Below are 110,278 nucleotides of genomic sequence, written 5' to 3' on the forward strand. Positions count from 1 at the left end.
CATCCCACTTCAGCAATGGTCATCAGATTTGGGTTGCTAGAAAGAAGTGCTTTGCAGGGCTGATAAGTTAAACAAACACACTTTGGTAGCCATGGTTAAATAATCTCACATCCAAAGCAACCAGTATATGAGTCAAGTAGGAAGTTTCAGCTAGTCGATCGTAACAAAAACAGTGATGCTCACATGGTATCCTACACCCTGCTACCAAAATTATTCACAATCTAACAACACAAAAGAAGTGATACTGAAGCGCACATAATGTGTAAATTATTTTGAATGAGTAGTCGTTCCTAATTAAGACCATAAATCCAAGCGTTTATTTGGTGAGTTATTTCAACTTTGGACCCCAATCAGCACCCACTGTGACTATCTTAGGATAGTTCTGTATGTACTGGTCCCCTTTCTCTTAAGCGTGCGCTGAACGAGTGCCTTTTAATATGCACCTCAGAAGTACCCGATGTGTTCTCTATACGTATCTTTATTCTTATCTCTATTTTTACATTACTCGCTCTGACACCAACTCCCTCGATAACGTATGGGATTTCTGAGCGAGTGCGCATATGTCCTCAAACCCTTGTGCCCCCTTTTTTTGCGTAAAACATAACCCGCAACCCAGCCTTTCAATACAGTTAAACTTAAATATCTATAGGAACTCTAAGCACTGAATAGCTTGTTCTATACATATTTCTTGGTGCTCTATTCATTATTTACTTACTCAAAATGACCGCTCGTGTTAAAGGGTTAGCAGTCTAGTGTTTTCACAATTTTGAGCAATTGAACGCCAATACGTCAGCGCGCTTCGCGCGCCGCCCTCCGTCTCCAAGCAGGACACTCCCTATATTACCCTCGCGGAGTGGGGATGCGTTAACATCCGAGTCCTCAGGAGGGAACAAGCAGGTGTCCCGCGGGCGGCAGGCTTTGATGTAGTAAGTAGGTGGAGAAGCTCAGTGCTACAATACAAGCTGAGCATGAAAGTCTTCATTTTTGAAACCTTCTCTAAACCTCCTCGCTTTCTTTCACTTAGAGTGTGACTACAAGTCCCGCCCCCCACCAGGACTCATGTCGTGATGTGCAATTCCACTCCACGTAAGCGTTAATAAAATCTCAGTTTTTTTCCCTTTTCTGCCATCACGATCGGATCTAGTATGATAAGCCCTACGTTTTTCCCTAGACTTTGTCTGCCATTTCGCCTCCTTTTTCTCAGTAAATTCAATTTACTCTGAGTGTTGTTGACGGCGTTCTTTTCTATTACAAAACAAAATCTCTTGTAAATAGATCTATTGACCTGAAAATTTCAAGTCCGGTTGCCTCTTAAGGTGTAAGAGTGTTTTGATTGAAAAAAAGCTGTTACCAAGTAGTGATACAGCTATTTACTGTTTTTCTACTAGCAAAGCACACTATTATCGACTGAGAACAGAGTACCTGCATGTTTGCATGTGATCCTATACACAATATCAATGGAGATCAATGTCGAGTACCTACAGGCATTTTTATCCTGCACACATTGTCTGTTTGTTGATATTTATGTTGTGAATTACTGTTTGTTTGTCCTTTTTATTATTATTTTTGTTCCTACAGAGATCAAAAGCTTTCAGAAATCCTGAAGGCCACATTTAAAACCGTAAGTTTAAGCGGTTCTAGACACCACAGGTTAGGGTGCGCCTTAGCGAGCGCATACCGCCGTGGTAGTCCACTAAGGTCTTGACGAATGCTTCGCTTAATGCCTCTAGAAGCAGAAACATGTTGACCACCTTTCACATATATTAGGATGTAGCTGGTCTAATAATCACCAGAGTTTATACGTCCAACTCACCCCTTTTAACTGTGTCCAGTTTTCCACCATTAAAACAATTTTTGGATAAAATTGCGACACCATTTTAAAATTACACTTTCCACTACTCACAATTTGCACTGATTTCACCAAATCCAGCTCCGCTGTAATCCAGGCGTCGCAGCACACCGGAGAGGCACTCGGCCTCTCTGGTGGGAACCCAATGATGAAGCATGTCACCAACCAGGTTGGTGAGTGAGGGTTCTTTTAAAACACAGTGACTCACTTTTTTGCTAGTTCTCAGTCATATTTGTAATTTACATTCGGAATTTACTTTAGGATACACTCTTTTGTTGAATTATTGTTTCAAACAAGGGCACGAATCTGGACTGTGAATTTGTGACACAAATTCACAATCAAGATCCATTTTTATTGTTTGGAACAACTCACCAAATAAACTCTTGTATTTATGGACCTAATATGGAACGACTGCTTATGTAAATTTATTGATTACACATCATGTGTGCTTTGGTATCACTTGTTCGTGCTGATAAGAAGTTAACAACTTTCATATACTGTAGTGAGTGTCTAGCCACGCGTTGGCTTTACAGACCACAGTCTTTTCACGTCTGCTTTCTAGGATTCCGCAAATGTGTAGAGCTGTTCAGTGTTCATGATGAAGAAGACCTGAAGTTGGAGAACTTATATTTGACTCTGCTCTTCACCTGGAGACGGCCTGAACATTTCACAAGCCAATAGGTACAGGCACAAGTGGAGTGCTACAGACCACCGTGTAGCATTATTTTACTTATCTTGTCACTTCCATGACAGTCTAACGTTTGCCACCAGCCTACAATCTAATTTAAAAACCACAATGGTACTAGCACTAATGGAGCAATGCTCTTCCTTGAGTAAAGGGATTGCACAGTGCAATTGTTTCAGATGGAAACAGATAGGTGAAACTAAGAATGCATCGCTAGGCCCCTGTTAGAATTCAGATTGGACAGAAACTAACATTAACTATTAAGATTACTTGAATTCTCGTACAACATAGTAACGCCTACATCCAAATCGTGGCTCCATGATCATTGCAACCCTCATGAAAAGCATTGCGTTCTTCAGTTATAGATGAAGCATATACATGCCAATGATACAACAGTTTTTATGTTCATTGAAAAACCACTGTTGTTGTCTCTCCAGGGTCTATTGTGGATGATCGTGGTCCCATGTTCCCTCTTAAGCATCAATTTCCTGCTCCTTCCACTGGTTAGCTGCTGTTCTCCCACCTGGCATTCAAACCTTCAGAAAGAATCTGTACTTCAGGTTAGCAGCCTGCAGCTAGGACTGCGAGTTATCAACTCATTGGTTTCATGGTAAATCCAAGGGCGGATTATCCCAAGAAGCACATTTATTAGTTTTTCAGACGTTTCTTTTCTATAACATCAGAATGCAGACTAGTTCAGAAATAGACCTTGAATGTTAGAGCAGTAGCTAGCATATAATGGGGGGGGGAGGGAGTTGTGAATAACCATGTCTGATATTCAATACAAACCATAAAGAAAGTCTGAAGCATTCAGGTTTCAGAAGTTTCCTGAATCCATGGGGTGACTAATAAAGCACTATGATAGTCTAAGAGTCAGCAAGGACGGGCAGTGTTTTTGCAATGGCCTTAAAATTGGTGATCATTCTGTTCCTAAGTGCTTCTCTTTTCGTTTTTACAAATAATGTAGGCAAGTGAGATCAATTTATTAGTCAACCATTTTTAATTGCAGCTGTCCCTTTCTCCCGCAATCTTTAAGAGAAATAGTACCAATTTTTAGACCCACAACTCATAACAAACATTCAAATTTGTAGCTCAAGAATACACTCTCAGCACAACATTTTACCGCAGGGAAAGACCCCGTCCTTTGTCCCAATCCACAATAGTCTTCTTTAGTACTTTTAAAAAGTTGGTAGGAATCTGGCAGAGGTGGTTAAACAGCCTGTTTATTAAGCAATATTAAATTATAATAGATGTAACATTCAGGAATAACACGCTTTTAATGATGCTAACAAGTCGGTCTCTGATTCAAACAATGGACAATCAGCATACACCCTGCTTAAATATCCATTTGTATACACGTCTTGTGCCCCAAGCTCGAGTAAACAAGCATGTAACCAAATCTTCAATACCGTCGCAAAAATATCTGTGCATCAAGGTTTAAATATTTTGTTTAAGTACAATTGTTTTTAAACCTAGAGCCTGATTTAGAGCTTGGCGGATGGAATAAAGGCAGACAGGACACAGAGACCATTACATATGCGACACGGCCTTTACTCCACCGAACACGTTTAGAGATGCCGCAGGCCACGGGGACCTCTCTATACCATGGCAGAAACAGCATGACGGCGGTTCCTCTCAAGAAGCAAAAGTATGACGGACAGCTCTATCAAACATGACGGCCTACCCTCAAACATTTCCATAGTTTTTATTTTTTTCAAAAGCAGACTACCAGGGTAAGAGTTTGTTTTTGAAAAATAAAAAGCTAAGCAATCCACACCATGAGAGTTTTCCCCCATTCTTTTTTAAGATATACCTGGTGGTGACGAACAGCAAAAAATAAAAAGCCTTGTAACTACCCACTTACGGTTTTTGCCAACGAAGTAAGTTTCACTCCATTAGAATTAATCTGGCGGTTCGCCCACGTTTACAGCGGACGGGATGACCAGAGTTTGGTAGAGAGGGTACTCTTTCACCACTGCGACCGAGTAACCTCTCTGTCCAACACTAAATCTGCTCTTAAGTTTAAACAAATTTCATTAGAAATACTCAAACCTGGTGAAAACTACACAGGGAATCCCAATAAATACACGGGGTGGTCTAGGTGTGTCAAGATCTCACAAACCATGAAAGATTTTTTTGTTTGTTGCTTTGCGTAGTTCTGAAGGTCCAACTGAATAGGCAACTCTAGATGTTCAGTGTCATGAGTGAGCAACTGATTCAGTCTTCTTCTTAACTTTAAGCTACGGTATTTAAAGTCCTGAACTCACTCCAAGTCCAGACTGCTATTCCCACCTGACATGGACTACTTGAAATATATGACTATATGGGCACTCTCAGATTGACAGATCGTGCCTGGGCATTTACCGCTGTGAGTTTACACCCGACACGGACTTCTTGAAATCTATCACAATATGCCGCTCTCAGATTCCTGTTCACACCTGGGCATTTATCTCCGTCTGTTTTTAGTATATTACATGATTTTGTTTTTTACTTTTCTTTTCACTAAAATGTTTTTGCCTCTCTTAAACTTGAAAGAGTTTCTGGATAGGGAATGAATGCACTGCAGAAAAGTCAGAACAGATTCCATTAGACTGGTTCCTCTGGCAGGATAACAGGGCTGGACAGCATTTCTTCCTTAAGACTCTGTGCCACAGTCCTACTTTAAAGAGGCAAGTGCAATTTCCCAACCAACTTGAAGGCCAGCGTTTCATTTTTTTATGGACATCACTGTGTCAGACTGCCCTTCTGCCCTGTCCAGAGCTCGCGCAGCTCCACGGTGCAGCCGAGGTCCCGCAACGCTGCTTTGGCCACATCACCGCAGTCTGTGTGTGTGGATTGAGCGTGAATAATCAGTGACTCAGCTCCCATCTCAAGAATTGGCTGTGCATAGTCCTGGTTACGGGACACCAGATTACGTATCAGCATGCATGCTTGCTTCTGTTGAAGAAAAGAAAAAAAACAAAAAAAGGAACACTGTCAGCACCAAATGGGCTGTGGACAAATCTCAAAAAGCCAATTAAAGAGCTGACACAAAAACATATCCCCACCAAACAAGGACATGCGTATGTAGAATGGTGGAAGCTTGGAAGGGATGCAGAGAAAGGGACATGATGGTTTCTAGGCTCTCGTGGGCTGGGGAGAGCACTTTTGCTTTGACTCTTTATAGTACGGAGTTACCCTTCAGAGCAGGTTTTAGGCAAATTCATATTCTGTTTGTTTGCCCAGTTTTAGTTGAGTTTTTTACAGATGGCTTCGACCAATGTTTTTGCAAAATAGCATAAAGAATGCATCTTCAGCTCATGAATTCCTTCTTTTTCCGAAAAATGAAATAGTATGTATAAAATTATTTTCTTTTTTAAGGGAGTTTATGGATATATATTTTAACCTTCATTACCCTTATTTTATGCTGGTCCCTATTTTAAATTGTTGTTTTAATTGCTGTTGCTAAGGGATTGTGAAACCTTAATGTTAAATTTGCCAATTTGCTCTTTGGAGCTATGTCGCTATACAACGCACCTTATCTAAAAACTGGTCCTATTGTAAAGCTGATACTGTATATCATCCTAAATGTTTACACACATTTCTGCTGCTATTTAAATGCACATTACATAAAATGGGATCATATCTTGCTGCTATTCGTCATTTCTAGGTAAAAACAGTTGTTAATCACAAATGTTACAGCTATCTATTTAGAATCTGTCGTGTTTATAATTTTCTGCTACTGCACGTTGCACTTTACTTAACTTAGATTTATTATGAAGTCGTTATTGTATTGTACCCTATTATCTACAAAACTGCATATGTAATTAAAGTTTTTTGCCAATTAATGAGTACCTTTGTTTCTTTTTGTATATCTGGGTCTACTAAAGGTTTTAATGTTTTCGTAGACCTTTTATATCTCAGTGATATGGAAAATTGAAAATTGGTTTTGAAGGGCAACGTTTTTTTGATGATGGGCTTTTTTTAATGTAATACTGCTGTTGCTACATAGTTATACATTCTGTGTTTCAGTGAACTTTAATGTAATTACGCTGGAATTTAATTTGTTTAGTATTTTATTCCATTTACGATGGCAATGAATTGAGTTTGTATTTTAATGAGTATCTATACAATAATTGTGTGCATTTTAAGTGGATCTCATTAGAGATCCAAATTCTTAATAAAATCGATTTAAATTGACAAATGGATGTATTTTGAGGAGGTTCAGTCAAAAAGAGACACTGCGATGAGTTTGTGGCACAAAGAGCATGTAACAATAATGGGCATATGGACACAGCAGTGACAGGAAAAGGCTGCCTGCATAATATGGGACATGGAGACAGGAAATCTAGACCTCAGGACAGCCAGTGAGGAGCTTTGGGCTCCTGGACAGATAGCAAGAGACACTTGAGAGTACACGCATAGACATGTTGAAGATCTTGGGTCATATGGATAAACAGCGAGGAGCATGACACATCTACAGGAGGCGCAAGAGTTGCGAAGCACGCAATTGCTGTGTGGGGAGCTTGGTGCATATGGTCAGCACACAATCAATATAGGGAATATGAACAAACATTGTACGTGTCTCAGTCTCTCCCTAACAGCAATGAGCATTAAACACACGAAGAAGCAATGCAAGGAGATGGGAGCACATGAACAGAGCATGGAAGGATCAGCGCATGTGGACATACGACATGTAGATGGTCAGACACATGGACTGACAGTACAAAGAGTTTAGGACTAATGGACATGAAATAAATCAGTTTGCAACTTGCACCACACACCACACTTCAAATTGACATGGCCCGGGTCCCTTAAGGAAATTTGCCTCGGTGTGAACTTTAGTGTACTTTATTACTTGCTGCAGCTGTACAGGGTGGTGACACTACAAAATAAATCAATGGAATCCCCATTAGCGGGATGCTTGCGTGAGCACATCATTTGAATGTAGAACTGTAAGAAGCAGGATTTAAATGGCAGGCAACCCTAAAACGTCCCGACACAGAGACCCACCTCAAACTGCTGCCCAGGACGACTCCAATCAGTTCTGGAAGTTGGAGATGATCCGCTAGATCCATCATGTCCAGAATGGAGACCAGTGGCAACTGGGTTCCGGTTACAGACACTTGACCATTAAGTGTGGTTCTAGTACAACAGGTCCGTCACTGCACCTCTGGATCAATGTGTGCGGTACTAGTGGTGTTTGAGGTACCCAAGTCCCGGGCACATATTCCTGTTTTGGATTAGCACAGCAAACTATCGTACAGGCAAGGTCAGTAATGGACCCCTTACACAAACTTGGTCTTGGGGCTAGTCATCTCTTGCACAGTGACATCATGGTAACTCTTAGTGCCAGGATACCCGTTGGGTGACAGTGCGCTATATAAATCCAGCTTACATTACATTACATTTACATTACAAACTAAAACCTAGGGTCTCACTGTGTCTGCCCAACCTATTCAGGTGACTGTGATACCTGAAATAGGCATACACCAAGGTCTACTGTCCAAGGCGTCAGAACGAAGCAAAGGAAGGCTGTGCCAATAGTCATTACGATTCTCCAATAATTATTTTGTTGTGCAGGAACAACAAATAGTTTAGAAGTTAGTATTTTAAACATGTGTTAGTGTCAGCAAAGACCTGGGGTAGGTGATGATACCGTTTAATGCCAACTGTCAGGGCATCACAGTGCATAAAGTCAAGCTCTGCATGAGCACACTATTAACTGATAGAGGATAATTAATGTATGCACCAATCATACCCCCCCCCCCCCACTAATCACATCCTATGAGAGGTTCTTGCCAAGAGCAGCAGAAGCAGGACAGGCTGCTGTCCAACACCCCCACCTGCCCAAGGAAATATTTTATGTTCTTTACATGAAAAAGCTTTTTCGCAAATAAATAAAAACAAAGAAATATGAATTAAAAAAGACTGGGTGAAAAAAAGGTAAAGAGGACCTTAAGAAGCGAGTGACAGTGAGAAGATAGGGTGATGCCAAATCATTTATATGGGATCAAAGAGTAGATATGAGTAAGGCGGCTTAGGGAGAATTAAGAGGCTCACAGCGTTGTCCAATACAACATCAGTGGTCCTTTGTCTCATGCAGTCTTGCACATAGTATAATCGGCAAGAGCCCTGGGGCACAGACCACAGCATGCCTGGCTGAATCGTGCCTCCATTTTAACACATAAGATGGCTGCGAGGTTCGCAGATCAGCCCAAAAAAACCTCTCCCTGAGAGCGAGGCTCACGGCTCAGCCTCGAATGACCTGTCCCTGAGAGCAAGGCTACCAGCTCGGCCCCAAATGACCTCTCCCTGAAAGTGAGGCTAACAGCTCAGCCCAGAATGACCTCTCCCTGAAAGTGAGGCTAATAGCTCAGCCCAGAATGACCTCTCCCTGAAAGGGAGGCTCACAGCTCGGCCCGAATGACCTCTCCCTGAAAGTGAGGCTCACAGCTCAGCCCAGAATGACCTCTCCTTGGAAGTGAGGCACACAGCTCGGCCCGAATGACCTCTCCCTGAAAGTGAGGCTCACAGCTCAGCCCAGAATGACCTCTCCTTGGAAGTGAGGCTCACAGCTCAGCTCTGAATGACCTCTCCTTGAAAGTGAAGGCTCACAGCTCAGCCCCGAATGACCTCTCCCTGAAAGTGAGGCTAATAGCTCAGCCCAGAATGACCTCTCCCTGAAAGGGAGGCTCACAGCTCGGCCCGAATGACCTCTCCCTGAAAGTGAGGCTCACAGCTCAGCCCAGAATGACCTCTCCTTGGAAGTGAGGCTCACAGCTCGGCCCGAATGACCTCTCCCTGAAAGTGAGGCTCACAGCTCATCCCCAAATGACCTCTCCCTGAAAGTGAGGCTAACAGCTCAGCCCAGAATGACCTCTCCCTGAAAGTAAAGCGAACAGCTCTGCCATGAATAACCTCTCCCTGAAAATGAAGGCTCACAGCTCAGCCTGAATGATCTCTCCCCGAAAGTGAGGCTCACATCTAGCCACGAATGACCTCCCCTTGAGAGCGAGGCTCACAGCTCAGCCCGAAAAATTAGAACTGTCCAGAAGGTGTGCCCATCTCTGCCAACTCTACCCCTCAGGTGGGGGAGGCGAGGTGAAGCCCACTTGAGTGCCCGCCATCTTGAAGATGGCAGGCATTCCCCAATCAGGATGGGGTGAGCACACCAAAAGTGTAGTCACCCTAAGGTCAGTAGCCCATTGGCTACTGACCTCGAGACCCCTAACAAAAAAACCTAAATACAGAATTTAGGGGACAGCCCTGAACCCAGGGAACAGATTCCCGCAACCTACGAAGAAGAAGGACAAAAGAAGCTGCCCAGCAGAGGAGACTACAGAGAAGAACTGACTTGGCCCCAGCCCTACCGGCCTCTCTGCAGTATCCAGAGATCGTGTGCCAAAAATCACCTTGTCCTGCAGCCAGCGACCTCCAGAAACCCAGAGAGGACCAACTGCCTTCAACAAAGACGGGATTTCCTGTGAACAGCAGCTCAGTTCCAAAGAATCACCAAAGAAAGACTACAAGCCTGCTGAGGACAAAGAAACCAGAAGCCTGGAACCACCACTGCACCCGTCGCCTACCTCCTGAGTCCAAGTGGCCCACTGAACTCCCTGATGTCACCTGCAGCCTCTGCACCGAGATGCCCCCCCCCCAACCGGGAGTGACCCGGTAAGGTGAAATCCGACCTCAAAAGCACCCCTGCATCTGGCCGCACTGTACCCTGGAGAATAGGACCTGAGGTGTACCTATGTCCCAAGCTCTCCAACTTATCCGCCCAGCTGTTGGGTCATCCCGGAAGATTTCCTGGACCAAGCCTGCAGCCAAAATCCAAAACAAGCAACTCTCATTGAAAACAACAGGGCACCCAACACCGAAACAGCAGCCTGCACACGGACGCCGCTGTGGGTGCACCTTGGATCCCCTTTTCCTGAGCTAAACCCTAGGACCTTTGCTCCCACATCCAAGTGGCTTGCACGTGAGCAGCCACCACACGGAGGCCCTTCACATTGAATAACACTGGGCCTCAGCACTCTGCACCCGGTCGCCCTAGTACCGCTGAGGGTGTTCTGAGAGTGCAACCTTGACCCTGGGGAACCCTTGTTCTAACGCCAGAAACTCACCCCTCAAGACAGGTTACTTACCTGCAAAACGATAACTCAATTTTTCTCCAAGATTTCATTGACTGTTTTCCTCTGAAAACTTCAGTGTTGAGGGTGTTTTGTATAGAAACCTAAGAAAATGTGTTTTGATAAAAACTGTTTTACTGACCTTTTATCCAGGAAATGTCCCAGTGTGATATCTAGGCATATCACACTTAGTAGAGAAAGTAATCTGAAAAGTAACTTAAAAATTATTCATAAAGTAATTACAAAGCAACTAAAAAGTCATTTAAACTGTTTCTGAAATTTTGATCTACCTGTGTCTACATTCAACTGCATTCAAATGTATTACCAGAAAAGTATGATTTTTACTTACCTGCACCAAGACTGGCTTGGTTCTAAAAATAAAATACAACAAAGAAATATTTTTATACAAAACAATTGGTCAGAGTTCAGTTTGAGTGTGTGAAATCATTTCTTGACTGAGTGTGTACAAAAAATGCTTAACACTACCCTCTGATAAAGCCTTACTGCTCGCCCACAGTACCACAAATAAAGAGTAAGGTATGATCTACTTTTACCTATGTAAGCCTTTGGGGATCCACTGGACTCTGTGCACACTATACCTTACTTTGGTACAGTATATACAGGGCCAGCTTCCTACCGGATGCACACAAAAGATATGCGGCAGTGGTATTATTAAGAGGTCTCCATGAGCCCTTTACTTACGAATGATGATCTGATCAGTTACTGATGATATATGCTGATTATCTGACATGTTTAAGCTAGGGATCTACAACGTTCCAAGTGCAATGAAGTAGAATGCTCCACTTCTTTTACGATATGCATGTCCCTTGACATCTGCGTACAGGACCTGCTGTTCGATCTATTTTCAACCAAGCTGCTTCAACTGTTAGATACGGCTTGATAAACTTGACAACTAAAATTATTAAAACGCCTTTAAAAAAAAGAACCCTGTTTCTGCTTTCCTAATCACCAACTGCAAACTCAACTCCCTTATATTTCATTGAGAGATTGTTGTTTGAGACCACTGCACTGCTCCCACACAAACACCCAAACTATTCTATAATGCAGCTCTCCATGGTCTATAACCCTTCAATTATTTTTTTCAGCTACAAAAGCAGGCAAGTAAAAGTCTGACCAGACAAAGCAACCTAGTGCATTGTCTGTCCCAAAAGAAAATGAAAAATGCTACGAAGCACGCAAGGCCTAATCTTCACTCTGCCAGGGATTGTCTAATCCTCTTAACTGAGCACCGAGTTATCAAGGCAGCTTCAGGCCTACTCATTATTGGATAAGGCAACAAGGCAGGCATGCACGCATGAACACAAGGGGATCCATACACGTCAAGCGCTGGCTTTCAGCACATTGTACAAGGTAACCAGACTTGCAAGCTCTACCTATCATCTGGTCAGACAAGGCCAATGTAATGCCACACCATACCTAAGAAATTACTCCAATAGGAATGAATATGCATTCTCTGATAAGAGCAATATTCACTCTAGTGACTCACCGTAGGACACACATTTGCATATGCACAGCATCATGCTGCACCAATAGGTGTGGAGCATATTTCAGTTCTTCAAATAAATTCAAACACAAAGGCCTCCCATGTACTCCAGCCACATCACCCCCACAACAATCATGCATGTAAGCTCCAGCTTGCAACAAAGGAGCCAATCAGGCTTTGCATAAAAGCAAACGTTTGCCCCAAATCAGACTTTCCAACCAGTCATCATGATCAGACAGGCACCTACACTATTAAAGTAATCACTCCTCCCAGGTCCAGCCAATCAATCAATCAATCAGGGGGCTTGTATAGCGCGCTACTCACCCGTGTGGGTCTCAGGGCGCTGAGGGGTGGGGGCGGCTCCGGAATCAGTTGAAGAGCCAGGTCTTGAGGTATTTCCTGAACGTGTGCAGGGTCGGGGAGCGTCTGATGTTCACAGGGAGCTTGTTCCACGTCTTTGCTGCGATGTAGGCGAAAGCTCTCCCGCCGGTTCTGTGTCTGCGGATGCGTGGGGCCTCTGCCATAGAGAGGTCGGCGGAGCCTGGGTACGTGGAAGGATAGTCTCTCATTGAGGTATTTGGGTCCGATGTTGTGTAGGGATTTGTAGGCGTGGGTGAGGAGTTTGAAGGTGACCCTCTTCTCGACAGGGAGCCAGTGGAGGCCTCGTAGGTGTTGGGTCATGTGCTCATGGCGCGGTGTCCCGAGGACGAGTCTGGCTGAGGCGTTCTGGATGGTCTGGAGTCTACGCAGGAGGGTTTTGTTGATTCCAGCATAGAGGGCATTGCCGTAGTCTAGTCTGCTGGTGATGAGTGCATGGGTGACGGTCCTTCTGCAGTCTGGGGGGGATCCACTTGAAAGTCTGACGCAGGATGCGAAGGCAGTTGAAGCTGGTGGAGGCGACAGCTTTGATCTGGCGCTTCATGGAGAGGAAGGAGTTGAGGATGAGGCCGGGGTTCCTGGCGTGGTCTGTAGGGGTGGGTGGGCTTCCGAGGGCAGAGGGTCACCAGGTGCTGTCCCAGGCGGAGGTGCAGAGACAGAGGATGAGGACCTTGGTCTTCTCTGAGTTTAGCTTCAGGCAGCGGTCCTTTATCCAGGCTGCCACGTTCTTCATTCCTTCCTGGAAACAGAGTCTGGTGTCTTTGGGATTCTTCGTGAGCAAGAGAACGAGCTGGGTGTCGTAGGCATAGGAAACGATGCTGAGCCCATGCTGTCTGGCGATGGCAGCGAGGGGGGCCATGTAGATGTTGAAGAGCGTGGGGTACTCCGTAGTTGATTTCTGTTGGTTCGGAGAGGAAGGTGGGGAGTCGGATTCTCTGGTTTCTGCCGGAGAGGAACGATTGGATCCAGCCGAGTGCGGTTCCTTGAATTCCTGCGTCAGGTAGTCTGGATGCTGGAGTGAGATGTGAAACGGTGTTGAAGGCTGCAGAGAGGTCTAGAAGGATGAGGGCTGCAATGTGCCCCTGGTCGAGTAGCATGTAGATATCATCTGAGGCGGCGAGGAGAGCTGTCTCGGTGCTGTGGTTGCTGCGGAATCCCGACTGGGAGGCGTCCAGGATGGAGTTCTCTTCTATGAAGGCAGTCAGCTGGGTGTTTACGAGTCTCTCTGTGACTTTGGCCACAAAGGGGAGGAGAGAGATGGGCCGGTAGTTCTTCATGTCTGTAGGTTCCGCTGATCATGCAAGGCCAAGTAAGGGTTATAGATCCACACCAGTGCAGCAACATGCAACACCAGAACAGTTCAATACAATATAACGTACATTATGGCAAACAACCATGTTTTAAAATGTAAACTTCATTGTCTACGTCTTAAAAACACAGGGGGTACAACACTGCTGCTTCAAAACTTTCTCCAAGGTTCCATCTCATTTGCTGAAGAAGGGCATGTGAAAAAGAGCCCAAAAATACCTGCACAGCCAACTCCCTTGGATGAGTCTTCATCGCCTGCAGGGCTGCTAAGGCACCGCCCCCCTCCATGATCACTCGACAGTTCTCCGGCTTGCGCAAAGCCAGCATGCATAGGGCTGCACAGCCCTGTTCACAAATCTGAAAACGAAACAGTGCCAAAGTTATTTACCATCAGAGGTAGGAGAACGAATGTCTTCGGTAGAGGGAACATCACAGGTATCAAACTGAAATGTTTGTTGCTCTGGTTCTCTGAGCATAATCAAATCTTCTTCAGAAGTGAAAGGTTATATACAATATGCATGCAGCTTGCTTTTGTTAAAGCTTTTAATAATTCTTTAAGGAAAACATATCGTACAACTTGACAATTAGTATATTCCAGCTTCACCAGATTCAATTTGTATATTTAATTGTACATTTTAAAAACTAATTAAGCCAACTGGTCTTTCGTTTGACAATTTTAAAATGTTTTCCAATACATAGAATTAAAATTTCCCTTAATCCATATGTTCATTAGTGAAAATAGAAGATATTGTCTCAATGACAGCCTTAAAAGTAAAAGAATACTGCTGGAGAGTGTTGCAACAGTACCTCTTAATGTCCTTACTCAGTCCACAACAAAACAAGGCAAGAGTCAGTTGCCATTTAGGATGACAATATTTAGAGCACGGTGTCAAACACTTTCTTGGAAGAGACAACCAGAACTGCTCTTAAGCTTCCTGCTAGTCTGAGCCAGCAGCTTCTGCTGGGAAGATGCTAAGCCTTCTTCCACAACAGAGCAACTATCGTTACAGCTGCAACTAAGATCCGTGTTCTAAGCCGCCTCCTAGGATTCGACGCAGCATCGACAGGCGGAGTGAAGGGTTCCAACAGTACTCACCTTCTGTTTGCAGACAAAGTGCACCATGTGATCAGGGTTTTATTGTGTTCAGCAAGAGCCTATAAAATAGTCACAGATAACATCCGAGGCCATCTCCCCCACACCCTAGATGCGACCCCTTTTTACAGATGCCACTGCATCTCATTGCGTGAGGCTACTCACATTCGCGGATGGGTTCAGATCAGGGTATACTATTGTAACAATCAGTTGCCTGGCCAAAGACTTTACCATGTTCCACTTGCTAGGTCTGCTCGTGGGATGCGAAGCACAAACAATAAGACTAGGGAATGGCCTGATAAACTTTCAGATGTGGACTTCCTTCCAAGGAAATCATTTCACAGAAGGACAAGGACTCAAAGTCTGGTAGAGATGACAAGGGGCCTCTTCAACTGTAGTGAATGCCAGAGAGCTGCCTCTTCCAGACATGCGACAGACTCCGTCACAGCACCTGCTTACATTCGTGGGGGCGGCACTGCTCATTTTCAAAGAGTCATCAGCACTGCACAAGCCCCTAGGCCTGGCAAAACAAACTGCATATATACCAACTACCAAAATACTGTAAGGGTAAAGCATACATAGGAATGTGCGGATTTATTATTCTTAACATCAAATCTACCTACCATCACGATTCATTGTCGATGCTGTCGAGTCAATACAAGTGCAGGTCGATATTGAAAACTTGATATTTAGACAGTACACGTCTACGAGTGTAAAATGGCAAATTGAAGACAGACAAACCTGTGGGTTGGAGAGGTGGCGGTTCATAGCCAGAATGACCAAATCTGTGCCTCCTGTGTTGACAATCGCATCTTTCACATCGTCGTTCCCAGCAACAGCTTTAATTCCGCTCAGCACCTGCTTTACCAAATCCTGTTCCCAACATAAAACAATTCAAGTTGCTTATTAGAGATTTACAAAATAGTTACAGTACAGATTTCTGGTGCTTTTAGGTAACCTAAACCTCAGCCACCACCACCCCCGCTGCACAACCCGTAACCTCCACCTTTCAGGCTCATGCAGTAAGTCTCCACTTGCCATTAACACTAAATTGAGTTCATCTGCCGCACTTTTTATAGGCTGCACAGGTTGGTGTAGCTTCCACTAAACTAGAAAGACCCAGAAGCTCTATTTCTTACCAGCTACAAGAACATGAAAGCTCACATGGCAGGTAAGGCATACAACTTCCTTCCATGTATAGCCTGTCTGGCTAGGTTCACCATACCCAGAACAACTGGCACTAGAGTGGGTAAGATTCCTAGAATGCCTCCAAGGTTGGTTTCTTTCGGCCTAAATGTGTAGAACTGGCACCAGTAGCCATTTAACCTCCAAGGAATGCCCTGGCACAGGCAACACCCTCCTTTAGCTCGCCTGCTACAATGACCAGACATTCCCATCGCAGAGGTACAAATACCTCTCCCAAAAATGTCTCTGGTGGTGTTTTTTCCAGACAGTTCAGATGTTCAATCAAAAAGAGGTCCCCTCTTGTGCTCTTAGTTGGGAATTCTTTTGCAATTAAATTCCACGCAGTCTAAGGCCATGCTATCATGATTTAATGCAATTTCCCCCTGAAGCAGTCAGTAGCTTCCTGTGTCCCCACCCACGCGCCAGTTCACCCAGCGGGCAGCATTCTCCTACAATGGGCCAGTCTTAACAAAATACAGTGTAAGAACAAAGCAACCAATTAAAAACACTCATCAGTGACTACCCATTCTCCCTTCCCGGCAGGCATCCCATACACCCATGAGGGTGTGGTCATTTTTACAGCTCATAAACATCATCTTTTTTTATAACTTTTCTGCATAAATCATGATTAGCCTCAGGGCTGGGCACAACCAACTACAAAGCAGTAAACTCCATCTCGATTTGCAGAATAATTAATAGACAGGCAACTCTCCTCAAACTCAACATGTGCCATTTTCTCTTGAAACACACGTATCATGGAAAGATCTTGAAATGTAAACTGCATGTCACTTAAAGGCAGATCAACCGGTCCAGCTCCAAAATGATTGACACAATCTTGACATCACCACTTTTCACCATGGTACTGCAGGCCAATGTGAAAAGGGGGCACTCCTAGACTGTGTCAGATGCTGGCACTGAAAGCATTGTGGGCAGTGTAAGAAAGTGGCACTAAGTGATAGGGGGAGAAGCTGGTACTGTGAGCAGTGCGGCACCAGTTGGCAATTTGAGATTCTGCCATTGGTAGACAGGATGCAATATTTGTGGGTGCATACGAACAAGTTACTTACCTTCGGTAACGCTTTTTCTGGTGGATACAGTATCTGCCTGTGGATTCCTCACCTTGTGAATATCCCCTGCGCCAGCATTCCACGGAACTTTTCTTCCCCAGCATTCCACGTCGACGTGGACAACGTCATAATACACCGGCTCCGCTCGCGACTCCGATCGACGTCACCGGAGCCATAAGAAGTCCACGTCGGCGTGATGACGTCAGTTCCACCCATTTTTTCCCCGTGCCTTCGAGGCGAACAGGTGGACTAACGACAGACTCAAAGTATACACAGTATACAATACACCAACACATATGCATAGCATACAAAGGAAAAGAATGCTAAATAAACAAGCATTTCCTACAATTGCACAACAAAGCATAAAAGCATATCAACAAGACCTATTTCATGGTATACAAAGGTGGACAACGGGGAGGCGGGTGGGTCAGTGAGGAATCCACAGGCAGATACTGTATCCACCAGAAAAAGCGTTACCGAAGGTAAGTAACTTGTTCTTCTGATGGATACATCTGCCAGTGGATTCCTCACCTTGTGAATAGATTCCCACAGCAGTCCCCACTCCCGGAGGAGGGTGTCCACCTTCCTATACCAGAAAGTCCTGTAATACAGAGCGCGCGAAGTGGCCCTCCCTCCTCATCTCAGAGTCCAAGCAATAATGCTTTGCGAAAGTATGGAGGGAGGCCCAAGTCACGGCTTTACAAATATCTGCCACAGGAACACCCCGGGCCAAAGCAGATGTAGAGGCTTTAGCTCTAGTTGAATGCGCTCTAATACCATCAGGAGGAGTCTTACCAGCCAGGGCGTAGCAGATCTTGATGGTCAGAATTATCCATCTTGACAGCGTGCGCTTGTGCACCGCCTTCCCCTTAGAACGACCAATGTAGCCAATAAAGAGCTGGTCATCAAGGCGAAAGTCCTTGGTTCTATCCAGATAAAAACTAACAGCCCTCTTCGGGTCCAAACGATGGAGTCTTTACTCCTCTTTGGAAGGGTGAGGAGGAGGGTAGAAAACAGGGAGAGTAATGGACTGCCCCAAATGAAACGGAGTGACTACCTTTGGCAGGAAAGCAGCCCTGGTCCTGAGAACCATCCTTACAGCATGCAAGGTAAGGAAAGGAGGATTGGAACTAAGAGCCTGAAGCTCACTCACCCTCCTTGCCGAGGTTATGGCCACAAGAAAAACCACCTTAAATGATAACAGCCTCAAAGGACAAGTATGAAGAGGCTCAAAAGGGGACCCCATTAGAAAGGTTAAAACAAGATTAAGGTCCCACTGAGGCATTACAAATGGAGAGGGAGGAAACATGTTTGTAAGGCCCTTGATGAACCTCAGAACAACCGGGGACTTGAAAAGTGATGGTTGATCCGGAAGGCACAGAAAAGCCGATAAGGCCGAAAGATAGCCCTTAACCGTAGCCACAGCACAGCCCTGCTGAGCCAAGGAAAGAGCAAACTGGAGAACATCAGAAAGATGGGCTTTTAAAGGGTCAACGGACCTCTCTCCACACCATTTTACAAATTTAGACCACCTGTAGGAGTAAACGGACTTGGTGGAGTGTCGCCTGGCCGATAAAATAACATCCACCACATCAGGTGGGAGAGAGAAGGAACTCAGGTTGCCCCGTTCAATCTCCAGGCATGAAGGTGTAAGCTCTGGAGGTGGGGGTGTAGAACCTGCCCCTCCGACTGCGAGAGGAGGTCTGCCCTCAGAGGGAGACGGAGCGGAGGGCACGAGGAGAGGTGGAGAAGATCCGTATACCACACCCTTCTTGGCCAATCCGGGGCGACCAATATGACTTGGGCCCGGTCTTGGCGAATCTTCCTCAGAACACGAGGAATCAAGGGTATGGGAGGAAACGCGTAAAGGAGTCGTGAGCCCCAACTCAACTGAAACGCGTCCCCCAACGCCCCCTGCATCGGATACTGGAGACTGCAGATTGACGGGCAGTGCGTGTTCTCGAAAGTGGCAAACAGATCCACCCGAGGAGATCCCCACGTCCGAAAGACGTGACGAACTACCTCCGGATGGAGCCTCCACTCGTGGTCGGCGGAGAACTGCCGACTGAGACTGTCCGCACGCACGTTCAGCACCCCGGCCAGATGATTTGCCATCAGACAAATCTGATGGTCCTGAGCCCAGGACCATAGACGTAAGGCCTCTCTGCATAGACAAAGAGACCCCACACCTCCCTGCTTGTTGACATACCACATCGCGGTCGTGTTGTCTGTCAGGACTTGAATCGACTGACCGCGAAGGGAAGGGAGGAAGGCCTTGAGCGCCAAACGAATCGCCCGCAATTCAAGAAGGTTGATGTGAAGCAACCTTTCCTCCGGAGACCACACACCCTTGATCTCCAGGTCCCCCAGATGCGCACCCCACCCTAAGGTGGATGCATCCGTTATCACTGTGGCCACCGATGGAGATAGATGGAAGGGCTTTCCCTGCGACAGATTGCCCTCTACACTCCACCAAGACAGATCCGCTGCAGCTTCTCTGGAGATCTTGACTGACTCCCTGAGATCCCCGTTGTGCTGACACCACTGCTTGCGGAGGCACCACTGGAGCGCCCTCATGTGCCAGCGTGCATGGTTGACCAACAGAATGCAGGAAGCGAACAGACCGAGCAGACGAAGGACCTTCAGAACTGGAACAACCGCTCCACTGTGGAATAAAGGGACCATCTCCTGAATGTCGAGAATCCTTTGAGGAGGAGGGAATGCTCGACACACAGTAGTGTCCAGTACTGCCCCTATAAACAGGTTGCGTTGAGAGGGCACCAGGTGAGATTTGGGCACATTGATTGAAAAACCCAAGTCGAACAACAGCTGAGTTGTCACCTGCAGATGACGCCGCACCATCTCTGGGGACTCTGCCTTCAGAAGCCAGTCGTCCAGGTAGGGAAAAACCGGAATCCCCGACCTCCTGAGATGAGCAGCCACCCCTGCCATCACCTATGTGAAGACTCGAGGTGCGGTAGTAAGACCAAACGGGAGGACCGCAAACTGGTAATGTTGCGACCCAACCGTAAAACGGAGATACTTCCTGTGCGACTTCAGGATTGGGACATGGAAGTACGCGTCCTGCAAGTCGAGCGACACCATCCAGTCTCCTTGCTGCAACGCTTGAAGAACCTGCGCAAGGGTCAGCATCTTGAATTTCTCCTGTCTCAGGTAAAAGTTCAAGATTCTGAGGTCCAGTATAGGACGCAATCTGCCGTCCTTTTTGGGAATCAGGAAATAACGGGAGTAGCATCCCTGACCCCTTTCCTGCTCTGGAACCACCTCTATCGCACCCTTTTGAAGCAAGGCTAGAACTTCTTTCTGCAGGAGAAGCAGATGGTCTTCCGAGCAATAACCTTGGCAAGGAGGGTAAGGGGGAGGAAACTCCCGAAAGGGAAGGGCGTACCCAGTCTCCACGAGGTTCAAAACCCAAAGGTCTGTTGTAACCGATTTCCAACCCCGCAGAAAGTAGGACACCCGACCCCCCACAGGTCTTACATGATCCGGGATGGGGGATCTAGGGCTGCTTCCCTGAGGCCTCATTGGGAGCAGAGGAGGAGGAAGAAGAGGGGTTGCGTCCAGAACCTCTCCGACCCCTTTGCCTCCCTCTATAGGACCTATAGAGGGGATTCTGCTGCTGCTGCTGCTGCTGCTGGGGCTGCCGGTAAGAGCGAAAAGACGATCGCCCAAAGCCCCTAAATTTTCGAAAGGTCGAACCCTTTGCCGGTACTTGCAGGCCCAAGGATTTTGCAGTCAACCGGCTGTCCTTAAAACGCTGAAGGGCAGAGTCCGCTTTCTCCCCAAACAGCTTCTGACCATCAAATGGAAGATCGACCAGCGTAGCTTGAACATCCGCTGAGAAACCAGAGTTACGGAGCCAAGCCTGCCTTCTTACAGCAACAGAAGACCCCATGATCCTTGCCACGGAGTCCGCAGTATCCAACCCTGACTGGATAACTTGCCTGGCAGCCGCCTGAGTGTCCGCTACAACCTCCATGAAGGATGACTTATCCCCTTCAGGCAACTTAGGAGCCAAGGACTTAATGGAATCCATTAGAGCGTGCACGTAACGTCCCAGCAGGCATGTAGCATTAGTCGACTTTAACGCCATGCTTCCTGTCGAAAAGGTCTTCTTGGCTGCCTGATCAGCCTTTTTAGACTCCCTGTCAGCTGGAGACTGAGGAAAGGCACTGGAAGCATGCTTGGAGCATGAAGCCTGCACAACCAAACTGTCCGGGGACGGATGAGCGGATAAAAAGTCAGGATCCCCTGGTGCAACCTTGTACCTTCTTGCCACCTGTCTACACACTGCAGGAGAAGAAAGAGGCTTCTTCCATACCTCTAATACCGGCTCCAATATGGCCTCATTGAAAGGCAACAAGGGCTCCGATGTCGAAGACGGAGAATGTAACACCTCTGTGAGCAGATTGGATTTGTACTCTACAGAAGGCAGCTGTAAATCCAGAAGCTCCGCTGCTTTCTTAATCACTACGTGATAGGGAGCCAACTCATGAGGTGGAGAAGACGTGGCAGATGTATGTTCCCACTCTGGGGTCGTATCCAGCCCACTGGCTTCCTCAATGCCCTCGAATTCGTCCGAAGAAGAATCAACCTCACCTTTTTCCACCTCTCGAAATCTTCTTTCCTCCAACACCCTCTGGGCTTCCCTCCTCGACCGGATTCGAGGTACCGACGTCGGCGACGTCGTACGCGGCGTCGGAGGAACCAGAGGAACCGGCGTCGACGGCGCCAGACACGGCGCAGATGGAGTCAGCCTCGACGTCGATGGAGTCGGCTTCGGCGTCGATGGAGCCAGTCTCGGCGTCGAAGGAGGCTCCGAAGCCTGCCGAACCTTCCGAGGTCGAATCGGATCCCCAGACGGCGCCGGAAACTGCCAAGAAGGCGCCATCGGCATAAAGGGCATAAAGGGGGCCTGAGCATACTGCTGAGGCACCCCCATCGTAAAGGCCATCGGACCCACGGGACCAGCTGGTGCTCCGGATGGGTAGGCCGCCCTATTAAAAATGCCATACATAGCATTCAAGAAATTTGCCGAATCCGTACCTGGGGCCGGGAACTGAGGCAAAGGAACCTCTTGTGGGGCCTCCGGCACCGGCTCCGCAATATCCTCCACTGGAGCCTCAGAATCTTCAGGTACTGAAACCGACTCTTCCTGCTCCTCATGCATAGAAGCATCCGACTCCACACGAACCGGAGTCGACGTCTTAGACGGAGCCGAAGACCTCGTCGGAGACTGATTCGAAGTCTGCTTCCTCGAAGGAGAACCCTCCGGAGACCTTGAAGGTGAAGGAGACAAACCTTTACTCCGACGTCGATGAGACGAAGCCGACCTCGACCTCGACTTCGACTTCTTGGACTTCGAGGATCGACGTCTAGAATGTTTACTCTTTTTATGGTGTTTCTTCGACCTCGACGACCTCGAAGTCGATGACTCTCTCTTCGATCTCTCCTTCTTCCTCCCTCTTTTTTCCTCACCAATCTTCTTCATGAAGAGCTTGGTCTTCCTTTCCTTGAGTGCCTTCGGGTTCATGCTCCTACAGCATCCGCACTCCTCCATATCATGTTCCGAGGAGAGGCACCATAAACAATTCTGTTGAGGATCCGTTATCGACATCAAGCCTCCACACTCCCTACAGGGCTTAAAGCCCGACTTCCTAGTCGAAGACATAGTCGAATAAACAGAGGTACACGACCAAACTACAAAGTAGCACTGGAGAAAAAACCGTTGCGCGTCGAAGGCGCGGAAAAAAGGGAACTGACGTCATCACGCCGACGTGGGCTTCTTATGGCTCCGGTGACGTCGATCGGAGTCGCGAGCGGAGCCGGTGTATTATGACATCGTCCACGTCAACGTGGAATGCTGGGGAAGAAAAGTTCCGTGGAATGCTGGCGCAGGGGATATTCACAAGGTGAGGAATCCACTGGCAGATGTATCCATCAGAAGTAGCTAGCACAGGTGGGCCCTTGGTTAGGCATGAAGTTTGAGGAGTAGACAGTGTGACCAACTTGAAAATCTGGCACTGGGAGGCAGACTTGGGAGCTACCAAGGGCGGCCTAATGAGAAATGACAATGCTGGGCGGTGTAAAGTGAGGAGCTGTGGCGGGGGGTGACGAGTGATGTCAGTGATGATTACCAATGGACAGCAGAGAAACTGACACTGGTAGACATTAAAAGGATCCGGCACTGTTGGGCAATATGAAGGCGGTGCTTAGCGTTGGATGCGGACACAAGGGTTTAATGAGAAGCTTTTGCCTACAGGCAGTCCCAGCTGCTGGTGAGCAGTGCAAAATATCTGGTGGCAGATCGTGCAAAGTATGAGGAGCTTTCCTTCCTGTGAAGAACAGCCTCTATCCAGAACATTTCTCAGCACAAAATCAACATCTATGGTCAACCTGGAAAAGGAATCATGTCACAGTGTCCACAAAATTTAAACTAGGTCACCCCAATCCATGTGCCTTTTAAACAGCGGATTCAGGCTAAGTTTTTTATGGGTTGAAATAAGACAATATGATAACTCTGGGGCAGGAGATAAATGCTCCCATCTCATAAGTACACTGCAGCGGGCTGTCTTGGAAACAATGACTTGTGGTGCTTCTCATGTGGGGTAGATCTGGGGACCTCTTATGTGCAGCAACTAGGTAGAAGGGCAAACGGTAAACTGAATACTTGACCCAAGGAGCATAGCATTCTAGCTTACAGATGGCTAGCGCTCACAGATGACATCTGGCTAGAAACAGAAAAGGCTGCAAGGGCCACGATGCTGGGAGCAGGACAAAGGCCCGCATCAAGGACCACAAGCTGGTGGTGGGAATGGAAAGGAGCACTTCTCTTTTGGGGTGTCCTTAGTGTATCTACGTGTTCCCTTGTTAATCATACTCACTGCATTCTAGATCCCTGAAACATGTCATTCCATACCTTGTGATCTATGCAGTCTGCCAGTAAGGCCACCATGAAATTTAGGCCTCCAAGGTCAACCACTTCCTGGCAAAATTCATTGCGCACCACGAGGCGGGCCAATGTGGCACACAGCTCGCTCAGTACGCTGGGGTTGTCCATAAACGCTGAGAACAAGTAGAAGGAAGGAGAAAAAATAAAGAACATTACCAAACAAAAATATCGAAAGACACAGGGTACTATGCACTAATCTTACCATGTAAGAGAAGTCCTGTCTAATATTTTCCAAGATATTTCCATCTACAATAATGTGGTAATTAACATTAATTTCACTCATTTAATCTGAATTTCTGTGCTGGTGTCTTTCAGTCTCTGGTATTTGTCTTTAGGTGTGGCTTTTTGCAATACATATGCTATGTTTTCCCTCCCCATTATCCGCCCACATAACCATGGCGATGAGACGTACAATGCTGTAAGAGTTCATAATACCTTTTGCAGCATCAATGATGACCTTTAACCCATTATTCTCTGTTACGATCATCTTGGCATGGTCATGGGCATTGCCAAAGGGAACCCTTATGTCATCATCGAAAGTCAAGATCCTCAGCGCTGATGCAGCCTCCCGAACCACATCCGCCTCTGTGATGTGCTGCACCAGTGCCCCAGTCAATAGTGGGAGGATGCCAGCCTTCACTAGGCTCTGGCGATTGTTCTCGTGCTTAAGGGACACATGGCGAACCAATCGAATCCCCACTAATGTCAGCTCTGCATCATGAGTATTTTCACTCAGTGTTGAAAGCAGCAGTTTCTGCCCTACCGGCTCTAGCAGGTCAGGCTGCCCATCCGTCAGGGAGGAGAGTGCGCACAGGGCTTTCAGTGAAAAGTCCCGATCCACTGGAGACAACTTCCAGGCTGCCAGCACTACAGGGTATGCGTTCTTGTCGGCAACCAGACAACGGTGGGCCAACCCCTGCCGGCACTCGTCACTGAAGTTAATAAGATTTTCTCCAATCTCAATGAGATCTTCGGAATCTACAGACTTCTTCAGGGCCTCCAAAGTCTAAAAAAGGAGAAAAACAAATTAGCTACAAACGGTGTATTCAATAACTGCCATACAGACTCTCCAGTAACCACCGGTATCCACCTGACACATTTCATAGTCCAATGACAGCTTTGGAATGTTATCAATTTCACTAAAAAAGTTCTCGTAGAAGCACTAGGTGGTAGCTTGAATGGGTGTCTCAGCAGGTTGACAAACTATCAAACACCCACTGAGTCAGTCATTCACTCTCACCAGAGCTCAGAACAAGCCTGATACACAGTAGGGGACAGTGGGAAAAGCATGCTGCACACCGAAGGGCTTTTGTTCAGTGTGCTTTTAATGCAGCTTCTTCTGCAAGCAGTCGAGAGACATTTACTCGGCAGCAGCATGCGCACTACAAAAGTTCACATGGATAATTTATAATCAAACCTCATCCCAATACACATCAGAAGTAGCACTATAAATCTATTCTAATAAACACCTACATAGTTCTCACTCACGTTAGAAAATTCAACCTAACCCATACTGATTTTTAGGTCTGGCTGCACACAACTTTAGCCAGTTTGCAAGTGAACAACCTAAATCAACATACACAGGAGGTGCTCTGGGTGAGTCTCATGGAGTATTTGATTTATTTGGGTAAGCCCTCTTATTCTATTGTCTCAGTGGAATGTCAATCAAATCTTGGCTCAATCCAGGGAAGCAGGTCTCCTTCACCGGCACACTGCGGTTCGAGTGGCAATGGGCTGTGTCATCTGGCAGGAGGCAAAGGGGTCTATTTTTAGGTCTCGCCTGGCTATCGCGTAAGCGATCGCACAGCGAGACTTATGTAGGGGCTTCAGGAAATGCTCCCAAAGGCTTCCCAGGCGGATCGGGTGGCAGTTACGCACACAACCACGCGCATTCCATTTGCCACCAGCTACTTCCTGTGTGTGCGCCGCCTCACGCATTCAGAGAGATTTAGTAAGGGGCACAAAACCTTAGGAATGCAGTTTATGGCCAGTGCGGTTTATGGCCAGTGCATGTGAGGCATTCAAGCGCGAAGCTGGCATCGGACTTGAAAGCAGCAGACTGCTTTCGCCAGCGCGCGCTCAGCCTCACTTCCTGCATCCCCTCTTACAACAATTAACTTTCGTTATAACTCACACCCCATATGCTCGTTCCCTCCCACCCTTCCTTTGATGTCTGCTTTTCTTGTTGTTTACAAACCACGCCACACACTGCTGCACGCCACACACTGCTGCACGCCGCACACTGCTGCATGCCGCACACTACCGCACGCCACACACTGCTGCGCACACTGCTGCATTACACACTGCTGCACGCCGCACACTGCTACACGAAGACACTGCTGCACGCCTCACACTGCTGCACGCCTCACACTGCTGCACGCCGCACACTGCTGCACGCCGCACACTGCTGCACGCCGCACACTGCTGCACGCTGCTGCATTACTCACTGCTGCATGCTGCACACTGCTGCATGCCGCACACTGCTGCACGCCGCACACTGCTGCACGCCTCACACTGCTGCATGCCCTCACACTGCTGCACGCCTCACACTGCTGCACGCCACACACTGCTGCACGCCGCACACTGCTGCACGCCGCACACTGCTACACGAAACACTGCTGCACGCCACACACTGCTGCACGCCACACACTGCTGCACGCCACACACTGCTGCACGCCGCACAATGCTACACGAAACACTGCTGCACGCCACACACTGCTGCACGCCACACACTGCTGCACGCCACACACTGCTGCACGCCACACACTGATGCACACTGCTGCATTACTGCATTACTAGTGGAGAAGTGTGGCTCAATGGTTAGAGCGGCAGACCCAGATGCAGAGGTCTGGCCCGGACCACGGTTCAATTCCCGCCTTGGCGGGTCTTGGGCTCAATTTCCCGGGACCCAATAATTCTCGCCCGGTGCCTATTCTAATCATGGGTACCACTCTGCAACTCTGGGCAATAGCTTGCTTAATCTCCACAACGGCCCCAAAAGCACTAGGATGCCTGGCTTCACCTTGGGGGTGCCCAGGAGTGGGCACTTCACAGGGAAAGGTCAGGAAGGGTTCCACAGCGGTATGTGCAGAGCGCCTGAGAGACCCTTTCGGGGTGGTGCGGAGCGCTATATAAATGCACTACATTTACATTACTCACTGCTGCATGCTGCACGACACTGCAGCACACTGCTGCACGCCACCCACTACTGCACGCCGCACACTGCTGCACGCCGCACACTGCTGCACGCCGCACACTGGTACACGTAACGCTGCACGCCACACACTGCTGCACGCCACACACTGCTGCACGGCACACTGCTGCATGCCACACACTGCTGCATGCCACACACTGCTGCATTACTCACTGCTGCATGACACTGCTGCACGCCGCTGCATGCCACAAAGTGCTGCATGCCTCACACTGCTACACGAAACACTGCTGCACGCCACACACTGCTGCACGCCACACACTGCTGCACGCCACACAATGCTACACGAAACACTGCTGCACGGCACACACTGCTGCACGCCGCACACTGCTGCACGCCGCACACTGCTGCACGCCGCACACTGCTGCATTACTCACTGCTGCATGCTGCACGACACTGCTGCACGCAGCACAATGCTGCACGCAGCACACTTCTGCACGCCTCACACTGCTGCACGCCTCACACTGCTGCACGCCTCACACTGCTGCACGCCTCACACTGCTGTACGCCTCACACTGCTGCACGCCTCACACTGCTGCACGCCGCACACTGTTGCACGCCACACATTGCTGCATGCCACACACTGCTGCATGCCCCTGCACGCCACACACTGCTGCACGCCGCACACTGCTGCACACCGTACACTGCTGCACACCGCACACTGCTGCACGCCGCACACTGCTACACGAAACACTGCTGCACGCCACACACTGCTGCACGCCACACACTGCACTGCTGCACGCCACACACTGTTGCACGCCACACACTGCTGCACGCCGCACAATGCTACACGAAACACTGCTGCACGCCACACACTGCGGCACGCCACACACTGCTGCACGCCACACACTGCTGCACGCCACACACTGCTGCACGAAATACTGCTGCACGCCACACACTGCTGCACGCCACACACTGCTGCACGCCACACACTGCTGCATTACTCACTGCTGCATGCTGCACGACACTGCTGCACGCTGCACGCCGCACACGGCTGCACGCCACACAGTGCTGCACGCCACACAGTGCTGCATGCCCCACACTGCTACACGCAACACTGCTGCACGCCTCAAACTGCTGCATGCCACACACTGCTGCACGCCACACACTGCTGCACGCCACACACTGCTGCACGCCGCACACTGTTGCACGCCACACACTGCTGCATGCCGCTGCACGCCACACACTGCTGCATGCCACACACTGCTGCTCGCCACACACTGCTGCACGCCGCACACTGCTGCACGCCGCACACTGCTGCACACTGCAGCACGAAACACTGCTGCACTCCACACACTACTGCACTCCACACACTGCTGCACGGCACACACTGCTGCACGCCGCACACTGCTGCACACTGCTGCATTACTCACTAGTGCATGCTGCACGACACTGCTGCACGCAGCACACTGCTGCACGCCGCACACTGCTGCACGCCACACACTGCTGCACGCCACACACTGCTGCATTACTCACTGCTGCATGCTGCACACTGCTGCACGCCACACACTGCTGCACGCCACACACTGCTGCACGCCACACACTGCTACACGAAACACTGCTGCACTCCACACACTACTGCACTCCACACACTGCTGCACGGCACACACTGCTGCACGCCGCACACTGCTGCACACTGCTGCATTACTCACTAGTGCATGCTGCACGACACTGCTGCACGCAGCACACTGCTGCACGCCGCACACTGCTGCACGCCACACACTGCTGCACGCCACACACTGCTGCATTACTCACTGCTGCATGCTGCACACTGCTGCACGCCACACACTGCTGCACGCCACACACTGCTGCACGCCACACACTGCTACACGAAACACTGCTGCACTCCACACACTGCTGCACGGCACACACTGCTGCATGCTGCACGCCACACACTGCTGCACACTGCTGCATTACTCACTGCTGCATGCTGCACTACACTGCTGCACGCAGCACACTGCTGCACGCCGCACACTGCTGCACGCAGCACACTGCTGCACGCAGCACACTGCTGCACGCCACACAGTGCTGCATGCCTACCACTGCTACACGAAACACTGCTGCACGCCACACACTGCTACACGCCGCACACTGCTGCACGCCACACACTGCTGCACGCCGCACACTGCTGCACGTCTCACTCTGCTGCACGCCGCACACTGCTGCATGCCGCACACTGCTGCACGCCACACACTGCTGCACGCCGCACAATGCTGCACTCCACACACTGCTTTTATGCGAGTTTGTGCTACTGACATTGTAAATGACAATGCCTTTCATTTGTTTTAAAACCAAAACATAAATGAAAGGCATTGTAATTTTACAATGCCAATAGCTCAAACTCTTATAAATGCGAGACCTATTGCATTGCAAATGCTTGTTTGTCTTGTGTGCGTCTGTAGAAGTTAAAGACAAGTCACTTCGTCGCCTGCTGTTTGTGGAAGTAGTTAATGCCACAGTGAGGTGCTTCTCTATTCCTCAAGAAAAGAATACAGAGGTGTCCGTGAATACAAGGTAATTGGAAATTTCTCATGTGCCGGACAGTCTATCATTGCTCAGCTGGTCCCAGCAGTTGTGAGTGTCGGTAGAAGCAGACTGTCAGGATAAGTGCTCAAAGGTGGAGAGGCTCACCAACATATACTCAAAGTGGAGGCAGACTGGGCAGTGCAGGCCTCCTCTGCAAACAACAACAGCTTTGTGAAATCTGGCTGTGCTCCCCCTCAGTTTCTCTAGGACTAGATACATTGGGAGTCTGGAACACAATGTCGTTATTGCTCATTTTAGTTGCTGAATCATTTACGAGTATTACAATTATGACATCCGTCCACTTGGTAGCAACCTTTGAATTTCATAGTGAAATGGGGGCACTTTAATATAGAAACCGCTCCTATACCAGAGTGTTCCTGATCTTTGTATTAGGTGTATGACCTTGTGGTTCTAGAAAGCAGGCTCGCTGAGGCTGACACGTGGATTTTTCATCTTGTACAAAGAGCACTCTTACAGGGAAAGCGCTATTTTGGCAGATGTGCTTTACAGGGTGCCAACTCTTCCTATAAGGTGCTTGGCCACCTTACTCCAAAAAGGAAGGACAGGTGGGTCACAACCCAAAACTTAATTTTCAATAGGTTTTGTGGGAAAAAACTAATAGGGAACAGCTATTTTGCTAGGAGCTCTTAAAGGGATATCTGATGTTCATAAATAGCGCAAGGCCTCCACCCTTACATGGAAAGAAGTTCACAAAGGCTGAAGCAATAGCCAAAACATTGACTTAGTTGTTTATCAGGGGCGTAACACAGGCCCCTGCAGACCCCGAGGTGCGGGGGCCCCCATGCTCCAGGGGCCCCCTGCAGCACAGCACTCTGGCCAGAAAGCTCCTGATTGAGCCCGGAGAAAGCTCTGTTAGAGATCACTGTTTATCCTAGTATTCTGATCATTTGCAGTACTGTATTTCGAACAATCTTTTTTTTTTATGGACTCTACCTGAAGAATGGGATGGGTTGGGCCGCCTTCATTCTCGCCTGTGGACGTCCGTACAGCCTTGACAATATTACTCAAATCCACTCCTGGAACAAAACAGGGAAAAGGTACCAGGCTAGGAGTTAAAACATGGAGATTTAATTACATATTAATCAAAAGACAAGGAAATACAGGTATCAGAATAGCCGGTGCAGTTAAATTCCAAAAGGTATTTATGTGGTTCTTACATCTAACATATTATTCAGAGCGCTCCGAAGTGGCCGGAGTGCAGTAAGAAACACTGTGGAAAAAACAAATGTACAGTGTGGCGTCCACTTACACAATTCTGCGCAAAACAATTATTCATTTTATCAATTCAGAAACACCACTTAAGAGTAAGTGCTTCCCTCAGAAAGAACAGGATCTGCTTGGAACATCATGAAAAGATATTGGCAAAGCAACACACCCAAGGCATCGGGCTTAATGAGATCACAAACTAATACATACGTCACACGATATATGACAAGAGGTACATTTAGGATCCTGCTCTCTGGCAATGTTATACAGCCTGGTGGAAATAATCAGATTCCTTCCAGGCTGGTTTGTGTTTGCAGATCTCCCTGTCAGCTGTCATTTTGCAAACCTTCATAAATAAAACAGCATGAACCATTCTAGTTACAGCCATCACAGGAGCAAAAGTGATGTATGACAATATCTTATACCAGGGACTACTTTCAGAGGCTCTGGCATGTCAGGAAATCTCCAAATAGGCCCCAATGGTTTATTTTGCATTTTGATTTAAATTACTGTACTATTTCGATGACAAGTAGGATGGTCAGTATGAAAATCTGGTAGCCTTATTGACTGTCTTGTGTATTTCAATAATGTTTAATACAGATTCACTGTAGAACACAAGCTACAATCAGACTTATTGCCGGCCCTTAATCAGTTTGTCAGCCAACTCAATAGCAGACACCATTGGAAAACTCAATGAGAGTGTAGTAAGGACTCCCTTAATACGTATATGCATTGTTAAGTTAGCATAACCACGTTAGATGTTAGAAAGCCATCGTGCTGCTTTTGCACACGACACTGCGTCTACATGTTATTGTTTAAACAAACTGCTGACTCGCGCTTTGCCTCACACGGAAGCAATCTGTTGTTACCATCCCGAGCTCTGCGCAGCGACCTTGGTCTGTACAGGGTGTAACAAACAGTCTGGGTTGTTAGACAATGCATGTTTTCACTCTAGGTTGATCGACCCACTATTTAGCCATAACACACGGGCAGCTGCGAATACCTGAAAGTTGGTGCTTTTAATATTGCAGACATCATGTTTAATATTCAGACCGAAGACGAGCCTTCCTGCGAGAAGACTCCTGATGCTCCTGTGATGTGATTTCACTAAGCTGATCTTTGAGGTATGGGGTCCCCCCTTCAAGCCTAAGAGACCTTTTATTAGCATAATAATAATATTAGCTTCTTAGTAAAGGGAAGGTGGTAGCATCCACTGTCATTTATAACATGATCACTCCTTTTATATTCTATGGTATTGTAACGATGCTGATGGTTTTGATTATAATAATTTGTCTGCTTGTATTAGCCAAAGTACTGCATATTAGGACACGTGGTCTATAAAAATAAATTCTTTTTATTTTCACCGTGTCTCATTTGATTCTTGTTGTGGACTGATGTGAGAATAATATACGAACAGGTATTTCCGATTCCCACCATTCCTGAGAGTACACTGAGTCGCTTGTTCTGGGTTGTCTTTTCATTGGGACCGCCGAGCCAAATCTCGGATAACGAATGGGACACTTATGCTAGCCGGATACTGGGTTCTGGGGTGAGTTTCTGGTACACCACAATTCACTGAGGTCCTGGGGTTCTACGCATAGTTCTGTGTATAAGCAGAATCCCTGCAACATGGCGCACCTAACGTTTGGTCTATGAGTTGAAACGCCTTAGTAGTGCTTATATTAGTCCACAGCGCCCTCATTCTTGTTTCCGGATAACAAGTCTGACGGATTTAAACCTACCTATTTCTGTTGATATAGGTTTCTTCAAGCTTGATCATTAAAAAGGTTATTGAACCCTTGTGCTACTGATTGCTTCGAGTGTAGCTTGTCCTTATGGCGGTAGATATAGCGGCGCATAGCCGTGCAGCTCTGAAACGTCATTTGACGCAGTATGGGGTGCCGGACACTGGTATGAACGTCATCTTTGTGGTAGGAGCCGATGCGGCTCATCCCTATGAGTTGTTCTACTCTTGGGTGACGCTTCCGGCAGTGAGTGAGGACGATAACTCCTTTCATTATTACACTGCCACTGCCGTGCCAGCGAACTATATACCGTATAGGACACAGGAAATACCAATATCTGCTTGGCAGCATCTTATTTGGTTTAATGGCGCCCTTCCCCATGCGGTTATACCGCCGAGAATGGGCCCCTAATCAATTGCAGGGGCCACTTGGCCGATACTAGCCGGATTTACGCCTCATCCCCGTTACCTGACGGTGACGGTGGCTGAATTGCGTGTACTACACACTGCCCTTATTACAGTATATAGGGCTTTAGTGCAGTACGTGTCTCGCAATGTGCAGGCGGGGGCACCTGCTGTTGCGGGACAACCTACTGACCACCACGCGGTGGTCATTAGTCCTGTTATGGTTAATTCTGTTATGGGCAAGCGCCCCCAAACTAGGGATGTTTTCCCTTTTTGGCTTGCTGAAAAATTTGACCAAATAGAAGCGGTATACCCGAATACATCTCCTGTGGAGAAACACAGGATCCTTACCATTAGTTTGCCTAAAGACTTGGTCCCCGACATTGATGATTGTGTAAACTGGGGCAAGGTCTTTGCAGCGACGTACTCGCAGTGCTTTGGCACTCCGTCTATGTCGGTACTGCCCTCCGTTATTAAGCGTGTTCAAGATAATCACGGTGCGGAATCTGCGATAGAATTAGGAATGCGACTCCTCGGACAGTTTGACCTGGTGGCTACCATGATAATGTGTAACCTTAAGGGTGATGCTATGCAGTTCCAAGTTCGTAATGAACTGAAGAAAGTTGCTGATGAGGATAAGCCGCGGGAATTTGCGAAAATAATCTCGTCAGCGTACAGAGATTTGGGTCGTAGCTCTTTAGGAGTTAAACCTGTGATCAAAACTCCCGAAATTAAGCAGCAGGGTAAGGCAGAAGCCTCTGGTAAGGATGACCGTCCAAACTTTCCGAAACAGAATTGGCGGTCAAAACAACAGGGAAAGCAGCAGCAGAAACAGGGCTCTCGGCCTGCCTCTCCCGTTCAGTCAGGTAGTGAACGCACTTATGATCTACGTGATCGTGCTACTATTAAGTCTCCTGATAGATTTCAGGTTTCTGAACAACGTTCTCCTCGTTCTTCACAGGAAACATCGGCTTCACAGTCCGGTGGCGGAGGCGGTGGCAAAGGTCGGGGTGCTCCACAAACACGTGACCAGCCCCGACAGACTGAGGGTAAAGGCAAGCAGGACGAATTTGCACGACAAAGACCCCCGTTTCAGAAGAAGAAAGTGGCTGCTCTGACGGCAAGGTATGCCTCAGATAGTGCGGACACAGCTTCGGAACCGGACATGGGCGCTGACGCTACTGGACAGCGCAGCGGAAATTACCATAGTCCGTCAAGCTCTGCGTCCATTTCTGGCGGCGACAGCAACTGATATATTGGTTACTGTTGAAACAGCTGACACCAGAGTGGCTCCCCCTGATAGACTTTATGAAATAGTCTTACTAATAGAGGGTGACATACAACGTACAATTAAGGGGATTTTTTGGGATAATCTGACTACCACCTAGGATATCCTCCTAGCGGAGGCAGATTGGCCCCCAGCTTTCATTTTAGAAGCTCCTAGAGGGGAGGAGGTAATCCTCCCGTCCTTTGCGCACACAGTGCCTAAGGACCAGGCTGAAGTGTACGCTGAGGAGTGGGCGCTGGCGCTTGCGCCGGCGGTGTATCGTACTCAGGTGGGATGGGACCGGTTGTCCCCCTGCCATGAGATTCCATTGCGGTCTATGCCCCAGCCTCAACCCCAATATCCCATGCGTCGTGAAGCTAGACCGCACATCGCGGCAATCCTTGAACAATTGGAATATCAGGGTGTTATTGAAACTTGTGTGTCCCCTATGAATAACCCTTTATTCACTGTGACGAAGCCCGACGGGTCGTACCGTTTAGTTTTGGATTACCGGCACTTAAACTCACATTGCCGGACCTGCGCGGTACAGAATACTCACAGCTCGGCTCTAGTCGACAGTCTCGTGCGTAAGAGATTTAAAACGACACTTGACATCTCCAATGGCTTTTTTAGCCATAACCTGTCCACGCTGAGAAGCCAGTGGACGGCGTTTACTTCGGGCGGCAAACAAAAACAGTTCACAAGATTAGCCATGGGCTATAAAAACAGCCCTGGCGTCTTTTCCGCTCGCGTGGTCTCTCTCTTAGAGAGAATAGACCCCGACGCATACTCCTATGTTGACGATATCTACCTCACGGATGATGAGCTGATGCCACATCTGTCTCGAGTCGACAATATTATTGTGAGTTTTGCAGACTATGGCTACAAATTTAATTTTGCGAAGTCTCACATCGCGGAATACACAGTGTTATTTTTGGGCTACGAGCTCAACAATGAAGGTAAGGGTTTGGCTCCCCACTTTCTGGAGAAGTGCGCATGCTTGCGTGCTCCTACAACGCTGAAAAAATTACAATCTCTGCTGGGCTTTCTGAATTTCGGACGTACGTATATTCCTGATTATGCCCAGCGTATCAAGCCGCTTTACGCCTTGGTACAACCTTCTTTTGCGAAGTCTAGCTGGCAGCTAGAACATTCTGCTATTTTACAGTCTTTACAGGCTGATCTTCTTGCTTCACAATACTTGCTGACGCGTGATAACCGCACTAACCTGGTAATAAGAATAGTACCAGGCGCCGTGGGTTTCACGTATTTGACGTTCAATGAGGGCGATACCGTCCCCATTGCGTATAAATCCCACTTGTACACCTCTGCTGAATTACGTTTTTCCACGGTCGAGAAAGTTCTGACAGCAGTACAGATGGCGATCCTTAAGGAACGCGCACTGTCGCATGGAAAACAGATTCTGGTTGTAACACCGTATCCTGCCCTAGAGGCAGTGACTAAAGCAAGTGTACCAAATTCTAAAGCTTTGCATCCACGGTGGATACAATGGGCCACAACTCTGACATCACCAGATGTCACTTATATCTTTGACGCCTCTTTACAGACTCAGGAGTACTTGCAGTACGAATTCGTTCATCCGGCTCCTCTGTCTTTGCGCCCGCTCGAAGAATACCATTGTGTCATCTACACTGACGGCTCGGCGCAGCCGGCGATTGGATCGAAGCATGCCTATTCTGCGGCTTGCGCAATTGTCGTGGGTACATTCGTAAATGGTGAATTCCAATCTGATGCCGTGCATACGCAGTCATTGGGTGATTGTACCGCGCAATTGGCGGAGCTCCGGGCTCTGGTGCTTACACTGGAGTTTGCTGATCCCCGAGTCACGACTCTTATAGTAAGTGACTCCTTTTACTGTGTCCAGTCCTACAATGACAACTTACACTTTTGGTCTCAAAACGATTATCGAGATACCAAAGGTAGCACAATTAAGCATAAACTGCTTTGGGTTCGAGTGGCAGACTTTAAAGACCGTCTCCCTCTCGTGAATGTTATTCACACTCTTGGTCACCAACGACTTGGTGTCCATGCTGTCGGTAACACCTTGGCTGACGAGGCAGCAAAAACCGCAGTGGCTACATACTTAGTGGCAGCAGTTACAAGATCCAAAAGTAAGATTGATGATGACATCTTGGCAGCTATTGCTGCTACAGAGAAGGGAAGTGATTACCCGAAGGGTTTTCCTTCTCGTTATATTTATCACTTAAGTCCTGATAACGTACCGTTAGTGAGGATTAACGACGTTGGTGACAGAATTATTCCCAACGCGGACTGCAGACCAGCTTTGATACTAGCAGCGCACGAGGGGTTGGCGTCAGCCCACGCCGGCGTGTCCGCTACTATATCTCTGTTACAACAACGTTACTGGTGGTTTGGTTTATATAAACAAGCGCGCGTTTATGTTCTTGATTGTGACATTTGCCAACAGATTAAACCTTCCACTGTTGCGCGCCCACCACAAACACAGTTGTACATCTCTAATAAACCATTTGGTTGTGTTTATCTAGATCACTGCGGTCCTTTTTCTTCTGATACTGCGTACAAGTATATCTTGGTTGCAGTGGATTCGTGCACACGTTTTCTCTGGGTATGGCCACAAAGGAGTGCTGACTCGCGGACTGTCATCAGGGATTGCCTGTCTTTGTGGGAACCTTTGCGTGTGGTACCTTCCATTCTGATCAGGGCCCTGCGTTCGCCTCTAAGGCTTACAAGGAGGCTATGAGAAATTTGGGGGTCCAAGTCAAATTTTCGTCCCCCTACCGACCTGAGGGTAATAGTGTGGTGGAGCGAATGAACCGTGACTTAAAGCAATCTTTGACAGCACGTGTTTTAGGAACAGGCCGGAACTGGCTAGCCCATTTGTATAACGTCCAACGTGCACTTAATAATCTCCCTAGAAGGTCTCTGGGTGGGCGGACCCCGTACATGATGCTCTTCGGAATCAGAATGTTTGTCCCAGACCTTGATGGTCTAGACACGGCGGCGTCGACCGCACCCTTTGACGTAGATGATCACTGTGCTGTTTTGCAGACCCTACAAGAAGCCAGAGACACTCTTTCGAAGGAACACTTGCCCTCCACATCTGAAGCTGAGGTTCAGATTCCAGTAGTCGGCTGGCTACCCCGAGTTGGAGACCTGGTCCGTGAGAAGGTGGAGAACAAGAAGGAGTTCGGTCCCTCTTATCGTGCACCAGTTCCAGTGCTTGGAGTGCAGGGTACAAGAACAGTCATTTTACCTCCACTTCCTGGTCGCAAAGAAAACAGGTACATCTCTATTGACAATGTCAAACTTTAGCGAGTGGCCGATACTTCTTAGTCTTACTCCAGCAGTTTCCTGCCAGACAATGCAAAGAAATTCAGTGTTGGTTCCTGCTTCTACCACCTTGTCTGATGTTGCCATCGAGATGCAGTCAGTTACTGATCCCTTGTTAATACCGCCGGCTGGTGGTCTGCCCGAAGAGACTGAGTATGCTTATCCTACAAATGGTCACTCGCCTGTTTTACAATCTACGGCGGTTGACCAGTCACGTTTCTCCTTTGACACTAACTCATTGCCTCATACTTCCCCTTCAAACATTGCTATTTTTGCTAGCTGGTTCAAAAGACATTTTTTGATTCCCCCTTGGACATATATCTGGCTGGTGCTTATAAGTATTTTTTTGTTTATGTCCATTGGATTTGTAATAGTGTTTTTCCGTCTGGTGAATGGACACTATCTTAAAGAAAGATCTACAATTTGACTTATCAATGGAACTTTGGCCCCCCACTCATCGTCCCACATCATGAAAAGGGACCAGACTTTTGTGAATATTACTGCCTGGCCCGTTTTGGATGGAATTGCGTGGGATGCTGTTAAATTCCAAATTCATGGTCCTACAGAGGTCATCAATGTACCTAATGTATTTCGTGATTCTATGGGTGATGTGGTTAAGCAGAACATTCGTTCTGATGATTGGGATGTTCATGCCATTGAAGCACTGTTTTCTGATTTGAAATATTATGCCGCTTTTGATGCAGAAGATTTGTATGAGAATGCGGCTAACTATGCGGAACAGTATTGTTTTCAGCATTATGGCAATCAATTCCAGCATAAAGCAAACACTTTTCGTAATTTTGTAAATTTTACCCAATGGGAACACTGTCCCACCCCCTCTTTCGGCAGCTCCCCTACATTAGTTGATAAGTATACTTATTTTACTGATTTCAGTGTTTCCGACCCGGCATCCTTTTATTTTAAAGTTATGCCTGAGTCTGCCTCGAAGGTTAGATTGACACACACCAAATTACTCTATTCTTAGTCCTTTATGGATGAGTTGTCAATCAAAGGTTATGATCTGTGGAAGGCTACTATTGATCTAAAATCGGTTTGGGGTTCCAAACCGTGGCAGGTTCAGGGAACTGAAGCTTTACATCGTGCCTGTCTTGTACCAAATCATATGTTGTTTTTAAATTCAACCATTTTCCAGACCACCTGTTTCGGATTGGCCACTTCTAAAAAACTAAATTTCCCTTCTGTTCCAGATCTGGGCGCTTACCCAAATTGGGATAACCACACAGATCTGTCCCTTCCTGCTTTGCAGTCATTGGTTTCTAATACATCTTTCAATATTTCGAAATTTAGTAGTGAAGGATGGTTAATTTGGCAAAGCAGTTCAGATACCTGTCAACGTCGTTTTCTAGGTCTGAAGCCGGGGTATACGCAGCAACGCGTAGACCCTCGGTTTGAGTCATCTCATACAGTAACTACCTACTCTGTAGGGAAATTATGTCAGTCCTGGCTGCGACATTCCACCTTGGCATCTGTCAAAGTTCATTTATCAAGATTACATGACAAAATAGATTTGAATGATTTTGTTAAAGGTCCTGTGGGTGGCAGATCCAAAAGGTAGGCGTATGCTATTTACAACGAAGTATGGAAATTGTCGCAAATTGAGGCGGCTTCTAGATTGAGAGCTATTGATCAAGCGAATATGGAAAAGGTATTGGCAGTTATTGATAACAGCATTAACACTCTTTCTTCCAGAATTTATACATTAGATAATATTGTTTCTTCAATTGTTGATATTGTACATGATGATATGTCTGTATTGTACCATGGTCAAAACCAGTTACGTTCTGTTATGCAGTTTGCATGGACTTTACAAACGTTAAAGGCAGGAAAGGTCCCCTGGGACTATCTGAATACGACATCATTATTCCTTCCCTTTAACCTTAGTGTAAAGCAACAGTTCATGTCCATGAAGGATGCTACGTATTCATTGTTACACATTGAAAAATTGGAGCCGTTACCTTTCTCTGTGGCGGAATTAAATTCGGCCGTGTGGTTAGTACATGGGTTGATCACGCTACCTTTCGCGCTTTTTAAGTTTACGTCCTGTATGAAACACTATGCTCTGGGTAGATATGAATAGCTGGGTACCGCTTTCATACATGAGGTTTGGTCCCTCCCTTTTACGTATAGATGTACAAGAGACGGTACTGAGGTTTATCTGAAAGGTGAGGAATGTACCACGACACCTGATCATTCTGTCGTATGTAGGCACATTCAGTTGCACGGTGCTTGCAATGTACACGCCCCGAATTTGGCCTGCGTCCTCAAAGGTATCCCAGTGCCAGTGATTACACCATCTTTCACGCTGCTTGCAAACGGTAGTTATTTGATTTTGAATAATGAAGCTTGCTGCGGGATGTTAGTGGGAATCCCATATATAGTAACTGTATCGCAGAGAGTAGTCTGCTGCAATAATGTTCTATTTCCTCCCCCGCATGGGCGGCTGGATGTTTCCATCTGGCCTTCGATTCCGACCTTGAAAACAGAGTTCAACAAGATGAGCAGAATAAGAGCTCTATTGTCCCAAAAGGAGGTGCCATTGACTTCCTCCCGAGAAACATTTGTCCTTCACGTAGCAAATACGCGCACGGAGGTACAGGCGCTTTTGAATACTTACCTCCCCCTGCATTTTGGAGCTTTGATCCAAACAATTTTCAATGCCTCGTCCACAACGGGCCTGGCTCATTTTTTTTAACTTGTGGGCTCAGGCCTCGTGACCTCCTTCCAAACTATTTTTGGTGTGATTCCGGCATTTTTACATTCTATTTTCTCGAGCGTCTTTGGTGGTGTTCCGCTGATTCTGGCGCTGGTGGCAGGTGTGCTGTTTTTACTTTTCGTACTAAGAAATGGCTGCTCTTTCTGTGCCACACGACAACATGTCCCGTCTGCATCTTCTTCGTGACAGGATGCTTGAATATTATGGTACGCTGCCGTTGGCGACTTTGAGCCTGGCGTATGGATTATCCTTCCGGTATTCCTACTTCACCTGCGTGCAACCTGTTTTTCACTGCCTAGATTGTCCCTTTGAATGGCCTCTGGATTTGTGCTTAACAAACACGGTGTCTCCGGTGCCGGATTATGATCGACTGATGAGGCCCTTAGTGTCGAACGAGTTTGCCTGTTCTGGTGTTCGGATTATGGCCTGTGGTGCGGCGCATGGTATCCTGGGTAATTGGGACATCGCAAGGGCTGCCTATGACTTCTTGGATATGAGCTATCTGGAGGAACACGTCGGTTGCCCTCTGATCGTGCTAGAGGCTCCGCTTCTGGAAGAACATGTATGTTCCTTTTCTTTGCTAAACTGGATGGCTGAAACTTTTAGTGGCTCTGCAAACGATTTTCTGTTGGAAGCAGTTGCCACGTATGCTGCATACACGTTCATGGATTGAGTGAACTGTTGTTCGCTGTTTTTTTTTTTTGTTGTTGTGTGCTCCCTGTGCCTTTGGATTGCTGGCCAGCGCAGCATTTTTTAATTTTTTTTTCTCCCTTCTACTTTTGTACTTTTTCGAACTTTAACTAAACCGATAATTGGTTTCACATTGAATACGCCTTGTTCTGCTCTGTCGATACTGAACTCTGCGTTCTCTCATTTCTTCCCTACTGGTTAGTGCTTCGATCAAGGGGGCATGTAGTAAGGACTCCCTTAATACGTATATGCATTGTTAAGTTAGCATAACCACGTTAGATGTTAGAAAGCCATCTTGCTGCTTTTGCACACGACACTGCGTCTACTTGTTATTGTTTAAACAAACTGCTGACTCGCGCTTTGCCTCACACGGAAGCAATCTGTTGTTACCATCCCGAGCTCTGCGCAGCGACCTTGGTCTGTACAGGGTGTAACAAACAGTCTGGGTTGTTAGACAATCCATGTTTTCACTCTAGGTTGATCGACCCACTATTTAGCCATAACACACGGGCAGCTGCGAATACCTGAAAGTTGGTGCTTTTAATATTGCAGACATCATGTTTAATATTCAGACCGAAGACGAGCCTTCCTGCGAGAAGACTCCTGATGCTCCTGTGATGTGATTTCACTAAGCTGATCTTTGAGGTATGGGGTCCCCCCTTCAAGCCTAAGAGACCTTTTATTAGCATAATAATAATATTAGCTTCTTAGTAAAGGGAAGGTGGTAGCATCCACTGTCATTTATAACATGATCACTCCTTTTATATTCTATGGTATTGTAACGATGCTGATGGTTTTGATTATAATCATTTGTCTGCTTGTATTAGCCAAAGTACTGCATATTAGGACACATGGTCTATAAAAATAAATTCTTTTTATTTTCACCGTGTCTCATTTGATTCTTGTTGTGGACTGATGTGAGAATAATATACGAACAGGTATTTCCGATTCCCACCATTCCTGAGAGTACACTGAGTCGCTTGTTCTGGGTTGTCTTTTCATTGGGACCGCCGAGCCAAATCTCGGATAACGAATGGGACACTTATGCTAGCCGGATACTGGGTTCTGGGTTCTGAGGTGAGTTTCTGGTACACCACAATTCACTGAGGTCCTGGGGTTCTACGCATAGTTCTGTGTATAAGCAGAATCCCTGCAACAAGAGACTTCCTTTTTACTTTGCAATTTCCATTCCTCCTTAAGATTTCTTGTTCCAATGTTATTAATGAGTCCAAAAGCAACAATGGGTAGCCATGAACCAGCCTGAACACTAATTGAAGCCTAGAAAACACATACTAAAATAATGCAGAGTCCACTTTAGTCTGTATAGTTCTCCTAAGTAGCATAACTCTTCAAAATGCATTTCTGTACGTCAACATTAACTTACAAATAATTTTCAGAGTGTATTTATTTAAATTTAGAAGGATTTCCAGCTCATACTGAAAGATAAGTCGATGCTTAGAAGCAAAATAACATGCTAGGTATTAAACAGTTTAAAAAGAATGGTGTAGGTTCAGATACTTTTAATCAGTTTTATAGCAAGACATTCTAAACGCAGCAAAACCATTTTCAAGAATATTTATTACGCAATAGAAATGTATCACTAAACAGGTTCATTAACTTTAAAGCCTGAATTTAAAAGCAGGAGAAAAAAGTAACGTATTTCTTTTAAAGCTCCTGCTTGAAAATAAATCTGCATGCCTCGTGTTTTATGAAGTGACTGCCCTCTACTTAAAACAACTTTCCAAAAGGCATTGGATTTATTTTGCATGCTTTTACAATTATAAAGTTCGAGTTTAAAAGCCAGAAAACATGGTGGATTATACAGTGTAAAGTGTACTGGATTTAAATTTTTACATGTATAAAAAAGAAAATAAGCAAGAAACTTTTACCACCCATTCCAAAGATCGACCACCAACCTGCCCAAAATCAGTTCTAGAGCAACTTTCTATAGATTTTGAATGCCTCTTTTCACAGGCATTCGCTTTATCAACCCTGGAAACATCAATTACATCCTGTCCCATCAATAGGGTTGTGGAGAGCCAAACCTATAACAACCTAGAAACCTATAACAAAACCCGAACCAGGGCTGCATCTGTCAAACACACCCCCTTTCAAAATGGCCGCAAGATTCATGATGGTTGTATTACCTTGAGATTCGAACTGCTGTATAGTATCTGTCACAGCCTCTTCCGGGTCCATCTCAAATTCGGCCATGTTTTCTTCCACCACAGCATCAAAGGTCTCCTGTGTTATTCGAGTGGAAGCCATTTTGGATGTATATGAATAAACTGGGATGACTATCCTGCAATTGGGGGAACTGGGATTACACAAAGTTCCAGAAACATACACAAATCAACAATCACTTGTGCTCGCTGTGGGAAGCTGGTAGCCTCACTAATAAGGCTATTATCCTATACATCTACAATATGATACCCGTGTTATCCTGATCTGTGCCATTCTGCTGGTCTGAGCTCTGTAACACACAGGCACCCTTGATAAAACTGGCCCACAACCAATGATGTTAGCAATATGGATGTTGACACCCCGAGCCTGACTCAAGAAATTAGATATAATTGGTAGTTTTTGTAGCAGTGCTTGTCCTTAGTTGTTGATATGCTTCAATTATAGTCATCCGGGTGTAGGCTTGAAAATCCCTGTAGAAAAGAGCCCCTTTTTGACATGGTCACTCCACTTTTTGCCTGGTATTTGATGTGATTTCAACTGGAACTGCACTGGGTTCCTGCTAATCAGGTCACAGTGCCAGTTCTTTTTTCCAAAACTGTACAAATGTTACCCCAATTGGCAATACCTTTAGCACTCTCTGTAAGACCCTAGTAAATAGTACCCCCTGGTACCTAGGGCATGAGGTACTAAAGAAGAGTCTCTAAGGGCTGCAGCTCAAATGTTGCCACCCTAAGAGACCACTCACCAGACTTATCCAAGACTGCCATTGCAGGCTGCGTGTTTAGGTGCAGACCAAAGTGAAACCACGACATGACACACATCCCTGTGTGCCATGTCCCCTAACACTGCATGTAGTATTTGTAAGTCACCCATACAGCGCTAAGGCCGGTTGCTTAAATTACATGTGAGGGCATACCTGCATGAGCAGATATGCCCCTGTGCTGCTCAGTTCCATTAATATTACTGCCCATGCAAGTGAACTGGGAAACAATTTTAAAACACGTGCTGGACACTCGTAAAAACGAGTTCCCCTGCTTTCATGATGGCTTCACTGAAAATAGAGATTATCCAAATGGGAATTGGCCCGTCGCACTCCTTGGTAAAAGTTTGAACTATGTAGTAAAACGATAGATGGGTTCATCAATTTCGTTGGTGCCAATGGGTAAATCATCCTGAGTATGAGGATGAAATAACTGTAGGAACAAGCGCTATCCCCAGTTGGGGAAGTGTCTCCCAATTGCACACAGATGCAAGATGTTCAATAAATTCATACGAACTGTTTGCGAGACATTTTCTGAATTAGTTATTTATTTATATATTCTTTTTCATTATTCTATTCTTTGATTCATTGGATTTTACTTTCCTCAGTAACATCCGTTCAATACATCAATTTGCGACCAAAGCATTGCGGGCATTACCCTTCGTCAGGGACTTATTGAGGTCTTCAATAATTTCAATATTCCGGTCCGGTGGGACAGTTCAGAATAAATTAAGACCTTGACAGAGGACTATCCACGCAGGACGAAATCACGGGAAATTCGATTACTTCGTTTTCGATAGTCAAGGTCTTAATTTATTGTGAACTGTCCCACGGGACCGGAATATTTAAATTATTGAAGTGTCTGTCAGGCCGACCTTTCCGCAGCCTGACAGACACTGTTCTTGAGGGACAAAAAGTGAGGGGCATGGCCCCTCAGCCCCAATGGACCAGCCGTGGCTGCTGAGGGGACTTCAAGACTGCGAAAACCCGACACCTTAGGACACTACTGCACCCGCTGCTCATAGCCAGAGCTGATGTGGGCGAATGGTGTCAGCGTGGTCCCTCAGCCATCCAGAGACCGAGTACACTGTGGTTTCGCCTCTCGTGGACTCCCCGACGTCAGCTGCAGCCTCTGCACACAGGCCCCCTCTACAGTGACTGCTCCTGATAAGGTAAACCCAATGCCTAAAGACACCTCTGCACCAGTCCCCCCTGGGCCATGGAGAAGAGGATCAAAGGTGTCCCTACGTCCCCAAGCATCGTGAAGTCTGAGCGACCCTCTTGGGTAAACCCAACTGGCCTCCCCATCAAGACATGCAGGCAATTTATGCCAAGACCAATCCCTATAGCGTAACATTGGGCACCCAACGTTGTTTGCACCCATATATACCCGGCCGCTCTAGAGCCGCTGGTGGTGTTCTGCTGGCGCGGCCTTGGACCTTGTCCACCACTCACCTTAACTCCTGGAGATTGTCCCATGAGTCACTGTACTCTACCTAAATGCTGTACTTGTTCTTACTCCCATAGGATAACATTGCAGCTTCTAAAAATTGCACTGAGTCTACTTTTAAAATACAAAAGTATTTCTATTGGAAAACCTACTTACCTGATCAAATTGGTTCAGGTGCGTACATATATATAAAGATAACTGTTATTTTATAAGCTGGTGTTGATCTCATTTTTGAGTTGTGTGCATCATTTATTGACCCTTGTTTGTATTTTCAGATGTCTTGCACTCCTCTGTGCTAAGACTAAGACTGCTCGGTCACACTAAACCCTAGGGTTCCTTGGGATTGCCAGAGCAAGCCCTCTGTCCACTCATATGGGAACCCCCAGACTCTTTGCAAGATTTGTCTCATTTTGAAATATCATATAAAGAGACAGCTTCCTACAATTCCTGATTGCAAAGCACCATGTGGTGAAAAATTAGGACTAGCAAAAGTGTCAGGCCTCATATGAGGACTTTTGGCATCCAGGTAGGAGGATCAGCATCACTGTTTGTGCTTGCATCTCAGCAGGCTATGTGTAACGGGCCATCTGTGAAAGCTTCAATCAGATAAGTCTAATGCTCGTCGATCAACCTGGACTGCATCCTACCTAGTAGCTCCTTTGGCGTTCCAAAGTTATACTAAAAGGTGCAAGCATGCTGTATAAATGGCTCACAGGTGATATAAACCTCTAATCTACTCTACATAACCCTACTGTAACTCAACTCTGCCCTTTTCTACTGAAGGGCTTAGTAACACACTGTCAGATGCATGGATATTCGTTCACCTCTGTAACTTGGCAGTCCCCATGCACTACAAATTGAGGCAGGGATCCATCTTACGAAAAAGTAGAATTTTAGCCGCCCCCTCTCAGAACTGCATGTCAACCAGGATGATGTTTCTCCTAACCTTCGTCTAAGCTGTTCCCAAATATTGGCATGTAGGTGTCTCATAGCAAACAACAAAACACATAAACGAAAACAAATGCCTTGGCGGGTCACACTTAAAGTAGTCATTCATTCATTCACTGAAGGCGCACATGAACAATAAGGTGAGGTTACAGCGCTTGGCGGCCACCCCGTGGCAGTAATGCGCTATGTAAATAGAAAAAATACATGCCAGCTGCACCAATGACGCCGAAAACGTTTACAAAGACCGTATCCAGTGACAACGCCTACCTATAACCGCCGGCTTCCCGGAAGTAGTGTCCGAGACGAATCATAGAAGTAGAAGAAGGACCAACAAGGCAACGGCTAGAGCGTTCCGCAGACAGAGCTGTCGGCCACGTTAAAAAAGTGTTTCTGCAATGCTGTTTATATGGAACACGACTTCTGACGCCCGTTTCAAGATGGCTGCCGCGCATGAGCCTGCTTTGGAGGCTATGCTCTGGTACAAAAATAAACAAGCACTTGCAATGCAATAGGTTTGGCTTTCACGCGAGTTTGAGCTATTGATATTGCAAATAATGCCTTTTATTTTTGTTCTGGTTTTAAAAACATAAATAAAAGGCATTGTCATTTACAATGCCAATAGCTTAAACTCGCATAAATGCGAGACCTATTGCATTGCAAATGCTTGTTATTGAGAGCCATGTGGGAGCACAGAATAGTCGAACATTTATCATCAATTCAATTTCTTAGAAGGTCAGCCTTATGAATGTAAGTTAGTGTGTAAGAAAGAAGACATTTTGCAAAGTGCCCCCTGAATCACATGCTTGTGTCCCATGGGTACCCACAAATAATTCAGAGGTGTACAAATTACTGCAGCTTCTAAATTCAGTATCTGGTGTGCATTTTACAAATACAGAGGTTTCTGTAATACCCACACTCTTTTTCATACCTATTTTCCCCTCTTTACATTTTACCATGAATTGCTCTATATTCTGTACACAATAAAAAAGGTAAGGTGCAACTCAGTTGTTGGCTCTGGGTACCTCAGGCTCTTGAAGAACCTATAAACCCTCTATATTCCCACCATCAGCAGTGTCTAGCAGGTGTACCGGTGCATTGCTTTTGTAAATCAGCCACCATTTACCTTATTTCTAACCCATCCTGTGCGTGAGGGCCCAAGCTATGTGCACCCCATATTCCTTGAGGGCAACATACCCACCCTGTTTAATCCACACTCAGTGCTTTGAGATACCCTAGATGTAGACCACCCACCCACCCTTAGCAAACCCACTCATAATCCGTGTAACCCATCCACTCTGTGTGTGAGCCATTCCCCTCTGTTTAAGCTTTCCACCGAGTGAACCACCCCACCCCGTGTGCACCTCAAATACAATGTATGTAACTAATTTGCTCACCGTGTGTGTAACATGTTCATACAGTGTGTAAACAACCCACCCTGTGTGTGTCCTGCTCCCCCTCTGCCATGTTCCCAACCCTTCCTTTATCTGCCACGCCCACCCTCGGTGTTGCCAAAGCTCTCTGTGTGCCACTTCGCCTCTATACCCCTCCCTCTCCCCCGCCACTACTTTCCTGAAGAAAGTGTATAACAATGTAGATTTTCCTAATAAGTTATGACGGAAAGTCTTAATTTTATTAAAGACACGGAGGCGAGTATTATGCTTTCTTTTCTTGCATTTATTCCAATAGCAGCAAGATAAGTAGAAAAACTACACTCCCCAGAAGGCTGTAGGAGAAAACTACTGGCCAATAGGGAGAATGATAACACAAAATAAACCAATCAGGTCAGGCCAACCATATAAGGACCTATCTGACCGCAAGCAGTCCTCTTTTCTTGTGCGAGTTAGGAAGAAGGCGAAAATAAAGGAACCAAAAATAACAGTAGTTAAACAGTCAAAATCCAGGTAAACAGTTCTTGAATCAGGAACACTATGGACGAAACATCCTGAGGAAACCACGTTGGCAGACAGATGGACATCGACGCCAAGAACTCCGGTGAGGTAGGACCATTCTTACTAGGAAGGCGGTGGTAGTGCTGGAGTACCTAAAAAGGGGGGGAAAAAACAGAACAAATAAGAGCTGTAGTGGAGGGATAATACTCGCCTCCGTGTCTTTAATAAAATTAAGACTTTCCATCATAACTTATTAGGAAAATCTACATTTTATGGCAAGACCGGAGGCTCCTATTATGCTAGTTCAAAGCATATCAACAACCAGAGAAGAAGCAGTAATCACAGGTTTACAATAGAAGGTCTTAAAAACATTATCATTAGACCAATCTGCTGACTTAAGGATATCCTCTAGGCGCGAGCGGTAGAATGAGCACCAAACACAGAAGCATCAATGCCCGCAAGAGACATGATCCAACGGACCCAACGGGCCAGGGTAGCAGAAGAAACGGGGAGATGAGGTTTGCGGAAAGAAATGAGCAATTGCGTATGGGAAGAAGTCCTAAAGTCAGCAGATTTATGTTCATAGGCTTTTAAACAACAACCTACACATAATTTCGGTTGAGCTGGAAAGTAAGGATAAAACACTGACTGTAAATTTGTTTTTGTGCGTCTCCGCACTTGAAACAGCACTCCAGTAGGAGAAAACTGCCTTGAAGAAAGGTATAAAGCCCTAACATCAGAAACACGTTTAATGGAGACTAAACACAACAACATAGTGAGCTTTGCAGACAACATTTTCAGGGAGAGAGCAGCATTATCAGGCCAATCCATAAACAATTTAAAAACCAAATTAACGTCCCATAAAGAAGAATACTTAGCCAACGGAGATTTGGAAAAGCGAACTCCTCTTAACAAACGGCAAACCAGCGGATGAGATCCGACCGGTTTATTGTCGATGGGATGATAATTAAGTGAAATAGCTGATCCATACAGGTTCACTGTGCGATAAGACTTGCCAGCGCTGGCCTCCGAGGCCAGAAAATTAACCACAAAAGTCACAGAGGCTGAAAAGGGATCGATAGACCGCTCCACACACCAGCTTGACCAAAGAGACCAAGCGGATTTGTATGCTCTGGAAGTTCCGGGAGCCCAGGCCCGGCTGATAAAGATTGAAGCTTCTTGAGAAAGGAGTTGGTCAGAAGAGAGAGGCCGGACAGCTTCCAGGCCGATAGAGTCAGGGACCGATCCAGAATGAGGTTGTGAGGGGAACCTCGAGGGTCCAGGAGAAGGTCCGTGGAATGAGGGAGAAGGACCGGAAAGTCCATTGCCAGTTCCAAAAGAGAGGGAAACCATATCCGAGATAGCCAAAAGTGCACCACCATGACCAGAGACGTCTGTTGGCGTCGAATCTGGGAAAGGACCCTGTTGATCATAAGAAAGGGAGGAAAAGCGTAATTGAGGTGAAGTGACCAATCTTGAAGGAACGCATCGGTCACTAGTGCTAGCAGATCCGGGCGCCAACTGTAGAAACGAGGTAACTGGGAATTGAGGCAAGACGCAAATAGGTCGATGAAGAAAGGGCCCCACTTGAGAGAGAAAGAATGAAACACGGAGGGAAGTAATCTCCAGTAGCTGGAATCCCGTAGATACCGAGAGTGCCAATCCGCGATGGAATTGAGTTCGCCTGGGAGATATTCGGCTTGGAGAGAGAGATTGTGAAGGAGACAGTAATGCCACAGACTCTTGGCGAGTTCCGCAAGGGGTTTGGATCTTGTGCCACCGAGACGGTTGATATAACGGACCGCAGAAACATTGTCCATCCTGAGAAGAATGGAACAACTTACCTTGTTCTTTGCGAGACTGCGGATTGCAAAGGAGCCTGCAAGCATCTCTAAACAGTTGATGTGCAATGACGACTCCTCTAGAGACCATGTACCTCCAGTCGAGATTGGTCCACAACAGGCGCCCCAACCCGCCATACTGGCATCTGATTCTAATACAAGATCTGGGGCCGTGGCGAAGATAGTCCTTCCGTTCCACGCATCTAAATGGTCTATCCACCATTGCAGTTCGGAACGCGAGTCTCGGTCTAGAAGGATAAGATCTGAATAAGCCAGCCCCTGACGTAGATGTCTCATCTTTAAGCGCTGAAGGGCTCGATAATGTAGAGGGCCTGGAAAGATGGCTTGAATGGAGGCGGAGAGAAGCCCCACAATCCTTGCGAGGGAACGAAGGGAAATTTGGGATAGGGAAAGAACTTGAGAAATTTCTGAACGAATAGCTGCGATCTTTTCGGTAGGAAGGAAGAGAGACGCGGAGGGAGAATCCACGAGGCCTCCACCTTGGGGGTGCCCAGGAGTGGACGCCTCACAGGATAAGCCAGGATGGGTTCCACAGCGGTATTCATACAAGCGCCTTGAGACCCTTGCGGGTGAGTAGTGCGCTATACAAGTATCAATTTACATTTACGCGAAACCCCAGAAACTCTACACTTTGAGAGGGAATCAACATGGACTTCTCCGGATTGATGAGAAAACCGAGATCGAGAAGAAGGGATTGGGTCACCTGAAGATCCTGCAAAAGACCTGATTTGCTTGCATTCATAAGAAGAATATCGTCCAGATAGATGATCAGACGAATTCCCAAGGCTCGAAGATAAGCCACCACAGGCTTCATGATTTTGGTGAAACAAAGTTTTTCTGACTGACTGACTGACTGAAACACCAAGGAGCCGAAGAAAGCCCGAAGGGGAGCGAACAAAACCGATAAGTGACGTCCAGCCATTGAAACTGGAGGAACTTGGAATGCGAGGGGTGGATAGGAACTGTTAGATACGCATCTTGAAGATCCAAGCGGACCATCCAGTCGCTGGCTCGCAGAGTGTCTCTTAAATGGATAATGGTCTCCATTTTGAAATGCCTGTAAACAACAAACTGATTGAAAACTTTCAGGTTGATAACAGGTCGCATCTTTTTGTTCTTTTTGCGAACCAGAAACAACGTGCTCAGAAAGCCCGAGGGATCGAATGGGAGCCTTTGGATAGTTTTCTTTGCCAACAGGGAAAGAATTTCCTGAGAGATCAAGAGCGAAACGTCGGCGGAAAAAACCAGAGGAGGAGGCAAAGTATCCTGGAAAGGAGGAGCGTAAACCTCTATGAGAAAGCCTTGGACAGAACTGAGAACCCAAGGGTCTGAGGTTAAAGTTTGCCATTTGCTTAGAAAGAGAGCTAAACGCCCTCCTACGGGAGGGCCAGAAGACAGGCTTACCTTGTTGGGGGTAGCTGGAGTTGTTGTTGTTGCCTCTGTGGCCCGTCTGTCCACGACCCCGGAAGCCACGGCCACGTTGGGGGTAAAACTGAGGCTTGTACTCTTGATAGCCGGTGTTGGAGGCGCCTCTGGAACCTTGTTAGGAGGAAAAACGGCCGGAAGAGCGGCTCCTGCCTCTGCCGGCCCTGCCAGAAACCAGAGGGGCAAAAACGTTTTTGATGGAAAGTTGTGCCTTGTCCAGAGAGGCGAAAGTTGTAACAAATTTAGACAGGTCTTTGACTAAAGAGTCACCAAAGAGTAGACCGTCCGCCTTTACTCCAGGATCCTGGGATGCCAAATTGGCTAACTTAGGGTCTAGCTTGATTAGGAAGCCTTTGCGCCTCTGATGAGTAATGGCTGCATTGGCGTTGCCCAATAAACAAAAAGTACGTTGGGCCCAAAGTGAAACATCTTCAGCATTTAAAACTAACTCCTCTGAACGCGCCGTCTCTGCCAGATCCAGAATGCGTGCAAGAGGGCCCACCATATCCAAGAGTTTGTCCTCACAAGAGGACCATGCTCTGTCCACCCCCTTACGAGGGTCCTTTCCAAACTTAGAGAAAAAGGTGAGGAGCGGTTGGTCAATAGCGGGAGTGACCGTAATGTTAGAGGCCAAAGAAGGTTTGGGGCATTCAGATTTCAATGTAGCTCTAACCGATTTATCCAGAGGTTGTCGCAGTTTGGAAGAGATATACTCTCCCACATGGGGAATGGGAAACCATTCCGTAGAATTCGGATGTCTAATTAATGCAGGATCAAACATAGGCATGCCCTTCGAGTCCAGGATAGGTTCGGACTCAAAAGGTGATAATTTCTGCTTTTTGGGCGAAGAATCGCCAACTCCAAAAAGATCAAAAAGACTGTCTTCGTCCGTGTCACACAAATCATCATCCGTATCATGGATAGCATTAATGACCTGCTTCTTAGGAACCTCCACATTTTTTAGCTTGGCTTTACTTTTGCCAAATGTCAAAGTAGACCCCTCCTTTGACTGAGGCCTGGGAGGAATAGCATCCTCAGTCTTGCGCGAGGAAACCTCGCTAACCACATGTGACACTTTTTTAGATAAAAGAGTGGTAGGAACCAGTTTTCGTTTTCTGCTTTCCCCCGCAGACTGGGCCAAAGCTTTGGTCATTAAACTGATTAAGGAATTTTCCATAGTTTTTGAAACTCTCTGCATGGAGTGTTCTACTGCAGCCTCCACAGAGGAATTAATAAAGTGGCTCAAATCCGATTTAAAATTAGTACTTTCCTCATTGTCAAGCTCAGGAGAGCTGGGAATCTCCATTGTTACAAACTGGGAAACAAGGGGTTAACCCAGACAGAAGAACCCAAGGGGGCATGTACAAACGAGCTTGTCGGTGAAGAAAGAGCTTGAGAGGAGGTGTGTCAAAGAAGCAGGCAGACGAGCGCTGAGCAGACCGTGTGGGCGAAGCTACGATGCAGAGGCAGGCAGCGCTGACAACGGCAGAAAAGCGAGGCGTCAGCTGAGGCAGCGAGCGTGAGGGGAAAACCGGTAAAAGTAAACAAAGCGCGCGCGCAAGCAGACGCGCTGAACTTGAAGCCGAGGGGAAATTAAATACGAAGTCGACAGCGAAGCCGTAATCACAGCGACCTAGCGTGTGAAACGCGTGTGAGACAATGCTTAACCAAAGCGACAGTCATACATTTAATTTGCCCAAAACAATTGGAAACGCAGAATTTTAAACAGGAGAATAAAATAATCGACTTATCTGACTGCGAGCAGCAAGAAAAGAGGACTGCTTGCGGTCAGATAGGTCCTTATATGGTTGGCCTGACCTGATTGGTTTATTTTGTGTTATCATTCTCCCCATTGGCCAGTAGTTTTCTCCTACAGCCTTCTGGGGAGTGTAGTTTTTCTACTTATTTTGCTGCTATTGGAATAAATGCAAGAAAAGAAAGCATAATAGGAGCCTCCGGTCTTGCCATAAAATTACACGGCACAAAAGAAGGCCGGAGGATAAGTGAAAGAGTCAAAAGACAAACCAGAACATAATCTGTTTTCCAATCAGTTAAGCCCTCTCGAATGTGTAACATAACCATGCAGCCCCCCTGTGCCACGTCATTAGTTATCTCTCTGCATCACTTCGAGGCGAGCTGTATGTACCTTTCGTCTGTTGTCAGCACTGCACACCTCAACACTGCTGCACCCCGATAAAAACGTGTGGTGTCTGGAGGGGGTAAACACTGCTCACATATACAATGTCACGTTTGAAAGAACAAACTCTGGGGATGAGCACCGAAATGCCTGGAGGTGTACACCGTTGTGTGTAGGGGGTTGGAGGGACAGGAAGGCTGCGCAGGAAGTTGGCTGAAGAACCCCAGGCTGCATTACTCTGCATTATTCCCGCCTTCCCGTGTGTTTCGTACGCGGACAGACTGCATGATATCGTGCGTGTATCTACCCGTGGTATTTTCGGCATACAAGTCGACCTGTCTCCTTAATTCGAGCCTGGCGTTGATTTGTGGGGGTGCGAATGTGCCTGGCTTAGCTGTCGACACAATTTTACACCTGCCTTCGGTGGCGGAATTCAAATGTGTTTCCACTGAGCATCCAAATCGTTTCCGCAAACAGAGGAGCGTTTGCAGCTGAGTCAATGCACATGTATTCTGAGATGACTGTAAATTAAAAGATGACATTGTGGTCATATTTTAATATATGTATTTATGTTTATAGATTTTAAAAGAACGGGAGTAACAATACCACTGTCTTGAAAAAGAAGGTGTTATGCGACCATACGTTCGAAACGCGTCGACGCTCTAATTGTAGCCACACATCCATTTTTCTGAACATTACCTTAGATGTATATGATGTGTAATGCAACAAGGTGTTTGTGGTAAAATTCTGATTTTTGATTGTGTCAATCAATGACAAAGGTTATTGTCTGTTTTTAAACTCTCGTGCAATAGATTTTTCTGTATCTTTTGTATTTTTAATTAGGATCAATCAGCTTTTATATTGAATGTATTGTAATTGTCTTATTGTGATATTTTTGACAAAATTGTTTTTATTGTGTAATGTTTTGAAAAACATTCTTTTTTAATACATTTCAACCATTACTTTACTAACTACAGGTTTTTTGTGCCAATAGTTAGCAGACTCAAGGTTTGGATGGGGTCGGTATGATTGAATATAAATATATGTGATTTGGATCAGAAGTGCAAATTAAAGTTTTGATCTAATAAATTTCTCGCAGAGGACGTCTTTGTTAAAGAGTTCCTGTTCCCATCAGGCACAGGGTCAGACTGATTTGCATATGGCCATGTCTGAACTGGGGTGGCAGAGTGAGCTAAAGAATGATGATGGATTAAAGTCAGATCAGTTGACTGGGGGTGAGTGCTTGCAATGTTCAAAACTCCGTCCATCATTCCCTTTTGTTCTGGAATGTCTGGGGAAGGGCAGCGAAAACGCCCCAGTCTATTAAGGAGCCGTTAATTCTGAGCGCGTTCATTAAGCGGCAGCCTCTGAAGTAGAAAGAAGCAAGCGTGGTCCCGAAAGCAAAAGAGGACCGCGCTGCAGCTGGAGCATGGGGATTTCTTGTCTTTATGGGGCCATGTGTTTCAAACACATGGCCCCATAAAGATAAGAAAGTGCTTCACGACAGCCGTGACGCTGGCAACCCAGTCCGGATCGCAGGCCAAAGGGCGGCAACCAAAAACCCTCATTTCCAATGGCAGGCCACCGTTTAGCATAAACAGTGATGCTGGCCAATGGAAATGAGGGGCGGGGCTTAAAGCCCTTTTCGAAAAGTACTCATTAGCAATAAATCTCGCCGAGCGAGCTGGGCATGTGCGAGGCAACACTAGGCGAGACCTAAAAACTGTGTTTATTTAATAAACTAGATACATATTATAAGTAGGAATATTGATTGATAAGTAGAAAGTGTACACAGCACAACTACGAGGATTTTCAAACTGCAATTTGTTATGTATAATTCTGTACATTTAAATATTGAAGTAACACTTTAACTAAACTTTCGAATATAATTAGTGGGTGGCTTTTAATAGAAGTAATTCAAGTTGGTTAAAAAAAAACCTCCAGAAAAGAATACAGTAAAAAACACAACATTAAAAATGTTAAACAGTAAAATCAGTATGCTAAAATAAGCTCTACTGAATCCCATTACTATTAGACTGAAACATCAGTATGAAGCTTAGTTCACAAATCGAAATTTAAATAAATCTTTTATGGAATTCCAAGTCTGGAGAATACTTAGTTCATAAGGAAGTGCAAGCCAATATTGCATTGTAATGGTAGTCATACAAGATGTCCATTTCCCAAGTATGCCTAAAGAGCTTTCTTGATTATCAAGTGCATACCATACATGATGACAACATGTTGAAACTAGAAATAGGAAGATTTTGAAAGAAAAAATTGTGGTACTTAATTATCATTAAAAACTGCACGGGCTAAAGTTTTAGCTTGTTGTCCACGATAATAACTCTGATCACCAAAAATATTATTATTTCCTTTAATAATGTTGGCAGATGTAAAAAATGGTCCAAACTTATGGGAATGAGCATCCGTAAAGATTTAAGATACCATCATACACAACGATGGGCAGCAAGCTTACCGAAACCTAACAAAGATGAATATGAACATTCTTAAGTTTGTGCTAAAAATGAGCTTTAAATGAATAGCATCAAATTGCTTGTTTTAATTTAGATTTACATTCTTTGGATGTAATACAAGCTCTCAGATATTCCCATGGTGAGTACATTTTTGTAATTGGTTAAAATCCCGAGCCAACAATATGAGTTTATTGTCATAAGAGGAGTGTTTAAAGAGTACAGTCCCCACCACAAATTGAGATTTGCCAAATTAAAAAATCTAAATTTTATCCAGATTTATTTTTAATTTCTTTAGATTCTTGTACGGTGCACGTTTGGTCATGGCACGCTGTAAATCAAAAGAAGCCTGTAGAGCATCAGTAAATCCCCTGCATAATAGATAGCAATAACATGCTTCCCACCCAACATCTGTGGATTTATGTTCGCATGAGTAAAAAATGAAATCGAAATCCCTAAGAATATTAAATAAATACGGGGCAAGAATGCAGGTCTAATGAACAGCAGTGTAACCAAAGGAGCTCCCCAGTCCATTTTCTGTTTTCTGGACCAACAATTTAGATCAATGGTCTTGGAATATTTATTATTTTGAATAAATCCCGAAATAATTTTAGCTGAGGGATCAACAGTACTATTACACACACAAATCGCAGCTCTGCTCGAGCACAACAATCTTGAAGTTTAATAAGGGCTAATACGTGATCTGGCCTAGTGCTTCCATCCGCCAGGATTTTTCCAGCAGTGCTAGTATTTTTTTGTAAATACCAGTAATAAAAAGTATGAAAAGTCAGTAAAATCCTGGATTTTTTTTTTTACATTTGATATAAAAAGTAAAACAATTATTACAAACAGAGCAGCAATCACTTCAAAGCAGGTTATAACTGTCAATACAATCCATAAAGGAGGTGTCTAATATATATTGGTTGCAACTCACAGCTTTTGGATGGACCTTATGCACCATTTATTGAGGTGTAAGAGACTTTGTGTGGGTGGAAACATTAGCTACTCTGGGTTGACCCCATATATCTTCACTGAATTGAACTGCGCGTTAAAAGCTTGTGGGTGCAATCCATACTTGGGTTTTCTTTTCAGCGGTGCCTTCAGATCTCCTGGAGGAGAAACCTTACTTAGGTGTCTTGGGTTTCCTCTGTGTTGCACCTTCAGCTTTCTGGTAGGATTTAATACACCATTTACTGAGGTTCTGTAGTCTCCTCCTGTTACGAGAACCGCATAGCACAACAAACATGCAAATACACTGCAATCAAAGTATGTAGAAAATTTGTAGCATAAAGGTTCAATTTCTCTCCCATACCTGTATTGCACATTGCCTGACCATCAGCAGCGACAAGTTCACTGCAAAATGACCAGACCATGTTTATCCTCCTGTATCTCAATTAACTCTTTCCACTCACGCCATATTACAACCTGTGCCTCTTCCACCAAACATTTGGGTGTGCATGAAATTGCTTCGCAAAGTTAAGTGCCAAGATTGTACACTAGTGACAGTTGTGCACTATACCAGTGCCATATAACACAACACCATTATAGCAACCAGAGATGGAACTGCCATGTAAAAATTTGCACAGCATGTTAATCAAGGACCATCTCATGGCACCTCCAGAATATCAAAATGTATATCAACGGCCAGTGTTTTTTCCAGAGAAAAGTGCATTTGTTGATTAATATTACTCTACAACAGTCAACTGATATTGTTCTTGGCTTGTAGTTCATGCATACTCTCTGCACACAAACTGTGCATCATTGTTTGATCTGTTAATATCTACCACCCCTCACTATTAACTGAATTTTACATTCTATGTCAGGACTGGAGGCGAGGATTAGGCATCATATTTCTTCTTCATTGGCTCAGCAGACGACACAATGTTAAACAGTAACAAACATTTGAAACTATATTTCCAAATGACCCTAGGGAAAATGTAACAGCTGGTCTCAGTAACTACCCACCACAGTCCACAAACTCCTAAGGAGATCTAGCTCATTCCAATTTCTTCGCTGCTCAGTAGCCGTTATAAGTGGCTTCTTTTCTGGGTTTGTTCATAACTTTCATGGTAAGAATGGATACCAAACATAAAGTTAGTGCTGTTTCTTTCTGATAGGAGCACTTTCTGTTTGGGGTACTTGCTCCATTCACGGAGACAGCTGCGGGGTACCCCCAGCCTTCAAGAGTGGGCCACTGGAGTGAGTTATTGCACACACGAGGCTCTGCAAGGCCATGACTTCTGGTCAGGTGCCTGGGTGGAGCTGCAGCACAACCAATGTGTGTGAGCGATTCCCTCTTTTATCTCCGCAATGCTTGACGTCAGTGCACTAAGTTTGCCCACTATTAGAGAACTGACAAAAAGCTGCTGTGGTAATTCTTTCAAGGCTTCTGTATTAGGCCGACCACAGGTTCTACTCTGCCCAAACTCCTGCTTGTCACCGCAAGGCTATTACAGATAGAAGTACAAGAATAAAGTGAGACACACAATGGGTGTTTGAATAATTTCCCTTGGGAACAGTTTCTGTGGATGTTTTGTGCCGTCCCTTCCTGCTATAAGGCAGAGTATGGCCTCCATGGTAAACCACCAGAATTCCCAATGTGGACAGGTGGAAGATGGAGAGTTTGTTCCGAAGGAATATCTCTTCCTGGGGGTAGACTTGTTGGTGTCAAGGGCTGTGAGTGAGACCTTGAATCACTTGAACAGGCAAATCCTGACTGTCAGTGGTTTTCTAAACCCCTTCTTGCAGGGGAAGAAGAATATACGAACCAAGAAGCTCCAGCCATGAGGGTGAAGGCAGTAGCAATCCTTTCGATCTAACATGGCACCCGGAAAGTGTGACGCGCCTTCATCATAAGTAAGTAAAAGTGTCTGCATGTTAAGATCTGTATCTGCCAACCAGGAGGCTGCCAACCCCTGTGCTGATAACAAATTGGTTTTCTTTAATCTATCTCCCTTTGAGTGCAATCCCTTTGGAGGGAAGGGAGGAACAGAAGATGGGGAAATGTCAGAGGATGATGTGGATGGGAACAACAGCAGTTTAAGAAACTAGGGTATTATTTGGGGAATAATGAAATTACCTTGTCAGGGTGAACCCCAAAGTCAGTAAATTAACTTGAGCTAAACCCCCTGGTTGCTATAGTACAGGTTTGACAGCAGATTTTTAGGCTACTGCAGTCAGGCCTGAAGCCATGTTTTACAGGCTCCCTGTGTGGATGGTACAATAGGTGCTGCAGGCCATAGGTGGCGCTTAACGTTTGAGCATTCAGTGTATATACTAGGGCCTTACAGTCTAGTTAAATATGTCAGTTACGGGAAAGGCAAATTAACCATGCTTAAAGGGGAGAGCAGGCACTTTACTCCTGTTTAGGAGAGGTAAAGAGCAAAAAGTTCAAAAACTAGCCAAAATAGGGTCTAGAAAAATTTGGAATATCTGGTGTGACCATGCAAAATAGATGGATTTGCCTCGGGCAGTAAAGCCCTTCAAGCAGAACCTGTCTGCGGCCTGGTAGTATGCCTGCCACTATTTGCAATAATAACCATAGTTGTAGCTGAAGCGACATATCAGTTCACCAACCTGGTCTTGGTGACTCAGATTTTGAGGTAGCATGTGTGGTTTCCAGCACTTCTGGAGGTATCACAGGACTGACCGGTTCCCTTCCCCTGCTTTTACTCTATCCTGAAGGATTGTCAGGAATTATCTTACTTTTGGTGCTTGAACGCCCTTTGGGCCACATGTATCAAAATTGGAATTTGAGATTACCTATTTGCGATTTCCTGAGAATCGCAATTATGTAATCCCAATGTCCAATGTATGAAACTCCATGAGTTTCATATACCGATTCATAGTGGGTTGCAAACCAACCTACCTCGTTAATATTATTGAGGTAGATCGCAATTTGCAACCCCCTTCGAATCGCAAAAATCACAGGGATGGTGGCCTGACGAGGTCAGCAGACCACCATGTCTGTGATTGCTTTTTAATAAATAAACCTTTGTTTTTGTAAAGCAGCCCGTGTTCCTTAAAGGAAAACGTGTTGCGTTTTGAAAAAAAAAGAAAAGTTTTCCATTCATTTTTTAAGAGCAGGCAGTGGTCTGTGAGACCACTGCCTGCTCTTAAAAAATGCTTTAAAAACATTCACAAAGGGGAAGGGGTCCCTTGGGGACCCCTTCCCATTTACACATGGGTTACCACCTACTTGACGTAGGTGCAAACTTTTGCAACCGCATTTCGGTCGCAAAACATTCATACATACCGATGCAATTCGGTATTAAGAAGGGACGCCCTAAACACGCCCCTTCCTAATACTGAATCGCAAAACCCAATTTGCAATTCGGTAACAGGTTACTGAATCGCAATTTGGGTTTGATACATGTGCAATCCCTTTTTTGGGTTCACGAACGGGCCGATTCTGCCCATTGGCCCATTTGCGAACTCAAAAAGGCTTCATACATGTGGCCCTTTGAATCCGAGGGCATGGTGGATCTCTGGTGACGGTGGACAGTCTTAGGAAGTTCAGGAGTTGCTTCATCCCTTATACACCGAGCAAAGGCAGAGGGTACTGTCAAAAGATAGCATCCTCCATGAGGAAGTCAAGTTGGAGTGTTACAGGGAAACCTGGATCATGGAAACTGTATTTTTTGTCTGAACTGCTGGAAGCAGGCTTAGCATTCAGGACTGGCAATACTTTTCAGCTCTGCTATTTAGGTGGGCGAGTTTAGTGTAAATGAGGTCCAAGTAGGGATCACCCTTGGGTGTGTCAACTCATCAGAGGGGCTGAATTATCCAGTTCTCTGGAAACTCCCTATTCCTGCGTCTGGGGTGCAATTTAGCCTTCAAGCCCTTCCTGGTTTGACAAGACAATGGATTTGTGTCTACACAGGAACTCTCTGCAAAGCTGGCCCCCACTCCTCTGTTTAATTTCATGGAGATGGGTATCGGGTATGAAGATGTTGGTTGTTTCTTGCAGGATGCAATAGTGTTAGCAGTCTCTTCTTCTCCCCATGGTATACTACTGCAAAAGGGGTAGGTGAGAGTGCAGGACATTGTGGCAAGTGGTATTGTGGATGAGATCTGGCACCACTGACAGAAATGTCGATTCAAGCACATAATTAGGCGGAGCCAAAAACAGAATGCTGCTCGCACCCTGCCATTGCGACGCTAGTGCTGTTCAGCCAACTGGTTGACCCAGCGACAGCGGCGTCAAGATGGAGAAAGTGGATTAGGCGGTTCCAACACTATTTTTGTGAAACGGATGTTGCACGTGGGAGGGGAGGAACTCTATGAACTATTTTAGGACTTACTGGGGCTGATGGTGACTTTGAAGCAGCAGTGAGGATGCCGAATAAACATTTCGACCCTCAATTAAATCCGGATTACGAACATTTCAAATTGCGACAGGCACACGAACAGGAAGGCGAATCCATTGACATGTTTTTCGTGTGACTGTGCAAGTTGGTCAGCACATGCACTGGCGCGCCAAAGGCAAGCCCGTCTGTGCCTGTCCGTGCCCGGAACGCGTCCAGCACCAGAAATGCTGGCCATTTTTGACCAGGTAACTATATCACAAGAGACTCTCTTCTGGCCCTTAATAACAACCCTCAAAACTGTAACAACTCTCTTGATGCTGCAAACTGGAAGCGTCCAATCTGCTGTATGCACTGCAAAACAATCCTTAAGACCACACAGGACACATTGATCAGCAACTGTCCTAACCTGACCCACCTGCAAGGTGGTCTTATTAATGCTTGATCATTATGCAAACATGCCCGAAACATCTATGACCTAATCCTAAACGACAACCTAGATTGCCTCTTCCTAACAGAAACCTGGCTCAAAGCCTGGTGCAATCCAGAGATCATCCGTGCCCTCCCTCCTGGCTAACATATTTATAGACTAGATAGACCAGTGCAACGAGGAGGGGGCCTAGCGATTATCTATCACAGCTCACTGAAATGCTCAGTATTTGAAATATCGGACCTCAGAGGTGCAGAAAGTATCGGTTTCTGTTTCTGCATAGAGGACTCCTTAGCCTTTGCAGGAGCCCTACTCTACTGCCCACCAGGCCCCTATAAAACTTTTCCGGATAGTATTGGAGATATTAAGATCTCATGGACTCTCAGATTCTCTAATTTCACCCTGCTAGGAGATATTAACATCCACCTAGACATACTAAACGACCCGGTGCAATACATTTCAGGGAAATTATGGATACACTCGGCCAGGAACAACAGATACTCCCCCCCACCCATAACGCAGGCACACACTGGATGGTATCTGCTCCAATCTCACGTCCCTTACAGTCAAGGCGCCAGTTAGCCTAATCTGGTCTGATCACAAGCTGATACACTTAGAAAATCAGATACCAGCGCATGAAAATCTGCAAGGGACGCACCCTCACCACTCATAACACCAAGCCCAGGTGGAAGGATATGGCAGGCTTGCCCGATCTTATTTGAGAAGCATTAGTTTGAGGACCTAAGTTGTCAGGGGATCCTGTAGTAGACAATCAACACTTTACGCAAAGGATGTCCATCGTGAGGGACCGCTTTGCGTCCTCTGGCTCACAAAACAACCGACCGCTCAAGAAACCCCCCGCCCCATGGTACACCCAAAACTTGAAAGAAATACATAGCCACTGCAGGATCCTGGAAAGTAGATGGCGACAAAATTTTGAACAGGCTGAATTAACCAAGTTCAAAACAGCTCTTAAAAACTACCACCAACAAATTAAAGCAGCCTAAAAATATTACTTTACCAAAATGCTCAAGTTGGCACACTCAAATCAAAAAACTATCTTGAAGATAGTCAACTCCTTCAATAATCCCATATTCCTAAAACAAGAGATCCCCCCATCACAGTCTCTCTGCTACCATATAGCTGATTATTTTGAACAGAAGGTCCAGTCACTACAACAAGATAGCCCAGCACCCCCTGTCTTCTCCATTAACAATAATGTTGTTTTAGATTAAAACAGACCGGCCCTCAAAAGTTTGGGTCTTTTAGCATTGATCAAACTCGCCAGGCGACTCTTGCTGTCAAATCAGGGTCACCTTTCGACCCTTGTCCCTCCCTCATTTCTACATGTAATGATAGACACTGTCAATCCAGTCATAAATAAGATAATAAATGCTTCCCTGTCACTTGCCAAAGTTCCTAATGATTGGAAGCTGGCAGCGGTTGAAACCGCTCCAAAAAAAACAACTCACCGATCCCACCACCCTTACCAACCTCGACCCATCTCCCTACTCCCATGTCTAAGCAAAATCACTGAAAAGCAAGTTAATTCCCAACTTATGACTTACCTGGAAGGAGCCAATATCTTACACCCTAACCAATCAGGTTTTAGGCCTCAGCACTCTACGGAATCAGCCCTCTGGTACGCTGCTGAATCCCTTAAAGCCGCCCTTGATCAAGGAAAGAATGCTGATTTGGTCTTATTAGACCTATCGGCCGTATTCGACTCAGCCTCACATGCCATCCTCTTGGAGCGTCTTGAATCCTACGGCAGCTCTCATCTTGCCCTGGCCTGGCTCAAATTGTTTCTACAAAACCGCAGACAAGTCATCACCCTTGGGCAATATCAATCAGCAGAAAACCCCTGCTCTCTGGGGTTCCACATGGGTCCATCCTCAGCCCATTGCTCTTTAATGCCTATACGGCCCCATTGATTAGTCTGATATCGTCCTTTAACATCGAGACCATCTCATATGCAGACGACACACAGCTCGTCTTGGTTCTAAAAAAAACACCACACTGGCGGAAGAAAACCTCTGTCAATGTCATGCAGCGGTTTATCACTGGATGAAAGCCAACCACCTAAAATGCAATTCAGAAAAGACAGAAATCATGCCTGTGGGGAAAGGGAACACCTTCTCCACCAGTTTATGGTGGCCATTTGACATCCCCCCTCCGCCTAATACAGTAAAGGTAGCCAGAAATTTGGGAGTCAAATTTGATGCAACACTATCTTTCCACCAGCAATGATTAGCAGTAGCTGGGACCTGCTTTCACATGATGAAATCACTTAAAAAGTTATTTGACTTACTACCGACCAGGGCAAGACAGGCAGTCCCAGTGACCCTAATTACATCTAGATTGGACTACTGCAACAGCCTCCATGCGGGCGCCAAAATGTTGGTCCTACACAAACTCCAGATGGTACAACACACAGCTACCTGCCTAGTACTAAAATGGCCTAAGAGATTATCAGCATTGGCTGCTTTGGAAGCATTACACTGGCTATCAATTCACACAAGAATCCTGTTCAAGATCATTATAATCGCCTTCAGAATCTTCCATTCCTCGGGTCCTCTCTACCTCCGGCCCAGGTTTGCGCGCTAGGTACCTCACCATATTCTTAGATCATCTAACGCCAATCTGCTAAAACCCCCAATGTTTAGATGTGTCTCAAAAGGGGGTAAATCTCTTGCAGTAATCAGCTCCAAAGCCTGGAACCAACTCCCCTACTACCTTCGTTTTATCCAATCAGAAACTCTTTTAAGAAATGCCCTGAAAACCTGTATTTTCACAGCCCCTGATGCACCATGCAATGCACTCATCTAAATCACTTCTCCACCTTGTTTACCCTGTCTATCTAGTGAGTCACTTAGCGCCATGATGCTCCTCAGAGTGATAGCTGCGCTTTACAAATGCCTGTTCACATAACATAACATAACAACATAACAAATAGAGATCAAAGCACAACTCATACATGGATGCCGCTCTGCCAACCTCAGAAAGTTGATTCTAAAGAAACCTATAATTTCGCTGGATGACATACTTATCCTAGGATGACCTCATGAGTTGGCTAACACCAGGGCTGGTGAATAGGAGTCAGTTGGCTAATGCCAGGGTTGACGAAATGGAGTCCGCACTAGCCTGGGACACTGCGGTCCTGTCTACGTCAGGTCACGTGAAAGTCAAGGTGGAACGCATGGATGCTATAAGAAAGTGGCCAGGGAGAGGGCAAGGGGGAGACAGTGCCCAACAAGGAGAGAAGATGTGTGGAAACTGTGGGCTCACCAGTCATCTGCCGAAAGGGTTCCCAGCAAGAAAGAACCCCTGACTGAGGTGTGGACAGCCAAACCACTTTGCAAAAGTGTGCTAGAGTGCAAGTCGACCGCTGGGTGAAGGCTCAAAAAGCAAGAAACATGGCATGGTAAAGCACCTATCGGATGATGAGGAGTAAATTGACCCGACACAGGTGGTGCGACAGCAGATGAAGATGGTAGAAGAATCCTGTTGATATATAACAACTTTTTCGACACATGTGAGTCTGCAACGGTTTAAGAAACTCAGGTTTGGGATTTCCTTGGCAGCTGAGGTATTCCAGAACACCTTACGGGAAGTCCTCTCCGGACTAATTGGAGTCATAAATGTCAGTGATGACATGTTGATTTTCTCGCACACACTGGAAGAGCATCATCTATGTTTGAGAGCAACCATGCAGCGCTTGGTGGAGCAAGGACTGACACTGCACAAAAACAGATGCTCTTTTTATGCCAATTAAGTGGTATTCTTTGGATACCGGTTCTCCAAGGATGGACTACAGGTAGATCCACTGAAGGTTGAGGCCATCAGAGCTGCTGCCATCGCACAGAATCAGACGGAAGTCTGCAGCTTTCTGGGGATGGCCAACTATTGTGGTAGGTTAATTCCCCAGCTAGCGACCATTTCAGAACCGGTGAGAGCATTGACCAAGGAGGACACTCCCAGGGAGTGGTCCTCCGTGGCACCGCGAGCATTCAATGAAGTCAAGAAGGAATAGTTACAAGGGGCCACAATGGCCAATTTTAGCCCAAGAAGCAAAACAGAGCTCATCGTGGACACCAGTCTGGTGGGGCTTAGGGCAGTCCTACTACAACTGAATGCATAAGGAGAGTGGGTACCTATTGCATATAAATGCAAAAACTAGGAGTCATTGTTCCTAACTAGGAAAGGAGAAGAGGAGCTCTATCAAAACTGGACAGATCGAGAGAAACAGTCAACAAGGGATGTCATGCTTCATCATAAGGTGGTTGCTCCTCATCAGGCCGGCGCTGCAATGCCCTATGCGAAGGGCCACTTTAGCAGAGATCTTTTGTTTTTTTGCTGTTTGATGAGTGTAAGTAATATCTAAGTGGGGTGGTGTTGGGTGTGCTATGATGTGAATTAAAACTGATTGGGGACATCACCAAAACATTTAATACCTTGACACCCCGGTCAGATAAAAAAACCTCATAGGTTAGTGCTACTAATGGAGTAATGATGTACTCTAGTAGTGTGACGTTTGCACCCATGCCAGGGTCAAACTCCGGTCAACATGTTTTGCGCCCCTAGTGGTCAAAAAGGATGCATGACGCTTCTTCAGGCATAAAATAATGGGTGAATTTTCCTACCCCCCAATTGTTTCGATACAAGTACCCTATGAGTGGTACCACTTGTCTTGGTGTTGGCTGGCCAACCTATTTGGAAAGAAGGAAATAATGCATAAATAAATAACAACAAAGTCATCATGTTTCTTGCATAAGACCATCCTATTAACCAGAATGTCCCTTATCATGGACCAGAATGTGTGTCTGGAGCTGAAGTGGCCACCAGACACATGCAGACAAACAGAATACAAATACAACTTACAAGGAGGTAAAGCAAATGACATTGTGTGACATGTATAAAGGTACAACTCATATTATCATGTTGTCTCTTCCAATAAGGTGTTATATTCCATATAGGTACTATAATATAGGCCTCAGTAAACTCGTTAACCTTCACCTTTATTCTCTCCCTACATTACACTTGTCACGGTTTACAGGGACTGAGCTTTTACCTAGATATTACACTGCATTCAGAACATGGGTTTTCCCTAGTTTGAAATCTCGAAAGGGTTCTTGGAAGCACAGCAGGACTACCATCTCCTGTATAAAATCTACGTACAAAGTTCTGGCCCGACATCATCCTTAGGCCGACACAGTAACACAGCAAGGTAGGACCCCTGGGGAGACCTATGGGTATATCTACATCACATCTTGCTAAGATAGCTAGAGGAGATCGAGACTTCCCGGCCGACACACTGACCAGAGACGCTGAGGTTCCTGTATGCAAACACTCCAGCTCGCAGTGGTCTAACATCCCTCGTGGGGTGTCCAGCTCGATACCAGGACGGGGTCCCACACTCTTACTTAAGGTAATGAGGTTGACTAAATTCCAGAGGGATTCTTTGCTTAACACCTACACCCATGCTAGGTACATTTAGGTACATCATGGTTCCGGTGGGGTCCCTGCCCCCGATTGTCTGCTGTGTGTGTGTGCTCCTTCAACCATGCGGAAATGAGTATTCCTCAATTCCGATATACATGCGGTTAGCGGTCCAGTTCTCCGCTACCGGAAACCATCGCTACTTCATTCAGCGCTTCCGGGGGGGAACCGCATAACCGCAGAGGTTCCCGCCGGCTCAGCGCTTCGGATTAACGCCTTTGCCCTCTTCGGGTGCCCGAATCTGCGTCGGACGCCGCTTTTAGGTATCCCGAGGCCGCGCTGGAGCACTGCCTCGTTTCCCTTTCGACATTGCTACTGTTTCCCTGCTAGCGCACACTACTTTGCCAAAGCCTTGGTTTTCCATCCATTGCTGGCGCGCAGGGCTGTGAATTTGACAGTGTTCTTGACCCTGGATTGTTCACACGTTCTTTTGGGATTAGGTTATTTGGTATAGAAATGCTCAGGAGCGCCTGGTCTGTTTCCTGCTGCACCGCGCAGGAGCGCTTGTTATTTTGTATGTACCGCGCTGGAACGCTTTTGTCTGTATCCCTTTGCACCGCACAGGAGCGCTTATTATGTTGCACTGCACCGTGGTGGAGCGCTTTAGTCTTGTTGGTCTGTAAATGCGCAGGAGCGCTTGTTACTTTGTACTGTACCACGCTGGAGCGCTTTATTTTCGTTTAGGCTTGACCGCGCAAGAGCGCTATTTCATGCTCTGTTTATGCAGATGACCTCTATATATGGTGTTTCTAATTGCAAGGTAATTACTGTTTCCGCATGTGTGTAAGGAATGAACAAGAGGAGGGTTTGTCTGTGCCCGTTGTAACAAGGTCTCCCCTTATCTTCCCTACCAGCCGGATTCACTGTCACTCCCCGAATAGAGAGAGGTCCTCTTCTGGTCTTCTGGACACCATTCCCATCATCTCTAGCTTCCTTCCCCTAGCCCATCTCCATCCTGGTTTGTGTACACGTCTCAGCTGGGGTAAGGTGGGTACGGGGACGATAGCTCATGTCGTCTCTGCGAGATTACTTCGCAAGCAGCAGGTAAGACTTGTGGGGTACACGACAATAGGGAGGCATCGTAGGAGTACGCATCTTTTATCATGTGTTTTATAACTTGAATGTATTCATGATTTTAGTAAGATGGTAGAACTATACCATCCTTTCACTTTCATAGTACTGTTAATCATTTATATCTTATACTGTCTAACGGTTGTTGCAGTACATCTAGTCTACACCAGAATGAAAACTGTTCAATAAATGATTATTGAAAACGCCCAGCTTCTTCTATTCAGTCTATCTCTCTGAGAGAAACTAGGTAAGCACTTGTGACTGGGCGAAAGGTAGTACATTGTTTCCATTGTCCTGAGGGATCTGTGTTGTCATGTTCTGAGGTTGCCAGAATCTATTCTTTCCTTAGTAAGAGGAGATTATATAAGGCACTGTGAGCTAGCTGATACAGACAGGCTAACATAACCGGTGGGGGTGCACGGAATCAGTCTGCCACCAGTCCCACAGTTTATGTTATCCAAACGTGCAGATCCTGCATAGGTCATATAGGAACTACACAACATGGCGCCGCCAATGTTGGTTGGGTACATATTTAACAGTAGAATCAGAGAAGTTCAGTCGTGCTATTCTCAGAAATCCCTATTTACAAAATACCAGACGTCTGGAGTGGGTACGCTAAATTCCGCCACTTGTGAGTAGGCAAACATCCTATTTATTGGCTGTTGGTTAATCAAGCTTAAAGGACACAAAGTTCCTAAAATTGTGCAAACACCTTATCTTGAACTTCCTGGAATAGTTATTCGCCTCTAAAACAATGACTGAGGACACGGATAATGACCTCTGTTACAGCATGTCTTGCCTGTCGGGATCGGGGATGTTACATGCTGTAACAGAGGTTGTTCACAGATTGGCCTCGACCACATTCCTTGTCAATAGAGACCGCGGACGTGGCCCACAGGTTACTAGCTTGCCGTCCCTGATCTACAGCAGCTCACTGCAATAGGCCACTCTGATTTCGAGACCGCTCCACGGCACAAACATTTCAATCGCCTCCTTGAAGAGGTTACATCCTTTAGTAGGTCGACTCTGACCCAACATCCAACTGTACAGACCTCGGCCGCGACTGTCTGCACCCTTTACTCTCCTTGTACTTGGGCTGGACTTCTACTCGATCTTCGCCTGAAACAAACCTCCTCCAAGTCACTCTGACCTGGATCTAGGCAAAATGTATACAGGCATACCATTGTTAATGTCCTGATGATGATCCTATATCCTTTGTTAGGATCAAAACGCCATCGACTTGTTGTACGCCATGTACACTTCTTTATTTAATACTTATTATGTGTAATGGTGTCTCCACTATAATTTGTTTGTCCTACCAAAATGTGTCTCATACAAACAATTTACTCTGCCTTAGCCTTATTTTTTCATGTTGTGCGTCCTTCCCACCAAGTTGGATACAGGCTTGTGTCCCACTTTATTTGTTTCTTGCTGAATTTTGTGTATATTTTAGCAACTATATATTAAAAACACCTGTCCGACTGGACAGCTGTAAAATATAGTACTGATTGGGTCTATATTTATTGTTTGCTCTCATTAATCCTTGTCTAGGGACCACTGTCTTTAGAAATAGATGCTAGACAGTGCGGCAGAAGTAACAATAGCTCGCCAGAATCTGATGGAATTTCTTGTGACAGCGGACTTGAATGATTATATCACGGTGGAAACACCTGATACTAGGGTGAGTGTCCCACATAAATTGTATGAAAAACACTCCAGATGGAGGGGGACAAATGTACTACAGTTAGAGGTCTATTTTGGGAGAACCTGACGTTTGGCTATGATATTTTGTTAGCTGAACAAGTTTGGCCGCCAGCATTTGTCATGGATTGCCCATGGGGAGAAACAGTAATCTTACTAGCATTTTCTGACCACGTTCAAAAACACTTAAAATATACATATGCGCTGGAGTGGGCGGTAGCCCAGGCTCCAGCGTTATACAAAAACCATGTTGGATGAGATGAGGATTCAACCCACCACAATATTACACTAAAAACCCTCCAACTGCACAAAGGCAGTATCCTATAAAGCAAGAAGCAAAAAAACAGGTCAGGGAGATCTTAGATCAACTTGAATATCAGAGGGGGGATTGAAATATGCACCTCTCAAATTAATAACCCATTGTTTTCAGTATCAAAACCAGACAATTCATATCTTCTAGTTTTAGATTACAGACATTTAAACACTTGCACTAAGACATTTGCAGTTCAATATGCACACTGTGCCGCATTCATGAATAACATAGTGTGGAAAAAATACAAAACAACAATAGATATCTCAAATGGATTATTTTGCCAAAATATAGTGCCTGAGAGCAGATATTGACAGCATTCTCAGCGCTAGGGTCACAGCGGCAATTTTATTGAATCCCCCAGGGGTACAAGAACAGCCCGGGGTTGTTTTTAGCCAGATTTCATTACAAGACAATTATGCTTACACTTTTAATTGCGTCACCAAGCAGCCGCATACGTCACAAAGGAAGTATTCCAAATAGAACATTAACAACAATAAAAGGCATGAGCCCACAGTATTCTGCCTCTTTTAAATGCGGCTCCAGGCAGATAAGTTATCCTTTACATTCCTTCTCTTACTACATTTTAACTGTATTTTACTGATATTTTACTGATATTGTATTGATATTTTATACCTATTTGTTCTTGTTCTATGTATCTGATCTTTTACATAGCCTGTTGTATTACGACTCTTTTACATAGCTTATCCTAACATATTTCTCATATTATTACTGAGATTGTACTGGTTTTATTCACCATTTTAGCACGCACTGCGGACGTTCTCCTTTTACATAAACTCAGTTTTTTGGGACTTACCCCCATTTCCCTTCCCTTCGTTTCGGTCTCCCTTCCTCCAATTTATGGAGGTGGGATGATGATCACGCGACCTTCCGATCGTTCCCTACCCGATTTGGTTTAGTTAAATTTCGACACAACCTAAGTGCGTTTTTTAACTCACTTTGCCGATCGTACCGTCGCATTGAAATCTAAGGAATGAACCTTGGCAACGCGACGCTAGCGTCGTCGCGTTGCCAGGGAACATTCCTCAAATCCTCCGGCTGTCCCTGCTTCAGCCTCCTACGCGTCTAAGCTCCATGGCAACCAACAAGGAAATAACCTTCGGTGATCGCGCTCGAGCGCATTTCAATCACCGGAGGAGGACGGTTGACCACTGGCACAGTTTCTTTATGTTTTCTTGCCTGCCTCTAGCAGAAAGGCAGTTATAAGCATAGGAATAATTATTCCTCATTTACCAAATTATTATTTCAACTTTATACCTTTACTTTATAGCTTTATCCTAATATATAAAAAAAAAAGGAGAGAGTGAAATTAGATTTATTTATTAACCTATATATAAAAAAAAAAAAAAGGTGAATAATAATTTACTTTTACCATGTCTGACTTTGACTCAGACAAAGCTGAGGCTAGCGCTCCTACCCCCAATTTTAATAATGAGACTTTTAAAGACATCATCCATGAGGAGATGAGATCCTGTATGTTGGAAACCTTGTCCAAAGTTATCACTGCTAAAAGATCTTTCCTATCCGATGAGGACAATACTACAGACCAACATACTAACGAAGATCTCACTAATATAAAGGGAAAAAGAGCAAATAAATGTAATAACATAGAGTTTTTCCCGAAGAGAACTGGAGGTCCTAGTACCTCTACTTTTACAAGAGGCCACCATACCTCTTTTTCCATGGGTGTCCCGAGCGGCACAACATATAAAGGTGTCCCCAGCGGCACAACGCATAAAGGTGTCCCAAGCGGCACACAATATCAAGGTGTCCACCGCGGCACAAAATATCTAAGTGCTCAAAATGACTTCTCTGATACCAATAATGATGATGATGATCTTTACTTTGATGATGCCTCTAATTCACCTGACGAATATGTCCTAGACTTAGACCATGATGATTTAGAGTTTAGTTCTCTTGACGACGACCTCACTCTCTCTTCCAAAGATGCCATCCTTGACCCTCTAGGGCAAGAGATGTTCTCTCCTCTTAACATCAAACATCCGAGGAGCTCAGAATGGATCCCTCACGACCATGTGAGTAAATTCATCATTAAATGGCTTAGAAACCCGCTTGACAGGAACGCTAGAAACCTGCTAAGAGCGGAATGTTGCCGACCCAACATCGGAGATAAAGCTTCTCAAACCCCAAATCTCGACCCAGAACTTATAAAGTACCTTTTCAAGCTCGGAAGAGACCCTAGGACGGGTATGGAGAGATCTCTAAAAGGCTGCCAAGATAGGGTCCTGGACATCCTGGGCCCCCTGGCAAGAATCATTGATATTTCGGAAGAAAGCCATATTAATGGCACTCCCCTCGACCAGGGGCGGCTGGTGACATTTTAAAGTGGTGGGGCGTAATCTGATTGGTATACTTCACCGTTGCGAGCGAGCGTAGCTTGCGAGCCCGAACCCCTATAAGGAGGGTTCGGGGGGGTTCTCCCCCCGAGAAAATTCTGAAAAAAGAGAAGAGAAATGGTGCATTTTCAAGCAAATTTGAGAAAGCAGGAAGGTTAATAAAGCAATTGTGAAAGTGCAGTTATAACATTAATAAAGAGATGTCATATAACATAGGTAGCTGCTTATTCAGTGTATAACCACAGAGCTTCATAACAGACTTCGAGATACAATGCATTTCTGAGTACCTCACTCACAGATGTTTTTTATTTAACAAACTAAACTGGTTGCAAAGTAGCAGCATTCAACATTGTTTACTTTTTGTAAATGAAATCAGCACGTCTCTCTCTAAGAGCAGCAAACTTTTCAATAACTTTAGTGTTAAAGTCCGGGATTTTGTGAACTAGCTTGCTCTCTACAGAGAGCATTGCCAAAGCATTGAGTCTTTCCTCAAGCATGGTGTTTCTCAGGAATGTCTTAATCCTCTTTAAGGCTGAAAAACATCGTTCTGCCTCGACTGTTGTCATAGGAGTGGTTATGACAATTTTAAGTCAAGCCACTGTCTCTCCAAGTGACTTTTCCATATTAAGTTTATGGATTAAAGCCAGCAAAGACAAGGCACTTGTGGCCTTCTGGTACACAGGCATTCCGTACAGTACAGTCAACTCAGTTCTCAGCTCTTCTTTATTGAGCATAGGATAAGCTCCCACAGCCTCATTCAGAGCACGCTCCGGGAAGGATTCATCATATTTGGCAAACTGTTGACTTTGCAATAATGTGGCACTCACCAAATGTTTAGTGAAAGAAAAACGCTCTCGTGCCTGCACAATTACAATGTCACAGATCTCCTTTGCAATTCGGACCATAGTGGTGATGTTTTTCCTGCGGTTTGTGAAAAAAGATTTCTCTGGCAGTTTGCTGTCTAAATTGTCAACCCCATCTCTCACTTTGCTTATGCTTTGTACAAACATAGTAGTATATACTTGCACTTTGACAGTATCTATCTCTCGTGCTTGTAACTGATTGTATAACAGGTCGACAGCTACCATTATATCATGAAATAAATACAGTAAGAACTGAAACTCTCTGTCTTGTAGTGTTCTACCAAAGCCATGGGCTTCAATCTGACTTTTGTAATCAAACTCATCATTGGCTTCTATGGCTTCAAAACATTTCAGAAGGTCCTCTCTATGTTCATAGATTAGGTTGACTGTACGGATGTTAAAGTTCCAACGAGTTGAGGATCCCCTTGGAACGCTTTTGTCTACAATGTCATGAAGTGCTTCTGTTCTTTTGGGGGAACGCGAGAAGAATGCTGCCATGCCTCCTATATCCTGAAAGAAAATTCGTGTCTCGGTGATCTTTGATACTGCCTGTTGCATAATAAGATTAAGTTGGTGAGCGTAACAGTGCACATAATGAGCATTAGGGTACACATCTCGAATTCTCTTCTGAACTCCACTAAGGCTTCCACTCATTACGGACGCACCATCATAGCTTTGCGCAATAAGTTTTTTTTTTTGAGGCAGCTCTGGAAAAATTAAGCTCAGTTGACGCAGTATAGCTGCAGTAATGGTTTCTGCACTAGAGTCTCTTAAATGTGTGAAACCATAGAACCTCTCCACAACTTGTCTGTCATTGTCAATGTATCGAAACACTAATACGGACTGTGTTTTAGTGGCCACATCAGTGGTGTCATCAGCCTGAATAGCCACAAAGTCTGTGTTTTGCAATTCTTGCACAATATGGCTTCTCATAATTTCGAGCATACACTCAAGAAGTTCATTTTGTATTGTTTTAGAGGTGCCCTTAAAGACTGTAGCACGTGCTAAATGTGCTTCCATATCCTTGTCTATGCTTGCTATTAAATCCACAAGGCCTTTGAATATTCCAGGATTTGGGGAACCTTCCGATTCATCATGACCTCGTAATGCCAGTTCAAAAGCACCACAGAAACGAATGCAATCAATTATTTTGGATAGAATCTGTCTGTTCCTATCAACTGCTTCATTGTGTTTCTGTATTGCTTTGCGGTATGCATCACTTATCTGCTGCTCAATCGGAGCATCTTCCCCCAACATCCCCAGTCTAGTCAGGTTTTCCATATGCTTTCTTGTGCGTGAATGCTTCTTTATTTTTTCAGACAAATGCTTCAAGTCTGTTACTCCTTGATTTGTCCAAGTAAACTCACCACCAAACAGCAAGCAGGGGAAGCAGAACAGAGAATTTCTTAATGGGCACCCTGTAAGCCAATCAGCTTTTGTGTACCAGGCGTTTGAGAATGTACGTGTGGACATTTTTCCTCTGTCCTGGGAAGTTTGCTGTAGTTTTAGGTCAGGCCGATGAGGTCCCAATTGCTTTAAATCTATTTTCTCTTGAAGTGGCCGTGCCTGGAATGACCTTGTAATCAGCTCTTGTACTGTATTCATGATGACGATGCTGGCCTTACCAATATATATTAAAGAAACCTGCCAATAATCAAAGTACAACATATAAGGTGCGGTGCAATAATATAAAATTGCAGTATAAATACATATATCTTGTGCAGTATCGCAATAAATCTCCAACAGCTCCCCTTTGCACAACATGACTGCTAAAAATACAGCCTTACTGTCTGCTGCCTCTGTGTGCCATAGTGGTTGCTGAAGGCACTGAAACAGACACTGCTTGAGGGCTTTGAACAAGGCAAGGGATAGATAGTGCTGTTAACAACCGTTATTGCCCAAATCACAGGGCTAAGGGTGTTAGTAAATTCCATCCACTGAGGGTACAATGTTCAGAATGTGTGCCTACCCCAACCACCATGTACAGTGACCACACACATACCTCTAACTCCACTCTAAAAAAAAAATAGCTTCAGTTTCCTTACCTTTAACTCTGGTGTTTGCTGGGTCGTAGCCGGGGTGAAAGAGCAGCAAAGGAGGTCTTGTTCTTCGCCGGAAATATGACCAAAAATTTGGTAAGGGTTGTCAAGCTTTGGAAGGTGCTGAAAATAAAAATAACGTGCTGTAACTAGACAAGCATTGCTTTTCAAATACAAGTAATCCCAATGAATTTTACCAGCGTCAGTTCTTCAAGTTAACATAAAATAACTACAGTGTTCTTAAAATATTTATTTTGTTTGATGTTCGGGGAAACCAGACTTTTTTTAGTCTGCTACGTTAAAATTATCCATTGGAATCTGCTTACATTTAAATGTAATAATGATATGATTTTTAGCTTTCAGTATCTTTATGGAATATAATAGATCACAATTTTAAATTCAAATTATCCTTTAATCAATACATTAAGAAGTGCAGCAGAGAACCATAACTAGTGAAATAGTGTAAATATGTGCAAGAACCTATTCAGTCTCCGCTCCAGCAGTGTAGGCGGATCTACAGAACCCAGGCAGCGAGTGTATTGTGTAAGTGTGTTTGCGTCAGTAAATTCCTCTGTGCCTGAAACAAATAGAACACCGGGCTTAACTAATTGAGGCTAGTAGTCTGATTGCCGACTTTGGGGCTGGAAACCAGGGTTCGAGCCTCGGGTTCGCGTCCACATCCTGTGATTCTGGGCAAATCACTTAACCTCCCCGTGCCTGAATGTGTCCTTGTGTAATGTAACCGGTGCGTATGTACAGCGCCCCAATACCTTCGGGTCGAGTTCACGCTATATAAATCTGCATAAAAACAAAAGTGTGCAGTACCATGGGTTTATTTTTCCACAGAAAGCTTGGTCACTGACAGATAACACAAAACAGAGCCTTGAACCCACCCAAGAAACTGCACCTTGACGCAGCCTTACAGAAAAATGTAAGCTAAAGAATCTGAACAGTAGGAAAATCGGCGTGCTAATTTTGGTATCAAAGCTGAAGCGGAGCATAATTTACGTGCACAGTTGCCACCTTCTTAACCCCCCCCCCCCCATATACTGTGTCCATCTCATGCAGGCTACAGTTAAGAATACAAAGTATGAGCGAGCAATGAGAAAGGTTTTCACACGTGATACTAGACAACTTGCTAGCACTGTGTTTTAGTGCCCAGGTAGAGAAGCCCAAGGGAACTGCCTCACAGCCAGCTGTACCCCATTTCCTCAGACCCAGAGCAATAACTCGTACCGGCCAGCAAAGCTCTCTCCGAACCGAACGTCATATTCATAAAGAGCACGGCCCGGGCTGCAAATTCAGCATCTCACTTTTGAAAGCCGCAGGGATCCGTGCAGCGACAACAACGCCATTCCGTGCCACTGCCAACCCTAAAATGGCGGACGCCTCTGCGCACCGCCACTGCGTGAAGAGTGTCACCCGTGCAGTCAGTGAAAAGTGTCACCCGTGCAGTCAGTGAAGTGTCAAGCGTGCAGGTAGTAAACAGAGTCAGTTGCAGACAGTGAAGAGTGACACGCGTGCAGACAGTGAACGCATGCAGGCAGTGAAGAGTGACACGCGTGTAGTCATTGAAGAGTGTCACCGTGCAGGCAGTGAAGAGCGACGAGCGTGCAGACAGTGAAGGGTGTCACCCCTGCAGTCAGTGAAGAGTGTCAAGCGTGCAGTCAGTAAACAGTGTTACCCGTGCAGGCAGTGGTCGGAGTGTCACGCGTGCAGGCAGTGAACAGTGTCACGCGTGCAGTGACCACGAGACCAGGATGTCGCCAGTTCTCTGAATTTGCATTTCAAGGACAGAAGAAGTATTTTGTGTGAAAGGTGATGAGGGGCACGCGTGACGTTATATCTCATTATAAACAAGCCAGCCTGGAAACTGGCCTGTTAGCACATGCTGGGACTCGGAGGTTGGCCTAAGCAGTCAGTGAACCCCTATTAATTATCTGAACGCCACAACACCCCCTCCCCCCCCACACACACACACGCACTTCTCTTGTACTGGTGACAGTGTGCACGGAGATGTCACACCACCTCAGTTTGCCTTCTTTGAGGAGTGCGCAGTCACCACATAAGCTTCTGGAAAAGCCTCCCATTCATGGTTTTTTTTGGGGGGGGGGAAATGATACACGGCGCATAAACCTGGGTGAAACAGTCTTCGCCGGTGCACTCAGTGCTGTGCAGCCGTGCACGCCTCGCCTCGGTTGGGAAATGCACGGCACATCCCTTGATTAAAATAAAGTGACGTATGGATTTTCACAGACACGGGACAGGAAGGCAAGAGTGCAGCGGGCATTATGCAGATCCGAGAGTATTGCAGACCCGGGGCATCACTGCACTAGTACTCACCACCAATGGACAAGTCCGGAACAGTAGAGTACGCAAGGTGACAAGAGTTAATTGTCAGTCACCACACCACGACAGTGACGAGTCCGACACACGAGGCACTCAGTCACACGACGGATCCTGACTCCTGTACGCACCGCCGCCACGAGGTTATGCAGACACAGACAGTGTGGCACCACCGCGTGCGTGATGACGCGACCGACTGCTGGAGTGCGCACCTCATGGCCAATCACTGTCACTGTGTTCAGACATAAGCCACAGTGATTGGCCATAGTTGCGCGGCACCCAATTAGCGGTTACTCGTAGGCTGCCATAAGGGGTTGTTTGGACTGATACAAGGTGCCCACTAGAACTAGTGGACAGCATATATCAGGCCAACTTCTCACATTGGTGTGCAGCGTGTGGGATTCCAGCTTGCTATTGTTTTACCATAGAATCTCAATTTGAATTGATCAACTGAAAACCACTAAAGGTACCTTAGGTACATATAATATCAAGTTTAGTATTCAATAAGTTCTACTGAACTTAGAGTTGTTTGTTAAGGGATAGCACACCCTTTCTACAACTCAAGAGAGTTTAGTAGGCCACACTAGTGTAGGTAGTACAATACACCACACCACATTAGTAATGTCTAGTCAGCCAGGAACCAGAGAGTCCCTGCCGGAAGCCAGTGGGCTTCTCCCCTATAAATATGTTAGGTTATGTTATGTTAAAAAGTACTTATACAGCGCACGTTCACCAGACGGTTTCTTGGCGCTAAGTGGAGTCAGACAATTGCATAACACAGAAAGAGAAAAGGAAAAGTTCAGTTGTGAGCTTGGATGAACAGCCAGGTCTTAAGGGAGGACCTAAACTGGGCGTAAGAAGAGGATAGTCGTAGATCAGGAGGAAAAGAATTCCAAAGCTGAGGAGCCAAAAATGAAAAGCAAAGACCCCCGTGTTTTTTACGCTTAAACGGGCGAGGGGTTAATAGATTCATGTTTGAAGAGCGCAACACTCGAGAAGGAATATAGCGTAACAATCTAGACATAATGAAAGCCGGGCCGTGGTCCGAGAGGGCTTTAAAGACGGTGCAGCCTAATTTAAAGTGGCTGCATTGAAATACGGGGGAGCCAATGAAGATTTTTTAGTAGGGGTTTCACATGATGAGATTTAGGTTGACCATAAACAAGCCAAGCGGTTTGATTCTGTACCAGTTGGAGTCGATGTAATTGGTAGACCGAGATACCGGCGTACAGAGAGTTAGCGTAATCAATACGCGACATCACCAGTGCAAGAACAGCTTGAATCCGAGCCTCAAAGGTCAAGTATCTGCTTATTTTACGAATTCTTCGAAGGTGAAAAAAACAAGCAGAGACCACAGAATTAATCTGCCGTTTCATCGTAAGATCGTTACTGATTACAATTCCCAGACTTTTAACCGACTTTGCAGGGGATGGAGGGCGTCCCAGAGAATGGGGCCAGAAGTTGGAATTCCAGGGATTCCCTAAGCCACCCGTAAGGATCAGCTCGGTTTTGTCTGGGTTTAACTTGAGATGGTTGGCACTCATCCAGTTGCTGATAAATAACATTGTTGACTGAAAGCTTTCAGTAGAAGAGAGAGAGGAGTCGATGTGGAAAACTAATTGAAGATCATCGGCATAATTAAATATAACCACATCTCTCTTTTGAAGGGCCGAAATTAAAGGAAGAATGTATAAATTAAAAAGAAGAGGAGAGAGTGCAGAACCCTGAGGGACCCCACACATCAGTCTCTTTTTCTGAGCCAGAAAACTGGCGAGACGGACTGCTTGAAAGCGGTCACAGAGAAATGAGGAGATCCAGTCCAGCGGAGGGCCCCGAATCCCGGCGCTCTCGACCCGGTCAACCAAAAGATCATGGTCAACCGTGTCGAAAGCGGCCGAGAGGTCTAGAAGTACCAGGGCTTGCGTGGAACTCAAATCAGCCCCTCTGCGCAATTCATCAAGGACTGCCAAAGTGACAGACTCCGTGGAGTGTTTGGGTCTAAACCCCGCTTGATGAGGGTCTAAGTAGAGTGACTGCTCAACAAAGGTGCTGAGACAGTCAGCCACATGGGTTTCCAAAATATTATCCAGAAAAGGCAGCAGTGAAATGGGGCGACAATTGCTGAGAGTGAAAGGGTCAGAGCCTGGTTTTTTAGGTCTCGCTGGCGTTGCAGCGCTTCGCGCTGCCGCCAACGAGTACTATTGTTGCCGTGTTTCCTCCCAAGGGAGACAGACCTGGGCACGAGCAGATTCTGCTCCGGGCACGAGCTGATTCTGCTCTGTGAACGCGCTTCACAGTGGAACAGCTTGTGCGCGTTAATTGACAGGCGCGCCCTCCAATCGGCTTCCCAAACGATGGTGATTGACTAGCGCAGCTGCCACAGACTCGTGACGCTATTACACTGCGTGCGCTGTGTTGGGGGGTGACGCACTTGTATCCCTCGATTTCCGCCACTGGCTTTATGTATCTGGTTGCGCTGTTCAGCTTCGCGATTGTGCTAGAAATATCAGGCGGCAGCTCCAGTCCAGTTTTTCAAGTTGCGTATGTCCATGCATCTGTCTCGCAGCAGCTGTCTGACTCACCCTTACTCGAGTGTCCCACACAGCCGTGACATCTGTGGGACCCAGGTAAGTTGAAAGGGACGTTACATAATTGTAATACAATTGTAGTAAGAAAACACCTTTGGTGTTTTGAACAAACAGCGCTTTGAAGGCCCGAGACAGCGCTGCGAGCGACACTATACACACCCGATGGATGACGTCACCTTGGTGCTGCTAATTGACCCTGGCCCTCATAGACTTTCTCAGATTCCGTGCCAGGTTAACATAAAAAAGCAGCAGTAAAGTCAAGGGCCTTTTGCTGGGGCCACCATGAACACTTCTTATTTGTTTTCATTGGATCTGGCGCTCGTAAGTGTTTTTAAGTACTTATATTAGGTCACTTGATGTTCGCTGTTGTTTTTGTTATCCGAAAAAGAATGCTGGTGAACCTCTGGGGTTCAAGGTCGAGGGGGGCAGGTGGTGGGAGCACAGAGCCGTTTCCCAAGTTTAGATACAAATACTCTGAACTGGCGCGGCCTCATAGAAAACATCTCAGGGAAGACATTGCTTTTAAAAATTCCCGAGCGCAAACTGTATTTTGAGCAACAAGCGAAAACAGGCATAGAAGGTATGACGATGCGAACATCTCAAATCAAAAAAGTTAGCCACAGTCACAAACAGCATAAAAACACCCATAGAGCATCAGAAAAAAAATGGTAGGTGGAACCAAACGTATTTTTATTGTAGTTTTATATCGCAAACATGGCCGAAGGGCATTAAACACTTTAAATTTTACAAACATTTTACATGAGAACTAAACGTTGCACTGAGGTGAAGTTATTTGCCCAGAGTGACCAGAAACAGACATTAGGCAATACGTTTCTGCCCTGATCCATCAGTATATCTGGATCTAAACACTAACAAGCATTTGCAATGCAATAGGTCTCGCATTTGCGAGAGTTTAAGCTATTAGCATTGTAAATGACAGTGCCTTTTATTTATGTTTTTAAAAAACCAAACTTAAATAAAAAGCATTGTCATTTACAATGCCAATAGCTCAAACTCGTATAAATGCGAGACCTATTGCATTGCAAATGCTTGTTTAGAATAGGGACCACTTCAGCAGACTTGAAAAGATTGGGAACAATGCCCAAAGAGAGGGAATTATTAAGGAGAGTCATAGGGGGCACAGGGCAGGAGAGAAAGACTTCCCGAAGGATGGAAGGAGGGCAACTATCGGAGGGAGAACCTGACTTAACCCTATTGAGTAATGAGAAGAAGGCTTCTTGCGTGATAAGAGGAAAACAGTCCAAGCAATGAGGATTGAGGTTAGGGCCACAAAAAACCTCAGAAGCAGTAGGCGGACTAATGCTTAGTTCAATGTTGACAATTTTCTCAATGAAATAGTTATTGAGTGAGTCACATAGAGATTGAGAGGGAGTGGGTTTGACGGCAATACGATCAGGTTTGACGAGTTCATCCACTATTGAGAAAATGTCTTTGGCCCAGTTAGTGGATGCCAAGATTTTAGAAGAGAAGTATTCGGATTTAGTTTTGATAATAGCATTTTTGTAGTCTTTAAGTGCGGCAGTAAATGTGAGCTGCTTGTGGGGACAGTAATCCTGTCTCCACTTCCGCTCAGTTTGACGTAGAGCCAGTTTCATGGCCTTCAAATTATCCGAAAACCAGCGCTGCGCTCCATGGGATCTTTTATTTTTAATTGTCCGTAACGGGGCAATACTATCTCTGGCAGATTCTAACCAGATATTGATATTTTCTGCCTGGGAGTGAAGGGAGGCCACTGTGCTAGGAGGTTGGGATGCTGTTAAAATAGTACTGTATTCTTTAGTGTTGGCCCGACTCCAAATATGAGGATCTCTCCTTTGCACAGCTTAGGGCCTTATGTTCCATTGGGAAGCTGAAGACAGGCAAAAGCCCATCCACCCAGCATCTCATAAAGATACTTAAGCTGGATGATAACTCAGGGCCTAGTGGGTCTGATGGGGTAGGCAGTGTGGGTGAGGGTGGGCCTGGGGGTAGCAATTCCCCTGACCCTACCTCTAATGCTGACCAGACTGATGACAATGATCAGGATCTGGTGGACCCAACTTCCCTGGATGAGGATGAGGAGGATGACAACAATGCTCCCTCCTTTATTCCTCCAGGAAGAGTTGAACATAGGGCAAGAAGGGATAGATCTCACTCAGGGGGATCTATCCAGTCTACCTCATCTGTAGGGACCTCTGTTTCTTCTCATAGAGGGAGGGAAACCTCCGAGGAGAGGAGAAAGAGACTGCTGAAGTATGAGCAAGTCAAGTTCAAACTCAGAAAGCAGCAGAGGGCCTTAGATAGGGAAGCCCTAGAGCTCTACAGAGCTAGTAAAAAGGAGGGGCTAGAGTCCCTTGGTGACAGCAATTTCCCTAGAGACAGGGAGAGGTCTTATGACCATAGAAACCTAAGTAAGATTGTCCCTCCCTACCAGAGTGGGGATGACATCCACAAATGGATAACTGCCTTGGAGAGGGCCTGTAAAGTACAGAAGGTCCCTCAAGGTCAGTGGGCAGCAATCTTATGCCTCTCCGTTGCAGACAAAGGTAGAGATAAGCTCCTCACTGTACGAGAAGAGGATGCTGATGATTACCAGGTCTTGAAAAGTGCACTATTAGATGGGTTTGGCCTAACCACTGAACAATACAGGTTAAGGTTCAGAGACACCCAAAAAGCACAAAATCAGGACTGGGTTGACTTTGTAGACTGTGCTGCTAAGGCTCTGGAAGGTTGGTTACTGGGCAGTAAAGTGTGTGACTTCAAAGGATTGCGCAATCTGATAATAAGGGAGCAGACCCTTAATAAGTGTCAAAATCAGCTGTTGCACCAGTACCTGGTAGACTCTGATCTGACCTAAAGAAGCAGGATTCTAAGAACTCTGACAAGGGTGGGGACAAGGGTAAATACCAGAAGTCTTCTCAAGGGCCCCAACATCTTCTTCTAATGGGGAGTCACAGTCAAGTAAGGGTAAAGGCCAAAAGAAACCTTGGTGCGAAATCAGTAAACAGAAAACTCACTGGACCAGTGAATGCACCAAGTCCAAAGAATCTACTCCAGCCACCATTGCCCCTAAGGCAACTGTTTCCCCTAGTACAGCTACAATAGGTGGTGGCAATGTTCAGAATAAGGGTGTAGTAGGGTTGATCCTGGGTTCTGAGATGGACTCTGGCCTAGTCAGAGTTGCAACTCAGGCTGTGCTTGTCTGTGATGGGGGCCTGGATATGTCCCCCTTTGTGAGTCCCAGTAACCTGGACAAATACAGACAACAGCCGTTGATAAATGGAGTAGAGGCTTGGGCATTCAGGGTGTAGGAGAGTAGGATCTGAACTTATGTTGCCCCCACTTTTTTTCTGATGTTAACACTGGTTTCTGGCTATAGTCTGGCTGGGTCCCTGCTAATCAGGGCCCCAGTCTCTCTGTTCTCTCTAAACAACTTGGAGTGCATATTTGATGCACTAGTGATTGGATACTGTGGTACCTTATGAGCCCCTAGTATATGGTACCCTTTGTCGGGATCCCACTGGTTCCGCTCCTCAGGATGACGCTGAAGCTTAAAGGGGTCCACCTCTCATCTGCCCCTAGTCCGGCGGATGTGTAATACACTCGGACGAAAGGGGTAGGTGAGCGAGGGAAGGACGGAAAGGGACGGCTGGGCGCGAAACCTGTGAATAGACAAACACACAATGAGTGATGGCTCCCTTCACCCGGCCCCCAGGCTCCCCCTTGGTGTTACTCTCTTACCGGTCGTCTCTTTCCGGGGGAGGAACGAGAGGGGTGTCTTCTCCTCTTTTCTGAGCGCACGAAGTTCTCCAGCACCGTTACGTCACGGAACTGTAAAGAACCTAGCAGTGGCGATCAGAGTCGCGGAGATGAGTTGTGTCAAGAGTCTGCGCTGCTACTCTAGGCTCAGCAAGGTCTCGAGCCGAGGAGCGCGATTCTGTGGGAATGCTGGGGCCCGGAAATCCGTGGGCACTGCCTGCGGCGTTTTGCTGCGACTCTATGCTCCAGGAGGAGCCGGGAGCAGAGGAGCGAAACCCCCAGGTGGAGATGCCCGGAAATCCTTGGGCGTTGCCTGTGGCGTTGCGCTGCTACTCAATGCTCCAGGAGGAGCCGGGAGCAGAGGAGCGAAACCCCCAGGTGGAGATGCCCGGAAATCCGTGGGCGTTGTCTGCCTCAATACTCACAAGCTGTCGAGCGAGGAACAAGGAGGCGTCGAGGCGTAGTCGGCGTCTCTCGTGGTCTGGAGGTCAAGTCGCTGAGGAGGACCTTCCGCTCTGGTCTGGCGTTACCGAAGGCTTCTGAGAATCATCGGCACTGCTTCTCCGGGATTGGCTGCTTTTCAACGTTTCCGGCAGCGTGAACTGTCACGTGGGACGTGAACTACCGGGAGCTCTGGGGGATGTAGTTCTTGCGGTCGCCGAGTTGCTCGGTCGTAGTCCAGGGGTCGAGGAGATGCGTCACTCAGCGCCACCCGAGCGCGGATCGTGACAGCACATCCCTCCTCACCCGTCACGGGGCGCTGAGGACAGGACCCGGCTTGCCAGGACACCGGCGATGGAAAGCCGCCACCAGGCGAGCAGCATGGATGGAGGAAGCGGGCTCCCAGGAGTTCTCCTCCGGGCCATACCCCTTCCAAGCCAGAAGGTACCAAAGCCTACCCCGAACAGTCTTGGAGTCCAGCACGCGTTGCACCACGTACTCGCGTTCGTGGTGAACCCATACGGGAGCGGGTAGCTTACGCACCGGACTGAACGAGGGCTTAAGCAAGGAGACATGGAAGACTGGGTGAATGCGTAGCTGGTTCGGGAGCTTCAGTTGCACCGATACCGGGTTGATGTGCTTCACCACGGGATAAGGACCTATGAACTTCGGATTAAAGACGCTGGGACGTTTGAAGTGGATGTTTTTTGTGGATAGCCATACCCTATCCCCTTTATGGTACACAGGATCGGGTCTGCGACGTTTGTCTGCCTGAAGTTTGTATCGGGCCTTGGCCAGTCGCAGGTACGGGCCTTGGTGAAGGTTAGGCGAATCGCCGAAAGCCTTTCCTGTACCTCAGGAACGCTGAGATTCGTGTGAGGGAGTTTAAATGGGGAGAATCGAGGATGGTACCCTGAGGAAAGAAAGAAAGGTGTGTGTCGCGTGGATGTATGGACGGAGTCGTTGTAGGCGATCTCGGCAACCCATAACCAGTCCACCCAGGCATTCGACGCCTTGTCCACATAACACCGGAGAAATTGTTTCAGGGTTTGGTTAAGTCTCTCGGTCTGCCCGTCGGTCTGGGGATGGAAACTGGTGGACAAGGATGACTGAATGCCCAGTTCGGCACACCAGACCTTCCAAAACCGCGCCGTAAACTGGGACCCTCTGTCTGAAACAATGCTGCTAGGGAGGCCATGGAGTCGCACCACATTCACCAACAGGAGTTTTGCCAATGCCCCTGCCGTGGGTACCTGCTTACACGGTAGAAAGTGTCCCATTTTGGTAAGGTAGTCGATCACCACCACGATAGCGGTACAGTTCTGGTCTTTGGGCAACCCAACGATGAAGTCCACCGAGATTCTTTCCCATGGTGTCTGGGGTGTAGGAAGGGGTCGTAGGAGGCCTTGTGGTTTACGATGGTCTGATTTCATTTGGGAACAGACGTCACAGCGTTTTACCCATAGTAACACATCTGGTCTTACTGATGGCCACCAGAACTGCCTCAATACCTTCTCCAGGGTTTTCGTTCCTCCCGTATGCCCTGCACAGGGTAGTTCGTGGCACCAATGGAAAACGAGCTTCCGCAGAGGAAGCGTGGGGATTAGCATTCTGGGGCCACACATGGGGACGCCTTGTCGGAGGCTCCATTCTTTGTGTCCTTTTAACCAAGATCTCCAAGCGAATGTGGCGAGTCCGCGCTTCACAGCTTTCAGAAAGGTGTCTGTTGTCACCCCTCCTACCACTTGACTTGGGGACAGGATAGCCCGTTGTGGTTCCGTTGTCGGCATGTTGGTCGTACCTTGCCGGGAAAGGGCATCGGCTTTTTGGTTTTGTGAGCCAGGCTGGTAGGTGACTATAAAGTGGTATTCTGCGAAGAACAACATCCATCTACGTTGCCGGGGAGAGAGATGTCGAGCAGATCGCAGGAACTGGAGGTTTCTGTGGTCCGTGAAAACCGTGACTTGGTGCTGAGCTCCCATGAGCCAGTGTCGCCATTCCACAAACGCCTCCCGGATCGCAAGTAGTTCTTTTTCGGACACAGAGTAGTTGTGTTCAGCAGGGTTCAATTTCCGGGACATGTAGGCCACTGGGTGTAGGTGGCCGGTATCTGGATGGCGTTGGGATAGGACCGCTCCCACGGCGACGTCGGACGCATCTGCCTCCACTATGAAGGGGAGCTCGGGCCGGGCGTGTCTCAGGATGGGTGCGGATGTAAAGGCCGTTTTGAGCTGGTCGAACGAGTGTTGGGCCTCGGGAGACCAGTGGAACGACACGTTCTTTCGTGTTAGTCTGGTGAGAGGTGATACCAGGTGAGAAAAGTGGTGAATGAACCGGCGGTAAAAATTTGCAAAGCCAAGGAAGCTTTGGACTTCCTTGACTGACTGGGGCTGGGGCCATTGTTCCACCGCCTGCACCTTTCGGACGGACATGACCTGTCCTGTAGGGGTTAGGTGAACTCCAAGAAACTCCACTGTTGTAACATGGAACTCGCATTTGGTGAGTTTACAAAAGAGGCGGTTGGTTTTCAATGCTTGTAGCACGAGCCTGACATGAACGATGTGCTCCTCCGGGGTGGTGGAAAATATCAGGATGTCGTCGATGTACACCACGACGAACCTATCCAGGAATTCACGTAGTACCTCGTTGAGGAAAAACTGGAAGGCCGCCGGGGCGTTACATAGTCCAAACGGCATCACTAAGTACTCGAAGAGTCCGAACCGTGTTTTGAAGGCGGTTTTCCACTCATCGCCCTCTCTCATTCTCACCAGATGATACGCCCCTCGGAGGTCCAGCTTGGTGTAGATGTGCGCTTCGCGGACTTGTTCCAGGAGAACCGGAATCAGTGGCAAGGGGTATCTGTTCTTAATCGTCAGCGCGTTGAGGGCGCGGTAGTCGATGCAACATCTCAGCTCACCACTGGTCTTCGGGATGAAGAAGAGCGGGGACGCTGCGGGAGACCGGGAGGGACGGATGAACCCTAACCGGAGGTAGGTGTCTAGATACTCCTTCAAATGGAGAGTTTCTGGCCCGGTGAGGGCGTATATCCTACCACACGGAACAACCGCGCCTGGCACCAGATCAATGCGGCAGTCATACTCTCGGTGCGGGGGTAGCTCTTCCGCCATCTGCACGTTGAACACCTCTTTATAGGGTAGATACCAAGTAGGGAGCACCACGTCCTTTTCCGCGGCAGTTGCCACATGTTGGGCAGAGGTTCGTGTTTTCGTAACCACGGCAAGCCTAGGATCAGATTGCATCGGGGAGCTTGTATGATGTTCAACTGCAGCCACTCGCCATGGTCCCCTCCTATGGTTATCCAGAGAAACGGGGTGACGAATCGGATGGGTCCCGACTCCAGTTCCTTCCCGTCGACCGCAAAAACGAGTTCGGGCTGTTCTTTGGGCGTTAGTTGAATCCCCAGCCTTTCAGCTTCCTGTTGGTCCAGGAAACATCCGGTAGCCCCGGAGTCTATCATGGCTCTTATGGTTTGTGGTTGCTGGTTGATCACTGCTTCCAGGGAGATGAAGAAGTGATCGGGTTCTCGAGAGGTGTCGGATTCCATGGAAGGGATGGAGTGGTGGCTTGGAGGCTTCCCTTCCGGTACCTTCAAGCTCTGGAGTTTCCCGCGATGCCTTCTTCTGCGGCCATAGCTGACTGTCCGGGGCGTGTTCTGCTCGTCTTGGGCCTTACCGGACATTCTCGAAGGAAGTGCCCCTTCTTCCCACAGTACAAACACAGGCCTTGTTTACGGCGGTGATCACGTTCGCTCAGGGTTAACGCGGCTCTCACCGTTCCGATTTCCATGGCCTCGGACTTGGAGGCCGTCTGTTCCGAAGCTCGAGCATGGTCATAGGGGAACGGAGTTTTATCTTTCCGCCTCTGGTCCCCTTTTCGTTCTCCGAGCCGATGCTCCAAACGGGCGGCCAATTCCACCATCGCCGAACAGGTCTGGGGTTGGGGATCGATTTGGGCGATGACGTCCTTGAGTTCGTTCGTTAACCCTCCGTAGAAGATGGCAGACTGTTTAGTTTCTGGCCAGTCGGTTTCTGCCACCAACCGACGAAAGTTGTTGAGGTAGCCTAGAAAGTCATTGGGGTGTTGCCGTAGTTTCAGCAGGTCTCGGTCCGCCGAGAAGGTATCAGCTCTGCGGTCAAAGGTTCTTTCAAAGGCGGTGCGGAAGGCATCCCAATCGTATAACAGGGCTTCGTCGCGACGGACTATGGGAACCGCCCATTGAGCCGCATCCCCTGCCAAGTAGGAAATGAGAAAGGCTACCCGGGCTTGGTTGGTATGGAAGAGTTTTGGCTTACAATGGAAATGCAACAGGACTTGGGTCATGAAGACTTGTACCTTCTGTATGTCCCCATGAAAGCGTTCAGGAGGGGCCAACGGGACGTGTGTGGGCATTTCTACCACTACTGGTTGGGTCGCAGACGGGAACGGGGTCCCTGCATCGAAGGGGTTCCTTTGGAGCCGATCTATCCGTGTATGTAGAGCGGCTGTGTCTGAACGGGAAGCAGCTAATTCTGCTTGCACTAGGGCAAGAGCGGCTACCACGTCCTCTAAGGTAGTCATGGTCTACGACAGCGTGATCGGGAGGAGATAATTCGTGGGCCGATGATTCTGTCGGGATCCCACTGGTTCCGCTCCTCAGGATGACGCTGAAGCTTAAAGGGGTCCACCTCTCATCTGCCCCTAGTCCGGCGGATGTGTAATACACTCGGACGAAAGGGGTAGGTGAGCGAGGGAAGGACGGAAAGGGACGGCTGGGCGCGAAACCTGTGAATAGACAAACACACAATGAGTGATGGCTCCCTTCACCCGGCCCCCAGGCTCCCCCTTGGTGTTACTCTCTTACCGGTCGTCTCTTTCCGGGGGAGGAACGAGAGGGGTGTCTTCTCCTCTTTTCTGAGCGCACGAAGTTCTCCAGCACCGTTACGTCACGGAACTGTAAAGAACCTAGCAGTGGCGATCAGAGTCGCGGAGATGAGTTGTGTCAAGAGTCTGCGCTGCTACTCTAGGCTCAGCAAGGTCTCGAGCCGAGGAGCGCGATTCTGTGGGAATGCTGGGGCCCGGAAATCCGTGGGCACTGCCTGCGGCGTTTCGCTGCGACTCTATGCTCCAGGAGGAGCCGGGAGCAGAGGAGCGAAACCCCCAGGTGGAGATGCCCGGAAATCCTTGGGCGTTGCCTGTGGCGTTGCGCTGCTACTCAATGCTCCAGGAGGAGCCGTGAGCAGAGGAGCGAAACCCCCAGGTGGAGATGCCCGGAAATCCGTGGGCGTTGTCTGCCTCAATACTCACAAGCTGTCGAGCGAGGAACAAGGAGGCGTCGAGGCGTAGTCGGCGTCTCTCGTGGTCTGGAGGTCAAGTCGCTGAGGAGGACCTTCCGCTCTGGTCTGGCGTTACCGAAGGCTTCTGAGAATCATCGGCACTGCTTCTCCGGGATTGGCTGCTTTTCAACGTTTCCGGCAGCGTGAACTGTCACGTGGGACGTGAACTACCGGGAGCTCTGGGGGATGTAGTTCTTGCGGTCGCCGAGTTGCTCGGTCGTAGTCCAGGGGTCGAGGAGATGCGTCACTCAGCGCCACCCGAGCGCGGATCGTGACACCCTTGGTACCAAGGGCATAGGTACTTCACAGGCCTACCAGGGGCTGAAGCATGTATTATGCCACCCCTTGGAAGCAGACTAAATCTGACACCACAGGCCTGCTAGTGCAGCCTGGGTGAGGTAGTGTTAGCACTCCTCACTGAGGTATAGGTTCCTATATCTCACCATACACAAACATATAAACCTATCAGTCACCCCTAAGGCAGGCCCTATCAATCCTGAGGGCAGGGTGCTTGGTTTACAATGTGAGGGGGTGCCTCTGCATGAGCAGGACCCCTCTGCAGCTGGCAGAGTCTATTCTCTGTGGCTGTTTGTGGATGAGGTTAAACCATATACTCTTAAGTGCATTATAACCTACCGGTAAATGCTAACTTTGGAATGACTGCATCAAAACATGTCGTGTTTGGTGTCAAACAACTTGGAATCAAACCCCCACACCAGTAACTGGTGTGGGAGTATGATCCCACCCTTCTAGAGGGGACGACATGTACCTACTTTGGTAACACGGTAGAAATCTGAAAGAGCCCCGGCATAACAAAATGGATGCCACCAGCACAGACACTGGGCTGCCCTCCTGCTGCTGACTGAAACTCGCAGTGGAGGAGGCCCAACAATAGGCATCCTGTCACAGGGAGGTGTCACCACCTTCCAGACAGGATTTAGAGTATTGGGGCTGGGTGGGTGCACTCCAAGAGTGCTTTGAAGTCCCGCACTGGGGGAGCAGTAGGCTCCTCTGTGCATATGCCAGCTCAAACCGGTTCAGGGGATACCTGTCCCTGCTCTGGCACCAAACTGGACAAAGGGAAGTGGGTGTAACCACCCCTTACCCTGACCCTCCCAGAGGAGTGGTCATAAAGCTAGTCCCTCCCTTTCTTTTAGTATAAGATAGGGAACCCTTGCCATTACAAACTAGATATCCCTGGCTGACGCTTTACAAGAAGAATCCTGGTCCTTCGACGTTCCACTAGCTTTGGAAGACGGAAGAATCTCCCTTGGAGTCAAGGAGTGACTCCCCTGCTTGGCAGGTACCAAAAACTCTAATCAACGGTCGCAAACTTTCCCGCTCCCGCTGGAGTCCGAAGTCCCTGCAGCCCCGGATGTGGATTTCCTGACTTCTCGACGGCCATTGTGGGTCCCCAGCAGAGGTGAGGCGAGTGGACCCCACGAGTGACGAGGAACAGCAATACCCGGGTACTGTGCACTATATTCAAGTGCAACCCCTTCATGACGTTCTACGAACTTGTGCATTGAATCATTTATGGCCCAAGCCTCCTGCAGGTTGTGCACCGAAAATCAGAGGTCTAGCCCATCCCGAGTGACCGTGGGCTTCTGTAAAGCATTTCCTCATGAGGCGTCTTCGTGATCCCTTGCCCGTTGGCTTGTGGGTCCCCTGAAGACTTCCTGATCAAAGAAAAGGGCTCCTCTGGTTGCTCCAGGCCTGCCCTCACTCACCCTTGCTGGGTGAGTCCCTCAGACCTTGCTGGTCTGCACCATTGACTTTATTCACTTTCCACAAGACTTGCAGTTGCCAAGGCTTGTTGGCTCCAATCTGGTTGCCGACAACTCATTAAGCTGCAGACGTTGTGGGACACTCCAAGTCCAGCTGCTGGTCATCGTCAATGCCTCCTGGTCCTCGTGAGCAAAGAGTCAAAACACCCTTGATCACCTGAAATCACCCGACTTCCGTGGGTATCCATCTACCTGGCCCCGGGTCACTGGTAAGTGACTGTGAATAATGTCCCTTCTGCTTTCAGGTCATCTTCATCCTGAATCCAGCCTTGGATTCCACCGGACGCTTCTCCAGTCTTCGCAAGCAGCAAATCTTCTTTGGCTTCCATAGAAAACAGCGACGCGACCCGACACCAAAAGACACCTATGCACCCGGCTTTCCTGGGTGAGGTAACTCGTGCACTCCGGTGCCCTAGTGTGTGTTGGCCCTCGAATTACTTACCTTGTAAGTGGCTTGCTTGTAGACTTCCTCGAAGTACCTTAAAACTTTAAAAATCCAACCGCGACTTGCTCCATTGAAATCAATAGGGAACCCGCGGCTGTGTTCTCACACTGCACGCGTCTCCCGTGGGTCTTTTACTTACCTGCCTTGGGTGGATTAGTGAAGCCCCAGCGATTCTACAGGCCCTAGGCCTTGTCCCCTTGCAAGTCGACTTTCCTAAACCTATTTTTTAGACTATGGTCTGGTACGCCCCTAGGGCCCCTGCCATATTTGTGCTTAACTTATTATGAAACGTTGATATTTGAATGTGTTCCTGACTTCTAATCTCATAAAGAGATTAGTACAGTGTGTCTAGTAATAAATACATATGTATTTGATATGTATACGGGGGCGTGGCTTCGGCAGCCACGATGGCGGACATGACTCTCTGAGGCTCCTGTCTCGGGCGCCTATGTCGTGGTCCTGAGAGCGGCGCCGGGACTGCTAACCGGTCATGGATCCGGTGGAACCCATGCAGCTGGGGGTGCGGCGCCAGCGGAGACCCGCAAACGCCGGAGAGACTTCTTCGGTACGGAGCCGCGGCGCGGGGAGCCTCCTGCGCCGCGACATCTAAGATGGCGCCGGTGGCACAGTTAGCGATCTGCCAACGACACGGGAGCACAACGGCGGGAGTTTGAGAGCCGCGCCTGCCCGCAACGGAGCCCGGACCCCTCGGACCTTGAAACACCCGGCGGAGGTGCAGGGGTGTGCCGGCCCCCTCACGCAAGTGGTCATTGCGCGGGGACTGGGAGCGGACCTGGCCGTCTCCCCTCCCCCACCTCCTCTTCTCCCCCGCTGGCCGGCCCCAGGAGCCTTCTGTAACTACGACCACAGTGGAGTGGTGGCACGGCACATCGGTGAGGGCCCCGGACTTCCCCGGATGGGGGCGAGAGGCGCTGCCTGACCTTCCTATGGCCGCCTGAGCGACTCGTCGACCCGCGGTGAGAGCTCCTGCATTGTGGGGCGCTGCGGTGAGGAGGCCCCCCCCCCTCCAGCGGAAGACGCAGCGGGAGGCCCCCAAGACGCTACTGGTCCGCAGAGCATAAGGTGCGTGGTGTGGGGGCAACGGAGACCGGGGCCGGGGCTGGAGTCCCTGGGACCCCAAACTACATTGCCGATCGGGCGCACCCCCTCTCTAACCTGGGTGGGGCCGCCTGTGCTGGCGTGACATTGCTGTGTTCCCCCCACGGGCCCCCACGAGGACGACAGCTACAAGAGGTATCCGTGACGTAACACACACTGACCCGGCTGTATAGCTGGCACGGAGACGCCATAGCGGAGGGGTGATTCGTCGACCAAAACGCTCCTGTGAGGACTCTTTCCCCCCCCCCCCCCTCCGCCTGACTCCGCGGACACTGCCTCGCGCCTGGACCACTAGGCGTACAAGAATCCAGCTCCTATCTGAGACCTTTCCCCCCTCCTCCTGCTGGGGGACCATCCCCGTCTTCTACACCCGATCAGGCACCGAGGCCAGCCGGGCCCACGGGTCCCGCCCCTGGGGGGCCCGCCTCCCCAGTACCACCCAGCCATGGGGAAACCAAGGTCCACACAACAGTGTGCGGTGCCGGAGACCGCGCCGGAAAAGATGCCAAAAACTTCTACTTGGTCCCCTAACACCGGGCCCTCGTCGGACCTCTCCATCTCGGACAAACTAGACAAAGTCCTCGCAGCTATCGAACTCTCCCGGATCTCGATGGAGGAACGGCTCGGCACGTTGACGACGGAAGTTAATCTGCTCCGGGATGACCATCGCAAGCTGGCGGATCGGGTACGGGCGGAGGAACGGACAATAGAGGAAATGCAGCCCGCACTGAAAGAACAACAGTTGACAATCCAGGGCGTCCTCACCCGCTTGACAGCAGTGGAGGAAAAGACTCAGGACTTGGAAGGCCGCTCGAGACGCTGCAATATTCGGGTGGTGGGGCTCCCGGAGGGGATCGAAGGAGCAGACCCCATAGACTATCTGGACACTTGGATCAAATCCTTTACCCCGGCGGCGGACCGCACCGCGTTTTTCTCGATCGAACGAGCCCACAGGGTGCCGGCCCGGAGGCCCATTCCCGGAGCGCCCCCTCGACCACTGCTCGCTAAGTTCCTGCACTTTCGAGATCGAGACGTGGTGCTCCGAGCGGCACGGCAGGCGGCGCCTCTCCGAATTGAGGACAAACAGGTGATGATTTTCCCAGACTATGCTCGAGCGGTGCAGCAGCAACGATCCACTTTTCTGGCCGTCAAGCGGAAATTGCGGGACAACAACATGCAGTATGCGTTACTCTATCCAGCTCGCCTCAAGGTCCTCTACAAGGGCGCTTCAGTCTTTTTCACAACCGCCGAGGCGGCGCACGAATGGGCGGAACAACACTGCACACGGACGCCCGATACCCGCCCCAGAACCGGCTCACCCTACAACACCTTCCGAGCAACGAAAAAGCGCCCCACGAAGCCTCGCCACACAGAAATGAAAGCAACCCCTGGCACCCATGACTCGCCGGATCTGGAGCAGATCATGAAGGAGAGACGGGAAGCATTACAGGCGGTCATAGACCTCAGATCCACCCAGCGGACCGACTCCATTGATCGTCCTCCGCACATCTTCTCCTCCGAGGGTGAAAATGGCAGTGACGACACCGCATCCGGGGTGGGCTCCGTGGTGCCCTCTGGGATCACCCCTCAAACGGCAGAGGGACTGTTGGATGGGCAGGTGTCCCCCTCTTCACCATGATGCTCTTAAGAACAATGGACTGCCTACTTTGTATCCTTACAAGTTATAGCCAATATGCACCCACCATTGCAGAGGCCGAGCTTGGCACATCCCTAGCGCCGCGCAATGATCCTCTTGCATGCCTGCTAGACACATAAGCGCTCAGCTTCAGGTCGCTACCCCCCAACATATAGAACAGGTTCACTCCCCCGGCGTTACAGGGAGAAGTTTGGACACATCGTCCCTCGGATGTTGAGTCCTTTGCATTGGGACTGTTTCCCGTACCCCAGCATACCGTTTGTTTCCCAGTTCTTCCACACCCCACACGTCATGGCACCATACATCCGCCCGACCAAATGCCCCAGAGGCCGGGATCACTGGTTCATATACAGGCAGCGGCGCAGGGAACCCCCTAGGTCCCCATACACGACATACCACCCATGGCACAGAGGACGGGAGTAACGGACGTTAACATACTCACGCTAAATGCGCGCGGCCTTCACACCCCCCGCAAGCGCTATGCGATCTACGCCTATGCGAAGCGCCAAGCAGCATCCATACTCCTATTGCAAGAAACCCATTTTTGTGCAGCGGAGGTAAGCAGGGTGCAGGCAAAATGGCGGGGCCTTGTTTGCGCTACAACCTACTCATCATTTGCCCGCGGCGCGCTGATCTGGGTTAGACCGGGTACCCCGTTCCGGGAACTCCAGCGGGTGGTAGACAGGGAGAGTAGGTTTGTCTTGTTGGAGGGACTACTTGACGGACAGGCCGTCCTATTGGGAAGTATATACACTCCGAATGTGGACCAGGATACATTTTGGGACAGACTTACGAAAACCCTGGCCCAATTTACACATGTGCCCTGGATTCTCGGGGGAGACTACAATTGTATCCTGGATCCCGACTTAGATCGCTCCGACCTCCCACTGCCACGCTCCCCTGCGTACAGACAAATCGATAGATTTAAGGCATGGGTGGCACACTGGTCACTTACGGACGCGTGGCGCTTACATTACCCTCATACACGCATGTACTCCTTCTACTCTGCCCCTCACAATCTCCGGGTCCGGCTGGACCGGTTCTTATGCACGGCAGCAGTGCTCCCTCAGATCCGTCACACGGATTACCTGGGTAGAGTTATATCCGACCATGATGCACATGTACTCGGTCTTCAATGGAGACCCCCACACCCACCCGTCCCCACATGGCGCCTCCCGCGCGATTGTCTGGCGGATCCGGTCTTCACCCACGAACAGGAGTGTAGTATCCGAGAATACTTCGCCCGAAACGCGGGGTCGGCATCCTCCACCCTGAACGAGTGGGACAGCTTTAAGGTGGTGGCCAGGGGAGACTGCATCCGACAGCGAGCCGGGGTGAAACGTACCCTGGAACAGGCCCTCGAGAAAGCTGAGATACGGCTTGCTAACGCTACAAAACTCACCGACCAATCGGTGGCAACGGTAACACAATTGGCCCATGCTAAATTGGAATATCAGGGAGCGTGTACGGATATGCGGCGATACAACTTTCGGACGTATGCGACTCGGATGCACAAAGACCGCGACAAGACGGGCTCGCTGCTAGCGTGGCTAGCAAAACAAGACACGGAGGTTCGACCCATCACGTCCATACGCACGCAACACGGCGTCTTGGTACACTCCCAGGACGAGATTCTGCAAGAATTTCGTCAATATTACTCGGAGGTCTATGACCGCCCCAGAGCATGGAATCAGGGGGCGATCGATCGCTTCCTCGACCCTCTCCCTCTCCCGCAGATCTCCGCTGCGGAGAAAACGGACCTAGACACAGCCATCCATACCTCAGAGATCACACACGCCATACGTACATTGGCCCGAAACAAAGCCCCGGGCTTGGACGGGTTCCCGCTAGAATACTATGTCACCTTCGCTCCCCTACTGACCCCCCGTCTATCGACGGTACTGGACACGGCACTACGTGCAGGCGAATTACCCAGATCCATGAGAGAATCGGTAATTGTCACCTTCCCGAAGCCCAACCGCGACCCACAGCTGTTAGCTTCTTACCGACCTATAACGCTCCTTACGGCCGACTGCAAAATTCTAGGGAAAATACTGGCAGAAAGATACTCCCGGGTGGTGTGTGCCCTAGTACACGCTGACCAATGCGGATTCGTACCGGGCAGGAATACCTCCCAGAACATACGACGTCTGTTCCATATCCAGGACCAGATTGGCGACCGATTCCCCAGAGCGGCGTGCCTGATCTTGGACCTCGAGAAGGCCTTCGACACACTGACGTGGCAGTACCTGTTCTCGGTTCTCCGACGTGCGGGACTCGGCCCCAAGCTGGTAGCCTACACCCGCCTTCTATACACTAAACTCACCTCCCGAATCCGCATTGGGCGTTGTATCTCTTCGGCATTCGCGATACACAGGGGTACCAGACAGGGCTGCCCCCTCTCACCCCTGTTATTTGCGCTGGCTGTGGAGCCCCTGGCTATCCGTCTCCGGAGAGAGGGACAGGACTGGGGCATACCGCTCGCGGACACCACGCACTGTGTCTCGTTATATGCGGACGATCTCCTCCTGTATATACGGGACGTCACTACGGACCTAACCTCCCTCGGGCTCACCTTGACCGAGTTCGCAGAAGCTTCCGGCTTGAAGGTGAACTGGGAGAAATCTGTGGTATATCCCCTGCACCCCGACTCTGCCCCTCAAGAGGTGTGGATCGGGGATCAGAGACTAAACTGGACGGCGGAGGCTCCCCGTTATCTAGGGATTCGCCTATATCACTCACCCTCTGACCTTTTCGAGGGTAACCATCGTAGGGCCCTCGCCTCTATACGTTCCACCATCGGGTTTTGGCGGCAACTCCCGCTAGCCCCGATTGGCCGCGTGGCCCTAGCGAAAATGGTTCTGGTCCCACGTCTACTCTATTATTTTACTAATCTTCCTGTGATACCACCTCGCTCCTTCTTTAGAGATTTGGATACCCTACTAGGATCCTTAATATGGGGCAAGGGACGACATAGAATCGCACTGGCGAAACTGAAATTGCCCACGACACAAGGCGATCTTGGAGCCCCCTCGTTCGAAGCCTATTTCCTAGCGGCGCAGCTCCAATGGCTCTCCTATTGGACAGCCGGCAGGCACACGTCCGAAACATACACGGCCACGGGTCGGATAACGACACCGGAACTATGTCGTATGCTTGTGCCGGGATCCCGCCCGGCGGGGACTTACCCACTCCAAGTGGAGGTGGCCCGGGGATGCATCCGGCGCATACACCGGCTTGCACCTGACAGGCCCTCGTATTCACCGTTGCTTCCGCTGGTGGGCTGGCCCAAAGATACCCAGTTCTTCACCCCTGCCATGCTTCGAGAGTGGACATCTAGGGAGGTCACCGAGGCAGAAATGCTTTTCGCGGAGGGACACCTCCGACCATTTCAGCAACTCATTGATGAACATGATCTCCCCCCGGGACAATTCCTGCGGCACCGCCAGCTCCTCAGCCATTTTCGACCACACTATGATCTCACGCTAGGGGAGCCTCCCACGCATCCGGTCCTTCACATGATACTGCGAATGGGATGGGGTCGCCACCTCACAACCTGGTTGTACAAGTCCATCCGGGAGTTGATACCCTCATCATTGACGCCCCTAAGGACCATTTGGGAGGAGGAGGTGGGGCGGGCGTTTCACGACAATGAGTGGGACAGAGCACTCGAATTCCCCAAAAAAGTGTCTCGAAATGCTCGTTTCAAAAACATACAATATCACATTCTTCACAGGGCCTATTTGACCCCAGCGCGCCTCCAGCGTTTTTACCCCGACACACTCTTCCTTTGCCCCCGCTGCCAGGCGCAAGACGCAGATTTCCTCCATATGTTTTGGTCGTGCCCGGGGATCCGGGCCTACTGGTCGACTATCCACGAGACCCTCCGGGATCTTACGGGGTTGTCCCATCTAGATACCTGGGAGTACTGCGCACTAGGAATAATGGGCCGGAAGAAGCGGCATAAAGTGCCCATACGATTTGTCTCCTTAGCACACCTCCTGGCTAAACGATGCATAGCTATGCATTGGCGTTCCCCCACGGGTCCCCCGCTGGCGGCATGGAGGGGGGCGGTACTCAAATGGTCTGCGGCTGAGGAGGATACCCTGCGGGAAGAGGAGGCGAAGGGCACACGTAAAACCCCGATTTCCCTGGAATGGGCGCTGTTGATGCATCAGTTTAAACAAGTCCCGCCCCTAACTGATCGGAACGCAACTGTGACCACCCCTACTGCCACGCGGCAGAGCGCAACGCCCACCCACCCGGAGGACACTCCCCCCTAATACTGTACACCCACCCTGGAGTGATTAGGTTCCTATCCCCGCTGCCCCGAGGTCTGCGCCTTTGCTGTATGTCCGCCTGCTTCGTCGTACTGCGGCCAGGGGTTCCCAATGCGCAGCTCCACCGGTCACCTTACGGATCACCGGTGATATAGTCTAGCTGACCCTTCTCTAATAGTCCATGACTGCTCCTAGTTTTCTCCCCCTCTCCCTGGTTTGATCTTTTATTCGGCAAACACCTGTTACCTTACACACAACTGCAGTAAAGATAATTATAAATGTCAAGATTGATTCTACCTGACTGAAAACATGTGCTTAATGATATTGTGATCCAATACTGATATGTAACGAAAGAACAAACAAATGCCAATAAAAATAAGTTTCAAAAAAAATATTTGATATGTATACCTGTGTGGTGTCCTTTCATTTGGTAATTCAAGAGATTATAAGGTAAAACAAACTGCTTTACATTTCTCAGAGACTTAGCCTGAAGGCTGCTCTCCACAGCTACCACTAGGATAGCTTTCTTTAAAGGGTTGTCTTAAACCAATCTACCATAAGAATCGAATTGGACTGGTGCATGGTGGCCACTATAACTAGTGACCAGCATATGCCAGGCCAACTTCTCTCTCACACAGGGACACAGGAACAAGTGTCACAATGGTGACAAAAGATCTTGTGGATCCTGGGTAGATTATACTTGGTGAAATGTACCAAGTGACCAATGCTAGCAATGTCAGAACAGACCATTCTCTGGCAGTTGTTAACTTCTCCTGGGGAGGGGTAACTGGCCTTAAGAAGGTTGTGGTAAGTGCAGACCTACCAGTGCAGTGCTTGCTTGGCAATGATCTAGAGACTTCAGATTGGGCTGAAGTGGAGCTCAGGACACATGTAGAAATGTTAGGGATCCCTGCTCATGCCTTTGCTGTGACTAGGTCACAGGCCAAAATGTCTAAAGCTGAACAGGCCCTAGATTCCGGAAAAATGGACCAGGTGCCTCACAAGAGGAGGAGCAGTAGGGTTAAGGCAGAGCCTGCCCCTCTCTCGAACCCCTCAGACAGCAAGCTGCTGATGAGGCTGCTGGGAATGCTAGTGGCACCCATAAAGTTTATTGGGATGATGGACTCCTTTACTCAGAGAGTAGAGACCCCAAGCCTGGTGCATCCAGGAGGTTGGTTATACCTCTGAAGTTTAGGGGTTTCCTATTGACACTAGCCCATGATATTCCCCTAGCAGGACACCTGGGCCAGAACAAGACTTGGGACAGAATTGTCCCTCACTTTCACTGGCCCCACATGTCTGAAGACACCAAGGAGTTGTGTCGCTCCGGTGTAACCTGCCAAGCCAGTGGCAAAGCAGGTGGCACTACAAAGGCCCCCCTGATACCACTACCTGTGGTGGGGTGCCCTTTGAAAGGGTGGGGATTGACATTGTTGGTCCCATGGATCCCCAAACAGCATCTGGGCACAGATTTATACTGGTGGTAGTGGATCACGCCACCAGGTACCCAGAGGCAATTCCCCTAAGGACCACTACAGCACCTGTAGTGGCAAGAGCTCTCTTGACCGGGCAGACATGGGCTTGCTCATGGCTACTGATGAAGGACAGGAGGAAGAGAGTGACCCACTCCCTGACCTGCTTTCTCAGAACCCTGATGATGGGTCAGTTGATGGTGTAGCCTTGGCAGGCAGCCTCACTGCCCAGCAGCAAACTGACTGCAGAAACCTTCTCAGCCAGTTCAGACATATGTTTTCTCTGATTCCAAGTCAGACCACCTGGTGCACTCATGAAGTGGACACTGGGGACAGTCTACCTGTGAGGAATAAGATCTACAGGCAACTTGACCATGTCAGGGACTGTATAAGGACAGAAGTCCAAAAGATGTTGGATTTGGGTGTGATTGAACCCTGTCGTGATCTGTTAGTAGCACAAGATAAGAAGATGCCACTAACCTTGAGGATCAGCCAGCGGGGACGATGACCGATGAGGAGCCCCCCACTTCCCCTGAGCGCAATCTCCCACAGAGTACCAGAAACACTCCTGCGCAAGGGAGCACCCTGGGGAAAAGGGAAGTGGAGAAAATAAGAAATACTGTCGCTCTGATTGTTCCTCGTCACCCTATGCCTGTTCTAGGGTTTTGGAAGTCTTCAATACTCTACCCATTGGGATACTGTACAAAAGAGAAAAGAGAGGGATTAGGGCAGGGACTACATGGATTAGATTCACATAACAGACCCCCAGGTCTAATACATACTCACAATAATATCAGCAGCAAGGGTAATGAATGATGGCAGAGTTCACTTATTCCCAAATGGAATGAATGTTCAAGTCAGATAGAAAAAGTGCTCCTCCATACCATGGCTTCGGAAATAAACAGGTCAGATAAGGACCTAGATAACCTAGAATGCAGGCAAAAAAATGTATCTTGCACCAAACAATAATTCCAGGAGGGTAACGAACAGCCAGTAACTTGAGGTGTATCCCCAAACACTGTTTTTTGTCACAGCGGGAAAGGACGCAAGTTGTTCGCTGCAGCCCACACAAAGTATGTACTCTAAGTCTCACTGTTTCCTTCACAGCGAGTTTGGAACTATTCCAGAAAGGAACCGGGAGATCTCAGCACGTGAAACGGAAACAACAAACGAAAGTCTTGAAATGAGGGAGACGCGGTTCCGGCGTCTCTCTCCTTGTCTCTCTGGTCGGGGCCTAAATACCTGTTAATCCAGCCCTGGGGCTCAATGGAATGCGGACGAAAATGCGGCTGCAATGACGAGCGCCGTTCCGCAACTTCATCTTGCTGCAGCGCGTCAGCGTTTAAGTATCAGCTCAGACAATGTCGAAAAACAGCATACAAGGAAAACAGATCCAGCGGGGAATACCATCTGCCCTCAACCTAAATCCGAACGGACGAGATTGTCAAGCAACTCCTCTTCCGGGAGGAGGTGCTTTATAGGATCAAAGGACAGACATGTGCCAGTTCTTTAACCGGCGACCCAGGGGATTCTGGGAAACGTAGTTTTCTGTGCGCCGATCACCTCTTGTGAGAAAGTGCCATCTTTCTTGCATGGTATGCCCCCACTTTTAGCTGAATTGCTGAATGTACTTTGACTGAGTGTGCCCTGGACTCCTGCCAATCAGGTGCCCAGGGCCTATGTTCCTTCCCTAAAAACCTCAAACCTAAATTGGCAAACCCTGGCCACATGTCAGCCCCTGGTAAATGGTACCCTAGGTACCCAGGGCCTTGTGACCAGGGAAGGCCTCTAAGGGCTGCAGCACTCATTGTGCCACCCTTAGAGGCCCTGTACCCTAACACACACACACTGCCCTTGCAGGCTGAGTGTCTGGGTACAAGACAAAACAAAGAGTCGACATGGCACACATCCCTGTGCGCCATGCCTACCACCTACACTGCCCTGGCATACATCAGCCACCCCTCTAGCTGGGTGCCCTATGCCAGTGGTGTGGGCACAGGAGCATGAGCCCTGTGCCCCTACTGTACCCAGGTCCATTCCTGGACACTGTAAGTGCAGTGCTGCCATTTAAGAGTACATGGTGCTGAGAGATCGTCAAACACGAACACCACAGCACCATAATCGCAACACTGAAGACTGAGAAGTTTGGTATCAAACTTCTCAGCACATTAAACCTGCACTGATGCCAGTGTGGGATTTAATGTACAAAGCACCACAGAGGGCATCATAGAGATGCCCCCTGAAACCTACAATCCACGTCTGGTCTTGGAGGCTGCCTAGGCTGCCACACAGCAGATATGTTGCTGGACCCCTGGGTAGGAGAGCCCCCGCTCTCCTGGGCCTGCTACAATGCACATCCTGGGTGAGGTGCTAGGTCTCCTCCCCCAGCATGGACAGGGGGAAGCTTCAAAGGCATGCTGCCTCTGTGAGATTCCCCAGGCCACTTGCTGTACCCAGCAAACTGGCCCCACCGGTTCTAACCCCCACTCTGGCGGGAAGACTGGCCGGAAACCCCAAATAAGGACAGGGGATGTGCCAGCCTGCCAACCCCACCCCTCAGGTGGGGGAGGCGAGGTGAAGCCCATCTCCGGGCACTCGCCATCTTGAAGATGAAAGGCCCTGCCCAATCAGGACTAGGCTACTGCCCCCCTCCCACAGGAGAGTGGCAGGATAGGGGGTGTACCCACCACAGGGCAGGGACCCATTAGTTCCTGCCCTTTACCTACCTGTAACACCCCTAAATCTAGTATTTAGGGGCACCCTGAAACTTCCTTCCTTAGATTCCAGATTCCGAAAAACAAAGAAGAAGAAGACCTGCCATGCAGCTGCTAAGAAGAGGAAGACACCAACTGCTTTGGCCCCAGCCCTACCGGCCTGTCGACCCTCGAACCTGCTCCTGCTACATCCTGGAACCTCTTGTGGCCAGCAACCTCACAAACCCCAGAGGACCTGGCTACCTTTTGACTCTAAGCACCTGGGACTCCCATGAGCAGTGGCTCTGCTCAAAACCAGCTTTTAACCCTTGGCATCAGCATGGAACCGCGAACCCTGCACACTCTGCACCCGCCAAGCCTGGCCTGTGCCGGAGTGAATAAAGACCCCGAGGACGTCCCCCCGGCGACTGTGACCCCGAATCCGGCACCCAAGGACTCACCTCGACACTTCTGACGACGCCTGCAGCCTCAGAACCAGGTACCCCCCCAACCGCGATCAACAGAGTGTAAGATTTCCCGACACCAAAAGGCACCCCTGCACCCGGCGCCCTGCGCCCCCCTGTGCCCAACTCCTGGGTACCTACTTATCCTCCAACTAGCCAACATACCTCTCGAAGTGGTGGTGGCACCTGAAGAATCTTCGTCCCCGAGCTTGCAGCCTTTGTTCATCCAGGAGCTTTCCCATTGAAATCCATTGAGTGCCCGAAGGCTCAAAAGCACCCTGCACCCTGCCGCCCGAGTGGCCCTGGCAGTGTAACCTCTACTCCTATCTACTTCCCCATTTGCCCTGAGCAAGTGACCAGGAGCCCAGCTCCCACAGCCGCGTGGCCTGCTAGTCAGCAGCCACCAACCAAGCCCCCCTGCCTCCCATAGGATAACATTGGGCCTAACTCACTCTGCACCCGGCTGCCCCTTTGCCGCTGAGGGTGTAACAACTGTACTTACCAGACCCTGGGAGACCCCTGATTCTGTGCCCAGAACCTTAACTCTGCCAGTCGAGTACTTACCCAATAGCCGATAACCCAATTTTCCTCCATAGAGTAACATTGACTGGTTTCTTCTGAAATTTCTTCTAAGTGCGGAGTTTCTAAAACTTAAAATATTCACCTAAAATCAACCGAGTAATGAAAACGAAAATACTCACCTGCTATTAGGAGAGATCCCAGTGCTGGATCTTGGTGCCCAGCACTGACCCTGAAAAGTACTCACAACCGTACTTACCATTAACCCAATTTTCTTCCATAACAAATCATTGACTGTTTTTCTGTGAAATTTCTTCTATCAATTTTTGCAAACTACAAATATTCTTTAAAAATCGTACCAACTCTGAAAACGTAATTGTTTACCTGTTTTAGATTGGGGTCCCAGTACTGAGCCTAGGAGCCCAGTACTGGATTACAAAAGTAACGAGAACATACCATACCTGTAACTTGAATTTTCTCCCATAGGGAATCATTGTCGGTTTTTCTATGAAATTTCTTCTAAGTGTCAACTTTTAAAATAGCAAAATATTGCCACAAAATCACAACAGTAACTAAGTCGACTTTACTCACTTGTTTCCAAGAACTGTCCCAGGACTGAATCTAGGATCCAGTCCTGGAGTTATAAAAGTAATCCTGAAAGTAATGTATTGTAAATAACTTAAAATGTCCATTGAACTCAATGCATTATTGTGTTCTTCATTTCAGCGGAGGAGCATTGCCTAACTTAAAAATCCCCCCAAAGATGAAAAATAAAATGGTAATTAATTACCATTTTAATTTTCATTCCCCGGTCCCAAGCGCTAGGATGGTGCGGGGCCGATGCTGAGTGACAGAAGCATGTCACTCAGCAGGCAAGAGGGTGGGCTGGTATGGCACTGTTTATAGTGTGCATGTCTTAAAACAGCTGGGTTAGAGAAAGCCAAAGTCTCCAGAGCGATGTGGAACGCTGAGTGAGGCCGCTCCTACCAATCCTAGTGCTGCTCTCATTCTCGTGAGAGCAGCCCTACGGATTGGCCGAGGGAGTTGCTGCTTTCGGTTCCTGTGTGGAAAGAAGAGGTCTGGAGTGAAGACGTCGCCAAGTTCAGGTAAGTTTTGTTTTAGGTATATATTATTTTAAGCACCCCCTCCCATAGATGCAAGCAGCCGCAGCATGTACAAATGTATTATTGATATATATTCTGGCTTCATTGTGAACCACTCTGATGTCTACGGCAATGTCCGCAATGTATAAAATCACCAAAAATTATGAATGATTACTGGTTTATGTCACCCATGCATACATGCCAACCCTGCCGATTCAGGCGGGAGACTACCAATTTCAAGGCTAATCTCCTCCTCCTGACTCCTGCATGCAGAAACCAGATTCCTCGGTGGGTTTCAGATGGTCTTGTGTGACTCGGATTATGCACTGGCAGTAACCTGGTCATGCAAGCAAGTGCACACATTTTTGTCACGCTTTATCTGCCAGCCATAGCTATTTCACCGTGCTCCTTACAGGTATGGAAAAAAATTATATTTGGATTTCTGACATCCAATCCTGCAGCAGCACCCTTTTTTTTTGCATATATAGCGCAAACTTGACCCAAACGTATTAGTGCGGTTTAGATGAGCACCGGTTATGTTACACAAAGGACACGTTCATTTTTAGGTCTCACCTAGGCAGCGCTTGCGCTGTCTCTTCAAGACATGCTCTATACAGGATATGTGCATAAAGTTCTGCCTACTTCCCGCCCATCTTTGTAATTGGCTCCTGTCCCTGTCCTTTGGAAATGTTGGCTTTTCATTGGTCATTATGCTTTGTAGTCCCTCCTTAGTACCCCCTGTCTCATTTTGTAACCTCCCATGAGGACACCCCTTATTACATGTGTTGTTACGCCCTAGGTTTTAATTAGAGCCTCAAGGCACTATTTTCTTAAAGGCCTTCAGACAGGAAACTCACTTGGTCCTAAACAAGGTTGGCAGTGGTTACTTTACTCGCTAGCACATCTCACATTTATATTAGACCTTCTATACATTTCCCTTCATCAGCTCCACATTGAGGACAATCTAATCCGTAATTAATGTAATAATTTTTTTGTCACAATTCAAAGCTACTAATTGTATATATTGAATGTACTGTGGTACTGTCTTGCCTGCAATGCATTATGGGTAGGGTGGATTTACTGGGTGGATTTACCGTACCTTCAAAGTTTATGATGCTCACTAGGGACCTCTAGGCGCAGATTGTGGTACTGCACCTACATATCTCACATTTATATTAGACCTGCTATAAATTTCTCTTCATCAGCTTCACATAGAGTACAATCTAATACGGAATTAATGTAATAATTCTTTTGTCACATTTCAAAGCTATTAATAGTATATATGGACATAACTGTTTGAATGTACCCGTGGTATTGTCTTGCAATTTTAATGTACTCGTGGTACTGTCTTGCATGCAATGTATTATGGGAGGTTTTTTCTCTTGTCAGGGCACCGTTTCTGGTTCAGATACATCAATTATCACCTTCCACAACACCCTATTTATTCGTCAGTCGTTGGTAACAAACTTGGCAACAAGTGCGCAAGCTATCCCATTGACCTTTTAGCTGTGAAGGGAAAAGGTCATGTTAGTCAAATACATACAGTAAATAACTACATTTACTCCACCCGTCTTCATCTGCCTTCTCCTCTCCCCTGTCGCCAATCATTTCTTGGGTTAAAGAAAAAAGGACAAAAACAGGTTAGTGGCTCCTCCAGGGTTCCCCTCGTGCAAGGGTACAAGGGTACCCCTTTGGGTCCTCAGTTGTCATCGTTGTCATCATCTGATTCGTCCAGAGCTGCATAGTCGCGCAGGAGGCTGTGGATAATCTTATGGCATGCCAGGCTCGATGTCTCCTTCTTCCCTTCTACCAGGCGGTTTCTGTAAAGCAGACGAACATCTTTAAAACAACACAGGAGTCTCCAGCAGTTCAGGGGGTCACAAAGTGTGTGTGTCCCTGGGAACAAACCATACATAACAGAGTCAACAGTGATGCAGGGCGTAGGTATACAAGCCCTAAGCTCTGTGCCTAGTGTCTTCAGCAGCTCGTGTTCATATGCGCACTCCCAGAAGAGATTGTATGTCGTCTCATCTGCGACGCACCCTCTTGGGCAGGACTTGTATCGGTTGAGTCCTCTTGCGTGCATGAAGGCTCTCACAGGAAGTCCTCTTTGGATGGCCATCCAGGCGATGTCTTTGTGCTAGTGTGGTACTGTCTTGCAATTTTAATGTACTTGTGGTACTGTCATGCATGCAATGACTTATGGGGGTTTGTTTTTTTCTCTTGTCAGGGCGCTGTTTCTGGTTTAGATACATCAATCGTCACCTTCCACGACACCCTATTTATTTGTCAGTCGCTGGTAACAAACTTGCCAACAAGTGCGCAAGCTATCCCATTGATCTTTTAGCTGTGAAGGGAAAAGGTTACGTTAGCCAAATACATTCAGTAAATAACTACATTTAGTCCACCAGTCTTCATCCGCCTTATACTCTCCCCTGTCGCCAACTGGTTCCAGGGTTAAAGAAAAAAGGATAAAAACAGGTTAGTAGCCCCTCCAGGGTCCCCCCCCCGTGCAAAGGTACAATGGGATCCTTTTGGGTCCTCAGTCGTCGTCTTCATCTGATGGGTCCAGAGTTGCGTAGTTGCGCAGGAGGCTATGGATCATCTTATGGCGTGCCAGGGTCGATGTCTCCCTCTTTCCTACTACCAGGCGGTTTCTTGAAAACAGAAGAACATCTTTAAAACAGCACAGGAGCCTCCAGCAGTTCAGAGGGTCACAAAGTGTGTGTGTCCCTAGCAACAAACCATACATCACAGAGTTAACGGTGATGCAGGGTGTAGATATCCGGGCCCTAAGCTCTGTGCCTAGGGCCTTCAGTAGGTCTTGTGCATATGTGCACTTCCAGAAGAGATGGTATGGCGTCTGGTCCACGATGCACCCTCTTGGGCAGGACTTGTATCGTTTGAGTCCTCTTGCGTGCATGAAGGCTCTCACAGGAAGTCCTCCTTGGATGGCCATCCAGGCGATGTCTTTGTGCTAGTTGGTCAGGCTCTTGGATGCAACGTTTCCCCACACATGGTCTGCTGTGGCAGAGGAGAGGGTGCTGATCAGTTCGCTGAAGTCCTTTGCTCGTACCTGCCTTTGGACAAGCTTCGGGGTCCATGTGGTGGGGGCAGCCTGAACTCCTTCACAAACCTCTCTACTTCCTTGTAGAACTACGGGGTCTCCCAGTTGTACAGGACGGCGCGCACCCACTCTGCCCATCCGAGGCGCCTCCACGTTGGCAACAGGAAGAATATTGCCATCAGAAAGTCGACGTGGCTCTCGTCTTTGGTTCTCAGGGTGTTCCTCACACAGTGGCTCACGAAGATTCCCGTCAGGAATACAGAAAGTATGAGTTATTGGCGTTGCATTATTATTTGCAATGCCAATACCTCAATTTATCAGTAATGCGAGTCCTATTGCATTGAAAATGCTTGTTTTAACAAGCAGCTACTTTGGAACAGGTGTAATTTATACACATTGCTGAGGGTGGGGTAGGTCTAACCTGCAGAACTGTCCTGGCTATATATGCTCCTCACCCAAGCAAGGGATGTGATATCCACGTCCCCTCCTGCCAGTAATCTTGCTCATCAACATGTAGAGCCCTATTCAGCAAAAAAAAAAAAAAACATTTACAATGCAACAGGTCTCGCATTACTGAAAGTTTGAGTTATTGCCATTGCAAATAATAATGCAAGCCAAACTTTTAGCAATGAGAGACCAATTGCATTGCAAATGCTTGTTTTGGAAGGCACAGGGAGATTAAAGGATTTGCCCAGAATCACAGGATGTTGAGCAAATGCTGAGACTTGAACCTGGTTCCCCAGCTCCAAAGTAGGCAGCTATGGTCCTAAGGCCACTTCCTCTCCCCTTGCAAGTTCCATACATGCAACATGCCATAGACACGATGCAGGCCGCAAAATGGGAGGGATCCATTCTCCCGATTTTTAGGTCGAGCCTAGCGCAGGGCGCATGCGCCTCTCTAGAAGAGGGCCTCTTGGAATCACTCCAGACTTTCATAAAACTCGTGCGTGTGGCTTTAGTTTTGCCACACATTCTATTGGCCTTTGCGTGTGGCTTTCAAAAATTGAAAGCCCGCAATTGGCCAAAGACGGGTGCATGTCCCGCCTTCTCTCTAAACGTGAACTCCCATGGCCTAGGGGTCTTGGGAGCGAGCAGCAGCACGGCCTGGTGTCAGCTGTAGACCTTACAGTCCTTGCAGTGCGCGCACACCCCACACGGTCTTGTTTATTTACCTGCTCGGCCACCGCTG

At 47.6% G+C, this 110,278-nt stretch overlaps 2 protein-coding genes across 3 annotated transcripts; both read right to left on the minus strand.

Moving 5' to 3' along the window:
• Nucleotides 1-3,737: 3,737 nt before the first annotated feature.
• ARMC6 (armadillo repeat containing 6) lies at nt 3,738-46,995 on the minus strand. Of its 2 annotated transcripts, none has more exons than XM_085639359.1 (8): nt 46,903-46,995; nt 43,441-43,595; nt 30,848-30,930; nt 24,592-25,162; nt 24,124-24,269; nt 15,673-15,804; nt 14,058-14,195; nt 3,738-5,471 (listed from the first exon to the last, which is right to left on the minus strand). In XM_085639359.1, the coding sequence occupies exons 1-8, from the start codon at nt 46,944-46,946 to the stop codon at nt 5,259-5,261; spliced, it is 1,482 nt and encodes a 493-aa protein (XP_085495485.1). In that variant the 5' UTR covers nt 46,947-46,995; the 3' UTR covers nt 3,738-5,258. The 2 variants fall into 2 exon arrangements, with proteins under 2 accessions (XP_085495485.1, XP_085495486.1); XM_085639360.1 differs by having other exon boundaries at nt 46,844-46,910.
• A 10,426-nt stretch (nt 46,996-57,421) lies between these two features.
• LOC146772272 (zinc finger MYM-type protein 1-like) lies at nt 57,422-76,112 on the minus strand. The gene is made up of 3 exons (XM_085636986.1): nt 76,023-76,112; nt 73,776-75,621; nt 57,422-57,633 (listed from the first exon to the last, which is right to left on the minus strand). The coding sequence occupies exons 2-3, from the start codon at nt 75,580-75,582 to the stop codon at nt 57,422-57,424; spliced, it is 2,019 nt and encodes a 672-aa protein (XP_085493112.1). The 5' UTR covers nt 75,583-75,621; nt 76,023-76,112.
• Nucleotides 76,113-110,278: the final 34,166 nt, after the last annotated feature.

This window comes from Triturus cristatus, chromosome 12 (assembly GCF_964204655.1).
Source record: "Triturus cristatus chromosome 12, aTriCri1.1, whole genome shotgun sequence".
NCBI classification, from domain to species: Eukaryota; Metazoa; Chordata; class Amphibia; order Caudata; family Salamandridae; genus Triturus; species Triturus cristatus.

Coding starts and splice junctions, on each gene's coding strand:
- ARMC6 (XM_085639359.1), bottom strand. CDS start 46,946: ATGATTCGTCTCGGACACTACTTCCGGGAAGCCGGCGGTTATAG. Junction 24,270..24,591: donor CATCATTGATGCTGCAAAAG/GTATTATGAACT, acceptor ACTTGTTCTCAG/CGTTTATGGACAACCCCAGC. Junction 14,196..15,672: donor GCCACCTCTCCAACCCACAG/GTTTGTCTGTCT, acceptor TTTCGTTTTCAG/ATTTGTGAACAGGGCTGTGC.
- LOC146772272 (XM_085636986.1), bottom strand. CDS start 75,582: ATGAATACAGTACAAGAGCTGATTACAAGGTCATTCCAGGCACGGCCA. Junction 57,634..73,775: donor TGTGTACCAGAAGGCCACAA/GTGCCTTGTCTT, acceptor TTCTCGTAACAG/GAGGAGACTACAGAACCTCA.